Source organism: Pinus tabuliformis, chromosome 1_1, assembly GCF_031772625.1.
Source record: "Pinus tabuliformis cultivar Carrire ecotype Pingquan chromosome 1_1, CPIR1, whole genome shotgun sequence".
Classification (NCBI taxonomy): Eukaryota; Viridiplantae; Streptophyta; class Pinopsida; order Pinales; family Pinaceae; genus Pinus; species Pinus tabuliformis.
In genome coordinates, this window is record NC_142297.1 from 582,100,042 (window position 1) to 582,244,220 (window position 144,179).

A 144,179-nucleotide genomic window follows, 5' to 3' on the forward strand; every position below is an offset into this window, starting at 1 on the left:
GCCTCGGATCAACAAAGGATATGGATCCTTAGCCCTTCTCGAGAGACAATGCTTTTGACATCACTTCTAGGACATCTCGTCCAAGATGAGCCTCCTGGACACCTTGATCCGTCCCACTATTCTATATGGATAAGAGATTTGGGGACCGTCTTTACTTGAGTTAGATTGGGCTTTAGTTGTGAGAGTCCAGATTCTTCTTTTATGTTGCATCATTAGATGCAAACAGACAATACCTAAGCACATCATCCTTGCAGAGTTTGGAGCTCAGCCCTTTCGGCTTGAGACAATCTTCAGTTTGGTCTCATTCTTGCATCGTGTCTGGGGATTTGCAAACTTGATAAAGAGTAGGGACCATTACCCTTACTTGGAATATTGCTCTTTTGAGACTATTTCCCATTCTACTCCCTTAGGCCGGGCTAGATGTTGGTTTACAGGAGTTCCAGATCTCTTAGAGTTAGTGGGCATTCAGTTGGATCGTCTCCCTCCTTTCCGATATTCCTTGGATGCTCCTGATCACCTTCTACCTACTAGACAGGATTTGAAAAAGATCATAAGGAAAGACATCTATAGGCAGTTCATCTAGGTCACCTGGGTCAATCCTCTAGGAGGGTTACGCCTAAAGATGACCTTCTACATTGAGCACTTCTTGGAGTTGAGAGACAGACTCATTATTCGACCCTAATACACGTTTCACCACTGGATGCATGCTCTTCGCATTCCTCTAGGCCAGTTCAGAGCAGGTTCTCATAAACTTTGAGTAGAGATGGACCACCAGATTGATAAACCAGACATAATTTGCCAGGTTTGTCATTTACAGGAAGTAGAGACCAAGGTGCACTTCATTTTTGGATGCCCTATCTACTGCAAGATGAGAGGAAGGTTTCGTTGCTTATTTAGAGACACTCAGACCCTCACAAACTTTTTAAGTATCCCGATCAGAGATGTTTGGCCCTATAAATGAAGGAGGCTTTCAGGTTCTAAGCGCATATTCTTCAACCTCCCATTAGACCAGACCCCACACAAAGGATCATGACATTTTTCAGGACACTACCTTTAGACAATGACACAAAGAGACCGATTGATACTGTTTCATATCCAGACTCTAGATTAGGGAGGATCCATGGGACCTCACCAGGCCACACGAGATCTCAGCAACAAATCTGTCTCAGATCTGTCCTTGCGAGACATACTAGGTTCTCCAGACCTCAACAGTGTGCGAACTCCCCCAGACAACGATTTAGTGGACAATCCACACCTCTCATTGGCCCTTCATCAGGCCAACAAACTTTGTGGAGTTTTTTTTCAGTGTTCTTCAGTCAGCCTCGACTGTTAGGAGATATGGGTTTGATCCTTAGACCCATTAGCCCCTGGATCTTCTTCACCAAGGCATTCCATACATTATATCTTTTATGTTCCTGTATTGTACCTTTTATATTCATGTATTGTATTTTTTATAAGAGACCATTTGTTTCTCCCGCATTGTATAAACATCGTTGTACTCAACAATCCCTTTGACCTACTTCATGGTCATTAATTAGACATAAATATAATTATTTTATTTATAGATAAGAGTTTTTGGTGAAAATCACATCGTAATACATTTGTCAACGCGTTTTGAACCAACAAGTGTAGTTCATCGTCAGGACGAGTTGAAGAACCAGATCATGGTTACAGGTTAAATAGAGAGAGCAGATCATTTAACGACTATATTTGACTAGGAAACGACTATATTGGACCGGGTAACTAGACTGGACCAAGAGAAAGGGACAGGGAGATTTAATTAGTTAATTAATTTATTTTTGTTATATTTATTTCCATTATTTGATTAATGTGACCTATAAATCCATAATTAATTAATAGACCATTTTTTTTCCCATTATTTGATTAAATGTGACCTATAAATCAATAATAATTAATAGACTTTTTATTATGATTTAAAATTATATAGAGTATATAAAAACCTATATCTTTACTATTAAATAAAATAATAAGAAAAAGTTAATAAATGTTTATTAAGTGGATAACCCTAACCCATTTCGCAAATAAATTCAAGTCAATTAGTATGTTAAATCCTTTATTAATCTAATTTATTTAATAAATTCAAGTCAATTAGTATGTTAAATGGTTCATGAGGCACAATACTTGCTAAGGTTTTGCAAATGGGGTAGCAAGCTAAGTGGGCTTGATTGTGGGGAAAACTCCATAGTTAAGCGCGCTTGAGCAAGAGGTGATCTGGGATGGGTGACCTCCCGGGAAGTCCTGGTTACCGGGTGCAAGCTATTCAAAAATCATGAGAAATTAGTCAGTTACGACTACCTCTCATGGAAATGGTCATACATGAATGACTTACTTAACACAATTGAATCGCAAAATGATATCTAATATAATGCACTGCGTAAAACCCCCATAATTAAATTCAAAAAGAGTGAAGGGATCTCTACTTGAATGGTTCATGAGGCACAATACTTGCTAAGGTTTTGCAAATGGGGTAGCAAGCTAAGTGGGCTTGATTGTGGGGAAAACTCCACAGTTAAGCGCGCTTGAGCCAGAGGCGATCTGGGATGGGTGACCTCCCGGGAAGTCCTGGTTATTGGGTGCAAGCCCCGGAAGTGATGATTGACGCTATGTGATTCATTTCACTAGTTTCAATTCCATTTCTTCACCCCTGTGAGCATCACCCGATGCAATGAGTGCTAAGTGAACTATTCAAAAATCATGAGAAATTAGTTAGTTACGACTACCTCTCATGGAAATGGTCATACGTGAATGACTTACTTAACGCAGTTGAATCCCAAAATGATATCTAATATAATGCACTGCGTAAAACCCCCATACTTAAATTAAAAAAGAGTGAAGGGATCTCTACTTGAATGGTTCATGAGGCACAATACTTGCTAAGGTTTTGCAAATGGGGTAGCAAGCTAAGTGGACTTGATTGTGGGGAAAACTCCACAGTTAAGCGCGCTTGAGCCAGAGGCGATCTGGGATGGGTGACCTCCCGGGAAGTCTTGGTTACCGTGTGCAAGCCTCGGAAGTGATGATTGACGCTATGTGATTCATTTCACTAGTTTTAATCCCATTTCTTCACCCCCGATGCAATGAGTGCTAAGTGAACTATTCAAAAATCATGAGAAATTAGTCAGTTACGACTACCTCTCATGAAAATGGTCATACGTGAATAAAAAATCATGAGAAATTAGTCAGTTACGACTACCCAGTTACGACTACCTCTCATGGAAATGGTCATACGTGAATAAAAAATCATGAGAAATTAGTCAGTTACGACTACCTCTCATGGAAATGGTCATACGTGAATGACTTACTTAACGCAGTTGAATCCCAAAATGATATCTAATATAATGCGTAAAAAAATCGTAATATAATGTAGTGATAATTAGTTTTTATTAATTCCATTTAATATGATAGAAACTTATATTATAAGTATTATATGAAGGGATCTGAACTAGTGACCTATAGCAAGAATGTCTTAACAATACACCCATTTACTGTCAATCCAAAGCCCCGTGAGCGAAAATTAAATTCAAGTTATAGAAGAATAAGGAGAAAATATAGTATTACATCTTAGTTTGTTAATTCCATTATTAATTTTACTCATTTATATATAAAAGAGGACAATTAGTTCTTATCTTTCTACTACCTTCATCTTTGCAAGTATAACTTTTTTTATTTATCTATATGGGGTAAAAAAAATCCATTAATTAATTATGAATTTATAAATCACATTTAATCCAATAATGGAAATAAATATAATTATCTTTAAATTTTCTTATTAAATTTATATAATAACCTTGTGGAGAGTTTTTCCCTCCTCCGCTAATTACTCGAGTTCTTAGAAGGTTTCATATTCAATTTCAAATACTCAAATTCACAGAAGGTTTCATATTCAATTTCCTTTGGAATAATATAACTAACCTTGCTGGGAGTTTTCTCCTCTTTAGCAACAAGTGTTAGCTAATAGCAAAACGTTCTCAATTTTTAGGCGAGCGGTTTAGGAGCACCTGTCGTATAACTCCCAGCGGAGGACAACAAATCAAATACAAATACAGATCTAGAGCCAGAAAATGGTGGTGGGGTTTGAACAGAACGTTTAGCAGGATTCTGTTATTCCGATAACAGAATAAGAAAATGACCAGCAGGATAACACCGGGCGTAGGAGCCAATCTTCTGGGGCAGCACACGGCTGAAAGGAATCAGGATGCTACAGCCTACGTTGGAAATTTGGATGCCCAAGTTTCAGAAGAACTACTATGGGAGTTGTTCGTCCAAGCAGGGCCTGTAGGTAAGTACGCACACTCTTCATTGTCTCATTTGCATTAAATAACAAACCGCGGAAATTAATAAAAGTTTAGTTGGTATACTTGCTACCCACCCTTTTTAAATACTGGATTCCTCCCAGTTTGCTATAAACAAAGGGCCTCTCGTTGTATTTAGACACAGCAGATCTAATAGATGCACTGGTTCTAGTATTCTTTCAATTGGCTTTTGGATCTCTGTTAATTTTATGAGTTCTGTTGTGTGTAAGGAGTTTAAGCATGTACTGATACTTTTTTTTGCTGCATGTCTTCACATGATGAAGTATACGCCGATATGTTAGTGGCAGCATTTTGAAAGGTGGCCAATGTCCAACATTTCTTCCTAGGAAGCTTCTGGAGTTTCCTCAAAATAGCTAGTTGTATGACAAACTTCTTAAAATCCGGCAAGATAGTTAAACTTGGCCAGACTATCCAAGCAACTTGCTCAAATTCCATCGAACTCTTCAATTTTGGTCAGATTCCTGGAGTCTTTCTGTGTCTGACTGGGCTTTACCGAGCTTGACCTAAACGAGTAGGCTTGACCCACTTCATAGCCAATCCAACTGTGGAGTACGCAACAGCATCAATGGGTCTTGTTTCAATGCTTCAGTCCTGGCACCTAAGCCAAAGGATGTACATTCTTTGCGGTGCAGCCTCTTTGTCATGGTTTATGAAACACTTCAAAAGAAAATCTGGGAGTGTTATTGACAGAAGTATTGGGGACGTTAGGGGTAGTGGTTGTTAGAATTTGACCAATGTTGTAAACTTCAGAGAATTTAAAACAAGATATCAGAGAACCACTACTTGAAATATTGGGCAAGAATTTAGGTTTCTCCCTACTGTGAGTAAATTGTGAGAGATGTAGTGAAGCGAGCAAAACATTGTTTGAGACCATTGTTAGAACGTTCCATTTTTTGGCTTATACGAGGTAACATGCAGTGCCCATACACCATCTTCTACTGGTATTTATCATAAATCAGACATGACAAAGAGCCACAGATGACGTGCCCTAGAGTGTCTCACGTTTGAATAGGTGGAGTCATATGCAGCAAAAGATTTGCTTGACTAGGACCATTGACAGTATTGAATTTTTAAAATTTACTTTATATTTTATAGAAACTGAGATACTTTGGAAAGCATTTACACTAACCCTATTGAAAAGCTAATCCGACTGCTTAAATGCTATGTCCTGAGTTGGAGCCAGAAACAGTAGTGAATATATATTATTTAGTTCATATTTTATAGAAATCGCGGAATACTGGTGAGCATTCATGGTAACACCCACACCGCCCCCAAAGGTCTTCAATTCCTTAAAGTATGGCCCCGAGAAAAAACGTGTTCAAATGTGTTGTTCTCCCAAATATGCCATTTATTGATGCTATGGTTTTGAGTAGAAGCAACGAAAAAAATTACAATGCAATTATTATATTGGAATTATGGTCCCAGCCAATTGGAAGTTAACATCTGGTAAATATTCTTCGTTGGATGGAATCTTTTACAATACAATAAATTTGGTGATGACACTATCTAATGGTGAAGCATTTTTGGCATACTGATGCTAATGAAATTTTGGCTTTGTGATTGTGATTGCCATCCATGTAATGATAGACATATCACCGGTGAATTTTGTCATTTATAATGTTTGGCAATTTGGGGCTTATTAATATTTGCAAAATCTCTTTAATGGAAGAAAATTGCTTATTGGGTTGTAAGTTGGGTATGAATGCAGCAGTAAGCCTAATAATGGCAAGGCAGTATTGGCATAATGATTGTGCCCTATTTTTTTGGGAGCCAGAGACAATATTGAATATTGAATATTATTATTTAGTTTATATTTTATAGAAATCTAGGTACACTGGCAAGTATTATTCATAATCCCACTGAAAAAGACTTCAATTGCTTGAACTTCAAATGTAATATACTAGGGCAATTTTCCTTTTTTTTTGTGTCCTAGGGTTTCAATTCGATTTAGGGCATCACCAAATATAAATAATGTGCAATGGCAGTGGCATCTTCACAAACATAAGATGGCTAGCTAACAAATTTCAACTCACAATAACATATGCTATTCACGACTGTGATAAGTATAACTAATTCTCCAAAGTCCACTTCAATTCATTCAATAGTATGATGGTCCCATAGATAGCGCGCGATCTAATTTACCTGGAACAATGGCAATCCAAAGTTTGATAATGCAGAAAGCCCTAATTGGTGTTCAACCTGTTTCCAAAATGTAAATCCTACGTGAATTCCGTCGGAACCTTTTGTTAAACTTCACGAAAACTCGACTAATCTTAGCATGCGTTGGGTGTTGAAATTTATGTCCTTTCGTCTTGTCGCGGGAACTAACCCCAGGAGCTTTGGGTCAGTTAGAACTGATTGCGGGTAGTATTTCGTAGCTTGAGTAGGATGATTGCAAAGAAAATTCGTGAGTTTGCTTCGATTTGTCACGATAACGATCTCAGAAGCCTTGCTTAGTAGTAGAAGGTTCCGATCATCATGAAGCCACTTTAAGATTCTTAGCCTGTTACCAAATTGCTTCCAAAATTTTGGAACATCCCAAGATTGCATCAGAACCCTTAGTTTATAATAGAATTAACTGTAATCCTTTATAGAATTCCTCAAACTGGCTAGAGTGATCTTCACTTGGCTTGCATAGGAAGACGTTTGCTTCACAGAATACTATATCTCTACTTTGGGTGGCATTTCCTGGCCTCAAACTTTAGTTTTCTTGTCACTTCTGTCGAGAAATTTTAATAGAATGCTTTAGATCCCTTTCTCGTTGGTCTTCAAAACTTCAGATGCTAATTGACAATCTCAGACATAAGTGATCTTTGCTGTGCCAGAATAGAGACAAATGGAAAGCGAAGATAAAACTTATGTTTATCAACTAGGGTGGAATCTTTTACCACTGAAATTGATTGGAGGGAAAAGGGGTCTTAAAACGCTCAGAGCTAATGGTAAAAAAACAAATGAGTTAATCCACGCTTGATGATCCAAAATGATTTCAATCCTCTTATATTTATAGATTTCCTAGAGGGGTCTCTTTTGCTTAATTGATTGAGTAAATATTATTCCAAACCCCAATTTTGGGTTTCTTTGCCCGGTTACCCCAATTTTGGGTTTCTTTGCCCGGTTACCCCAATTTTGGGTTTCTTTGCCCGGTTACCCCAATTTTGGGTTTCTTTGCCCGGTTACCCCAATTTTGGGTTTCTTTGCCCAGTTTCCCCTTTATTGAGGACTATAGCCTACGGGGATTGTTAGGCTATTACGTCCTTCGTTCATCGTCAATTCAGAGAGGACATTACAGTGCCCGTTCCCTGAAATTGCTTGCCCTCCAGTGGATTCTTCCATTTGATAAGGTATCTCGGAATTACTCTTTCTCTTAACTTCTTTTCTTGCATGGCCATGATTGTCTCCGGAATTGGTTCTAGTTGTCCTTCTTTGTCTAATGGTGGCAATTCAATAGAGGTGGTGACTTGTTGTCCCACAACCTTCTTGAGGCACGACAGGTGGAACCTGTCCCTTGGTAGATCTAACTCATATGTTACTTCGACAATCTTCCGGAGAACTTTGGAAGGCCCATAAAACTTAGGCTTCAACTTTTCTGTGCCACTTTACTTGCGTGTAGACTGTCTATAAGGTTGCAATCTCAAGAAAACGAGGCTCCTACCTCAAAGTTGCATTTTTGGCAATAGGTCCCTTGCTGTCTCTAAAAATCTTGTTGACAAAGGATGGTGCATCATAACCATATAGTGCTTTGAAAGGCATCATCCCAATGGATAAATGGTAGGTGGTATCATAACAATGCTCCACAAGGTACAACCATTTGCTCCATGCTTTTTGTTGACCTGTCACATAATTATACAAGTACCACTGTAATGTACTAGGGCAATTTTCCCTTTTTTTTGTGTCCTAGGGGTTCAATTCGATTTAGGGCATCAACGCATATAAATAGTGTGCAATGGCAGTGGCATCTTCATATGCATAAGATGGCTAGCTAACAAATTTCAACTCACAATAGCATATGCTATGCACAACTTAAAGTCAATAATTCATCACACTAATAAATATAACTAATTCTACTGAAGCTCACTTCAGTTCATTCAATAGTATGATGGTCCCACAAATATATGCATGATCTAATTTACATGCAACAACGACAGTCACAATTTGATAATGCAGAAAGCCCCAACTGGCGTTCGACTTGTTTCCCAAATGTAAATCCTAGGCAAATTCTGCTAGAACCCTTCTCTAAACTTCCATGTAAACATGACTAATCTTAGCTTGTGTCGGCTGTTGAAATTTTTGCCCTTACGTCTTGCCGCAGGAACTAACCCCAAGAGCTTCAGGTCAGTTAGAATTGAATGTGGGTAGTATTTCGCAGCTCGAGTAGGATGATTACAAAGAAAATTCATGAGTTGCCTTCGATCTGTTATGGTCACAATCTTAGAAGCCTTGCTTAGTCGCAGAAGGTTTGGATCACCATAGAGCCACTTTAAGATTCTCGATCTGTTACCAAATTGCTTCCAGAATTCTGGACCATCCCAGGATTGTGCCAAAACCCTTAGTTTATAATAGAATTAACTGTACTTCTTTGTTGGATCCCTCTAATTGGCTAGAGTGGGCTTTGCTTGGCTTGCACAAGAAGACGTCTCTCTACTTCGGGTGGCCTTTCTTGGCCGCATTATTCAATTTCGACTTTAACCGCCCAAGGGGCTTGACTGCCCATAAATTTTAATAGAATGCTTCAGATCTCCTCCATGTTGGTCTTCAAAACTTGAGATGCTAATCGACAATCTCAGACAAAAGTGGTATTTGCTGTGCTAGAATAGAGACAAATGAAAAACCAAGATAAAATTGATGTTTATCAACTAGGGAGGAATCTTTCACCACTGAAATTGATAGGAGATAAATGTTGAAGAATGTAACTTGCTTTGGTCTTCATAATTGTACTTCAAAAGAAAATTTTATTATTAAAGAAAATGACTTATTAAAGCTTGGGTTTCATGCTTGGGCCAATGTTTTCTAGGTCAAATTCCCCATTGAGGACTTCTAGGTTTTGTCTTGAGTCATTAGAGTTTGTCATTATTATTAGAGCCTTCTTGGGTTTTTGTATCATGTAAAACGAACTATTTTTAAGTCAAAAAAGTAATTTGTCACCTGCACACCAAGTCGGTTCTGCCCTCAACAAGTCGACGTGGATTAGGGCAATTCAACCTCACAAGAAGCCTATATATTGAGCATTTTGACTTCATTTGGAGAGCATCAACAACAAGTTCGATCTCTAAGAAGCAATAGCTAGAAAAGAGTGTGCAGTTGCAGGAGAAGGAGAGAAGTTGGGAAGAGGAAAATCGAGTTTTTGGGTTACCTTTCTCTCACACATGCGAAGATATTGAGCTGAAGTTGGGGCTGAAATTCTGTCTCTGTTGCAGGGTCAAAGTTTTGAAGTTGGGGGCTGAAAATATTCTACTGCGGTTGAAATTCTGATATGAAGCTCCACTTTGAAGAGCTGTCACTTGGAAGGCTGAGTAAAGGACATCTACAAGGAGGAATGGCTGACTTGGTGGTTGGAGGTGGTCTTTGTCTAGGTCTAAGAAGTCTGGAAGTGTCTCATCTTGAATTGAATTATTGAAGGAAGAGTTCTTGATTGGGTTTTTCCCCTTATAGGGGTTTTGCCCTGGCTGTGCGCCTACATCTTTTGTCTCTTGTTCTTGTGATCTTCACACATACATAATTTGGTAGTTGCTTGATGAAAGATAATCTAATAAAGAAGTAAAAGAGGCCAACATAATTCACAAGTAATTATTAAGCTAAGTTGCATGAAACACTGAAACGTTTTGGAGTTTCTGAAACGGGTATGTTTAGAAATGTCACCTCCCAAAAATGGAAACGTCGACCGAAACGTCAGCTAAAATGTCATATATATATATGTATGTGTGTGTGTGTGTGAATAACACATTATCTCGCAAGAAAAGAGGGAATAATACCCATAGATGACAATTTAGAAGGAAAAACACGTCTATATTAACTCTAATCAATGATTACATGATGGTCGAGTTTCGGCCAAGTTTCGGGTACGGGTATGGCTTGAAATGTTGGGTTCCTTGAAGTTTCGTGCAACATAGTTATCAAGTAAGAGGAACCAAATCCTAATATCTACTAGCATTGATTTCTCAACATGGTATCGGAGCTAAAGGTCAAAGAAGGTTGGAGATCACTTTGTTGGCTTAAAAGATAAGGTTACTCCCTCTATGGAAAGTTACTTGAAGATGGCATACAATATTATAAGAATTGCAGGAAGTTGGATTGGAAGGATCATCTACAACCTCTCTAAGAAAGTCAAAAGCGAAGGGTTCTTGGCTGCACTTACAGGCACTCTTGATGATGACAATGCATGGATCATTGGTAGTGGAGCATCAAGGCATATGACTGGAGAAAGTGGACAACTTCATACTCTATCAAAGGAACCATCATCTCATGCAGTGGAGCTAGGAGACAACAACAATTATGTAGTCAAGGGCTTGGGATCTACATCTTTAAAGCTTTAAAATGGAGCAAAGCTACATCTCAACAATATACTCTATGTTCCAGGTTTGATTTTTTTTACTTTCAAATTCTTGTTTAGAAGATAAAGGGGATAGGGTTGCCTTTGTAGATGGAAAAGTACTGGTTTGGGGAAAGGATTCAAGCATTGATAAGGCAAAAGTTATTGGAGTACGTGAAGGAAGGTTATATAGAGTCATAACTCCATCTCCTCAAGCCCTAGTTCACATGGAGATCAATCCTATCGAACTATGGCATAGAAGATATGGGCATATTACTACAAGATCATTCTCTCTCTTAATCAAATGGTAAATGGCATCCCCAACATCAAGGAAGATTGTGAAGGAGTATGTAAGGGATGTGCTTTGGGGAAGAATACAAGGAAGCCTTTTACAAGCAGTGATACAAGGTCTAAAGAAATATTAGACCTCATTCATTTCGATGTGTGTGGGCCTATGTCTAACAAATCTCTTGGAGGCCATCTTTATTATGTGACCTTCATTGATGATCACTCTAGAAAGACATGGCTCTACCTTCTCAAGACAAAGGACGAAGTATTTGAAAAGTTCAAGGAGTTTAGATTTGAAGTGGAAACCTTAACTGAAAGAAAGATTAAAACTCTGAGATCTGACAATGGTGGGGAATACACTTCAAAAGAAATAATTGCATATTGTAAAGAAGCAGGTATTAAGAGGGAGCTCATTGTTCCCTACAATCCCGAGCAGAATGGAGTTGCAGAAAGGAAAAATAGAACAATTGAAGAATGTATAAGAACTATGATATTTGATCAAGATCTACCAAAGTTTCTATGGGGTGAAGCAACAATGATAATAATATATATACAAAATAGAAGTCCTCATAGAATCCTAGAGAATATGACACCTAAAGAAGCCTTCACAGGAAAGAAGCCATGTGTGGACCATCTTCGCATCTTTGGGTGTCTCGCATACATCCATGTTCCAAAAGACAAGTGAAAGAAATTAGATTCTACAAGCATTAAAGGAATCTTTGTTGGCTACAGTCTCTCTTCAAAAGCATATAGAATCTACATCAAGGAAGGAAGACAAATTGAAGTAAGCAGGGATGTTATATTCGATGAGAATCATGCCTACAAAAGATCCAAGGATATTCCAATAGATTCTGATGATGAAGATACACCACTATTTGAAGAAGAAGAGCATCATGATAAGACAACTACAAACCAAGAAGAAGTAGAAGGACTAAGTGAGCCGTGATCATACTCGAAACAAGGAGGAGGCCAAATTGGTTAAAAGCTACTCTTGGAGATGCCGCAGGACATGGAGCTAATAAAGGAACTTTTAGCAAAATATCAAAGAGATATTTAGGATATGCAACATATATGAAAAAATCAATAGAAGCTGAACCAACTACATTTGAAGAAGCTACTCATCAAGAATGGAAGAAGGCAATGCAAGAAGAATATCAATACATCATGAAGAATGGGGTTTGGGAAATTGTTCCTAGACCTAGTGACAAATCAGTTGTCACTTCAAAATGGATTTACAAAATCAAACATGCTATTGATGGAAGTATTGACAAATACAAAGCTAGATTCGTTGCAAGGGTTTTTTCTCAAAAGGAAGGTATAGACTATGAAGAAACCTTTGCACCTACTGCAAGATATACTACTATAAGATCTTTGGTTTCGCTGGCTGCTACAATGGGATGGAATATTCATCAAATGGACATAAAAACAACATTTTTGAATGGAACCATTGATGAAGAAGTATACATTGAACAACCAGAAGGCTTTGAGATAAATAGTAAGGACACACATGTTTGCAGACTCAAGAAAGCCCTATATGGCTTGAAGCAAGCTCCTAGGGCATGGTATGCAAGAATGGATGCATATCTCTTAAGAATTGGGTTTGTCAAAAGTTCTGCAGATCCAAACCTCTACATCAAGGTGGTGAACAATGAACTAGTCATTATTCTACTATATGTGGATGATTTGTTTATTACAGGTGTGGAGCACAAAATACAAGAATGCAAGAAGATGCTGGCAGCTGAATTTGAAATGAAAGATCTGGGACTTATGCATTATTACTTGGGTTTGGAAGTCTGGCAGAAACCTGTAGAAATATATCTGGGTCAAGACAAATACATAGTCGAGATATTACAAAGATTCGGTATGATGGATTCCAAACCTATGACTAGTCCCATGATCACTAATCTCAAGAAGTTGAGAAGCTCCAACTCTAGTCTCGTCGATCCTACTAGCTATCATAAGTTGGTGGGTTCTTTGATGTAACTGGTAAATACAAGACCTGATATATGTTTTGTCGTAAATGTTCTTAGTCAGTTTTAGTTGGAGCCTCGTCATGACCATTGGATAGTTGCCAAGCATATTTTGAGATATCTACGCCGCACTATACATCACTGCCTAAAATACAATGGAAAGGAAGTCAAGTTAACATGTTTTACCGATTCCAGTTGGGGTGGTAGTGAGGCTGATGTAAGAAGCACTATAGGTGGATGTTTTAGATTGGGATCTGCTATGATTTCGTGAAGGGTGGCGTTGGTCTTGGGGCTTTGACCTTGGAGACGCACCTAGATCCCTGGGTTGATGGTTATCTAGTAACTCTGATGGTACCTAGACTGGCGGAAAGCTTTAGTCCATCTTAGTCCCACTCACATAGATTACCTTAGTTAGGAATCTAGTTTGTAGCACTGAGTGTGCTAGAACTCTTCATAGTTCATGTCATTTTGAAACCTTCCATGTACTTGTATCTATGTGTAAAATGTAATTATGAATACCTCCCTAGTTAAGAGGGAGTGTTGAAGAATGTAACTAGCTTCGGTCTTCATAATTGTACTTGTCAAAAGAAAATTTTATTATTAAAGAAAATGACTTATTAAATCATGGGTTTCATGCTTGGGTCAATGTTTTTTAGGTCAAAGTCCCCATTCAGGACTTTTAGGTTTTGTCTTGAGTCATTAGAGTCTTTGTCATTATTGTTAGATCCTTCTTGGGCTTTTGTATCATGTAAAAAGAATTATTTTTAAGTCAAAAAGGTAATTTGTCACCTCCACACAAAGTTGGCCTTGCTTTCAACAAGTCAGCCTGGATTAGGGCAATTCGACCTCACAAGAAGCTTATATATTGAGCAGTTCGACTTCATTTGGAGAGCATCATCAACAAGTTCGATCTCTAAGAAGCAGTAGCTGGAAAAGAGTGCGAAGTTGCAGGAGAAGGGGGAGAGAGGGGAGAGAAGCTGGGAAGAGGAAAACTGAGTTTTTGGTTACCTTTCTCTCACACGTGCGAAGATTTTCTCTCGCATGTGTGAAGATATTGAGCTGAAGCTGGGGCCAAAATTCTGCCTCTGTTGCAAGGTTGAAGTTCTGAAGTTGGTGGCCAAAAATTTGCTGCTGGGGCCGAAATTCTGATCTGAAGTTGCACTTTGAAGAGCTGTCTCTTGGTGGTTGGAGGAGGTCTTTGTCGGTCTAAGAAGTCTGGAAGTGTTTCATCTTGAATTGAATTACTGAAGGAAGAGTTCTTGATTGGGTTTTCCCCTTAATAGGGGTTTTGCCATGGCTGTGCGTTTACATCTTATGTCTCTTGTTCTTGTGATCTTCACACATACATAATTTGGTAATTGCTTGATGAAAGATAATCTAATAAATAAGTAAAGGAGGCCAACATAGTTCACAAGTAATTATCAAGTAAGAGGAATCAAATCTTAATATCTACTAGCATTGAATTCTCAACAAGAAAGAGGTCTAAAAGCATCAGAGTTAATGCTCAAAAAACAAATGAGTTAATCCATGCTTGATGATCCAAAATGAATTCAATCCTATTATATTTATAGATTTCCAAGAGGGGTCTCTTTTTCTTAATTGATTGAGGAAATTTTACTCCAAACCCCAATTTTGGGTTTCTTTGCCCAACTGCCGCAAAACTCACCCATAATTGGATATCTTGGGGTTTTCCCCTTTATTGAGGACTGTAGCCTATGGGGATCAATAGGCTATTACGTCCTTCATTCATCCTCAATTTGTAGAGGACTGTTCTGGGCAAAACCTAGGATTGAATCACAATGGCTACCACTATTCACCTCACCATTCACCTCAATATCGAGATATGCAAATTTTCCTGCCCCTTCGAGCTTGTAGGAATTACTCCAATTGAAATTTGACACTTTGAAAATATTCTTCATGGGACAGAATTTTTTGACATAATGATGCTAAAGCAATTTTGTCTTTTGTGATTGTGGTTGCATTCCATGTAATGGCAGAGAGCACAGTTTAGGTGAATTTTGTTTTCGTTGATGCTCTAGCAATTTGGGCTACTTAATAGTTGTAAATCCTCTTTTATGGTTAAAAAATTGCTTATTGTGTAGTAAATTAGGTATGAATGTAGCACCTACCCTATTAATGGCAAGGCATTGTTGGCATGATGACCGTATGCTGATTTTTTTGGTAGCCAGAGACAGTATTGAATATTTATTATTTAGTTTATATTTTATAAAAATGGAGGTATACTGGCAAGCATTCATGATAACCTAAGTCGTTGGACTCAGCGAATTTTGAAGGAAAAATTTGAACTCCGCTGAATTTGAAAGCAAATTGAACAAATTCATTCAAGTTCGGGGGACTTGAAGATGATTTTCAAGGCAAATATGAACCTGAATAAATTTGGGATTGACTTTGTTTAAGTTTGATGTAGACCGACTAAATCTGTTTTTGTTTGACTTTGAAATTCACATTGTAGTTCATTTCTCTGGCTCTGCTGTCATGAAAATGTGTAGAGTGCTCGCTATTTTGCTATGAGGTGTCATATATGACATGCACATCATCGGGAGAGAACAACTCTAAGCCTACTGCAATTGCTGTACTCTCAAAAGAGTGATGCCAAATGCAGGCAACTGCATTTTTCTCTCAGTGATGGCACTGGATTCTGCTGTACTTGGCTGAAATATAAAATATGAATTCCTCCAAGACTTCAATTGGATTCAAAATAATCAAGGATGATAATAGAAATGGAATCTGGCCCTGCCACGTGGAAATACAAGGGAAGGGTTTGCTGTAAAGTGTGGACAAGCTGTGCAACATGGTGTTGGGTTCCGACTGTTAATTGTCGAAATGGAAAGTGAAGATGGGCTCTGCGATATGATAGATTCCAGGTTTGCATTTTCCAAAGAGCTGTAACATAATAAATTATAAACACATCCAATTGTTACCTATAGTGATAACCTTATAAATTAATTTCATATTATTAAAATTTATTAATGTATTTGTAGGTAATAGTTAAGTATTAATGTATAGATATAATTATTTATTATGTAAATTTTCCAAACCCTAGGTGGCTGCTGTTGTATGATTTTTTTATTAAAGAAATCAGATCTTGAATTTACTGAGTAACAGAAATGAAAAATCTAAGCATGCATCAATCACACAGATGGCTGGAAAATACAGTGGAAGCATAAAAAAATACTTTTTCACAGACAGGTAATTAGTCCAAATCAACTTTTCATTCGATTGAAAAAACTAACAAGGAAACCTCCACATGCTGTCCAAAAGACAGCATGCATGGATACCAAAAAATGCTCAACTGAGCTTTTATAGCCTGCTGAAAACCCAGAAATAGCAGAAAACTGCTGTACAACATGCAGGAGTCAGGACAGGCTGTATGGTCTATAAGGGCCTATACAGACGACTGTACAACTGTACGGACCACTGTTTTGTGCTGCATGCTGCCTGAGAATATTTTTTGCATGACTTCCTGCTCTCTCTGTCTCTCACTCTTGCTCAACTTCTCAGGTGTGTGTAATAACCTCTATCGTGCCCTGTCTTATAGGTTTAGCAGAGAATTTATTTTTAAGATTACTCCTTGTCTAAGTACAATTTAGTCTTAACTGCTAAAATTAAGATTTTCACTTTTTTATTAAAGTGAATTACAAAGTAGAATTACTTTTCAACAATAATTTAAAAAAAAAAAACCTTGAATTACTTCTAGCATGTTCACACTGAACATATGCAGAAATATCTATCTGAGCTATAATTCTCAACACTCCCCCCTTAGTGAGGAAGGAATTTTACACCAATCCAAGTTTTGTCTCTGAATGCCTCAAACTTCCCCTTTTGCAGGGGCTGGTCAGAATATCAGCAGCCTGTTGATTTGTGAGTACGTATTGGAGCTTCACTGCTCGCTGCCGAATCTTGTTTGGAATGAGGTGATACCTAATCACTATGTGCTTGGACTTGTTATGGAACAGTGGATTCTCAGAGAGTTTGATACAATTTTGATTATCACAATAGATTACTGTGAGATCCAACTCTTGATCAAATAAACTTGCAAGTGACTTCCGAAGCCAAATGGCCTCACAACTCACTGTACTAGTTGCCACATACTCTGCCTTTGTTGAGCTTAAGTGCCATGGAGTTTGCTTCGCACTGAAAACTAAAAACATCTTGAGGTGCTCTTCTTGTTTGTTGCATTGCCTGCCCAATCTTAGTAGTATATTCTTGCAATTTCACCTCACTGTCTCCAAAATATCTCTGACCATACTTCATTGTGCCCCTCAAATACTTCAGCACATATTTTGTTGCTACCTAATGCTTCTACCTTGACTCCACCATGAATTGACTCAAGGTATTCATAGCAAAACATGTATTTGGTTGTTGACCAAATACACTGGACCAAATACATCAAAGAACTTATCAACTGCTTGTACAACGTGGGATCTGTAGAAAAATTATGATCTGCACCCTTAACCCAGTTAACAAGTTTGCATGTGTTTATTTAGACCCAACCCACATGTTTTGTCATGCTGATATAAATTTCAGAATGCATTAATTGTAAACATTAAAAGAGTACTTCTATTTTTTTTCACTTTTCCTATCAGCTGAAATTAATACAAAATTTAGGCAAGCATTCAAGCATGTGAGCCACTAGTTTTTGGTCAAGGTGACCTTGGAAAAACCCCACAGCCTCTTGGGGAAAACTGGTCTTCAAAGGAGGCTTTTATTGCTTGAGAAAATTAGTCAAAAGTACATAAATAAATCACAGTACTTATCTCCCTTAACAGCTGAAGCATTAAATGCAAATCTGGAAATTTGTGCCCATTGATATTTTCAAATTTTCACAAAATACACGCCTAGAAATTTTCTACACTTTCCCATAGCTCAGCTCCTCGATTTTTGTGCCAGAATTCTGCCTTGATTTCTATGCCAAATATGTATCAAATTCTGTGCTGGTAGGTGACTGCAGTGCCTCAAAATTTGTGCCAGGTGACACCTAGAACCCTCCTCGAAAATCATGTTGCCTGTTGCAGTAGTCCCAAAAAATTCTGCCCCAATTTTCGGGCCAGGACAGTGCAGCAACCTCCCTCAAATTTCGTGCCCAGGTGCCCCAAAATTTGTGCTGCAAATGGCTGCCGTGTTCCTCGATTTTCATGCCTCTCTTCTCCTTGAAATTTGAGCTGCTCTTCCTTGATTTCCATGCTGCCTCCTTTCCCTTGAAATTTGTGCCATAGCTCCTCTCTCTTCTTTGTAATTCGAGTCTCCTATCTCTGCTGCAAATTCTCCTTGAAGTTTTCCTCTCCTTTTCTCCTCATGCTCTTTCAAGTGTGAAGTGAAGAACGAGCCTCCCTTTTCTCCTTTTGTCTCTTAGAAAAGATTGAATCCCTAAACCTAGGGTCCAATGGATGAGATTTATTCTCCAAATCTCAAGATGTGTTGTTGAGATTAACTCTCCAATTGACCCCCTTCACACATTGGCCCCATTACTTAAAAGTCTCCTACTACCTTTTTCAAGTTATGTACTTTTTTTTTTTTTTTTTTTTTTTCTCATAAAGTGATTTTTCAACTCACTTTAATATTAGAAAAGTACACTTAGTACTTTACACATAAAGTCACTTTATAAAATACAAGTCACTTTAATATAAGTACATGGTACAACACTTTTAAGTATCTTTTCCACACATGGCATTAATATAACTCATAAATGTTGCCAAAACAAAAGTAATTAATGTGTCTACTAGGCTAAAAGGAATAAATGCCTAGTAACACTTCTTCTTGATACTATTTCCAACACTCCCTCTTACCGAGGAAGGTGTTGTTCACCACTTCCATCCTGTCTCCGAAGAAAACATGCTCGACTCTTGGAAAGGATTTGGTGAGAATCTCTGCTACCTGTTCATCAGTGGATATATACTCAAACTTCACTGACCCTCGCTGAACCCAGTGCCTGATGAAGTGGCATCTGATCTCTATATGATTTGACTGATCGTGAAATAATGGATTCTCAGAGAGTTTAATGCAACTTTTACTGTCATAGTAAATCGTAGTTGGTCTCAGCATCTGACCAAATAATCCATGAAGCATCTTGCGAAGCCATAATGCCTCGCACCTTGCTTGACTAACTGCCATATACACTGCCTCTGCGCTGCTCAATGCCACTGACTTCTGTTTCCTGCTGAACCATGACACAACTACGGAGCCCAATGAGAAACAACATCCGAAAGTGCTCTTCCGGTCACTAACACTGCCAACCCAATCTGAGTTTGTGCAACCAATCAATCTGACTCCATCACATCTGACATAGTCCAAACCATAATCCACTGTGCTATACTAGTACCTTAACACATCTTTTGCAGCCACCCAATGTATTCTCCTGGGTTCCATCATAAACTGACTCAATGAGTTGACTGCAAGACAAATATCCGGTCTAGTGTTGACCAGATACATCAATGACCCAATTAGCTGTCGATACAAAGCAGGGTTCACCAACTCGGAATCAACATTATGCAACTTCTTCCAGTTGGTTATCATAGGAGTAGCCATAGGTCTGCAATCATCCATCCAGAATCTGTTCAAGATATCTCCTGCATACCTACCCTAGCCCACAAAGACATGCCCATCATCTTGCCAAAACTCCAACCCCAGAAAGTAATGCATCAACCCCATATCAGTCATGTCAAACTCTGAAGCAAGATCTCCCTTGATCAGTGTTGGATGAGACTGTCCTCCCCTATAACAAACAAGTCATCCACATACAGTACTAGAATGAGTGGATCGTCACTTACCAATAAAGTATAGGTCCAGATCTATGTCACTCTTCTGGAAACCCATCTGCTGCAAGTAGGCATCTATGCTCTCGTACCATGCCCTTGGTGCTTGCTTCAATCCATACAAGGCTTTCTTCAGCCGACAAACATGAGACTCCCTCCCATGCACCTCAAATCCCTCAGGTTGCTCAATGAACACCTCCTCCTGTATAACACCATTGAGAAAGGCAGTCTTCACATCCATTTGGTGAATCCTCCATCCCATCTCGGTTGCTATAGATATCATTGTATGACAAGCAACCGGTGCGAAGGTCTCATCATAGTCAACTCCCTCTATTTGTGAGAACCCCCGTGCCACAAACGGAGCTTTGAACTTCTCAACGCTCCCATCTACAACATGTTTGACCTTGTAGAGCCACTAGGAAGTCACAACGGACTTCTCGTCAGGATGTGGCACTACCTCTGAGACATCATTCTTCATGATAGAGGCATACTCCTTGACAAAGCCACCCAACCTCTCTAGCGGTCTACTCTCCTGCATTGACCACTTGGGTCTCCCCACTACCTCCTGAGCCTCCTTCAAGGTCTCCCAAAATCATCTTGGCTTCCTATTCCCTACAGTGGTCTCTTGTGGTTGTATGGGAAAATCCTCAACTAGTGCCTTTCCTCCAGGTGAGGAAGACTTTGAAATAACCAAAGGAGATTCTGAGCTCTGAGATACTGTGCCTGATGAACCTGCACCAGGTGAGACTGTGCTCTGTGAACCTGTCACCCCTGAAGAAGGTGAACCTCCTGATCCTAATGTACCATCCGATGCTCTTGAAATCTGTATTGTGGCCCCCTGCTGAGGAGGTTGCTACTCTACCTGATCAACCTCTAGAGACCTCCTCAAAGCCCTCTCCTCCTCAAATGTCACATCCCTCCTCAGGACTGTCTTCCTATGAGCAGGAAGATATATGCGGTGGGCTCTATTGGTCTCCCTGTAACCCACTAGGATACCCCTCTCCGCAATGGGTTCCAACTTCGTATTCTTCTCCTCAGTGGTGTGTGAATATGTAAGACACCCAAATATCCTGATGTGCCCAACTTCCGGCTTCTTGCCAGTGTACTCTTCCTCAAGAGTCTTGCTCCCCAAGACTCTGTGTGGGCTGCTGTTCTGCAAATAAACAACAATGTTACATGCCTCGACCCACAAGAAGAAAGGTAAACTCTGGTCATGCAACATCGCTCTAGTTGCACCTACAATGGTCTTGTTCTTCCTCTCTTCCACCCCATTCTGCTGAGGGTTATAAGGCTATCTCTGCAGAATTGTACTCCCCCCCATTGGCTGATCTCAACACCTTGATTTGCCTTCCTGTTTGGTTCTCCACAAGAGCGTTAAACTCTTGGAATCGCTGGAAGACCTCATCCTTGGTCTTCAGGAAGTAAATCCAGGTCCTCCTAGTGTGGTCATCAATGAATGTCACATAGTACTCATATCCACTCAATGAAACATGGGACATAGGATCACATACATCAGAATGAATCAAGTTAAAGATACCTGCAACTCTGCTTTCACTGCTCTGGAAATGTGACTTGGTGTACTTTCCTAAAGTACACCCCCTGCACACATCATGATGCTCTGTGCTGAAGTCAGGGAACCCTGTAACCATCTCCCTCAATATCTTGAAAGTTCCATGGTGCAACCGTGCAAGTGAGCCATCCTCTTGTGCCACAACTCACATAAATCACTGCTACTGGTCTGTGCTACCATAGCTTGAAGAGGTTGAAACATGAGTCTATATAGTCTCCCTCTACGAGCTCCAATCACATGAGCAGACTTGATACTGGATCCCCTGTGATATATCAACACTTGTCCCTTTCAAAACAGTACCTCATACCCCTGTTCTCCAAGCTAGAGATTGATATCAAACTCTTCTTCATCCTTGGAACATAAAGAACATCTGTCACCTTTAGAGGAGGTGATGACTCACTCTGAAATGACGCTGTCCCCATACTTTCCGCCTTGATTTTGGAGTTGTTGCAAGCACAACCTCCAAGTCAATGTCATCTTTTGAAAGGCTCGTGAAGTGCTCTCTAACTCGGGTCATATGGCAAGATGCTCCATTGTCTATGAACCATGCACGGGAAGATGTGACATGAGTGGCTAAACTCACCACCAAAGTACACTCTGAATCAAGCATAGTCGCAAAATCATCCACATTTGCTGAAGCTGCAACTCCTTGTTTCTTCTTACCCTTCTTATTGGGACACTGAACAACATAGTGGCCCATCTTCCCACAAGCAAAGCATTTTACTTTGCTTATGTCCTTTTCCTTATCCTTCTGCTTCCCCTTATCTTGCTTTGCTTTACTAGAAGACCCCTTCTTGATCTTCTTTCCCTTCCTGCCCTTTGTCGCAAGCGCAACATTCTCCTCTTCACCTCTCCCACCACTCTTGCTGCCTCCGCTCACACTCCTCCTGATCTTCTCCTCTTTAGCTCCCCCACCACTCTTGTGGCTTCCGCTTACACCTCCTCATCTCTTCTTGGATGAAATCATCCCATATCCTTATCCAACTAGGGAAGTACTCCCTGGGCACCAAGCCATGGATAAATTCATCCCACTTCTCAGTGAACCCATTTAAGGCAATCCTAACCAACTACTCCTCTGGAACAACTTCTCCAATGACAACTAACTCATCATTCACCTGTGAGACTCTGGTGAGGAAAGAAGTGGCACTGTTGATCTTGGTCATCTTGGTGTTGCGTAGCTTTTGTCTCAACACCATCTTCTTGTTCTCATTAGAACTCTGGTGCAAAGAGACCAAGGATTCCCGCATCTGATAAGCATATATCTTCCTTGAAACATGAGGGAATAAATGGTCTTTGATGGTATTTAGAAGGATCCTCTTTGCCTTCACATTTTTCTTGTTGAACTCCACCAACTGAGTTGGATCAGTGGGTGCTTGCACAACTGCTTCAACAACATCCCACACTTCCACCTCCTCCAGTAAAAGCATAATCCTCTCCTTCCATGGGCCAAAGTTTTCAGCCCCCATCAATCTGTCCTCTACTCTCAACCCAGTAGCCATGACCCCACAACCAACAAAATGAAGCAAATCTGGAAGCTAGAACCTTCCTCCCTCTGAACTGCTAAAGTCTTTGGGTTTTTGGCAAAGTTTCAAAGGTATGGTTCACTGTTTGAAGACTTTAGTAGCTTGCTGCCCTCTTTATCAGCTGACTGAAATTGAAGATTTAAGCCTCAACTTGGCTCAACTTAGCTTTGATACCATGTAGAAAAATTATGATCTGCACCCTTAACCCAGTTTACAAGTTTGCATGTGTTTATTTAGCCCAACCCACATGTTTTGTCATGCTGATATAAATTTCAGAATGCATTAATTGTAAACATTCAAAGAATACTATTATTTTTCACTTTTCCTATCAGTTGAAATTAATACAAAATTTAGGCAAGCATTCAAGCATGTGAGACAGTGGTTTTTGGTCAAGGTGACCCCAAAAAGACCCCACAGCCTCTTGGGGAAAACAGGTCTTCAAAGGAGGATTTTATTGTTTGAGAAAATTAGTAAGTACATAAATAAGTCACAATACTTATCTCCCTTAGCAGCTGAAGCATTAAATGCAAATCTTGAAATTTGTGTCTTGATATTTTCAGATTTTCACAAAATACATGCCCAGAAATTTTATGCACTTTCCCATAGCTCAACTCCTCAATTTTTGTGCTAGAATCCTGCCTCGATTTTTGTGCTGGTAGGTGACTGCAGTGCCTCAAAATTCGTGCCATGTGACAGTTAGAACTGTCCTTGAAAATCAATGCTGCTTGTAGCAGTAGTACCGAAAATTTTGCCTCGATTTTCGGGCCAAGACAGTGTGGCAACCTCCCTTGAATTTTGTGCTCAGGTGCCTTGAAATTTGTGCTGCAAATGGTTTTTGTGTTCCTCGATTTTTGTGCCTCTCTTCTCCTTGAAATTCGAGTTGCTCTTACTCGATTTTTGTGCTACCGCCTTCCTCTCGAAATTCGTGCCTAGCTCCTCTCTACTCCTTGGAAATCGAGCCTCCTATATCTGCTGCAAATTCTCCTTTATGTTTTCCTCTTCTCTTCTCCTCATGCTCTCTCAAGTGTGAAGTGAAGAATGAGCCTCCCTTTTCTCGTTTTGTCTCTTAGAAAAGATTGAATCCCTAAACCTAAGATCCAATGGATGAGATTTAATCTCCAAATCTCAAGATGTGTGGTTGAGATTAACTCTCTCAATTGACCCCCTTCACACATTGGCTCTATTACTTAAAGCTTCCTATTTCTTTTTTCAAGTTTATTTTTTTTTTAATTTTTCTCATAAAGTAATTTTTCAACTCACTTTAATATTAGAAAAGTACACTTAGTACTTTACACATAAAGATACTTTATAAAGTATAAGTGACTTTAATATAAGAAAAAGTACATGGTGTAACACTTTTAAGTATCTTTTCCACCCATGATATTAATATAACTCATAAATGTTACAAAGACAAAAATAATTAATGTGTATACTATGCTAAAATGGATAAATGCCTAGTAACACATCTCCTTGGTACTATTTCCAACAGGATCCACCAACTCTGAATATGAAACTATCACCTTCTTCATTGAGCCGAGAGTCTCATTCTATAGCACAATGTGAAGGCAATGTGTAAGTAAGTCCTTCCATATTAAAATAAAAATAAAATTATTCTCAAAATAGAAAAGCAATGTGAGCTATGCTATGTATATTTATTTAGTTGTCCATATGACTTTATATAATTTCATGTAAAGTAATTAGAAGTTAAAAAAAATATATGAGATGTTTAAACCTTATACATTTCAAAAATATTTTAACACGTGATATCAACTTCATATATATCTTATATAGAAAAAAAGTTAAAAGAAAATATTTTAATGGTGTATAGAATAAAATATCCAATGTGCGTTATGAATAAAATATTTTAATATGAATTAATATTGACATATACCTAAAAATATATTAATAAGAAAAAAACCAGTTTAATGTGCACTAATAAAATGACTCAATGCACATGTTATGTAATCTCTATAACATTCAAAAATACAATTTAAACAATACAAAATTACACATTGTTTTGTGCACTCTAAAATAAGTTTTCACGTGAATAAATTTGATCCCTCTCGGCTCATGTTAGATCCATGGTTAAGATGGATCTATGCTAGTATTGTTGATCGTGGGTCTGGCCATAGGTTTGCAATCCTACATCCGAAATCTCTTCAGGTTCTAAGCTGCATACTTACCCTACCCAAGAAATATCTCCCTTGGTTTCAACTTTCCAACTTTCTGACAAGTCTCCAAACCCAAGAAGTAATACATAATGCCAATGCCCCTTATCTTGAACTTAGCTGCCATATCTGTTTTGCGCCCTGTGATGAGCTTCTATGTACCTATGAGAAACAAGTCATCTACATACAACACCAAAATAAGTAGATCGATATGGCCAAGGATCAAGTTTCCCTCACCCTTGAGAAGCTCGTGGTTCCCATGCAATTCTTTAGTTCCTTTCTGTAATCTCTCTTTCTAGTAGTATCAAGAATTTAGTTCTTTGCAATGAGGACAATGTCTGGGGTAGCTATAGGGAAAATATACACTTCATGCCCTGGGATTTTGGCAAGGTGGTATTTTAAACGGGTGATTCCGCCAAACATTTCCATTCTACATAGCTCGCAACTCAACTTTGTTCTATTATCATCCTCACATGGTTCACGATACTTCCACATTTGGTTCAATGGATTTGCCATTTTAAATTTTTAAATTTTGGTCCTACGACATAGAACAAATGTAGAAATTTAAAAAAGGGTAAGAAGAGGCAGACTCTAAATCTGTACTAATATTGGAAACAAGGAAAAGGAAGACAATTTCTTTTACATACATGGAAATATGGATATGGTATATTAGAGTAAGTCTCCAATCGAAAGTGCTCAGTTGATGGCAAATAAAACTATGAATTTTTCCTTGTTTGTTTGATGAAAAATGGTCACAAGACTCACACAACCCTCAGAGCTCAATCTCAGCAAAAGAAAAACAACCTTAAAAAACCCAAACTAGAGCTTTATATCGCCTTTTCCAATAGCAGGGTGATCATTTTCGTTTGGCTCAGGATAATTTTGAAATTGTCGCTATAATTTTGATTGGGAAAATTATTGCGATAATTTGAGACGATACTATCAGCAAGTCTGATTTTGGTGATAATACCACGATAATTTCAATATTATTGCGATATGCGCAACTGTGCTTTTGGTAAAGCCCATACTAAGCAAGTATCCATTGATCTTGACTATGTGCCCGATGCTTGCTTAAGTCTGTGTAATGCCTTCTTAAACTTGCAAACATGGGACTCCTTCCCATGTACCTCAAAGCCTTGAGGTTGTTGAGTTGCTCTATGTACACTTATTCCTTAATGATCCCATTAAGTTATGTTGTCTTCACATCCATTTGATGTATCCTCAATTCCATAACCAGGACAATAGACATAACAACTCTAATAGAAGTGTACTTGACGGTTGGAGCAAAAGTCCCATCATAGTCCACTCCCTCTTTCTGGGAGAGCCCTTTTGTGACAAACCTTGCCTTGAATTTCTCAATGCTGCCATTTGCAACATGCCTACATGGAACTCACAATTGATTTCCCTTTTGGCTTTGGTACTATGTTTGAAACACCATTTTTTATGATGGAGGTGTACTCTTCCAATATGGCTTCTCACCAAACTTGCTTGTCTGCTGCATCCTAAAAACTAGAGGGCTCTGAATCAATGATGGTGCGCATCAATGCCATATAGTTGGGAAACTTCTTCGGAGGACTGCTCTCCTTGAATGTGCCCTTAGGAGCCTCAACATACTCCTCAACGTCCCTTAATGTCTATGTGAACCATTGAGGTCTCCTGACAGAATCAGAAGGGGCTAATGTCTCCTCCTCCTCACTTGAAGATGGACTTACTAAATTGGAAACTGTGTGTTGGATGACCTATGGCTTTATACTAGTGAATGCCTCCTTTGGTGTCTTGACCTCTAAGATTCTGTGCAGACACTTGTTTAGGATGTAGATTGCTGTGTTGCATGCCTTGTGGGTTTTACGATATTGCTAGCTCCCTCTTGATTCCTGCTTGCTTGTACAAGTTCTTGAAATCGTTGGAGGTATACTCATCCTCATTATCTGATCTCAAAACCTTGATCTTCTTTCCTATCTGGTTCTCAGCAAGAGCTTTGAACTCTTGAAATCTGCTGAACACCTCATCCGTGTGATTTTCATTAGGTAACTGGTAATGGTGTCAGATCTGGTTGTCTCTATGGATCAGAAGTTTGTTTTGCAAACTCATCTTCCTGTTAATATTCTCTCTGGTAGAGGCTTACTAGTGCTTCGAAGATCTCCTTAGTAGTGTTCTTCTCAGATATGTGAGAAATCAATTGATCTTTAATGGCATCCATGATTATCCCCTTGAGTTTTACCTTGTCTTTGCTGTGTGCTTCCCAATGGTACGGATCTGTTGGTGTTGTCGCTGCATCTTTCACGATGCCCCACAGATCATTCTCTTCCAACAAGAGAGTAAACCTGGAAAGTACCTGACTTTCCAAGATAGAAAATTAGAGGCACCATCCAATATGTCCTGGAAGCTGAGGCTAGCTGATGCTATCTTTGATCTGCACACAAATTGTTAATTTTCAATCTTTTAACCAAAGTAGCTATGTCACCATGTAATTTTCCAAACCCAATTTTCCAAACCCTAGGTGATTGCTGTCGTATGCTTCTTAATTAAATAAATCAGATCTTGAATTTATTCAATAGCAAATGAAAATCTGAGCATGTATCAATGACACAGATGGCTGGAAAATACAGTGGAAGCATAACAAAATTTATTTCTCACACACAGGTAGTAATTACTCCAAGTTAGCTTTTCATTCCATTGGAAAAACTAACAAGGAAACCTTTATATGCTGCTCCAAAAAGCACCATACACGGATGCCAAAAAACACTTTAACTGAGCTTGTACAGCTTGCTGAAAACCTAGATATAGCAGAAAACCGCGGTATGATTTGTTCGTACAACTGTATGGACCTGTATGAATGACTGTATGGAACTGTACGGACCACTGTCTCATACTGCATGCTGCCCGCTAACATCTTTTCCTTGACTGCCTGCTCTCTCTCTCTCTCTTGCTCAACTGCTCAAGCGTGTGTGCTTCGACTCTCTACCATGCCTGATTTTTGTAGTTTTAGTGGAGAATCTACTTCTAAGATTACTCTTAGTCTATGTACAATTTTTGACTCAACTACTAAAAGTAAGACTTTCACTTTTTTACCAAGTGAATTAAAATATAGAATTACTTTTTGAAAATGACTTTTTCAAAAATATCTTGACTTACTTGTTGCATGGTCACACTGAACATATGTTGAAGTTCCTATCTGAGCTATAATTCATAGCATATTCTTACAGCTATAACTTTATATATTAGTTTAAATCACCAAAATTATATATATATATATATATATATATACACACACACAAAATTAGGGTTGCGGGGAGCGCCCCCCCCGATCCTGCTCCTAATCCGCGGTGCTCCCGACCAAAAAAAATTGCTCCTTGGTTTTTTCGGGATTGAGGTCAGGAGCGTCGCTCCCGCCGCTCTGGGAGCGACTTTTTTGCGGGGGAGTGCCCCCTCCCCCCAATCCCGCTCCTAATCTGCCGTGCTCCCGACCAAAAAAAACTACTCCCTGGTTTTTTTGAGATCGAGGTCGCTCCCGTCGCTCTGGGAGTGACTTTTCCAACTGGGGAGCAGTCGGGGAGCGATCCGACCGCTCCCGCCGCTCTGCGAGTGACTTTTCCAACTGGGGAGCAGTGGGGGAGCGATCCGACCGCTCCCGCCACTCTGGGAGCGGCTTTTCCAACTGGGGAGCGGTCGAGGAGTGATCGCTTCCGACCGCTCCTCGGTTGGAAAAGTTGCTCCCGACTGACGGAAAGCGACGCTTGCGTGGCCGTGAGAGAGGCGATGACGGCTTAGGAGAGAGGGAAAGGGAGGGAAAAGAGGAGAGAGGGAAGGGGGGGGAATAAATAGACCCTCTTCCCTCCCATTATTCACTTCATCCTATTGAGAGAGCAAGAAAATTTGGAGAGAGAGCAAGAGAGTTTGGAGAGAGTTTGAAGCAAGGAGAGGACTTGGGTGAGAGAGGAGCTTGGAGGAGTTTGAAGACCTTGCAAGGGGAGATTGGAGCTTGGGATTGGAGGCCAAAGAGGTATGATCTACATTTTTTTTTGTTCATTGCTAAATAAATAAATAAAAAAAATTCTCTATTTCCCATTCCCATTCCCATTCCATTTTTTTACAGATTCAAAACATCAAATTTCAAACATCATGGTTATATTGCTAGGCATTTTTTTCTTCTTGGTTCCTTTTTTGGTTATTATGGTGTTGGAGAGTAGAAAAAGGAGGGTTGAACATGAAGAAGGGGATGAAGAAGTGGATGAAGAAGGGGATGATGAAACCTCAGAGAGGAGGACCTTGGTGAGGAGGAGATGGAGGAGAGTGAACATGATTCAGTTCAAAAAACTAAACAAGACCAAACCCCATTGTGGAAATATGTTACTAGGCCTGAAGCAGGGAAAGGGGGTGGAACCGCTAAATTTCACTGCCCCCATTGCAACAATAATTACACAGGTTCATACACCCGTGCCAGAAAGCACCTCTGTGGGAAAAGGCCATGGGATGGAGATAAACAAATAGGAATCAAAACTTGTGCAGGTGTGTCAGCAGCAGGGAGAGCCAAGTACATAAGGGAAGAGGACGAAGCCCTATACAAATCTAAAAAGCAAACAGTTTCTTTGAACCAAGCTCACAATCACATGCACAAAGAACTCCAACATTCTACCATGGCAGTGGATATGGAGGCACAGGGTCACCAAACATCTCTTTAAGGCATAGAACCATATCAAATTTCCTTTATGAAGGGTGTAGGAATGATGTGGATTCAAAAGTTTACCGGTTTCTCTATGCATGTGGGATACTATTCAATGTTCTTCGCTCACCTTATTGGCATGAAATGGTTTTTGCCATAAATGATGCCCCTAAAGGATACAAGAGCCCTGAGTATGACAAGGCTAGAACCGTTGGACTTGATCATGAAAAAGCAAAAATATCACATTCTTTGAGTAGAATGACAAATTCTTGGATTGAGCATGGGGTGTCCATTGTATCTGATGGATGGACAAATGTAAAGGCAAGCCATTGATAAGTGTTCTTGCTGTGTCTGTTAATGGTGCCATCTTTCTTTCAACATATGATTACTCAGACAAGTTCAAGACCGACATCAACATTGTAGAATCATTACTTGAAACAATTGAACATATTGGGCCATATAATGTCATCCAAGTCATCACTGATAATGCTGCTAATTGTAAGGCAGCGGGAGCAATTATTGAGGATAAATACCCCAACATATTTTGGTTTGGGTGTTTGGTTCACATAATGAACCTTTTGATGCATGATATTATTAAGAACAAAAACCAACAATACAATGGATTGGTGATTTGTACAAGAGAGGTAAACAAATGATAAAATTTATTACAAATCATAGCAATACCCATGGGCTTTTCCGCAGTCACTCAAGATTGGAACTGTTGAAGATTGTGAAGACTAGATTTTCTAGCTATTACCTCATCTTCAAGCACCTTTTGAAGGTAAGAGAGTCATTGGCTAGCATGGTATCAAGTCCACACTGGCATGTATTAAAGGAAAGGGCTACAAATGCAGTTGGCGAGCAAGGTTTTGAACAGGCGGAGGAGACCGCTCTTGATGGTCAGTTTTGGGCACGTGTGAGGCAAGTATTGGAATTCACCAAGCCCATTTATCACATGATTCATTTTGTAGATATAGACAAACCAGTGATTGGGGAGGTGTACGAGCAGATGGTTACCATGTTGGGGCACATAAAAGATATTGTTTAGAAAGATGATCCCAACTTGTATACACTGATTCACAATTTTGTGTGTACACGGTGGAATAAACTTAATGTTCCACTACATGCCTTGGCATATATCCTTACGCCAAAATACTACTCTCCATATTGGTTGGGCCAATGTGCACCTAGGGGTGGGGTTAGGGTCAAACCCCATATAGATCCAGAGGTATCGACAGGATATATGGAAGCATTAGACAAGTTGGTACTTGACAGGGAGGAATGTGCTAATCTACGTCTTGAATTAGGCAGATACTTAAGTTGCATTGGTTTGTTTGGTTCTTTGCATGCAATGGAAGATAGAGATAGATTTGATGCTCTCACATGGTGGGAAGCATATGGCGGCATGGGACTTTTGCCAAAATTGGCAAAAAAAGTTCTCTCACAAGTTGTAAATATTTCTTCTGCAGAGAAGAAACAAACTCAATGGAAATCGGGCATAAAGCTTGGTTTATGTGCACTACAACTTGAGGTGGTTGAGTCATTACTGTGATCGGGCTTATGAGGATCTAACATATAAAATTTAGGACAACAACCCAGAGGACGATAATCTGGAGGATGGCACTATACATCCTGAAGAACTGGAAACATAACTTATGAGTGAGGAAGATGAAGCAACAACCATGCCACCCCCACCATCTAGTAACAATGCTCGAGTTCCAAGTCTTATTCCTTTGCTGTCATTGCTTCCATGTACATCCACAAATGGAGGGCATTTGCCTTTTGGTTCTGGTCGTGGGATTGTGTGGGAAGAGACTGCTAGAAGACCACCACGACCTGCTTAGAAGTTAGACATTATTCGTGGTTGCAAGAGGAAGATGTAGATGATAGATTTACTTGTCTTTTCTAGTTTCTAGTAGTTTTTATAACTATTGACTCTTTCATATTTATTATGATATTTTTTGTAAACAATATATGACAATTTAAGTTTGAAGTTGGCAATTTTAGCTCATTGGTAATGAATTATATATATGATGCTTCGTGAAAGTTGAAAGTTGTTTCATTTCATTTCATGTTAGATATTATTTGTTGTAATGGTTACACTTAGCTTACAAGTACAACTTTGGTGATCAATGATGATAAATGTTATATATTGAATTTTGAAAGCTTGAAACTTTAAGATTGATGAATTATGATTCATGAGACTCAATATGTTGTATGTTACTAACTTGTGGACGTGGTTGAACCGTTGATGAAGATTATAACTTCTAGATGATTGTTGTTATATGGTTCAATGATCAATCTATGTTTTTGTTTTTTTTGTTTTTTGTTTTTTTATATCTAATTCATCATTCTACATGTTTTTGTTGACATATATGCATCACAATAATATATATATATATATATATATATATATATATATATATATATTATTATATAAAAAACGCTCCGGGATTCGCTCCCAAACCGGGAGCTTCTGAAAATGTCGCTCCTGCTCCCGCTTCCGTTCCCACTCCCCGTTTTCGCTTCTGCTCCCGCTTCTGCTCCCACTCCCCATTTTCGCTCCCACTCCCCATTTTCGCTCCCACTCCCAAGTAACCTTGTATACAAGTAATAGTTAAGTATTAATGTGTATGTGTGTGTATAATAAGTAACTTTATTAATAATTAATGTATTAGATTAATTTTCACTTATATAAATAAACATATATTTTAACTATCAAATTTTATACCTTGTTGAATTTAATGCTGAATTTTATTATAAAATTTTTAATGTTGATTTTTTGTTGAACTTCAAGGTTGTTGAATTTGAATTCGAACTTGAACCACCTGACTTAGATGATAACCCCATTGGAAAAGGACTTCAATTGCTTAAATTATTGCCTGAGAAAAAACATGTTTAAATGTTTTGTTTTCATGAATGTCCCATTTATTGCTGCTATGGTTTTGAGTAGAAGCAAGTACAAAATTACTATGTGATTATTATATTGGAAATATGGCCCCAGCAAATTGGAATTTGAATTTTGTTAAATATTCTTCATGGGACATGATTTTTTAGCATGCAATAAATTGTGCATTGACATAGGCTAATGTTGAAGCATTTTTGGCATGGTGATGTTAAAGCAATTTCAGCTTTGTGATTGTGGTTGCAATCCATGTAATGGCAGAAAACAGCATAGTTGAATTTTTTTTGTTTAAGATGTTTGAGGATTTGGGACTTCTTAGTAGTTTCTAAATCACTTTTATGGGAAGAGAGCTGCATATTGGGTAGTAAGTTGAGCATGAATGTAGTGGCTAGCCTATTAATGGCAAGACAATTTTGGCATAATGACAGTATGCTGATTTTTAACGTGTGTCTGTGGGGTTAGTTGTAAGTTTGGAAGGGCATTGCACTCTTGAGGGTTTCACATCTGTAAACTAATATAAATCTTAGTAAGTAAAATTGTGACGGCTGTATTTAAACAAACATTTTTATTTGAGTAGATAGCTCTGATCCTGTCTTAAATCTTGATTATGGTGTTTTTTCTGCAGTTAACGTATATGTGCCAAAAGATAGAGTCACTGGTCTTCATCAGGGCTATGGCTTTGTGGAGTTCCGCAGTGAAGAAGATGCAGATTATGTGAGTATGGTCCTAGTGTCTTTTTCCCAATGCTAAATATGTTTGAAATAAGCTCTTATTCTTTGAGAGTTAGCTTTCTACAAGGTTTGAAAGGGAAGCAATTCTCATTAAATTTGGTCCCTCATCGTTTTAATATTGCAGGCCATCAAGATTCTAAACATGATCAAACTATATGGGAAGCCAATACGAGTTAATAAGGTGCATTTTTATGACTGCAACTGCTTAGACTCGCTCTTTTTTCCTCTTGTCATACTTTCTTGAAAGAGTATTCATATGTTATATCTGTTTTAGTTTAATCCTTTCTTGAAAGAGTATTCATATGTTGTCTCTTCCAATGTTTAATAACTGAGAACCAGCCTTCGTTTGGAATCAGCCAATGACTTAGTTTATGAACCAGTTTACTAAAAAATACAAAAAATATAAAATAATTAATTCAAAAATGTACTCATTAATATCAATATAAATCAATATCATTAGAGGCCAAATATGCAAAATCTGCTCATGTATAATGTGAATATAGGAAAATGGCATCAAGTGAAATATGTTTCTGAAACAAAATATATAAAGAACGAGGTTCTAAATGGAATTTAGTCTGAAAGTCAGCTTGGTACAAGCTACTAGCTTACTACATGTGAATGATCAATTGACCAATGATGAAACTCACCAGCACTATTGGAAATGGAATCATTAGCATGAAATACAAAATTATCCGGTATCTTGGGCTTGTTGGATACCTTAGGACCCGGACATGTGCAGTAGTATTGGTAGCAACCTAAGTCACAGGACACGTCCTCCAAGGTCCCGTGTCCCGTATTTTACATGCCGGACACGAAAACGGCCCTAAAACGCGTCGAAAACGTTTTTCATCATGTCCTGTAAAATGTAAAACGTATTCGTTGTGTCTTGCATCTGGAAAACGCGTATTTCGTTGATAGAAAACGTTGGTTGCATAAGCTGCATTTTTTTTGAAAGAAACAAATAATTTTTGAGCGAGGCAGCTTAATGATCAAGTCTAGGCCCTAGTATTGATATGATATTCATGGTAATGTTAAATTCTTAAAGTAAAAGTGACATTCTCCTTAATCTTCATTTTCATCCTTTTACTTAAATTTTTAACATTACCATGAAATGACTCAGGGTGTTTGAGAGTGGTTCCGGCCTCATTGGATTTCATATGGAGAAAGTAGAATTTTAGATTTCATTCAAAATGCAGCAGACTTATCAGTTTTTCAGGATTTCAGGATTGGGAGATTGTAATGTTTCCAGGTGACACCACCTGCCTGGGCTACCCCTGCCACCAATAGAGGATGTGGTCTACCTCCTATAGCTCCTTCTAGTTCTTCAGCTTCTAGCAGTGTTTTACAACTCGGACTCGGATTCGGACTCGGCCGAGGATCGACTCGGACTCGGACTCGGACTCGGTAATGACTCGGCCGGCTCGATTTCAATGACTCGGTCGTTGTAAAAAATACATTAAATATTTATTTTTTTTATAAAAAAACATAATTTTAAATATTTTAAACATAATTTTAAAGATTTTCATTCAAGTTTCCAAACACACAACATTATAATATACATGGAAGACAACATATGATCAAAGTAGGCTCATGAACCAATCCATTATATCAAAATGGTACGGTGTACCCAATGGCAATAGTAAATACATAGTCAACTGTAGTCTGTGACTCTGTCATACATGATCAAAGACTCATCTTTATGTTCCGCTTCATTATTGCTTGACCATCTTTATTGGATTCTCCTCGTCATTACGATTCTAAGGATATATAGCACGCTGCGAGACTCCTTACTGTTTGAAAGATATGTCCAACTTAAGTTGGTGCACCCACTATGTGGTCACAAGCCCCAAATAAGTTGATAATATGGAAGCATATTAAAAGGCTAAATAATTGTTGAAAATGCCAAATTGAACCTTCTAATATCTTGCTGGACCAAAAGGTTGTCAAAAGATTAAGGTTAACATTTGAAAATGTATTAAATATACGAGGAAATTTAATCATACTATGGTCCAAAATAGAGGACAAAATGGCCTCATTTAAGCGTGGGATTCTTGGCTCCAAAACTTGTTTTAATTAAAAAATTAAATTTTTGGGCTTCCCTCCCAAATACTCAAGTAGACTGCCTGTCATGAAAGCCTATCCAAATCTATTTAAACGCACCCATCCTCTCTCCAAAAGAGATAAGATAATTCGGACATCCTTTGATCTGTAACAGCATTGAACTTGTATAAGGGTTTGTGGTTTATAGTTCTGGGATTCCCTGGGTTCGTTCAACATATATTTTGCAGGTTTTAGTCATTTTGTTCTGAGGGCATAATCGTTGGTTTTCTGAAATTGTTTTGACAGTGGTTCACAACTCTATGATTATGACACGGTTCTGATCCTTTACTATTCGCCTCTAGAACAGAGGTATACATTAAAGAATATTCTGTTTAGTGCAAAAGCATTGCGTGGCAGCTAAATGTGATGTATGATATACCCCAATGTCCCTGTGTGTAGTCTACAATAGCTGTTGAATTTTACCAGACCTTTGACACTTAGAAACAAAGCTAGATCTTACATCTTAAAATTACCTCTTTCATTTGAAAATGGGAGGATCCTTATCTGATGGACATACATCATCAAAACATTACATCTCCCTCTGAATCCTTGCTTTAGGAGATCGTCAAGCCCTTGTCAATCTGCACTTCATCATTAAGATGAGACTTTATCATTCTTTGATGTCATTCCATACAACAACAACTGCAGTCTTCTTCCTTACAGAAAGGAGTGCCACTATACTTTTGATTTGAAGGCAATGATGCTAAAGCAGGTGATGATACACATTCAATTATGCAAGGTGAACATTCTTGCTGCCATGAAAACTTTGATGTAACTATTGTTGTTACAGACATTACTAATAGAGCCTCCTATTGCAAATCTGAATATTGAAATCCTTGCTTTAGATGACATCTCGATTTGTCTACAGGAGTTGAACACTTCACAACAAGCCATAAATTCTAGCTAACTGATTAATTGTTTCTTGCATACCTCATGTATCCGACCCTGTGAGGCACATTTCAAGCCTAAATACAACTCATTTTTGTGAGGTCGATACCTGGAAGTGTTTGAATATCTGCATATAATCTGAAGTAGATTGCCCTAAGAAGAATGCATCTGTAATTGAAACGGCCGAGTCATTACAGGACCCGGCCGGGTTGACCGGGTCAGCTATGACTCGGCCGAGTCATTGGCTGACTCGGCCGAGTCATAGCTGACTCGGCCAGCCGAACCGGGTCATGGGCCGGGTCATAAAAATTGGCATTGAAACGGTTAGAAACGGCCGTTTCCGTTTCGGTACGGCCGTTTCGTAAAACACTGGCTTCTAGAGCATAGCAAACTCCATTGCCAACTCCATGAGCACCAGCATCTACATCTAGAGGGAAAGGGAAAGTTGTGGCATTTTCTCGCAAGAGGGGCAGAGGAAATCAATAGGATTAGACTTTAGTCATTTTCTTATGTGCTTGTAAGTTGTACATGAACAATGAACATTGAATATTCAAGAATCAAGACCAAGCATATCACATTCTAATTTCTACATAGTAAATTTGATTCTATTTTTTTTTAAAGTGAACTATGAACTTTGAGAAGTAATTATATTTTAATTTGATTAGATAAGCTGCAACCTGCAATTTAATATGGATAAAAAACTATATTTTGGTATATATATATATATATATTTTTATTAAATATATATATATATATATATATATATATATTTTTATTAAATATATATAAAACGTGTCCCCCGTGTCCTGTTTCCAGGTCGCTGCATTTCGTATTGAATACTCGTATTTACGTGTCCTCCGTGTCTCGTGTCCTCGTGTCATGTGACTTAGGTAGCAACACAATTAGTGCCTACCATGATTGGTGCTACTAGTGGATCATCATTTGAACCCATCCACACCTATTTGTAATCATCAAACTTTGTCAAGTGAGTCTCCTCTCCCTATCTCGAGGATGGATCAATATCCATCCCAAACAATGGGATTTGTATCAATGTTGATTTTCCACGATACTGGAGTCTAGGTTAGAACTTTACAATCAATGACGCTACCAATCCAAGTATCACAACAAACTACTTTGCACAGCGGAACAAAACATAGCAGTGAATCAACACCGTACACAAATATGGACAACTTTTTACAAATTTTAACTGCCCAACTTTGTTATATTTGTTGGAAACACTGAGAGGGCGCGGGGGGCGGGGGGGGGGGGGGGGTGAATCAGTTTTTCTTAGCAGCTAGCACTTTTAATATTTTTCAGAGCGTTAGTTAATGTTCAGTTATTAATATTATTGTTCTCTTTAGATAATCATAAACATATAACAACAGTAGACAACACCATACAACCAAGCAAAAGATAAAACAATAGACGGACAAATTTTTAGGTGGGAAACCCCCTCCAAGTCAAAAACCACCAAACTCTTCTTAGCAATTGTCTTCTTCTCCTTTCAAAAGAAAAATTAATTACATCATGATTTCAGCTACAATTGAAGGAGGTGTCAACTCTCTAATTCATAGGCTACAACCTGTAGGATGCTACTACAACCTAATACTTGCTGCAACCAAAAGGACAACCCAACGCCTTGTGAGTTAGGCCACAACCTGATGAGTGGCCCAACACTCTGTTTACCAGCTGTTTTTGGATGGATGCTTCGTCGCCCTGTAATTTATGAGCCCCAACTGAAAGGACGCCACAACGCCCTGTGCAGGCCACCACGTTTCACAATTTTCAGATTGGATCCCCATGTGCTCTGAATTAATAGAATACTATAAAGAAGATACTGCTATAACCCGTCAAATTTTGGTAGCCACTGACCACACTGCACAACACTGTCCAAACTGATCACTACACAAAGTTGCTCATTAAAGCCTTATTGCTAACGCTGCCAAGTCAACTAACCACTGCACAAGCTGACCACTGTACAACCTGTTATCAACTGCACATCACTGCCACTGCTCAATTGCACATCATTTCCACTGAACCAATGCCTGTACAGGGCATAGAAGAATAATAATAGCTCAAACTTAGATGCCTCAGGTCATCCATATGCCCTGCTAGTAAAGCTCTCAAACTTGGCCCAAAGAGGGCTACCGACATGTCTTATCACTTCTAATTACTGTTCATACACTGTTATCCATCTTCACGTCAATAAGCTGTACAACAAAATGAGATTTCCATTAAAGACCTGCTACCATGTAAAGTCATGCCATTATGATGGTACACTCTCTAGGTCATCACTATAAGATACATAATCCAAACCTATATTAAGTAGGTCAAGGTTGTATGTCAATATGTCAAATTGCATTCATCATAGTTCTATTGATATCAAGTCAAAGTCAAAGGTCAACTTCATTAAGCCAAGTGTCTATACATATCATATCTATGAGTCAAATTAATGTATCAATGTGTCAATTTGTGTCAAGTCAATCAGTTCAGATGATGTCATTTTCATTTCACTATTTAATGTATCAAGTCACTAAATGTGCATGAATTCACCAAAGATTTGCTATCACTGTTATATTATATATTATACAGTCTCATGTCATAGATCATCAAGTCAAGGTTCAGACTTAAGTCTTTCGTTTTCATTTCACTATTTAATGTATCAAGTCACTAAATGTGCATGAGTTCACCAAAGATTTGCTATCACTGTTATATTATATATTATACAGTCTCATGTCATAGACCATCAAGTCAAGGTTCAGACTTAAGTCTGTCATATTACTTCAGTTCTAGGTCATTGTATAATTCATTAGATATATATAATGATTGTCATAGGCATAGTTCTATTGCTTAAATGTTCAACAACTGTTTACATCAATGATCCAAGTGTTGTAGCTAACATGAGGTCACAGGTTACGTGCACATCTATAATTAAGGAACTACTTTGCTTTGTCTTAGAAGATCACTATGTCAAGTCAACTCTCAATATGTCAAGCTGTCATACACACAGTTAATGTATATGTTACTGCCCTTGTCACTGATTTTCCTAGGTCAGTCAACAGAAGTTTAGTCACATAAGGTAAGTATCTGTCACTGTACTAGAATTTCAATGAGAGGTTATCAACAAGATGCACATCACTAGTTACTTCAACAAAATTCGAAGTTAATGATTGGCTTAGTGCAAGATACTGGTACTCAAACAATGAACCCCTTACAACCACTGCCTTATGGTGATAAACAATGTCATATAGTGACAACTGTAGGAGAACAAACTTCCTTTCACTATACTTAAAACAAACCTAGACAAACCCAACAATTCTCATTAACACAGTCAACTTAATGTGTCAAATAAGGTAATTGTATTAGTGTTAATGTCATATTACAAACTGTTGTAGGTGGCTGAGGTTCTGACCTCTTCTTTAAGATGCATATTTTAGAAATCAAGTGAACTTGCAAGGGCATTCATGCATGTATGAGTCCTAGAGTTTCAATTTTTCTAGATGTGACACTTAAAGGAGACCCAGGTCTTTTAATTTCATTCTGCTGACAAAGGAAAAGGTATTGTATTTAAGCCCTAACAGACTTAGATTAGTCCCAAAACCAGACCTAAGACTGAGACCTAAATTCTAAACAGCCCTAAGACACTGCACAACTCTTAAACCAAACCCCTAAAGGGATTTTAAGACCTCCACTGCCCTTGTATAGTCCTGCTAGCATTTCGCTCCACCTTAACTTTAAGCCCAGGTCATAGAATAGGTTTCACTGTCATAGGATTAAGCCAAGGTTGACACTTGAAGGAGACCCAGGTCTTTTAATTTCATTATGCTGACAAGGAAAAAGGTATTGTATTTAAGTCCTAACAGACTTTAGATTAGTCCCAAAACCAGACCTAAGACTGAGACCTAAATTCTAAAGAGCCCTAAGACACTGCACAACTGTTAAACCAAACCCTTAAAGGGATTTTAAGACCTCCACTGCCCTTGTATAGTCCTGTTAGCTCTTCGCTCCACCTTAACTTTAAGCCCAGGTCATAGAATAGGTTTCGCTGTCGTAGGATTAAGCCAAGATTTGAGCCCTTAAAGCCATTGCACAACCACAAATCCAAATATATTTCATAGGTCATTTAAGCCCAAAAGTGGAGACCGCATCCTACAGGATTCCTGCAACAGTTATGTAAACAAATTGCCAAAACAAATAGACAAAAACTTACCCTAGAGAGATAACTAGATTCGTTGTCCTGGAGCAGAATTAATCTCACAAATTACCATGCCTTCTTGGAGTAGATTTCATCACTAGACCTAAAGCCGCACTCTTGACATCTTGATCCTCCATTAAAACCTCCAAAACCATAAGCAAACCTAACCCTAACCTCTGCCTGAAGTTAGTTAGCTGCCTCAAAGATCCGAACTTTTTCTGCCTTAGAGATCACATCTAGGCCGAATATTTCAGAGCATATGTCGTGAAGATTTGATGTGATTTGGAATAAGGTAACGTGTCTCTTTTTATATTTTTTTTGGTTAGGCTAATTAGGGGCTTTCAAAGTTAGACGTTAGAATAAGTTAGAGAGTCAAACACCTTTTTATCTTTAATAATTATTATTATCTTATCACTTAGATTACAAATTTCCAAAACAAATAGACAAAAACTTACCCTAGAGAGATAACTAGATTTGTTGTCCTGGAGCGGAATTAATCTCACAAATTACCATGCCTTCTTGGAGTAGATTTCATCACTAGACCTAAAGCCACACTCTTGACATCTGGATCCTCCATTAAAACCTCCAAAACCATAAGCAAACCTAACCCTAACCTCTGCCTGAAGTTAGTTAGCTGCCTCAGAGATCTGAACTTTTTCTGCCTTAGAGATCACATCTAGTCCGAATATTTCAGAGCATATGTCGTGAAGATTTGATGTGATTTGGAATAAGGTAATGTGTCTCCTTTTATATTTTTTTGGTTAGGCTAATTAGGGGCTTTCAAAGTTAGACGTTAGAATAAGTTAGAGAGTCAAACAACTTTTTATCTTTAATAATTATTATTATCTTATCACTTAGATAATTGCCTTTATTCCTAAGCAAACCATTTAGATGTTAAGTATGTTTTTGAAGGCATTAGGTCTATTTTAATAGTGTTTTAGAGAAGGCTTTATTAAGTGAATGTTGGAGGAGAATAGGGGCTTAAAACACTCTTCTTTTGTTTTATTAATGTTCTCTAACTTAATAAAATACTTTGATTAATTACCTTTATTTCTAAGGAAAGCCCTCTTACCCTTTGTAGTGAAGCAATAGTTCATATATATGTCCTATGGTTGTGTGATCACTTCTCTTAAGGTAAGTCTTCCACAAAAGATGACAAGGAGCCCTCATGCCTAATTCGGATGCCCACAACCAATGAAAATAGGCCAAGTCACCATCTCTTGGGGTTTTAGCCTAGAGACCTAGGGTCACAAACTTCAAATATGAATATCTCTAAAACGAAGAGTCCACTCGAGGCATACACATATCACCGAAGACATCTTCCCGATGAGAATCCAATGATGTGGATCTCATGCCCAAACTCGTTGATTTGCCACTTCAAAAACCCTTGAAAAAGTCGGGGTATGTCCTCAGTCCAGGGAACCCAAACCCTAGGACTTGGGGGTTTTTAGCCATCCAACAATGGAGTTGTCAACTTGATGTAATCCAACAAGTATTAAGAAGTGTTCATGAACAATTTGACATAAATGATTGGTGTTTTAGTCAAAGTCAAACCCAGTCAGACTCTAGGGTTGGCATCAATGACAACACCATCCAACAATATTAACAAACTAATAATACAACTGTCGAGGGCTCCTGTACCAGGGATAATGGCCCTCATACATCCACTGATACAAGACTACAACTGGGACTTGGTGTCAACAACTATGACAACCAAACTGCCTGAACAAGATACACTGACCATTTGGTTGACGTAGTGCGTTCTCTCAGCTCCCCTCCGTCGTACCCTGGACACACCCTCCCAGTCCTTTGGCTCTCTATTTGCAGCAATACAACTCTGCGTCTATCAATGAACCAACTCCATTAGGTCACTGAACACGACTCCAATTGCTCTCTAGCTGATTGTTAGTCCTTCAATGTATCAACACATCGAGAATCCTGTCGAGCTTCACAACTCCTAGGGTATTTCTTTCCACTAGTGTCTTCTTGTGCTTCCTGATGAAGACACATTTAGGGCACAGAGGACTGTCAACTATCACTACAAGATGTCCTTCTCCAACAATGAAGTTGGGCTAGTGTGATGTGCACCCTTGACCTCCTTTCTTCATCCTTCAAGAATCAATTTTGAGCTCACCCACTTTTGCCTCTATTAACAATCCTCTTAGTCCTTCAAGAGGATGTACTTAGTGGCTTGGAGCAAGCCACTTCAACCCACCTAACTCCTACTCTTTTGGTCGCTCCAACAACTTTCTTGCACTCCATCAACTCAAGAAGATGACATACCATCAACTCACATCAACTCAAGAAGATGACATACCATGTCTTGCAACCTTCTGCTACTCCTCTTGACCTTGGCATATGTGCAACTACTGATGATGAATTTTCTCTTAGGGTGTTTTGACCACTGTCCAAACTAGGATTGCCCAACCACCTAGAAAATCATCAATTAAAAGAGCACTTACCTCAGATTTGAAGACCCCTTCTGTTGTCTCCAAGCTCGGCTCCTGTGCTACAACAGTCCTGAAGTCTTTGGTCTGGTTAGGGCACCAAACCAACCCACACACAACCCCAAACACTTCATTGTCCCTTGCTAATACTCCTGTAATCCTTCGCTGCTACACAAGCCACTCTAGGACGCTGTTACAGTGCTCTTTTGAATAGACCAACCCTTTCTAGGGCTCGGTCCTGATCGTAGTTGCTCTGAAGATTTCAGGTCTGTTCAAAGGAGAGAAAACTCTCAATGCATGCACAAAACTCTTAGAGAAGCCCTAGACTATCATGACCAACCTCCTCATGCAATTCAGACCAGTCCAAAACACAAGAATATACCAAAAACTCACTCGACCCTAAGTTGTTAGAAATGGTTACCCTAAACCCCAAAACAACCTTTTCTCGTTTCAGATCCGGATCTGCGAACGAAATGCCAGAAAAACGTTTTTTTTTTTGTTTGCTTTTTTAATTATCTCTGGAAACGAGAAGCTTTTTTTCACACCTGTTTTTAAGGCGTTTTTGTAGAAAAAACTTATCGTTGTAAAAAAAAGGAAACGTTTTAGGCCATTTTGAAACGTATTTAAAAAAATATAAAACAAATTTATAAAATCGTGAAACGTTTTGTCTGAAAAAAAATGTTTTCGAGGAATGGCCGCATCTGCTCGCCGAGAACAGCGAACCGGTTTTTGTTTTAACTTAAAACTACGCAACCTAAAATTTAATAGCATTACTAAACCTAAAACTTAACAACATATCATTTCATTTGCAAATTGGAAGTCACCGAGAGTTGCCATTTGCTGCCGAGAGCAAGAGTTAATACCATTGCATTTGCCACCGAGTGGACAGTTGCATTTGCCAATTGAGAGCCAAGTGGACCTGTTGTTGCCATTACGTGAAGAAATATCGTGGAAGCCGCCGAGAGTCGAGACAAAATTGTTCTTCATCGCTGCCGAGAGTTGAGACAAAATTGTTCTTCATCGCTGTCGAGAGTCGAGATAGAACTGTTCTTCTACGCCCGACGCCGCGAGGTCAGTCACTTTTCTGCACTAAGTGTTGTCAAAATTTGTGCAATGAAAACTACAATATCCCTTAAACAATCACGAAAATAGAAAATCCCACACGCAATTTGTGACAATACTCTTTTCTCCACGAAATTTCAAATACATCAATCTAAATTATGAAAAAATCCTCTTTTGTTTAAAAAAGATCCACTGATTGATGATGAAACACCAGCTGTGCTGATTTAAGCATCACAAAGAGTTCCAAGCACTAATATAACAAACCACTGCCTTTTACTTAGCTAACTTGTAGGTGCATATTACAAGGCTCAGATTGAACAATGCAGTCAGTCCAATTGCTGTTGTTCTCATTAGAACTGTTATCTACAAGCAATTCTTCCTCTTGAAGGTCCTCATTCCCTTTACTCTTGATAAGGTTCATCCCTAACTCTGGACTTTGTTTAGGTCAACATCATCAGGTGGCAGGGGTAGAGGTACTACTGGAGCTTCTCAACAATGATCCATTTTGTCATTCTAAAATTTGAGTAGTTACTGAGATAAAGTGAAAAAATCTTTTTTTCCCATGGTGACCAAAACTGAAAGACAGATCGGCATGTGAAGCATGGTCAACCTACCGAAGGGGTTCTTGATGTATCTTCTGAGAGAAATATCTTCAAGTATAATGATAAAGCAATAAAAACAGAGAAAAAGTCGGAAGAGATCAGATAGTAGATTCTTTCATGACCTGAAATCTGTGATTCTTGATCTGAGGCACATATACCCTGGCATTGACTTGTTAGGGGTTAGGGGTCTTCATTTTGGCAAATGCATTTTCCATAGAATCATTTCATTTTGTGAACTGTTTAGGCAATTATTTGTTTTCAGGCTCTAGGTAGCTTTTTTCACCAATGACCATGAACTCATTGTTGATTGGTACTAGAACCTATGTGGGATTTGTTGTCTTTCATTAACTAGACCATCTTCTGCAGATTGCTTGAGATTGACCTAGATATCTGGATGGTTTCCTGAATTGCCACATAAAAAAACTAGTAGTCCCTGAATTCCAATTAGATGGAAATCTTGTATGGAAACTTGAGATTTTTGAGGAAAAAGGAGTTGGCTCTAGCACTCTATACAGGTACCTAAGCAGGCATGTGTTGATACTAGATCGGGGTTGATAAGTTTTCTGTAGGTAGTTGATTCCTTGTTCAAAATGTGTTTTTAACTTTTTTATTGTCATTATCGTGCTTAACTTTACTAAAATGGAAAGAGAAGCAATAAATATGGCCTACCTGAATATCTCAACGGTCAGGTTATATATGCTATGAATGTTGTTACATTTTTGATTAGCTGTGACTGGAATTTTTGTTATTTTTCTTTTCTCTTGTGGGGCTCCTGAGTTCTGCTCACTTCTTCTTGTTCCAAGTCTGACAGATCACAGTCTATTCGCCAATGAATGAGTTACTCACGTTGATATATTTCCTGAAAATGTGTTAAAAATTAATACTAAATAGCTTCTACCTGTTTGCTTTTCCATCACTAGTCATAATGCCACCTCATCATATGGACAGTACCCATAAGAACAGTTGTAAATTACTAAATTGTAACTTGTTTTAAGTTTTAACTTTTGAACTTTTGAAATACATATATGATATAATGATATTTGTCAATTTTCTTTTTCAGTTTCATTTACATCATCATCATCATCATTCATGGCAACTTCAAGTTCAACCATTCATGAGGCAGAGGAAGTGGCACAGGAAATTGAATCAACCCCTAAAGTTGATCCAAAGTCACCACTTTGGAAATATGTATCTACTGTTGGGAAGATCCAAGGAGGTGGATCATTGGCATGGGTTTGCAGTGAGTGTAAAAAGGAGTATAAGGGATCATACACATGGGTTAAAACACATTTGCTTGGGTTAAAAGGCAATGGGGTTCGAATATGCAGTGGCCCACCTAAAGAGAATGGGATAGATGGAAATGGTTTAAGCAAGGTAAAAATTGCAAAATATCAGAGAGAACAAGACAAGGCAGATGCTAAAGAAAATGAGGCAAATCTGCCCATGTAAAACACCCAACAAGGTTGGGAGCATCTCTTCATCAAAGCCTCCACTTCATTCTCATGGAATTGTTGGTTCAAAGCGGTCAAACTTGGGACTGCTTGAAAAGAGTTTTAATAATGATGCTCGAGAGATAGCAGATGCAACTGTAGCCCAATGCATTTATGCAAATGGTCCTCCCTTTAACCTTGTGCGATCTCCTTACTGGGCAAAGATGGTAAAAACAGTGAATGAAGCCCCAAGAGGATACAAGAGCCCTAGATATGAGAAGGTACACACCACATTGTTGAGTGCTCAAAAGTTAGATTTGGAGGCTAAATTAGGCCCCATTCGTGATTCATGGCTCATTTCAGGGGTGTCCATCATTTCTGATGGTTGAAAAGATCAAAGAAATAGGCCTTTGATCAATGCGATTGCTCAGAGCCCACACGGGGCAATGTTTTTGAGGGGCAGATGAAAGATTCTCAATTCATTGCTAACATCTTGATTGAAGCAATTGAATTGGTGGGGCCTGAAAATGTTATCCAGGTAATAACTGACAATGCAACGGTGTGTAGAGCAACATGCCTAATTATTGAAGGCAAATATCAACACATCTTTTGGACCCCTTGTGCAGTACATTCATTGAACCTCATGTTGAGCAAGATGGGGAAGCAAATTGAGTGGATTCGAGTTATTTTTGAAAAGGCAAAATAAATTCAACCCTTTGTCAAAAACCACCACATGTCCCAAGGCATCTACAGGGAATTTGCTAAGTTGGAGCTCCTTAAGGTACATATACTTTAAAGTTTATTAAATATTTCATAAATTCTAATTTCTGACTCTAAATTCAAATATCTAAATTGGATTCTCAAATGTCATGATTCGTAAATCATAATAGTTATTCAATCAAATTATGATTTTTAATTTGTTGAAATTTGAAACATTGGCAATTTGACACGTGCAGGTTGTCGAGACTCGATTTGCTTTTCACATAATAGTCTTATCAAGGCTTATGCAGGTGAAAGATGCATTACAATCAATGGTATGCAGTTCTCTTTGGAATCAATGGAGGCAATCCCAATCTGATAGAGCACAAGCATTGAAACGGTTGGTTGTTGCTGATGAATGGTGGGATAGGGTGTAATACCTCTTGGCATTTACTAAGCCAATTGTGTATTTGCTCCGTATGTTGGACACAGATATGCCTAATTTGGGAGAGGTGTATGAGGGCATTGATTCCATGATAAAGAAGATAAGGTTGGTTATAAATGCCAAGGAGAATGACCTTGATGAATTCTTTTACAGAGAAGTAAAAGATATATTGACCAAAAGGTGGAACAAGATGACCACCCCATTGCACCTTTTAGCTTATGCAGTGAATCCAAACTATTATGCTGCGGAGTTGCTACGTGATCCAGAATGAAGTGCACCAAACAAATACCCATAAGTCGCAGAAGGATTTAAAAATGCTTTTAGAAAGCTTTTTGTAGATCCCGAAATTGGGCTTCGGATTCGTGCACAATTTTCTCATTTTGTGGGATTAGAGGGTTGGGGTTGTGATATTGAGTGTATGCGGGAGAAGACCAGATTAAGTCCAATTGAGTGGTGGAACTTCTATGGTGGAGCACTTCCACATATCCAAAAATTGGCCATCAAGATCTTGTCACAGGTTGGTAGTTCCTCTTCAATAGAAAGGAACTAGAGTACATACGGCTTCATCCATTCAATGAGGCGAAACAGATTGGGCTCTAAGAAGGCTAAGGAACTAGTGTATGTTCATTCAAACCTTCGCCTTTTGTCACACAAGAGAGATGAATACAAATTTGGGCCCACCAAATTATGGGATGTGGAACCAGAGTTGCCCGACTTGGATATGACATTGAATGCCATGTCTCATATGAATTCGTTTGATGCGGAGTCACCAATAGGTGGATCTTCAAGTGGACATGGCAACAATGTTCCTAGTCCCACTCCTAGAGAGGATGTGGAACCTTATAGTGGCATGAATGAAGACATATTTGATGATATGTAAATGTAATTTATGATGGTGTTTTAACGTTAAACTTTTGAACAACCATATGAATTATGAATAATGATAGTAGACTACCAGTCATAGTTCATTTTGTACTTTGTACTATGTAGTAATTAGTATGCATTATCAATTTTGGTAATGATGGTGTCTGTGTAACTTGTCATGTTTATAACTTGATGATATGTTGAAACTTGAAACTTGAATCACGAGTGTTATAATAATCGTTAATGATGATGACAATGTTTATGGCATATGATGAATTGATGATGATGAATCATGATAGGTCATAGATGATAATTGATTATGTATTTACTATTTTTAATCTTTATATCTAATCTAGATTCTGAAATATGAATGATAATATGAAATTTTTATTTTTAATATATATATATATATATATTTATTTATTTATTATGTCCGTTTCCTGCCGTATCGTATCCAGATTTTTTGAAAATTTGTCGTATCTGTTTCAAACCTCGTATCGTATCCATTCTCGTGCAACTTAGACTCGACCATGTCCTTTCCTTGTTGCGGTTATCTTAGCTGCTCTTTACTTATGATGATTGCACTTGGTTGATGAGAAATGAGGCTCCTCCTCACTTCTATTTATACAAATCATTAGGGTGTGCAACAACTAGCCCTAGGGCATTACTAAGTCAAAGCTAACTTGAACTTTGTTGCACAAGCCCACACAAAACTTCAAAAAATTATTTCCTCTATTTTTACAAGGGATCTCATGGTGCTTGAAATGGCTCCTTCCTCCTTTAAGGATGCCCAACGTCTTCCATGAGCCAAATCATCACATCTCATCATGGTTTTGGTCCCACACCTTTGGGTACAAAATCCCAACCTTGGGTTCTAAGCCCACAGACCATATTTGTGTGCCCATTCCTCCAAAACCCACTAGTCTAGGATTTGGAGTACCTACCAAGCTATCTCAACATTCCCTCTTAGCGAGGGAGGTGCTTCCAACACTAGGAAGTCTCCACCATCATAACCGACGACACTAGCCCATCTCGCATCCATCACTACAACATACTCTATAGAATGAACCACACTATCTCAGTAGTGCCTTTGCCTCGTCTCATTTGAATCTAAAGACCTCAACACTTCCGTAGGGATGCTCCCTCTGAAGCTAGACTCCCTCCGAGTCTACATGATCTCCATTGGCTCAACTTGCTACTGAACTCGTGTCCTACAAGGCCACTCTGAGTTGTGGTCAAACAAGGGCCATCTTCATAGCACTCATCCTCACGGGTCAAACACAACTTGTGCACATCCATTCAATCTTGGATATGCAACATCACGATCCAATGAAGAAACTAGCCTACCAACATCGTATCCATCACGTGAAGCAATCTTGATCATAGTTTTAAAAACAGGAACCGAGGATGGGAACGGTCCACCTAATAAACCGGGTTTCAAATCGGAATTGGTTACCGGACTAGTCCACCTAATAAACCAGGTTTCAAACCGAAACCGGTCAAATTGGGACTAGTTAGATCTCAATGAACTGGTTTTGAAAAAACACATGAAATAAATATTTTTTAATGAAAAAAACTATTTTTAAGATCTAAAACCATGATTCCAAACCAATAGACACAAAATATTCAAAGTTTGCTCATATATATACCATGTAAAGGTGAATAAATCAAAATGTCACCAAGTGCAATATATATCAACAACAAAATATATAATCATTGAGGCTCTAAATGGCATCTAGAGTCCAAAAACAAAGCCTACAAGCTATGGGGCCACTGGCCTACTACAAGTCTACATATATGATATTAGTGATGAACATTATCACTTGAAACTTCTCTTCGTGATCAAACTCAGATGGTTGAGTCTCGACTCCCAAACTTTGCAATTACTTGAGTCACAAACTTCTCTGTTGGTTCAGTGACTTGAGTCTCAAACTTCTGAAGGTATTCTACCCTAACATGCCCTATTACTTCATTTGGTGCTCCACATTGCTTTGCGTGGCCTCCTATCCCAACCAAGTGTTGCTTGAACTTGTTAATACCCCCTCCTTCAATAGATTGTTGACAATATTTGCAGATCATTTTGCCCTCAATCATATCACAATGAGTCCATGCAGTGTCCTTGGCTTTTGGAGGCATGGTGGCTACTACTTAGCTCAAACTCTCTGTTGTTCCACTACTCCAACAAAAACTCAACACAGTCCAAGCTCACAATGAAGCTCACAAAAACTCCAAATGATATGTGTGAGGCAAATGAGAGGGGAGACCTCCTTTTATTGGCTTGGAGTTGTTGTTTTTGGAGGGAAACAACCCTTATTTTCCCTCCAAACCACCTCACAAGCCTCCAAGAATGCTTCTGGTGGGTCCGCGACCAGTCTTCCTATAAACTGACGAGTTTATGACGGAACTGGCCGGCTTATGGGAAAACGGCTGGTTCCATCATAAACCAACTAGTTCCGTCATAAACCAGTTGGTTTATGTCCGATTTGTCTAAAAAAAGGGCGAATGACGCACCAAACTAGGTTTTTTGACCGGTTCGGTTGGTTTAGCCAATGAACCGCCCGGTTTGACCTGTTTTTGGTTCATACCGATTAGTTTTTAAAACCATGATCTTGATCATACCAATCTCGTCCATGCCAAAGCAATCCTCGAGTTGTCCCAGTGATCCATGGCAAGTCATAGGAAGTCCATGGTCAACAACCTGCGCTACAACAAACTGTTGTTCACCAGGTTCACCACCTATCTACCAAAACTCCCAACCAACCTCACTGCCAAGCCAGTCAAGACCACATCTCCATGTCTTTAGTTGAACCCTTTGATCCATGATCTAGACAAACTCAACTCCCTCTGAGCCACTTCCTTGTGCACAATCTGATTCACTAACCCTTCAAAGTAGCTCTGATACCATGTTGATTTTCCACGATATTGGAGTCTAGGTTAGAATCTTACAATAACTGACGCTACCAATCCAAGTATCACAACAAACTACTTTGCATAGTGGAACAAAATATAGCAATAAATCAACACATGCACAAATATAGACAACTTTTTACAAATTTTAACTACCCAACTTTGTTATATTAACAAACTGATAATACAATTGTCTAGGGCTCCCATACCAGGGATAATGGCCCACATACATTCACTGATACAAGGCTACAACTGGGACTTGGTGTCAACAACTATGAAAACCAAAACTACCCGAACAAGATATATTGACCATCTGTTTGATGTAGCATGCTCTCTCAACTCCCCTTGGTCGTACCCTGAACACACTTGCCTGGTCCTTTGGCTCCCGATTTGGAACAACACAACTCTGCCTCTATCAATGAACCTGCTCCATTAGGTCACTGAACATAGCTCCACCTGCTCTCTAGTTGATCGTTAGTCCTTCAATGCATTAGCACATTGAGACCCCTGTCGAGTTGTTCACAACTCCTAAGGACTATCTTCCCACTAGTGTCTTCCTGTGCTCCTTGATGAAGACACACTTCGGGCATGAAGGGTTGCCACATATCACTACAAAATGTCCTTCTCCAACAATTAACTTGGGCCAATGTGATCTGCTCCCTTGACCTCCTTTCTTCAACCTTCAAGAATTAATCTTGAGCTCACCCACTTCTACCTCTTCTAATAGTCCTCTTAGTCCTTCAAGCGAATGTACTTAGGGCTTGGAGTAATCCACTACAACCCACCTAACTCCTGCTCTTTTGGCTGCTCCAACAAATGTCGTGCACTAGGACAACATCCACTAGCAAATCACATCAATTCAAGAAGATGACATACCTTGTCCTACAACCTTCTATTGCTCCTCTTGACCTTGGCATATGTGCAATTGTTGATGATGAATTTGCCCTTAGTATGTTCCAACCACCTAGAAAATCATTAACTAAAAGAGCACTTACCTCATATTTGAAGACCCCTTTCGCTGCCTCCAAGCTCGACTCTTGTGCTATGGCAGTCTTGAAGTATTTGGTCTAGTTAGGGCACCAAACCAGCCCTCAACCAACCCACAAACAACCACAAACACTTCGTTGCCCCTTGCCCATACCCTTGCCCTCCTTCCATGCTACACAAGCCACTCTAGGACGTTGTTACAATCGTCTCTTGACCGCAGGCCAACCATTCTAGGTCTCGGTCCTGCCTGCAGTTGCTTTGGAGATTTCGGGCCTGTTCAAAGGAGAGACAACCCTCAACGCATGCACAAAACTCTTAGAGAGGCCCTCCACTATCACGACCAACCTCCTCCTGCAATTCAGACCTTATCCAAAACACCAAAATATACCGAAAACTCACTTGGCCCTGTCCTTTCCTTGTTGTGACTGCCTCAAATGCTCTTTACTTATGACGATTGCTGTTGGGTTGACGAAAAATGAGGCTCCTCACTTCTAGTTATATAATCATTAGCGTGTGCAACAACTAGCCCTTTGGGCATTACTAAGTCAAAGCCGACTTGAACTTTGGTTCACAAGGCCCCACCAAACTTCAAAAAATTATTCTCTCCATTTTTACAAGGCATTTCATGGTGCTTGAAATGGATTCTTCCTCCTTTAAGGATGCCCTATGTCCTGCATGAGCTAAGTCAAACCATATTTGTGTGCCCATTCCTCCAAAACCCACTAGCCTAGGGTTTGAAGTACCTCCCAAGCTAGAAATCTTAACAATCAGGTCTTTTATTTTGCAATTGGTTTTGCCTTAGTTGGAGGTTGTACTACATGAAGATGAGATCATTTAGTTGTTGTTTGAAATGGTTTCTCATCATCATGAGAATGCGCATAAAGATATTCTAGTTGTGCTCATACTTAGAAGCATTGGAAGTTTGATTCTGGATTCAAATTGCAGACTTTTGTAGCTGAGGAAAATGGCTACCAAATGAATCCCTCCAATGTGTTGCGATAAATGATTAAATCATGATAGCCAAATACAAAGTTAGTTAATTCAACAAATTAGTTTGTGATTCCGGCTAGAAATTCAAGTATTTAAATAATTGAACTTAAAAAACTTTGTAATTGCTTGCTTGTTTCACATCTCTTGCAATCTTTGCTAGGTTTTTGACAAAAGTACTAGTGTCTTTGTTGAAAATAGTGATCTATTGAAGTATTTTTCCTAGCCACTAGTTGTCATCGAACGACGAGGACCTTGTGTGCTAGCCACTGATACAATCCATCTTTGATCTTCCCGGTTTCATATTCTCCAAAGTCATCTTTCTAATGACACCTTGATTTCAGGAAATATACAGTTGCATATTTTGGGTGATGGAGTTGATTATACCATGTGTTATCAATGGTAGCCCAGATAGACCCATACATTGTTGAAAATGTAGGTCTTTTGGCTTGTGTCTTAGCCAGTGAAGACCTCGATTTGTCTTTCTCTAGCATGAGTGCAAGCTGATGAGATAGACTTTAGTTACAATGAGTTTATTTCTAGTTTACTGGAATGATCATCTAGATAGCATGCGTAGAGTTGGAGTTTTAGTTACGTGGAGTCTTCTTCAGTTTGAATATAGAATGAGGTGGTAGTTACAAGTTCAGTTAAAATGAGGAAGTCTTCAGTCTTGAGTAAAGAGAGAACAAGTTATGACTCCAGTGTTGATTGGAGAGAGAATAAGTTGAACTCTAGTCTCTCAGTTAACTCGCAATCACAACCCGAGCTTGAAATTGAGTTAGGCCTAATTGCATGCTTGAATTGGGCCTATAAAGAGGAGGACAAAGGCACAAGATTATTACAAGTTTGCGAGATCATCTTTGATTGTAGAGTGTGTATTCTTGACGAGCAAGTGCACACAAATTTAGGAGGCTTGTGTGCTAAAGAATAGGAGAATATTGTGCTAGGAAATGAGCTCCCTTGTACGCTAGGAAATAGGAGACGTGCACAAGGAAATAAGTGGTCCAGTGTGCAAGGAAATAGGAGCAGTGATCGAGGGATTTGTAGGGAAATTCAAGGATAGTTCAACAGATTGTGTTCTTAGAGACAAATTGCTTTGTAATAGATCCAATTGTTGAAGAATAATCAATAAAATACCACAACAAAGAAAGTAGGTTTTCTCTTTCGTGTTTCTTGGGTAAACAAGTGTTTCAATTTGTGTGAATGTGATTTTTATCTCTCAATTATTTTCCGTTGCTTATAGTTTGTTAAGAAACTTTGTATCTTGGTGAAAGTAAATTTGGTTTCAGTTTTCAGTTGCCTAGTTTTTAGTGATTCATCTAAGTAGTTGCAAAGTTTCAAGAAATTTAACATGGTATTAGAGTAGAGTTCAACATAAAGACAAACACCAAATTGTTCAGCGAGTGAAGGGTGCAGTTCAAGTAGGAGGGTCGCGCTAGAGTTTTGATTTGGATGGCAAGATGTCGTTCCAAGGACTGAGGGCATTTCACTATTTAGAGGGAGCCTCTAACTTCCGCTCATGGAGCGAGCAGATCTCAGTGGTGTTGGAAGATAATGGGGTGCTAGAATTTGCAAAGAATCAAATAGTCCCACCTCAAGATGCCCAATAGTTGATCTAGCATAACAAGAATGACACCAAGGCCAAGAAGATCATTCTTGAGGGGGTTAGAGACTATATTATCCATCATCTCCATGGGAAGAAGACAATATATGAGACGTGGAAAGGCATCTTGGATCTGTACCATAGTTCCAGTGATGCCAAGAAGCATGCCTTGAAGGAGAAGCTAAGAAGTATTCAGATGAGTAAAGGAGAGCCCATCATTACATATCTTTCCATGTTCACCTAGGTTTGGGATGAGCTAGCTAGAGTGGGCGAAACTGTAGTAGATAGTGACCTTGTGCATCCGGGACTTCATAAGTCTTGGGAGAATTTCAGTGGCAGAGACAATCTTCCCAGTTGGGAAAGGTTGTGGTCAAACTGCTTTCAAGAAGAAATCTACAGAGGGACAAGTTGGAAGACCAACAAAGACGGAGGACGAGGAGAAGTTTGCCTTGATAGGCAAAGGCAACAAGGCCAAGGGAAAGAAAGGCCAAGGTAAGGCCGAGTCCAGTCAAAAGGGCGAGAAGAAGAAAGATCTGGGCAAGATCAAGTGCTTCCTTTGCCATGAGTTCGGGCATTATGCCACTAAGTGTATGGTATATTGATTTTGAAGCATCCTTCCACATGATTGTGAATAAGGAGTATTTCAACCAGTTGGAGGAAAAGGACATGCAATTTCACATTGAGCTAGGAGATGATGGCAAGTACTTCACTAGGGGAGTTGGAATTGTTAGCTTTGAGAGGGAGTATGGGAGCTCTCTGCATGTCATGGATGTCCTCTATCTTCCAAGCTTGAAGAAGAACCTTGTTTCAGTGGCTACCTTAGAGGTCAAGGGTTATGCTGTTATCTTCATTAGAGGTAAGGCTTACCTCAAGCACTTAACTTCTGGATCAGTGAAGTAGATTGGTGTGAGGGTGAAGAATCTCTACAGGTTGCAGGGCGAGACATGTACAACCTTGAGTAGCGAGGCATGAAGTGCACATAGTAGAGATGTGGGGGAGCTTTGGCACGGATGCATGGGGCACTTGCATCATTTGGCGCTGAAGATCCTTCAATAGATAGCCACATGGCCTATTTGACTAGATGATGTGTGCAAGGGTTGCACAATTGGCAAGTATGTGAAGTCATCTTTTTAGGGCCGAGACATCAGAGCCAAAGGGATTTTGGAGCTGGTACATTCAAACGTATGTGGGCCCTTCTCTTCTCAATCTCTCATGAGACACAGGAACAATCTCATTTTCATAGATGATTATTCTTGTAAAAACATGGATCTTCTTTATGAAGAGGTCTTCTCCAAGTTCATGGATTGTAAGGCCTTGGTAGAAAACTAGATCGGGAAGAAGATTAAGGCATTGATAAGTGACAGTTGTAGAGAATATGTCTCCAATGCTTTCAGGGACATGTGCGCCAAGGAGGGCAATAGGAGAGGGCTGGCAACACGCCATAACCTTCAACATAATGGGTTGGTTGAGAGGAAGAATCACAGCATAGTTGGAGCGGCGAAGGCCATGTTGCATGTCCAAGGATTGCTTATGTTCTTATGGGTAGAGGCTTGCAACATTGCAGTGTTTCTGCAAAACAAGAGTCCACACAGGGTGCTTGGACGAGTTACACTAGAGGAGGCTTTCACAGGCAAGAAGCCTGATGTTTCTCACTTTTGCATCTTTGGCACAAAAGTTTATTGCCATGTGTCCAAAGAGAGCAAGAAGAAGCTGGAGCCCACAATTGAAAAGGGAATTTTCGTGGGTTACAGTGAGACATCTTAGGCATACAGGGTGTATATACCATCACTCAAGAAGACAATTATTAGGCGAGACGTGAGGTTTGAGGAGGACAGAGCTCTGAGGGAGTCCTTAGAGTGAGAGCAGGTTGGAGTACCTGAGGAGGAGCTACTCGCTCCCAAGCAGGAGCCTCAACTAGGATCATAGATTGAGTCTCAGCTAGGTGGCAAGAGGGCCGCACAACAAGATGACCACGAGTTAGCACAAGATGAGGAGGAGAGACCAGGACGAGTGGAGGCAACCACTCAGTCAGTGACTCCCAACACAGGGAGGAAGAGAGCCAAGTGGGCCAAGAGGTTGATTCAGGAGGCCCAAGAGCGAGTTGAGACTCCTAGCTCTATGTTTAGGTAGAGCAAGCAGCCACAAAGGTACACCGAATATATGGCATTGATGACCGAGTTATTGGACACAAAGCCTTATTGTTGTGAGGAGCTAGCCTTTCAGCAGGTTTAGCGGGATGCCATGGTGGAGGAATATTACTCCATCATGAAGAATGATGTTTGGGAGATTGTGCCATGACCAGAGGGAAAATTCGTAGAGGGGAAATTAGCAGTAGGGTCGTGTTTGGTGTACAAGGTGAAGCATGGAGAAGACGAAAGTGTGGAGAAGCACAAGGCCAGGTTTGTGGCCAAGGGCTTCTCATAGGTGGAGGGCATCAACTATGATGAGACACTCGCTCCAGTGGCACATTATTCATCTAAAAGGGTGATTCTGGAGAATGCGGTGGAGGATCCACCAGATGAACATGAGGACAACATTCCTCAACGAGGTGGTTGAGGAGGAGATTTATATGGAGCAGCCAGAGGGGTTTGAGACTTTCAGTAGTGACACTCATGTCTGTTTGCTGAAGAGAGCTCTGTATGGGCTCAAGCAGACATCGAGAGCATGGCACACTCACATTGACAACTACCTTCGAGGATTGGGCTTCAATGAGGCAAATGCTAACTTGTACTATGTGACGATTGGAGGACGTCTGCTCATTTTAGTATTCTATGTTGACAATCTAATATTGACTAGAGTTGACAACTTGATCCAGGATTGCGAGGCAGATCATGCAAGGGAATTTGAGATTAAGGATATAGGGCTTATACACTATTTCCTTGGGTTGGAGGTATGGTAGGGTGTTGGGGATATCTTCTTGGGACAGGGGAAGTACACTACAGGGATTCTCAGGAGGCTTTATATGCAGTATTGCAGGCCCATGATCACCCCTTTAGTCACAAACTGGAGGAAGATGGAGGCTAGCAGAGCAAAGCGAGTAGACGCTACATTGTCGCTGTGAAGCATATACTGAGGTATCTCAGAGGTACGACATATTATGGATTATTGGTAGGTTGATGGAGTGAGGCTTTAGGGCTTCTCAGGTGCAAATTGGGCAAGGAGTTCCACAGGTTAGAAGAACACTTTAGGTTGCGTCTTCAACATTGGGTCAACGAATGTTTCTTGGTTCAACAAGAAGCAAAGATCAGTTGCACTCAATTTAGCAGGGGCCGAGTTCAAGGCTGCCAGTTTGGCAGTGTGTGAAGCTATCTTGGATGAGGAAGTTGCTTGTAGAACTTTTCATGCAGAGGATGGAGACCACTCTGATACACTGTGACAATCAGAGTTGCATGAAGCTCTCTAAGAATCTAGTGTTTCATGATCACTCCTAGCATATTGAGATCAAGTATCACCATCTCAGGGATTGTGTGTAGAAAGGGATAGTGAAGCTACCATACATTCCAAAAGAGGAGCATACAACAAATATCTTGACCAAGGCATTGGCAAGAGGCAGTTTCATCTATTTTAGAGATAAGTTGGTAGTTGTACAGAATCCCTTCCTCGCTAAGAGGGAGTGTTGAAAATGTAGCGAATGAAGGTTTTCTGGCTTGTGCCTTAGCCAGTGAAGACCATCGTTTGTCTCTCTGGCATGAGTGCAAGCTCATGAGATAGACTTCAGTTATGATGAGTTTATTTCCAGTTTACTGGAATGATCATCTAGATAGCATGTGTAGAGTTGGAGCTTTAGTTACATGGAGTCTTCTTCAGTTTGATTATAGAACGAGGTGGCAATTACAAGTTCAACTAGAACGAGTTAGTCTTTAGTCTTGATTGAAGAGAGAACACGTTAAGACTCCAAGTTTTGATTAGAGAGAGAATCAATTGAACTTTCAGTTAACTCGCAATCACAACTCGAGCTTCTAAATTGAGCTAGGCCTACTTGCATGCTCGAATTGGGTCTATAAAGAGGAGGATGAAGGCACATGATTATCACAAGTTTGTGAGATCATCTTTGATTGTGGAGTGCGTAGTCTTGAGGAGCAAGTGTGCACAGATTTAGGAGGCTTGTGCGCTAAAGAATAGGAGCAGATTTGCACTAGGAAATAGGAACTCCCTTGCGCGCTAGGAAATAGGAGAAGTGCGCAAGGAAATAGAGGATCTAGTGCACAACTAAATAGGAACAGGGATCAGGGGATTTGCAGGGCAAGTCAAGGCTAGTTCAGCTGGAGAACAATTGTGTTCTCAGAGACAGATTGCCATGTAATAGATCCAATTGATCAAAAGCAATCAATAAAATATCACAACAAGGGAAGCAGGTTTTCCCTTTTGGGTTTCTTGGGTAAACAAGTGTGTCAGTTTGTGTGAATGTTTTTCTATCTCTCGATTATTTTCTGCTGCTTATAGTTTGTTAAGAAATTCTGTATCTTGGTGAAAGAAAATTTGGTTTCAGTTTTCAGTTTCCTAGTTTTCGGTAATTCATCTAGGTAGTTGCAGAGTTTCAAGAAAATTAATATACATTCCCACTCTATCTTGCCTGCTAACTTATTTGCTTGTTTGCTTGATCCAAAGCCTGATAAATGTAACCTATGGCCAATTTCCCCCGGCAATTAAAGCACCTTAACAAGATGCTTAACAAATTTCACAACCTCTCGCGCTTTTTTGTAAAATAAATTCTCAAAACTTTCTATTTGGTGTCTTTCCCATCTTGTTTGTGGCTCCACTTAGATTTGTTCCATTCATTGCTTGCAAACATATGGAAGAGAGACTGCAATGTCAGGAAGTTCATTACAAATTTGCTGATGACAAGTAGGCCTAACAAGCTCCCTGCCCCCTGTGTTTTCATTGTTGGGCTACATTCCTACAAGTGGTTGTAGATGTATTTTGTAATGCTCTTGGCACGATCTATATTGTTTCTGAGCCAATTCTCTTTGCTTATGTTTTCAAGCATGAAGTGTATGCATTGTGTGGCACATGGGTTCTAAAATATGATTTCGTGTTTACTGTCTAACATCTTACCAGCGAAAACATAGTTAGAGGCATTATCTGTGATGACATGCAAATGCAGAAATAAAAAATGTGCATCTTTCACCCTATCAGATGCATCGACTAATTTGAAAAACCTGGTTCCTTGTGGGCAAGAGATTAAGGAAATTTATTATGGTATGGTTCTTTCCATCACTCCATCCATTTGACATGATGATATATCCCATTTTGGTCCATGACTTGTTGAAACTTTTCAAGTAGTCATTTATGGACCCAACTTCTTTTTGCAAAAGAGATCCCCTTAGGTCATGAATACTAGGGCCTTTGAAGCCCTTACCAATAGCAACATTGGAATTCAACATAGGTTGGTAATAAGGTGAGTGGGAAACATTGAAGGGGATATCTGCATCATATCAGCATTTAGACATTTATCCAAAAAGTGATTCCTGGCATCACTTCTTCAAATTGTCATGGGCTGAGAGGCACTAGGGCGGGTGGAGGAGGGTAAAAGAAAACTCTATGTGTTCTTCCTCTTTTTAAGGCACTGGGCTTTTAGCACTAGGCTGGTTTCGCAATGAATGGGAGAAACATATGAAAAGGGGTTCTTAACAATGACACAAGGGTTAGATCAAGAGCCTGTAATACTAGGGTCAATTTGGGATCCAATTTGTCTTCTCCCTATTTCATCATCTATCTCTTTCTACCTAGCGTTGTCTTTTTGAAATTTATCAAGCAGGTTTTGCATTCCCAATCTAACGGCCCTGACGTTATTGGCTTCACATGGGAGAACTTGGCCTCTTTGACCACCCAAGTTTTCTTTCAGCCTATGAATGTTCTCCCTTTTTATGTGTTTCTTGCAATGTTTGCGATATATCTCTTTATCAACAATATTAGCATGGACTTATGAAGGGTCTTCAATATTGGGGGCCATGAGAAATGCAAACATATTTGCAAATGCAAAGATGTAAATGCTATTTTATTTTTTTGCAGCCAAACAACGATATTTCAGATCTGCAATTTTATGAGAAAAAAGAGGGCCAGATTTAACATACCTTTGAATGGGCACTATATTCAAGAGCTGCAATTTGATGAGAAAAAAAAGAGGGGCAGATTTAACATACCTTTGAATGGGCACAAGGATCTCGTCAAGAACTCCTCCACGCTTATAGATGGGATGTAATCTCCAGATTTGGATGTCAAATACACTGCAAACAACCCATAAGAAATGCCAAACAAGTTCCACGCTCACTCTGAATCACAACAATGAGAGAGGTGTGAGGCAATTAGAGGGGGAGGCCTAATATAATTGTGTTTTAGGCTTTAAGGGGGGCGAGAGAGGGTATTTTTAGGGTTTTAAATTTTCTTTCTGTTCTTTTTCTGGTCAGAACCCTTTTGTGGCTGCACCTATACTGGTTCAGTATATAACTGGTCTCCAAGCCGGTTCAGTGGCCAGTTAAGGGCAATTCAAGGTTCGACTTGACCTGTTCAAACCCTCAATTTTAATTAAATATATTTTAAAATTTTTGAGTTTTTATGTATTTTTAAGTGAGCTGGTTCGTAAATTGATTTCTCATCCAATTCTGGTCTGACTCTGGTTTGATCCTTGCCTGATTGAGTCCAATATTGACTTTTAAGACATTGGAAGTTGTGACTCTGTTCTAGTTTATCATGTTTGATACGTATTCAGTTGCACAATGTGGAAAAAGTCAACGTTGGGAATAAATTGGCAAGGGTCTGGAAATTGAAAAAGTTTTAAGTTGGGAGGTTTTTGAAAAAATCAGCAAAAACTCGCAAACTTTAAAAATGAAAAAAATATTATTTTTTAGCATCTAAAGTATCCATATCATCAGATAAATGCATTGCCACATAAATATGAAAAGAAAGCTAATATATAAGATGTATAAGAAGTGCTGCATCACATATCAAAAGTGATTCAACTCCTGAATCTTAAGTCCTCACTCAGTCTCAAAGAGTCAATATCAACAAAAAATATAATAAATGTATATCATGATTCATCTACATGTCATAAACTAATCAGTCAATGAGTTCCTCTGCCCCTTTTATGGGAACAGGGAATGGCTTTGCCTTTTGCTCTAAAGGAAGAAGGACCTACCCTTGGCTACAAATGGACTCTGTTGTCCTCTAGAAGCAAAAATAGGAGGTTGCCTTTGTCCCCTGCAGCTGCTACCTCCTCTGGTTCCAGTGCCTCCGGATCCACCTCACAAATTTGGCAAATCTCCTCCTCTTGGGCAGTGACAAACATCTCCTCTCTCCAAGGCACGAATTGCAAAGGTTAGAGTGTAAAATGAGTGAAAAAATCGACCTTTTCTTAACTTATACGCGGATCGATTCCCGATTTTATCTCAACTTTTACTATTGAATTCCGAGTTTTTCATTTTTGAAAAAAATTGTGAAAAACTCTGCCAATAGCATCGGTGAGTTGAAAAAATCGTGAGTTCCCGATGTTATGGTGATTTTATCGGGACTTTTTCCACTATGGCTTGCATTAGAGATCTGTATTACTTTGTGCTTAATTTTTTTCAATTGATAATGACTTTTTTCTATTTGATTTTTCAGTTTGACTTAATCTTTCCACATTGTTGTTTTGGGTTCTATTTATGCATAAGCAGTTCAAGTCATTGTGTTATTGTGATTGAGGAAATGCATTTGTACTCGAATGGCTTAAATACACATATTTTTTTCATTAATTTTCTCAGTGCACTGAATACACTTGTGCTTCATATGTGAGTGACCCTTGTTTATCATGCTCTGTAGCATCATATCCACATTTGAGCAACTGACAAGTTTTCCTTGGTCTTTTTTAGTTTTTGTTAAGATACATAATCCCTTTCAATCTAAGTCACAGGGTTTGTTGAACTTCTAGGATGAAGTTCGAAATTCGACGAACCCCAAAGAAAAATTAAAGTTTGTTGAAGTATGATGAAGGGTTCCACTAGGTTTCCCCTCGCCAGCCACTTCCGTGTGTTGTTGTGGTTTTCAACTAGAGTTTTTCATGTGCCTTGCTATGGGTTGTAACTGGAGTCTTCTAGTGCCTTTGCTTGTTTCGTGTGTCTTATTTAGATTGCCGACCAAACCAATTTTAACCATGGGGCCTCATCTCTATATTGTGGCACTGTCTTTTCATTGCATTGGGTGACTGCTACTTCATACTAGTGGGCTTGTTGGGAGGTTGTAATTCGCTGTTGGAAATGGTCAGACCGTCACAACAGGCCACTAATGAGTGCCCCCTCACAGGGTACTGTCCATTACATGTGGTTATTTATAATTTTTATATTGTAAATTATTTATTATTATATATATTTATTTTATATTACTCTCTCTTTCTCCATCTCTCTATATATATACTTTAGATTTATTCTCAAAATATCATTTAATAATAATAAGTTAACAATAGAGATTACTAAATTATATATATATATATATATATATATATATATCTATTTTTTATTTTTTATTTCTTTATTAAATTGGAATAAAACATTTGTCTATTAATTTAGGAAAATGATACATCTTGAGGAGTTCACCAAACAGAAAGACAGGGCCTCCCTCCGACTAGATTTGTTTGCCATTAGATATATACAAAACAGAACTGAAAGAAGCTGGTCAAAACTATTTCGCTTCATGTTCGAAGCCCACCAAGCACAAAAGTGGTCAAAAATCAAAAGATAAACAACTTGTCTCGTTACATATTTCCTTCATTTGGATCATTGATACCATTACCTTGATCAACTGGGCGATGAAATGTGTTATGGATATGAGATTCCATTTGTGCCATCCAGCCTTTGAAATCGTCCATATGCTCCTGCAACCTTTTTTGGTTCTGTTTGAGAGAAGCTTGACGGTCCAGAATACGTCCCTAGTTGTGCAATATGTCTGCAAAAAAACTAACCAATTCTTCCTGTTCTGTCCGATGAGCTTGAGCAGTCCACAGAGTGTTGGAGAAGATGAATTTGTGCTTTAATGGAGTTGAAGGGGGCTGGCAAGTCCACTTACCCTGGAGAGCTTCAACAAGGGACTTCGAGCTCACCCTCATCCTCCTGAGTGCCTGCTCGTCTGTCACCTCGCCCCTGATGGCCACCCCCTCGACGAGGCCTGCCACATTGTCTAAGCATCCTTCGAATACCAAGGGACCTCCTAATGGTATGTCTTGAAGACTTTATTCGCAACCCACACCTAGTAAGTCTCCACTGACCCCACCTGAGATGACGTCGGGGGTGAAACTCGTCGGCTCCAAACTGAGAGAGGATTACAGAGTGCACCCAACCCTAGTCACCTTTCCTAGACACCACCAAAGGCATAAATAAGAAGATACACATTGCAAGAGCAAAGCCAAAACACCTCGCACTATGCCCTACTTCTTAGGCGTCATCCAAATTAATACACAAGAGAACTACCAAACCAACCTCAACCCCTCTCTAACAAAGATAGAGAACTATATCGAGGATGCTCACGTGGCATAGGGGGGTTGGCTCTCTGAATTTTATATACAAGTCGATTAAACCACTAATACAAAGAAGAAGAAAGTTTATTACTTGCGGTTTAGCCAAAAGGATCTCGACAGCCTCCCAGAATGACAACCCAACTAAATTCTACCACAGCCCAAACCGAGGCAGGAGATTGATATAACTTGGAGCCTTCATCGTTTCAAGTTGCTTGCTACAGACCACGCTAGGATCCCATACCATAGGCCCTGTTGTGACCAATTGCAAACCAGGACTCTTGGCTACCCTTCGACTAGAAGAAAGAGCCTCCTCCCTGCCAACGAGTTAGCTTATAGCATTGCGGTGACCCTCAACGTCTAGACCAATTTTCTCTGCAACACCTATTTTCATTTCCCTACAAACCTCAACTACCATCCAGAGCACCATTTGTACAAATATAACTATTGTCACCTCGTGAATGTTCCTTGGGCATCTTTCTAATGCCCACCTTCTACCATGTTGTAATCGCCACGTGTGGGAGTAACTTCCCTCTACTCTCTCGTACCATCCTCGGATCTCACCTCAGCGGGGAATTATATATATATATATATATATATATATATAGATATATATATATATTATAGAGTTTTTTCTTGCGGAAGAAAGTTGGCCTCCCCTTTAGCTTGAAGGCGAGAGAGAGGTTGCTGGTGCTAGGCCAACCCTCAGCATAGAGTCACTTAAGAGCACAACAAAGTTACTCTATTCCAGAGCATCAACATGTCCATGTTGAAAAGACCCACTGGTGTAAAGCATCAAATCTAGGCTAGAAACCATTGAACCTATAGATCACAGCCTTGGATTGGAGAGTAGAAAAAGGTAGTTTACCTTTGATATATCGATCTCCATGGCAGGCACTTGTTTCATTTGTTCTACAATGTAGGGCCTGGGTTGTATTGAAGCAGATCTGTTGGTTTGGAGCCCTTTCCTTGTAGGAGACAAATCCACTAGGGTTATTAGGTCTTGGGGCACCTCCTCGCAGCGTCAGGTTCAAGATTATGGTAGAGTTTCTTCAGATGCCGTAGTCCTTCATTTGGGAAAAATTCTAAAGCATCTTCCATTCAAAAAGCAGAAACTGAGTATTTATAGGGATGCCCAACCTATTCTCTATGTGTTGCTTCAAAATTTTCACTGAGTACAAATTCCCGATCTAGAAAAGGGAAGACATACGATTTAGATTTTTGATGAAGATCTAGAAGTCCTCTTGTTCTAGCTCTTTCTATCTTTTGTGGTGGACATCTCCTTGTGGAAATGAATCATACATGAGAGTAGGTGACAACCCCTCCACAACCTCGACAAAATCGAAGACCTGAACTGACATCCCTGCCAAAAACCCTAACTTCGACTGAAATTCCTTGCAGATTCTTTTCGCAAAATCCTTGGCACTTTTAACAAGCTGCTTCTGTTTTGGATCCTTTAATTGGGTTAGGGTTTGCTCTTGTTTTCTTTGGCTACTAGCATGTTGCCATTTGAAATTTTGACCTGGCTTAGAAGCTAATCGACTGACACCTGTAAACGTTGATCAATGGTAAAACATCGTTGTTTGGTCAGGGAGGTGTAGAATTGCTAGCATTTCTAAACTCAGTGGCACCTTGGCAGAGATCGATCCGTTGATGGCCATGATTGGACGACATTCGCTCCATACCTTTTCGGCGGGCCAAGCTTCGCACGAGGTCCTCGTCACACCCATCACCATTCCAACGATATTGGGAGGAAACCCTCGAGCATAGTATTCAAAACCGGTTGGTTCGAACCATAAATTGGTCAAACCGACCAATTCATTACCTGGAGGGACCTAATTTGTAAGAAAATTGGTTTTTTATGCACGTGGGTTAGGGTTTTGCATCAACCATCCATAAACCAACTAGTTGATTGCCAGGTTGGCTGCAAACCCCACACAACTGTTTTTGTGGTGTTTTGGAGTGGTTTTGAGGGAAACTAGGGGCCATTTCCCTCCAAAAACAACCTCTCCAAGCCTTTAAAAGGATGACTCCCCTCTCGTTTGCCACACATCTCATTTAGAGTTTTTGTGAGCTTTGAGAGCGCTGGGTTTTTTTTTGGAGTAGTGGAACAAAAAGAGTTTGGGCTGAGTAGTAGCCACCATGCCTCCAAAAGCCAAGGATATTGCATGGACTCATTGTGCTACTATTGATGGCAAAAATGATCTACAAATATTGCGAAAAATCTATTGAAGGAGGGGGTGTTTATAGGTCGAAAAAACACTTCGCTGGGATAAGAGGCCAATTAAATCCTTGTAGAGGACCAAATGAAGTAAAAGGGCATATTAGGGTAGAATACCTTCAGAAGTTTGTGACTCAACCAACTGAGAAGTTTGTGACTCAACCAACTGAGAAATTTGAGATTCAACCAGTTGAGTTTCATCATGATGAGAAGTGATCATGTTGATCACTGATTTGTAGACTTGTAGGCTAGTGGCTCCACAACTTGTAGCATTGCTTTTGGACTCTAGAGGCCATTTAGAGCCTCATTAATTATGCATTTTGTTGCTGATATGTATTGTACTCGTTGCCATTTTGATATATTCACCTTTACATAGTATATAGATGAACCAAACCTTGCATATTTCACTTCTATTAGTTTGGAATCATGGTTTCAAATCTTAAAAACAATTTTTTTCATTAAAAAATAATTATTTCATGTATTTTTTTAAAGACTGGTTCATTGAGATCGTAAGTCATAGAACATAGAGGACACATAAATAACAATTATTTGACACGAGATACGACGACCCCAGAAACAAGACACGAGAGACATTATACACACACACACACATACATCTCTTAAAAAATTCCGAAATATAGTGCATGATCCATATTTTTTAGAAATTAGAACATCTACAAATATGAATCATGATGATATCTATTTAGTCATTTACTAATTTAGTATTTAGTATTTACAATTTTCAATTTTAGAACTAGTTAAGCTATTAATTTACTACATTAATGATGTTCAAAATTCAATGTTCATTTTTCATGTTATAAACAATTGTTCAAGCACATAAGAAACTATAATTTAAGAAATATCATGATTGATAAAATAAAACTAGAAATTTAGAAGTAGAACTTAGATATTAAAATTTAAAACCATAAATTGTAGAATTTTCATTAAATCATCAAAATCAAAATGTGTTACATAGATATCCAGGGAATGCCACTATAAAATACAAAATAGAACATATACAAAATAGGTAGGAATATCATAGCTCGTCAATCGTACTGGTCATGACTCACTAGTTAGGACTCTATCAATAGTCCAAGTCCTCATCCGTGTCATAATCATCATCATTGCCATTGCCGTTTGACTCTTCTCCATCCTCCTCCTCTATGCCTAATCCAAGATTTGTTGCTGCATTTGTGGGTGTGGAGAATGACCCCTCAAGAGACTCATCATCAAAAGTCATTGTTTCTAACATTTGGTCATTAAGATCCATGTTGGCTAACGCCAACTCATTACTGTCATCTAAATCCATATCATCAAAAAACACATCCCACATTTTTGTCTTTCCCTTCAACCACTCCTATCTCTGTGTCTAAATAAGACGAAGGTTGGTGTGCACATACACCCTTGTCTCTGCCTTGGATTGCACAACCCTGCTCTTTTTCAAACTATACAGATTCCCATATGTGCACCAATTCCTCTCACAACAAGAGGATGAAGTAACTTGAGAGAGGATCCTCAAGGCTAACTGCTGTAGAATAGGGCATGTTGCCCCATGAGTTGCCCACCAAGCATAGGCATCTTTGATACCCCTATCTTCAAGTACATCATACCCCCAAATCTCCTAGTGCCAGTCGATAACTCTACAAAGCCGTTCTCAACCTTAAGAAAATATGCTCTATCTTGAAATATCCTTCTGAATGCTGCCTCCCTTGTGAAATCTTGCCATCCATGTGAGGATGGTATCTGTGTGAGGTCCCTGTTACCCACCACCTGTGGGTGACCCCATAGGAGAAATTTTCTCCTAGATTTGTCTTCAGCTGACAACCAACAACCCCTTGCTACCATTCTTTGATGTGCTACCATTCTCTGACACGTGAGCTAGCCATTGTGTACCCTTGCTCATTTGTCATGATCGTATGTTTGAAGGTGGGCCATCCAATCCCAAAGGTATGATTTTTCATTATGTAATTGGGTGTTTATGCTTGTTTTTCTTGGGCACACTTGGGAATGGATTATTGGGTGACTTGGAAGAAGGAAGGGCTTTGACTGTACTCTTGCTCCCTTACCTCAACTAGGGGGGTTAATCCTGAATCCTAGTCATGTGGGATCTCTTTTATTGGCTATTAGCTTTAGGGGTAGCACTACATGGGAAACCTTGATGTTGATTGCGTGGTCCCACTTCTCGATACCATATGTCTCGCTCCTCTTCGCTCATTACAAGCCCTTTTCACATTTTCCCTATCTGGGTCGACATTTGTCCATCGGGTTCACAAGGTGTTAGCCTCCCCTTCCCCTTCTCCACACCTTGGGTTGGGCCTAGAATGATGCCCCACAGGTTGATGTAGCTAAAAAGAAAGTTAAAAACATAATATGGCCATATATAAAAGGAAATGTACCACAAAATGCAAAAGTTGGGTAGGACAATAAAATTTAGCACGTGGGCAAGACCCAAGCATGAGCTCTACCCCCTATCATTATGGCCATCACCTTGGTTCTTAGGGCCCCTATGAGTGCCCCTTGCACCATTAAGGAACCCATGAATGTCCCAACCCCTGTGGGTGATGAACTGCCCCACCTTAAGGGGGTGATCACTGCTATATCTTACACATCATGCTCTCATCCCCTTGAGCCCCGAGCAATAAATGGAGAAAAATTAATGAAAGGCAAAAAGACAAATGAAGAAGGGTGGAAAAACAAATGCTAGGGTAACTCATGTGCCACAATTACTCACTCCTACATTCATATACCCAAGGTGTGGGCCCTCCTTATCATAGCTTCCTTTGTACCATGGCATGTGGCTTGGAGCCTTTCCTTTGTCCCCACTTTGTTCCACCAATGTTTCACATGGCACTTGCCATTTGAAGGGTGTACCTTGGACCTGCCATTCCCTTAGAGGTTGAAACCACCTAATAGGGTCCTTCATTAGCCTCTCCTTCCCAATTTAGAAGGGAAACCCATTATGATGTGTCCACTTCTTCCTTTGATTAACAAGATTATTTACTCAATTGCACTAATGAATCATTGTATTGGAAGGTAGGGAGACACATTGGATCTTATACAGGATTGTAGGGGGGTTTTCATCTTGGACTTGGTCTCCTTATATGGGATCCAAGCCCTCCAAAGGATCACAATAGCATTTGTAGGGTGAGCGTTGAGAGCCATGGGCCTCCATTCATGCAAAGCATTGATTGCCACACCATGGCCTTCTTCAGCACTACCACTTGCCTGTTTGTGCCCTAGTTATTTAGAGATGATGATGCACTTGGACCACGTTGCCTCAAGCGGCTACACATTACTCTTGGCACTAGGCAACTGTTCTAGGGCCCATAAGAGGTTGTCTTTCCTAGGGAGACATGGGAGGGCATGCGTCATCTTCTAGCCCTCATGGATGGAGCATCGACTTTATCTTGAGCCCCTTGGAGACCCATGATGCCCATTTGGAGCCCACAAAGCCCAATTAGGGGTTTGGAGATGTTTTTTAGCATAAGGAGGGCATGACCCTCTTCATCATGATTTTTGAGCTCCCCACACACATTTTTAGCACATGAGGCCTCAATGCTACCCCTCTAGGCCTTCACGCATGCATGAAGTCATCCTTGCATGGGCTTGGAAGGAGAATTCAATTTATTTTTGAAGCTATCATGGTTGGCTTGTAACCATGAGTGGGTTACTTAGCATATTAGGCACATGGAGGGGCTTTGTCTTTAATATTTTGAACTCTTATGACTCGTGTAAATAGGTGAGACCTATTCTCACCTAAATCATCATTACTTGGATTTTCGGCCTAGAAGAATTCACACTTGTAATTTGTGGAGTGTTTTGGAGATTTTTGGATGAATTTTGATGTTTGGATAATTTCACTATCTTTCTTGGAGCTTCTATTTGGCATTGTTATGGATGGATATATTCTTCACTATCTTGTAAGTGCTCTTTATTTATTGATGTCTAATACATGGAATATTTTCTCATGGTTATTAATGTGCCCTAATTGATGAAATATTGTCTAAAAATGGAACTCTTCAATAAGGAGAACAGATAGCGAGCAACTCATCCAAATATTGTGCATCCTTGTATTTTCCAATTTTCAAGAAGACTGATATCACCTTTCCATTTTGGGAATATACCATGAAATAGATGAGAGGACGACGTGTTGCATTTGTTCATCCATCAGAAACAATATTGACACCACACGAGATCCATGATGATTTAATAGGTTGTAGAATTTTATCCACCTCCTTCCTTGCCTTAAACAACAATGTGGTTCTAAGGTTCTCTGAATTTGGAGGCACATGCCCTGTTGGAGCCATATCAACTAGAGCTTGATACATCTCAATAAATAAAGGTGATCGTGCAACATTAAATGAAATGAAGTTGAGATAGAAAAATAATGCAACTATATGATCAACCTCATCTCGCTTCTCACGCTAATAAATCTTGCCTATTGGACCATAAGTTTGGGTAAACCGTTAGCCCTGATTATGGGGTCTTGCCCGAAGGGAATCAAAGAGAGTCGAACATGTGATCAACAACAACAACAATATCAAAGAACTTCACGTCTGACTCTAGACCACTTGAGCTAACCCTTGGGGCTATATATATATATGTTTGAAAAAGCGTATATAACTGAACCTAAATCGAAACCTCAGTGAAAAATTTGAACCTGAATTGAATTTAATCCTTGTCGAACCCGAACTCGAACTAGAATTGACTTTAATCGTTGTTGAACCCGAACTTGAACCCGATCCATGTGGCTTAAATTAAAATATTATTTTGGTATTGTTTGTTAGAATAAGTAACACCCAAAATTCCTATATTATGATGTAATGATGACTTTATAATGACATTAAGTCATTAGTTTGTAGGGTAGTGTTGTAGTCGCTACAACACCTTGTTGAAGAATCTAGGGCAATTCGATGTAATGTGATTCTTGTAAAATTTTCTGTTTCCCACCCCGGTTTTCAGTTTCACCTTATTTCTCCCATGTGGTTAAATGCCCATTCCCATAGCCATACATTTAACAGACTGAAAAAAATAAATATCGCTGAAAACACAAATTCTGGAAATTTTTCAGAGTGCTGGAAATTGCAGAAATAAAAAATCAGCAATTAAAACAGCCATTAAAACACATTTAAACTCAGTGATTTTTGGTCAACTTGACCCTGGAAAAACCCCCTACAACTCTTGGGGAAAACCAGTTTGAGAGCTATTCTTTATTTCTGGAAAATGCCTTTTACAGAGAAAATTTTCAGCAAATAAATTTCAGCAAAAACAGAAATTTCCAGCAAGCAAAACTTATCTGTTTTCAGCCCAAACGACAATCTGAAAAATGCTGTAAGAGTTGTACGGACCGTACGGATGTACGGACTGTACGGACGTACGGATGTACGGACCGTACGGACTGTACGGACTGTACGGACGGCTGTACGGACTTGTACGGACAGCCCTCGAAAAAAGTGCAGAAAATTGCCTCCTCGATATTCGTGCTGAAAAATAATTTTTCCACTATTTTGCTCACAAAAACTGCCTTTTTCTGCTTGTTCTTTATGCTGTTCGGATTTGCTGAAGTGCTGCCTTGGTGTGTGTGCCAAACTGCTGCCTCTTTCTCCTCCTTGTCCAGAAATCTCCCTTGCTCTCTTGCTCTCCTTCTCCCAATCTGCTCATGAAAGAATGAATGATCTTTTTCTTCCTTTTCCTCCCTTAACCCAACCCTAAATGACTTTTGGGTGATCCCTAAATCCAATGGCTGAAATAGATTTAGATCAATGGCTGAGATTAAATGCTCATTTAAATCTCACTTTCTATTTTTTAATTCACCCCACTTTAATAAAGACCCACTTAGTCATTTATTTCCAAAGTCACTTTTCCTTTCTAATTTTTCATTGACTTTATAAAGTCACTTTAAAATTAGACTTAGTAACTTTATCACTTAAAGTCACTTTCAAATTAGATTTAACTTTATAAAAATTATAAAGTTACTTTAGGAGAAAAATTAAATTCTTTTGGACACTTTTCCCTAGGCCAAAGATCAAAGCCTTAGGGAACCACCTGTCCTCTGGTACCAAATTTCAACACTCCCTCTTACCGAGGAAGGTGTTCCTCACCACACCCATCTTGTCTCTGAAGTAGACATGCTTGCCCCGTGGTAAGGCTTTGGTAAGAATATCTGCAACCTGCTCATCAGTGGAAATATATTCAAGCTTCACAGCTCCCTTCTGAACATAGTCTCTGATGAAATGATATCTGATCCCGATATGCTTTGACCTGTCATGAAATACTGGATTCTCCGTGAGTTTAATGCAACTCTGATTATCACAGTAAATCACTGAAGGTCTCAACGGCTGACCAAATAAGCCAAACAACATCTTGCGAAGCCAGATGGCCTCACAACTAGCTAGACTGGCTGCCATATACTCTGCTTCCGCTGAACTCAGTGCTACTGACTGCTGCTTCCGGCTGAACCATGACACTACTGCTGAACCCAACCCAAAACAACACCCTGAAGTGCTCTTCCTATCAGAAGCACAACCTGCCCAATCAGAATCAGTGTATCCTGCCAATCTCACTCCATCTCCCTGCCTGTAGTCCAGACCATAATCCACTGTCCCCTGCAAGTACCGCAAAATGTGTTTTGCAGCCACCCAGTGAACCTTCCTAGGCTCACACATAAACTGACTCATCGTGTTGACTGCAAAACAGATATCTGGTCTGGTGTTGAGCAAATACATCAAGGAACCAATCAGCTGCCTGTACAATGTGGGATCCACCAACTCGGAATCCGAAGCATGAAGCTTCTTCCAGTTGGTGATCATCGGTGTCGACATGGGTCTACAATCCTCCATGTGGAATCTGCTAAGGATGTCCACAATATACTTCCCCTGCCCCAGGAAGAAATGCCCCTCCTCCTGCCACACCTCCAAACCCAAAAAGTAATGCATCAAGCCGATGTCCTTCATCTCAAACTCCGCCGCAAGATCTCTCTTGCAGTGCTCTATGAGTCTCTCTGCACCTGTAATGATCAAGTCATCCACATACAGCACCAGAATGAGAGGCTCCTCACCAATCACAATAAAGTAAAGGTTCGGATCTGCCTCACTCTTTGTGAAACCCATCCCCTGCAAGTATGCATCTATCCTGGAGTACCAAGCTCTGGGAGCTTGCTTCAGGCCATAAAGGGCCTTCTTCAATCTGCACACATGGGACTCCTTCCCATGCACCTCAAAGCCCTGTGGCTGCTCAATGTACACCTCCTCCTGTATGAAGCCATTGAGAAATGCGGTCTTCACATCCATCTGGTGGATCTTCCAACCCATCTCTGCTGCTATCGATATAATGGAGCGGATCGAAGTATATCGAGCCACGGGAGCGAAGGTCTCCTCATAATCAACTCCCTCTACCTGTGAGAACCCTCTAGCCACAAACCTTGCTTTGAATTTCTCAATGCTGCCATCTGCAGCATGCTTTACCTTGTAAAGCCATTTGGAAGTAACCACGGATTTGCCCTCAGGCCTCGGCACCACCTCCCAAACATCATTCTTCATGATAGAAGAATACTCCTCCTGCATGGCCTCTCTCCAGACCTGCTGGCTAGCTGCCTCCTCATAGCTAGAAGGCTCAGAGTCAAGGATGCTGGTCACCATCGCCATATAGCTACAAAATCTCTCAGGTGGTCTACTCTCTCTGACCGGCCTCTTCGGCTCAGCAACAGATGTGGCATCTCTCAAGGTGTCCTGAAGCCACTTGGGCTTCCTCTTCCCTGAGCATGCTTCTCCCATAGGAGAATGAAACTCCTCCTCCTCATCCCCATCAGTAGCCTGAACTCCTGACTGTCTGTCTGCTGTCCTCCTGCCTGCACCTGAACCTGTAGAAGCTGAGGTACCGTGTGAACTGTCCATCAGTGGACTCCCTAGTGAACTGCTCTGCATGCTGCCCGGAGCACCACCCCTCTGGCTTGGCGAGCCACTGCTCACTGATGGACCTGACATCCTCATAGATGTACCTCCGGATCCTCCTGATCCCTGCCCACTGGATCCCTGCGACTGACTCAACTGCTGCTGAGGGTCTGGCTGATCCAGATACTCTAACTCCCGTGACCTCCTAAAGGCCCTGTCCTCCTCGAACTTCACATCCCGTCTGACAACAACTTTCCTCTGTGCAGGAATGTAAATCCGAAATGCCTTTGAGGTCTCACTGTAGCCCACAAAGATACCCTTCTCTGCGGTGGGCTCTAGTTTGGTCCTCTCCTCCTTGGGTATATAGGAGTATGTAATGCATCCAAGGATATGAAGATGACCAAGATCAGGCTTCTTCCCAGAGAAAGCCTCCCCGGAGTCATGTGCCCCAAGGCACGATGCGGACTCCTGTTCTGCAAGTAAACAGCTGTGTTGCAGGCCTCTGCCCACAAGAACAATGGCAACCCCTGATCATATAACATGGCTTTGGCAGCCCCTATGATGGATCTGTTCTTCCTCTCCGCAACCCCGTTCTGCTGGGGGTTGTAAGGAACAGTGAACTCCCTCCTAATGCCTGCCTCCGCACAATAGTCAACAAACTCTCCAAGGGTGTACTCTCCTCCATTGTCCGACCTCAGGGACTTGATCTTTTGACCTGTCTGAGTCTCCACAAGAGCTCTGAACTCCTGAAACCGCTTGAAGACCTCACTCTTGGTCTTCAAGAAATAAATCCAGGTCCTCCTGGAGTGATCATCAATGAATAAGACATAGTACTCATATCCACTCAAGGAAACATGAGACATCCGACCGCTCACATCGGAATGAATCAAATCAAGTATCCCCGTCGCTCTGCTGTCACTGCTGGGAAAAGGGGATTTGGCAAACTTGCCCATCGCACAACCTCTGCAAGTATCGAAGTGATCAGTACTGAAATCTGGCACACCTGTGGGGATCTCCCGCAATGTCCTCAAGGCTCCATGATACATGTGTCCCATCCTGCGGTGCCAAATCTCACACAGCTCAGAATTGCTAGCTCTGCTGTCGGTACTACAGCTTAATGCCAAAGGGGGCTGGAATGCAAACTTGTACACCTTTGCATGGCGTACACCTATCACTCTAGCTGAATCAGCTGGAGAGCCCCTGGGATACATCAACACCTGTCCTTCCCTGAACAGTACCTCATATCCTCTGTCCTCCAAAGCTGAGACAGATATGAGGTTCTTTCTCATCCCTGGCACATAAAGAACCTCTGACACCTTCAAGGGAGGTTTGGACTCCCTCTGAAATGTCACTGCCCCCACCCCGACTGCTCTAACAACTCTGTCATCACCGAGTACTACCTCAATATCAGTGCCACTCTCTGAAAGCTCTGAGAAGTACTCCCGGACTCCTGTCATGTGACGTGAAGCCCCACTGTCCACATACCAGATACCTGTAGATGCTCCGCTAATCGAGGGAAAAGCATGCTCCCTCTGAACCTGTGTGGCAGGTGATCCTGCACTAGAGGACTCACATGTAGTGAACGCAAACTCCCGGTCAAAACGACCTGCAAAGTCCTCAATCTCAGCTGAAGCTGCCACATCCTGGTTCTTCCCCTTCTTCTTCTTCTTCTCCGGACACACAACTGCATAGTGTCCCATCTTCTGACAATTCCAACACTTCACTTTGGAACAGTCCTTTTGTGAGTTACCCTGTTTACCTTTACCTTTGCCTTTGCCTCCACCACCGCTTGTGGAAGCCTGCTTCTTCCCTTTGCCTTTCTTGCCTCCTGCCATCAGTGCTACGTCCTCATCCTGCTCAACTGGCTTGGCTGCCCCAAGCTGTCCTTTCCTGATCTCTGTCTGAATACAATCATCCCAAAACCTCTCCCATGTGGGAAGGGTCTCACGTGCACAAACCCCATCAGCAAAGTTCAACCATGAACGGGGGAGGCCATTCACTGCAATACGCACCAACTCAGTGGATGGAATGGCCTCTCCAATCGCTGCCAACTCATCTCTCACATTGGTAATCTTTATGAGATATCCAGCTGCACTATCATTCCCCATCTTAATGTTCTTCAGCTTCTCCTTCAGGACCATCTTCCAGTTCTCATTGGTACTCTGGTAGAGATTGGACAATGCTGTCCACATCTCATGGGCATTGCTCTTTCCTCTCACATGAGGAATGCAATGGTCTTTGATTCCGTCTAGAATCAGCCTCTTACCCTTGTTGTTCTTTTTATTATAAGCTGCCAACTGAGTAGCATCAGTAGGCACAACAACAGGGTGCTGTGCTGTATGCACCATGATATCCCAGACTTCTGCCTCCTCAAAGATACTCTGCATTCTCTCCTTCCAAACGCTGTAATTTGTATGCCCATCCAACCTATCCTCCACCCTCAATCCCAATGACATCTTGCTGTCCTAAAACTGAAAAAATAGCACTGCTGTGGTAAAGATAAACCTGCTGTTTATGAAAAATCAGCTTGCTGGAATTTTCTGAGTGAAAAAAAATCAGAAGCTGTATTTTTTCTCTTTTGCTGTCCCAAACTGCCCTTCAGCACTCAAGCTCTGATACCATGTAAAATTTTCTGTTTCCCACCTCGGTTTTCAGTTTCACCTTATTTCTCCCATGTGGTTAAATGCCCATTCCCATAGCCATACATTTAACAGACTGAAAAAAATAAATATTGCTGAAAACACAAATTCTGGAAATTTTTCAGAGTGCTGGAAATTGCAGAAATAAAAAATCAGCAATTAAAACAGCCATTAAAACACATTTAAACTCATTGATTTTTGGTCAACTTGACCCTGGAAAAACCCCCTACAACTCTTGGGGAAAACCAGTTTGAGAGCTATTCTTTATTTCTGGAAAATGCCTTTTACAAAGAAAATTTTCAGCAAATAAATTTCAGCAAAAACAGAAATTTCCAGCAAGCAAAACTTATCTGTTTTCAGCCCAAACGACAATCTGAAAAATGCTGTAAGAGTTGTACGGACCGTACGGATGTACGGACTGTACGGACGTACGGACTGTACGGACTGTACGGACGGCCGTACGGACTTGTACGGACAACCCTCGAAAAAAGTGCAGAAAATCGCCTCCTCGATATTCGTGCTGAAAAATAATTTTTCCACTATTTTGCTCACAAAAACTGCCTTTTTCTGCTTGTTCTTTATGCTGTTCGGATTTGCTGAAGTGCTGCCTTGGTGTGTGTGCCAAACTGCTGCCTCTTTCTCCTCCTTGTCCAGAAATCTCCCTTGCTCTCTTGCTCTCCTTCTCCCAATCTGCTCATGAAAGAATGAATGATCTTTTTCTTCCTTTTCCTCCCTTAACCCAACCCTAAATGACTTTTGGGTGATCCCTAAATCCAATGGCTGAAATAGATTTAGATCAATGGCTGAGATTAAACGCTCATTTAAATCTCACTTTCTATTTTTTAATTCACCCCACTTTAATAAAGACCCACTTAGTCATTTATTTCCAAAGTCACTTTTCCTTTCTAATTTTTCATTGACTTTATAAAGTCACTTTAAAATTAGACTTAGTAACTTTATCACTTAAAGTCACTTTCAAATTAGATTTAACTTTATAAAAATTATAAAGTTACTTTAGGAGAAAAATTAAATTCTTTTGGACACTTTTCCCTAGGCCAAAGATCAAAGCCTTAGGGAACCACCTGTCCTCCGGTACCAAATTTCAACAATTCTTCTTTGACTTGATAACAATTTGTGGAGTCTTTTTACTTTTTCTTGTTAGCTTAATCTTCTTCTTCTTATTATTAATGCATGTGTGTGTACTTCATCAAACTGCTACCAAAAACATAAGAACAAGGACACAAGATGTTGGCTCTCTTGAGAGGAAAACCCTTTATTACGTTTCTCTTATTGAAGCTTCTTATTGATTAATGCCAAATCCTAGACCCCTGACAAAAATATCCTCCAAGCACAAGTCAAATCCTTTCTTCTTCTTGCACTTTGTTTCCTGGCACTTTGTCCTCCTACTTCTTTCGACAACTTGTGATAGATCTTCTTATGCTTAGTTCTAAAAGAGATATTTCTCCGTGATCCTTAGTGAACTCTTTCACATAAGATGATGCCTTCCTTCTCTTAACCAATTGAGCTCCTTCTTGATGTGACAACACTGCAACCCTAGTTTTTCGCATGTGTAGAAGGTTTCCCTTAGGTTTTGACCCTTTTCTTCGCTTGAGAGTCTCTTCTTCGCTATAGTGGGAGGCCTTTTAGGCCTTAGTTTCTAGCCCAAACAATGATAGATATGGGAGGCCTCTTTTCTTCGCACATGTGACTGTGTTTGACCCTTAGAACAACCCCTTAACCTTCGGTCTTGTATTCTCCTTCTTCGCTGCACTAGTGGCTCCTTATACTCTGCTTCTTTCACTCTTTTCTGGACTGCTCTTGCTCGCTGATTTCAGAGGTGAGTTCATTATCTTTGGAGGAGAGGACAACCTTTATATATAGAGGACTGCCCTCCTTTAGGCCGACTTGTCTATTTCTTCATCATTTTGCTGCTTGAAGGATGTCGTTGCAAGGAGGAGACTTTGACTTTGCTTGGAGGTATTCCTTTTGACTCTAATACAATTATATACACGGTGTAACATGCTCTTAAGTTCTTCAATATTTTCTTTTGACTCCTTGACTCACTTATGGCACTTAACATGTGCTAGACCTATTTCAATGAGCAAGAAACTCATTGACATATATTATAAAAATAATATTTCTTTTCTTGAATAAGTACAAATATCAAAAGTACATTTATGAAGACTGAACCTAGTTACATTTCCTTCCACACACACCCAAAATTTTGGGCATGTCCAAAATTTCGGGCCCCCCTCCGTCCTGACAAAGATCTTAATAATAATGCTTATGTTTTAAACGAGATAGATTTCCGATGACTAGTGTTATTAAACCCTAATGATACATACACTAACATGATGCATATTACTCCTATGCACTCCATCTTGATTATCATTCTATTTGATGTATTAGGGTTTGATAATTGTCCTCCTTAACCAAGATCATCTCATGCACTTGCAAGCGTTATGTTTCCATGAGATGTGTGTCAAATGATTAACACGTTTTCCACCTTGGTCCTCATTTGCTCCAGTGTATTAGAGTTTCGGTAATTGTAGTTACACCTAGACACTGTTAAAGTCCTGTACTATCATGTTGGCATTCTATATCATAGTTATTTGCTTGGATGCTAATTTGAAGAAATACTTTCACTTACACATGTGAGACTGGTTACTATAAGTTTGTGATTTATGTTGCATATCTGCCTTTAAAAACGAATATTTGAGACATCTTAAATGTTTGCACTAACACGGTAATGTGGAAGTCCCCTGAAGGCTTTATAAAACCCATTTAGACCATGTTCCAATTGCCCTATCTATTTAAAGCTTCTTTATTCAAGAAGATAAGAGTTCATTTTATGCTCCAAGAACGTACTAACTTGTGTTCCTTTTGGCCACGCCAACACATGCAAGGAACACTTCGCCATGCGTTACAATTTTTCGAGGAATGCTCATGATGCCGACAAGTTACCTCTACAATCAATAGGTACATTAAGGTGATTCTACGGGTGATAAATTTATGATCTAGAAGATTTTGAAAGACTTTCTTCAATCAAACCCAAGACCTCAATGAAGTTTCGCTATGCAAGATTTAGATGATCCAAATGCAAGAAAAGCAAGGTTATTTTCGGAGCTTGACTTAGAAAAGTAGAGGCAACACCTCGCAAACTTGCAGATAAAACTTTGGTCGCAGGGCATGATTGCTAATGACCCGAGGTCTCTAGATCGCATCCAAAAGCTTCAACATATAACTAGAAAATGCAATTGGCCAAATTGTGACAATACGACCTCTCTTTAGGTCGCAAGATCGCAATGATGTGCCTAGTCATGAATCCAAGAAAATGCGACCCAACTTGCATTGTTATCTTGTGACCCCTCCACAAGTCTCAAAATCACACTTGAAAGCTCCTCATCTACAGTTTGAAATGTGATCTCCTCTATAATGCGACTGTGCGACCTTTGCCAAGGTCGGTAAGTCGGAAATTTGCACTTTTGAAGAGTCTGTGCCCAGTGCGACTTGTCCTCTTTGGCGACTTACATGAATAGGTTACATGAAGTCGATATAAAAGGAGACTTGTTTCACAACTGCTCGAGAAAACAAGTTTATACATGAATACACTTCAATGTCATATAGAGTTGGCCTATATCAAACACAATACTATCAACATTCATGCTGTAAATGTAACACCCTCCTCCCACATCCACCCAAGTAACCTTGTCAACCGGGGTAAACATGAGACGAGAGGCTACTATGATCAGATTCGACCTCCTATGTGACCTTAAGGAAGTGGAATCGACAGAACATCACACACAGTCATCCAACATCATCAACAAAACCCTCAGGAGACAAGTCAACCACTCAAACAACTTGTCCCTGGGTCCCACTGCTGTTCTGGATCTCTTAGGCCATAATTGCTCTCATGCTATGGGCAAGGGAGTGACTAGCAACCTAAAGTTGCTCTCACAGGCTTTCCTGCCAGCGACCAGGGACCAAAATTGCCAGTTCTGTGCCAACGACCCCGGGATTTAAGCCACTTTTTCAGGCCCAGAGCCCAAGCCACTGCCCATAATGGAGTGATAGCTTGAAATCATTAAAAATATAGGGAAACAATGACACAAAAGCAATAAGCTGAACAAGACCATAACCAGACCCCTACTAGCCATGCCAAGCATTTCGTTAAACATATCATCAACATGTAACCTACAGGTGTAAACAACATAATTAAGTGTAGGGATCTCATACTTATTTGAGAATCACTATATACCATTGTTCCCTTATGTCATTTGCTGCGTTATCATCTATTAGGCCATAGATACACTATCCATTCATTTACAAGTAAAAGCATGCTGAGAGCCATACATCGCTGCTGTCATAAAATATACATATAACCAACATAATAGGAACAAAATTACCATAAACATATCAGCCATCAAAATCCACATATACATCAATACATTTGCACATGGAAATCAAGGGAATGAATTTCTCATTAATGAATACAATAAACCAACCGGAGATGGGACTACCATGTTCCACCCGACCATAGAATGACTGAGCCAAATCTCTCTTTAGCCATTCACTCTCGTGCCATATTCCAAGCATGAATGTGGGATTCAAACCAAAGGAACCAACCAGGGCATACCGAGGCTAAACCACCCCACTCTCATCAATAGAAACCAAGCTTTACCGTAATCTATCCCGGATCACTAGGCCAACACAATGAATACATCATAACAGGCTTTACTATGATCTCCACCCGATCACTAGGCCAAACAAGCATGGATACCATCGATTTTCTCCACCTACACCGTGAGGAATTTTCCTGTCTCCTAGCCTCTCAGGCTTTACAACAATCCAAACTTGGATCACTAGGCACTAAACTGAGACTCTAGTCTCTTAGGTTTTACCGCAATCCAACACCGAATCACTAGGCCCTAAACCGAGACCCACTCTCTAGGCTTTACCGCATATCCCAACCAGGGATTGCTAGGCCCAACGGAGAGCAAACCACCTCTAGGCTTTATCGTATATCCCGCCATTCACCGACAAGGATTCCTAGGCCATCTGAGGCAATAGAAAATCTGGCTTTACCGCAACCCATAATCCGGCTCAGGGGTTACTAGGCCATGTGTTCTATCATTTCGGAGATCCACCTCACTCAACTTCAAATCCATTCGACAATCCAGCTCAACCAAAACAAAACATGAGAACACCATCACACCATGGCTATCTGGAAATGGCAAGTCTAGGCTAAAAGCACTGTTACACCTGGCAAAACCCATGCCATGATAGAAAAGAATCACATGCAATACCATGCATGCCATATCTAGCAAGGAAAATACACTTGCAAGTTGGTAATTGCAATGAAACTTGCTGTAGCTGCCTGATCCCACCTTTCCTTGCTTGATCTTTGCTTCCTCTTGCCTTCTTTGTCTTTCTTGCTCCAATGCCAAAATTGATCCAAGAAACTCAAGTGTCCAAGAGTGAGAGAGAGAGAATAATGAGAGAGCTCCAAAACTCAACTGACAAAAGGTTACAAACTGATCTTTAGAAGCCTTTTTATGAATGAGTCCTCTATTTTCTTCATTTTCCATTATTTTCCTTCATTTTCCTCCTCACATGCAACCTGTGACCTTTCACCTTCCTTTTCTCCTAATTTCCATTATTTTCATAAATACTTGTGCCAAAAATGCCATTTTGCCTTTCCAAAGCCTTAGCCATTGCCTTTGCCATTTTCCTTAGCCATAAACAACCAAATGAACACCCCCTAGGATGTCCTGCCAAACATTCATCTTGGAATAAGTGTCCCACCAACCGTGGTATTTATATATTTTACATGAGTTTTTAACCAGGTCTGTTACAGTAAAGCTATAGGCATTGTGTAAGTTTTGGTACTCTCTCAAGAGAATGGGCGTTAGAACACATGAAAGATTTGCTTTGTACAAGATGAGCAATGGTGAATACTTCACACCATGTCAGGAAAGGGCTCATGAGGTTATGTACGAAGGAACCTGTTGAATGGTGTAAACACATCACAATGGTGCCAGAGCGAACTTCAAGTGCCCACACGTAGCGCATGGTGATAGTGCTCATGGGCTATTGTAAGTATCAATCGTATTGGCAAAATCTCGCCCCTCATCTTACCATTCTCATTCAACGCCAGTCATACTAAGCATAAAAAACGTGTGAGTTAGATTACGCTCCATGGGTGTGATGGGGCTGCAATAATGTGAATATACAATGAATTTAACAACGCACTGTGGAAATACAATGCGATGAGAAATGGTGCCTTGACTTTGTCTTTGATAATTGTGCCATCGCCGACATGGACTTCATAATGCCAAACTTAACATTGTAGAAAAATTAAGTATTCAAAAAAACGTATGATGTGGTAGAATGAATGCAAGTCAATAAAGCTCATTTTTTACGTGTAGCCATGAATCACGCCATTAATTAGTATCGGCCCTTGCCACAATATTAAAGTCACATTGGAAAAGGAGAATGACTTTGGTGCATAAACACCATGACAAAATGGTGTTGAAAGGTAGTGATGGGAGAAAGGGGGCGCAAGCCTTATTGACACATTTATGAAGCAACTGCATTGGATCACACATCACCATATGTGCAACATTGAGGGCACAAAATGCCAGACTCCCTTTGAGTCTCAAACTCTCACTGATTTACTGAGTCACTGCATCTGTCTCTTGAGTGTCTGATTACTCCTTGCTGCTCCTTCCTCGTTCCTCGCCCAATTTGGCATACTAGAGTGTCATACTCCTCCTCCTCTTGAGGATAATGTTGCGAACATAGCGAATTCATCCTCCAATTTGGTGGACAAATCCTCGAACTTTGCCAAAGCTGCTGTTTGCTTCCCCTTCTTGTCCTTCCTCTTCGGACACTGGTTGACATAGTGACCAAGCTCACCACATTCGAAGCACTTGACCTTCGACAAATATTTCTTCTTCTTCTCTCCTTTAGAGTCTTGTCCCTAGCTGCGACCCTTTTTCGCTTTTCCCTTCATTGCGAGAGTGACGTTCTCTACTTCCTTCTCGACCGTCTGTCCCTTACTACTGTTACTGGTAGTACCATTGACGAGTTTGAGCCTTAGCTCCTCTTGAGTGATCTTTCTTCTTCTCTCCTTTAGAGTCTTGTCCCTGGCTGGGACCTTTCTTCGGTTTTCCCTTCCTTGCAAGAGCAACGTTCTCTTCGTCCTTCTCTGCCTTTGGTCCCTTGCTCGTACCATTGACGAGACGAAGCCTTAGCTCCTCCTAAGTGAAGTCACTCCACAAGTGTTCCCAATTTGGTAGCTTATCCTATCCAATAATCACTTGAACGAAGGTTTTCCATTCCTTGGTAAACTGGCTCATCCTCTACTGACTTCTCTCCAACTACTGCAAATTCATCTCTGACACCCTAAATCTTGGTGAGCTAGGCTGTTACATTCTCGCCCTTCTGCATCTTGACCGTTCTCAACTTCTCCTTGAGAATCATCTTCCGACTCTTAGAAGGATCCTAGTACAACTTGCTGATGGCATCCCACATCTCCTTTGCAGTTCCCTTCTTTGCAATATGCGGGACAATGTGATCTCGTACTCCGTCTAGGACCATCCTCTTGGCCTTGGTCATATCCCTCATGTAATCATGTAACAAGATAGGATTGTTACAACATAGGACATCAGAATTTATGTCCATTGACCAGGGGAAAACCCAACCAGATTTTTCTTCTGTTAGAAATCAATTGTTCAACAAAGATACAAAGTACAATGAGAGATCAAGAGAATCAGTAAGTTTACCCAAATCTGAACAAGCTATAGCATGAAGATCACTTGTAGCAACAACAGATGCACACACTGAATCAACATTCCCTTCAACTGAATCAACACAAAAAGACTGAATCAACATTGACTCACCAAGTTTTGCTTTTACTCTTCAAGTTTCTCTCTCACAATCTTCTTCAACTCTCTCCATCTCTCTCTCAAGTTCTAATTCTTCTTTCCTAATGCACAAGTAATGAGGGGAGAAATAATGAGGCACATATACATAGGAGGAGCAACGAATCCATGCCATAAAGGAGTAACTCACATGACAAGAGGGAGAGTAACATATGCCCATTTAGGACATGTAACTCATGCCATTAAGAAGGTATGCATGCCTTTGTAAGTTATGCCATTAAGAAGGAGAGTGTAACATACTAATTAAAGAGTGTGTAAGAGGAACCTTTAATGATATGCTTTAATGAGAGCGTAAGAAAGTGTAAGAGCATTAATGAGAGTGTAAGAGGAATATGCCATGCCAATAATGAGTGTAGGAGAACATTATTGAGAGTCATGATTGAGTAACTTGAATTTCTTTTTAATAATAATATAATAGTATCATAGAAATAATATTATAATATTAATGATTAAGTCAAAATTGAATTATTAGGATTGATTGATGATCAGAAGGGATTTTCCATCAACAATACTTGATTACCAATTCATTCAAGGTGATTTAATATTTTTGGAAAGTCAAACTTGAAACTTTCTATTTTTCAAAATTCATCCCTGAGCTGCCAAATTTTCAACATAGACTTGGTTAAGGTTGGCTGAAATGTTGGAAAGACCCGGGGGAGGGGGTGGGTGAATCAGTATTTATTTCAATTGTTATATTGTGCTAGTTAAAAATCTTTTTACAAGATAAGCCAAAACACAAGTAGAACAAAAATAACTTTGTTATTAAAAATAGTGAGGACTCCAATCCTCGTTTACAAACATAGGTTCCAACCTTTAGAAATAAAATCTTCAACTTTTTTAAGGCTCCAACCTTGAATGAGGACTCCAGTCCTCAAATATAAATCCAGGGTCCAACCTGGTCTCTCACAAGGCTCCAACCTTGTATGAGGACTCCAATCCTCAATATAAATCCCCAACCTGGTTGCTCACAAGGCTCCAACCTTGTATGAGGACTCCAATCCTCAATATAAATCCAGTCTCCAACCTGGTCGCTCACAAGGCTCCAGCCTTGTACAAACACTTCCAATATGTTCCAAAACTTTATCAAGATATCTCCAAGATAGCTTCCAGATCTGATCCAAAAACTCAAAGATTGCTCTAAGAATTCTTAAACAATCACTTCAAATGATACTTCAAAGAATGCTCCAAAATCTCTGCAGGGTCTGCTCTAATTATGTCTTTAAGACTGCTTCAAGTCTGTTCCAAAAGACCTGATTCAAGTCTGCTGCAAGAGGCACTCATTCAGACTTCAAAGTCTGGTTCAAATTTGCTCCAAAAGTCTACTCTTTCAGGGCTTCAAAATGCCACAAAAGGGTCTCCACAATCTGCTCTATGGTCGCTTTAAAGTCTGCTCCAAAAATCCTTAATACTACTCCAAAGGACTTCAAGGATGCCCACAAGGAGTTGTTATGCAGTTCCCAAAAACTTTGCTTCAGAAAGGGCTTCCAAAAAAAACTTCTCCAGTGTCTCCAAGATTGCTTGTCTACAAGACTGTTTCACAATTGTCTTTAAGTCTGGTCCATGAGTGTCTTCAAAATATCTGCTCTTATAGCCACTTCAAGGTTTGGTCTAGAGCTGTTTCAGAAAGTTTAAAGATTGCTCCAAAGATCCGCTACAAATGTTCGAAGTACACAGTCCGAGATCCTAGTCTTGCCTTAGTCTGAAATGTTACAGATGAGATGCTACAGTCTGAGATACAGTCTGAATACAAGCTACTACACTCCAGGATACAATCTGAAATTCCCTTTTCACAGGACCAAAGTTCCACAGAAGGGAGGTTGAAATCATAGGTCCAAAATTGCTCAGATCACCATAGTCCGAATTAGTTACAGGTCACTGCAGGCCGAGTCTTGTTGTAGTCTAAGTCAGCTCCAAAACTTAACAGTCTGAGGTCTGTTGTTCTAAGTCTCCACAGGCTGAGTTTAAGTCTGAGATTAGGCCGATGTCAGAAACCAAATCAAATGTTTTCTTCTTTACTTTCCCACCAGGTTCATGGGATATGAAACCTATAAACTCCTTTTGCAGACCCGAGCTTCACTTTTCTTCTCCCTTCGACGAGTTGAAGGCCAAAGGGAGGAGACGTCTTGTTTATTTATACTATTCAAGCCCACATTGAACCATTATTTCTATAGGAGGGGGGCCCAACATGTTTTAAAGAGGAGCTGACTTGAGTATCAATTATAATACTTATTTAAATTTGTTTTAGGGGCGGACCTTAGTAATACTACTTTTGGCAGAATTATTCATCATTATGTGTCATTGTACTTCATTTCTGCATCCACACGTTTCTTCCATGTATCAATTAAGATCCTAGCTTTCTGAATCTCCTTGTTCTTGTGATTTTTCAAGTGGTTTACAGATTTCCCAACATTACATATCTTTGGAGCATCCAGATCTACAGGTAACCTATCAAGTGTATGTAGCAATATTAACAGGAGTTCTTGAATCTTTGACAACTTTGTCACCCTCCTTTGGGCTGCCTGCATCTCCAGTCTTTCCTTTACGTGCTTCTTGAGGCCAATCATCCAAAGTAGGCAAGCACTGGAGCTGCACAAATTGGCTGAGAGAGTCATCTCCTACAAGGGATGTACGACACAAAGCCAAATCAATTCCTTTCTTACCATCATTACTTCTATCCAGCTGCATTAGATGCACAAGCTGCCCAATAGCTTCTGAGTTGATGAGGCTTCCATCTTTGTTAGTGATTCTGGCAATTTCTTCGGGCCTCATAATGCATTCTTGTTTGGAATGCCCTGTATCACTGCCATGAAAAACGCTCTGATCAGTACGCTCCCTTTTCTTCCCCTTAACTTGAATGAAGCATTCTGTGTGCTACTGAACAATCTCTCAGTGCTAGCAATCTATTTCATTTGACCTCTCAACAATCTCTTATTGTTTTGACATCAATGACAATATCTCAACATGAAACACAACCCACATAGCCTAAAATCTTATTATTTGCAGAGCAGAGATGACAAATCCAAGCCAATTATTAGACTTGCTGTATCATATTGTAAGTTGCATCATGTTGACCTGGAAAAACCTTGCAAAGAATATTGGAAGAGTTAAACAAGCTGTTTGGGTCAAAACCACACCAAGTTTCTTCAGCTATTTTGGTTCAAAACAAAAAATATGTTGTCGCATAAATCAGTTAAAGGGTGCTGATAAAGCAGTTAGTGCAAGCAGGTGTGAAGTTTGGAGAAGAAGATGCAAATGCTGCTTTGTTGAGCAGCTCGCTATGTAACAGGAAACTGCACCCCGAGTTGTTGGAAATGCATTTTGTAAACATTGCCTTGTACGAAGGTCCTCTAAAATGTTCTAGTGGCACTTCAGATTTTTGAAATGCCACATCAGTCATTTCAGCTGGCATATTGACCTTCTCAGCAAACTTTTTGGTCGTGTCTGCTGGTGTGCTGGTTTTCAATTGACATCTTGGTCACTAAAATGAAAAATTATATTAAAAAAAGAACGCTAACACTAATTTTATACAATTCAAGTTGAAATAGAATGTTCGGTTCCCTTTAAATGATAACTCTTTTTTCTGGCTTTATGTCCAAATTTAAATTCATGAATGGTATTCTGAAATCTTATGTCTACTGGTTTCTGGTTTTTTTCACACGCGTGCACATTTTTTTCCAAGCAAAACAGATCGCGAAAATCCCCCACGCTTTCTTTTCCGTGATCCATGGATAGTAAATGGGGTGAACTGTCAACCCTTATCATGGAATTTGAATTTTGGCTAGAAAGCCTAGAAAATTCTTTTATGGAATAATGCTTTGGAACTATTGGAGGTAATCCTGATGAAGGTCAGGCAAGTATGGCTGTAGCCTCTATTTTATTCTCATGCCCATGATTTCAATTCTTTGCAGCTTTCTGACCCTTGATCTGGAAATATTGTTTAGATTTGGCAGTGCAGTTTAAGATTTTTTTTCATGGGTTGTGTACATGTTAGTTGTATCACTGTATCGTGTTCTTAAGACAACCAAAGAAATTTTGTTCCCTACTACATGGCTTACTGCATATGATTCCTTCTGCTCAATTCATGTTGATATATGAGCTTTAATATAAAAACAGCTCAACTGTTGTATTTTATATTTTTTCTGACTTTGCCACAATCTGCGAATCTAGTGAATATCCATTTCTTTCTTTATTTCCATGCTTTGTATTTATCTGTGATACAGCATATACTTTCTTGTAATGTGCTCTTTGAGGTGAAACATGGAAAGTTCTTGCCTGTTATTTGTAGATGGTAGATTCTTTTAGATTCATTTGAAGAAGACAAACATTTTTGTACAAAAAAAATCTGATTGTAATAATATTTGCTTTGTGGTTCATCAATTTTCGTCCAGGCTTCCCAAGATAAGAAGAGCTTGGATGTCGGAGCAAACTTATTTGTTGGCAATCTTGATCCTGTAAGCTTACTTGCTGATTAAATGGATCTCAAAAATAGTTTTAATGAATTTCTAAGTTCAAGCAGGAGAATTTCAATTTTTGGCAACGCTTATGTTGGTTCTCTTGTAGTGTAAATAGGCACCTAATGGATGTTGTCCAATCTGATCTTTTGCAGGATGTAGATGAAAAGCTGCTCTATGATACTTTTAGTGCATTTGGAGTTATTGTTACAAATCCCAAGGTCAGGATATCCAATTCTTCGACTTGATTGCTTTTTGGTTTTGGTCATGAATGTCAGGATTGTAGAATTGGTGTATATTGCACTCTTAATTAAATTTACAAGAAAATGGAATCGTTCGCAAAGATTGCAGGACTGTTATATTTGAGGCAGGCATTGTATGTTAGGATTTCTAAGAGCACTTACATATGCATCTCTACAGATCTTTGGAATTTTTACCTTTTGTATGTGGCCTGTCTATAAGTGAGTGCAGCAATGTTTGCTAAGCATTAGAAATTATGTAGCTTATATTTTAGGTCATCATCTTCATCCACGTTACAGTATTTGGAGTAAATAGCAGCACTTTAACTATTGTGTTATTATTATGTTTGGTAGTTATGTCAGAACAGTATCTGGACATTTTGACAAATATTTGTACAGGCCGTTTGTCAGTAGTGGGTTTAAAATTCAGTGTGAGTGGCCTAGAGTTGCAAATTTTAGCTAAATGGTAAAGGGAATGGGAATTTTTATCATATATTTTATAAACTTAATGATATCCATTTATCTAAACTATAATATAAAGAAAAATTCAAAAAGGCATCTTTATGTAGGTATGTGTTAACCCTTCTAGCAGTGGGTAGGCCATATGAAATATTGCATTTTCACGTGCATTTGGATGAGCAGATCTGAAAATGTCTGAAGTCCCTTGTTTGAATTGTCTGGAACTTGAGAAGTTTTCGTCATATATTTGGGTAAAAATTGCATTTATATATATACACTTAAATGTATGAAAGTTGACCTCAATTTCTAAAGAAATACAAAATACCTCAAGTTGGCTTGTAACTATTAATTTTTGGTCAGCTTATCCTCAATTTTGGATTTGTGTGCAAGAAATCCCCTCTGTTTGTCTCTAATTAATGCAGCCCCTAGGCCTTCACTCGCTCATTGTGGCGCTTATACGATATGAAATTTATACAACATAGACAAAGGTACGCAGAAAATAAGAGAGAATATTGAGTAATGCAATCTCTCAATACATAAGCTAAGTAAGTACAAAAAAAATCAAGCTTCTTAATGTAAGTACAACTTGTTCTATTGTTCTTTTAGTGTGTTTCCATATTGTCCCTTTTACTTTAATAATCCAGTGGTCATGATAATTTTATACATGAGTGATACAATGGTTCAACATCTCCTTTATATTAATAGCACTTGATCTATGGCTTCAACACTATATTGCCCCATGGTGTCTATTTAGATAGCATGGAGGATCATTTGATGAAAGATTGATTGGGCTTGGTGGTTGTCTTGCATGCACAAAGAGTAGTTTTCTTTCTGCAGTTTTTGAGCATTTAAGGGTTAAATGGACCATTCCATTCCTTTCGGAACATTGTTTCTAACTAGAAATGTCTTTTGTTTCATTTGAAAAGTCACATGTTTGTTCAAGATATGCTCTTTTTTCTTCAGTGATGGACAAATGAGTGAAATACTTTGTTTATAAAGTTTTTTCCCTCTTTGTTCTGATTTATTTGTAATTTCATCCAGCTTTGTGGCACTCACTGATTTGCATATTCTTTTCTCTTTGTGCTTTGAGTGTTCTTAGCAAATAAAGAACAATTGGAAAGAAGGCTAAGTCTGTTTCATTTTTTTGAGTTTTTTCCTTCCTTTTTCTTTTTTGGCATTGTTTTGGCTTGGAACAATATTTTGTGTGGCATATTGTGCTTGCAGGTTGAAATTTAAAGGGAGGCTAAGCTCCATGCCTTTCATTGGCCCTAAGCCCTTGGTTTGGTTCTTTGCTAATTTTTGCAAGCTCTTCTTGCTATGAGCCCCTTTTCAGTGGCCCCTTTTTTCGTCAAAGGACCCATGTGGGCCTTCTTAGGGAGCTCAACTCTTTTGAAATGGGAATTCCCTTTGGCCCTTGCCAAAAACATGGAGTGCTCATGCTATGTAGACCCAACCATAGAGCATCACCTTAGCTACCACGTGGTCAGAAGTTCACACCTTGTTGCATAGTTAGGGTCATTGACACTTATTACTACATACAATGTTAGCTAGAGTGCCTACCACATATTTGCGAGTCATAGTGCCATGCTATCACTTTTGCCACATCATTGCCATGTGTCAATACCATGTCATCCCTACCACTTTAGCAATCGAATAAACATTCACATGGCACATTCTTAGCTTGCCACAAACCTTTGGGGTTGCTTTGAAAGTGACAACAATGAACACCATGCCTAGAGATGCTTCATGCAATGCGAGGTGCACAATGTGCATGGATGGCCCTTGGTTGTTTTGTGATTGATAAACATTGTGGAGTTGAATTGATTATTGATTGCTAGACCTTGTGTGGATGTTCATGTGGCATTCTTCCTTGGTGTTTTGGAGACCTATGGAGCTTGATGACTTCTTCATGTAGCTGACATATGGAGTTTGGTTGCTTGCTTGGATGATGCCTTACTTTGGAGGAGTGCTGGGCATCTTGGAGGGGGAGTGTTGAGTGCTAGATGGCATGCACACACTTGTTTACTAGCATGGAGGCTTGTCTTCACTTAAGGATGCTTGGGTTGAGGGGGTAGTCATGTAGGTTTGGTGGTCTTGGGTATATCTTGTGTTCTATGGTTGATGTGTTTGTCTTCTGATTTATTTTTTGCTGTGTATTCTAAGTTTGAAAACTCAGTGTATTTGCAGTTTAAGTTTCCAATGCAACAATTGCTTGTATTTATGGTTTTTACACTAAGAAAATTGTAAATTAGTAACTGGGTTTTAAGGAAATCTAACATGGTATTAGAGCTCAGTTTTTGATTGAAGACCAAGCACAAATTTTATCTTTAACAACAAATTTTGTGATTCAGAGGGAGCATGTTTATCAGATCGATTTCGCTCTCAGGGTTTCTGGGCAGTGCACATTGGTTCCGATAGTGCAATGTGCTTTCAATAGTTCGATTTGTCAGTATGTCATATGAGGGTCTGAGATTTGAAGACAGATTGGACAATGCGTCCAACTTTTGTTCGTGGCTTGAATAGATAACAGTGGTGTTGGAGAAACAAGGGTTTTGGGATTTTGTTGATAATGTCCTATTTCCACCCACTGATCCTCAGCAGTTGGCTCAACATAATAAGATGGATGCCAAGGCAAGAAGGATCATCCTAGAAGGAGTCAAGAAGCACATTATCCCTCGTCTAATTGGGAAGAAGAAGGCCAAAGACACGTGGACATCCATCATTGATCTCTACTAGGGTTGGAGCGAGGCCAGAAAGTTGTGCTGAAGGACAAACTTAGGAGTATTAAAATGTCAAAGTCAAATTCAGTAGTGTCTTATCTCACCAAGTTTTCCAAAGTAAAGGAAGAATTGGTTGGTGTGGGTGAGATAGTTCTAGATAGGGATCTGGTAAATTTTTCCCTATTAGGTTTCACCAAATTGTGGTAAGCCGTCACAGATGGGATATGTGGTCAAGCAAATTTTCTAGATTGGGAGTGTTTATGGGGTGATTACATCCAAGAGTAGGTTTGCAGACAAGGTCAGGATGGTCTTGTGTTAAAAACAAGGAAGATGAGGAAAATTTTGTTGTAGCCCGCAAAGGGACCAAGTCTAGTGGTGAGCCGAATTCTAAGAGTGAGAAGAAGAAAAAGGATCTTAGCAAGATCAAGTGCTTTTCATTCCACTAGTTTGAGCATTATGCCACTAAATGCCATAACAGGAAGAAAGGGTCCAAGAAGGACCAAGTAGTAGCCTCTGTAGAGATAAATGAGTTCTTTTCTCATTTTGAGGAGTTTTCACTCATTGCTTGTATGGCAAGTTTAGTGGCTACTGGTTTATTGCGCCGAGAGGCGCTCTCCAACCCAGTATGGAAGAGAGAATAGATGTTGTAATGCCCCATCCTGTCCTTTAAACATTTTGACTCGATCAAATTACATAAAAATTAAAATTAGAATAAAATAAAAAATAAAATTTATAACGTGAAAAGATTTTTACTCTGTTAAAATAAAATTAAAAAAACATTAAAATAAAAATAACTCGATGGTATTGACCCATGGTATTCATGTGGAGTATAGCCTATTTAAAGGGGCAAATTAAACAAGTCTAGATCCATCTTAACTCCGAATCGACCAAGTGCCGAGAGGAGTCAAATCCCCTGAGATGCAAACCTCTTTTAAAGTGAAAAGAGATTTGATCCCTCTTGTGCTTGGTAGATCTAGAGGTAAGATGGATCTAGGCTGGTGGCTGGTGGTATGTGGATAGCAGTGCGTCTCGTCATAGATGGAAAACAAGAAGTATTTCAACCATCTGTCAGAAAAGTACATGCAGTTCAACATCGATATGGGAGGACGTGCTGGGGCTTAAGAAGAACCTTGTTTTAGTTTCAACTTTGGAGGATAAGGGGTACGAGGTGACCTTAAGACGGGGTAGGGTTTTTTATAAAACCCTCAGTGCCCAAGGTGCTAAAGCAAATTGGGGTTAGGCACAAGAACCTGTACAAACACAGTTTGAGATGGACACACCATTGACTAGCAAAGGAGGTTGTGACTCAAGCAATGAGCTTGGAGAGTTATGGCATAGGCACATGGGGCTTCTACACCATGGAGCGTTGAATATTCTCAAGGAGATAGTGACAGGGCTGCCACAATGCAGCATGGATCAACGTGAGGTATGCAAGTGTTGTACACTTGGCAAGTATGCCAAGTCATCTTTTCCTGGCAGAGATGTTAATTTTAGGTATGTTCTATGCTTAGAGCAATTTATTTCAATTTTCACAGTTAGCTCAATATCTTTCCAGATTAGCAATCACATCAACATTAAAGTAAACCGTAGATAGAACATAAACATAAATTGCAGAAGACAAGCCAAGACAAGAGGACATAAGATGTGGCACTAGCTAGGGACAAACCCCAATGTAGGGAAACCCTTGATCAATTCTTCTTATATGTTCTTATGCAGCAGAGAGAGAGATAGTACGTTTACAACAGAATTTAACACTTTGACTTATCCAGATAAGAGCATAGATCATCTCTAAGAAGATGATACATGAGATCAATTGAAGACGTGATGCTTCAACTGATTCTCCAAGATGACTCCTTCACCTATCGTTGTGCTGCATTTCGTCATCATGCTGCACCTCACCACGCTGCACCATGCTGCACCCATCATCACTATGCTGCATCTCATCACGCTTCATTAATCATGACTATACCCATCACTGTACTGCATTATGTGCCATTGCTGCACCATGTTGCCATGCTGACCTATGTGTACGCTGCATCTTGCTTGCTTGTTGTCCCTAGCATGCTTGTCGTCCTTAGCATGCTTGCTGTTGCATGCTAGCTGTCCCTTGCATGCTAGGTGTAACATTGCATGCTTGGTGTATTTGCTGCTAAGTACCATACAACTGTCCCAATGTTAGTTAGCTGTCCCTTGCATGCTGCTCTCCTTCGGAGATATATGCTCCGATAGTTCCCGACAGTTCCGGCTGTTCCCAACAATTCTGACAGTTCTCGGCAGTTTCGACAGTTCTGGTTGTTCCTGTTGTTCTTGACAGTTCCCAACAGTTCCCGGCTGTTCCCGGCAGTTCCAGCAATTCCGGCGATTCTCGATAGTTCCGGCAGTTCCGGCAGTTCCCGATAGTTCGGGCAGTTCCGACAGTTCCTACACCTCTCGATGAGAGGGATCCAAGAAAAATATCAGCTTCCATTAATAAGATGACCCACATGGATTTTGGCCCTAGTTGCGAATTTTAACACTCCCTCTCAACTAGGGAGAACTCCATCCGCTGATCCATATCGACTGTACTATCTCTGCCATCAGTGCCCTGCACTGCTCTGCTCTGCTGAACCATGAAGAAGAAGAATTGATCGAGAATGTCTCATACCATTCTCTACTGACCCAAAGTCAGTTTCATCTGAAGAGAGTGTGTCACATCACTCTTATTGGCTCGAAGTCAGATTTATTGATCCCAGATCAATATCACAAGAGAGTGTCTCAAACCAGTCATACTGATCCCAGATTAGTTTCATTGATCCCAGATCAATGGAGGTCATCCTAGCATAGGGAGTACGGTAGATACATCGATGCGTCCATCGATAGTACTGCTATGGTCCCTAATCGCATTTCCTTGCTCATTGATTAGATGAGAGGTACTTCCCATGAGTCCCAGACTGCATGGGTAGGATGCCTAGACAGGAGAACTAATCATCCTGTCCACAAGAGAACAAATCATCCTACCCCACAGTTGCCACAGGAGAACAAATCATCCCGGCCCACAGGAGAACTAATCATCCTGTTTTATAGTTGCCACAGGAGAACTAAATATCCTGGCGCACAGGAGAACTAATCATCCTCTTCCATAGTTGCCATGGGAGAACTAATCATCTCGACCCACTGAAGAACTAATCATCTTGTTCCACAGTCGCCGTGGGGTATCACAGGGGAAGGTTGAACCTGTCATCCTGTACATAACTATTAGCGCACCTCCAGGGGAGGGTGAGTCGCCCTGTGGTCCTATGTTGCCCAGTAAGTACCCCAAGCCCCCCAGAGCTCCTAGAGCTCAATTCATGCAACATGTAGGACCCTTATAAGAAGGTCTCTCAACGAATCCAAGTCGTTCGGGAAAGTCACAGATTTGACCTTTTCCCGGGGCTTTGACAAAATGTCTACGACTTGTACACCAGTGTCAATGCGATGGAGCCTCCTCGCTCTTCGACTTACCATATCCCAGATAAGGCAGTATCTAATGGAGCAATCATCGAATACTGGATTCCTCAATAATTGAATCCCCCCTCTGGTTGTCACAGAGAATCATAGTGGTATTCATCATGTGTACAAACAACTCACTTGAGAGCTTCTGCAACCATGCATTTTCACACGAGATCATACTCGTAGCTATGTATTTGGTCTTGGCGGTGCTTATAGCAATCGACTTCTGCTTCCTGCTCTTTCATGATATCGAAGCAGAATCCAAAGAGAACCAACACTGAGAAGTGCTCTAATGATCCTCCGCATTTCCTGCCCAGTCAGCATTTGAATAATCATGCAGTTTAATATTTTCGGCAGTGTATCTCAATCAATGAGAGATTTTGCCCCGAAGATATCTCAGAAGATTCTTGGCACCGATCCAGTGAGGCTCAAGCAAATATGAGCTCACCATGCTCCGGACTGAAGTTCACCAAGAACATCAACGTGAATGAGTTTATGAAACTCAGAGGCATTTCCCAAATCTGGTCCGACATCACTACCATATAACTCTTGAAAGTTAAGATCCTCGAGGTAGTCACAGGCTTGTAGTTTATCATTCCACATCCAGAATCCAACTCCTTCTTACTTCTGCAAATGAGAGGGTCTGCACCTGTTAGAAATAGGTCGTCCTCATAAGGTGCCGGTATGAGAGGTCTATCATCCACAACCTTCGGGTAATGGTTTGGATCGGTTTCACTCCTAGTGAATCTCAGCTTCATCAGACAGCTATCAATCCTCTCATACTACACCCGGGGTGTTTTACTTCAAGCCATAGAGGGCTTTCTTCCACATGTATACATGAGATTCCCGATCATGAATCTCAAACTCCTCGGGTTGTTCCAAACCTGTGGACCTGCTGCATGAGGGGAATGGTCCCCTTATAAGATTTTCCTTCGGTACATCTCAGACATGTACCTTCATGTTCTTCTTGAATTCAGGCATCCCTATCACCATCTGACTCACATCGGGTAGGGCCCCAAAGGTAGACCTCCTGTTTTATAGATGCGATATGTCAATTGACATGATCCCCCATGGACCATCTTGCAACTTGATACAAATTGCCAACCTTGAACCCGTGAGAAAAAGCATCTTCGAAAATTCTATTTTTTAACACGTACCTTTCCATCGATGAATGCCACCTTGAAACCTTTGACTTCCATTTCTGAGATGGACACCAGGTTCTTCTTGCAATTAGGTACATAAAAGAGATTCTTGTAAATGAATAGAGTTACCCTCATTCAATTGAGGGGTAACATTCCCTACACCCTTTCCGGGATAGGTGGCATCGACTCCAAGTATAATCCCACGGTTGTTTCTGTTTCTACCAAATTCGAGAGAGCACCCTTCTATCCGAGGAGGTGCCTTGAAGCACTACGATCAATAAGCCAGATTCCTATAGAATCTGAAGGAGAGGGCCAATACAAGATAACGCTTCTTTATCTTATGAAAAACAACATTTGATTCTTCATACCTGGGGTTCCTTGCTTTCTTTGAAGAGTCGGCCGTTTCCTTGATGACCTACATTACCTGTCATTCCTTTGATCATTGAAGATGTCCCTAGAATGATTGTTATCTTCATCAAGAGATGTGTCTCTACCATTCGGAAGCTCCTTCGCATAATGGCCGTACTTATTGCAACCAAGGCATCTGTCTTTCCTTCCACCCTTAGATCCAGACTTCCCAATGAAGTGATCTTTAGGTAGGCCATTAGAAACTTCCGTTGTGCCATTCTGATAATATTCTCTACTTTGACTTCACCCTTGGTGAATTTGAGGGATGAGGAATCCACTGATCCTTTTGTCCTTTCCCAACTGTCTTTGGTGATTGCTCTTTCACTCTTGTTTGGGCATTGCCTTCACCTTAGCTCTGATACCATGTTAATTTTAGGTATGTTCTATGCTTAGAGCAATTTATTTCAATTTTCACAGTTAGCTCAATATATTTTCGAGATTAGCAATCACGTCAACATTAAAGTAAACTGCAGATAGAACATAAACATAAATCGCTGAAGACAAGCCAAGACAAGAGGGCACAAGATGTGGCGCTAGCCAGGGACAAACCCCAATGTGGGGAAACCCTTGATCAATTCTTCTTATATGTTCTTCAATAGTTCAACAGAGAGAGAGAGAGAGATAGTACATTTACAACAGAAGTCAACACTTTGACTTATCTAGATAAGAGCATAGATCATCTCTAAGAAGATGATACATGAGATCAGTGGAAGACATGATGCTTCAACTAATTCTCCAAGATGACTCCTTCACCTATCGTTGTGCTGCATTTTGTCATCATGTTGCACCTCACCGCGCTGCACCATGCTGCGCCCATCATCACTACATTGCATCTCATCACGCTTCATTAATCATGACTGTACCCATCACTGTACTGCATTATGTGCCATTGCTGCACCATGTTGCCATACTGACCTATGTGTAGGCTGTCCCTTGCTTGCTTGGTGTCCCTAGCATGCTTGTTGTCCCTAGCATGCTTGTTGTCCTTAGCATGCTTGCTGTTGCATGCTAGCGGTCCCTTGCATGCTAGCAGTAACATTGCATGCTTGGTGTATTTGCTGCTAAGTACCATACAACTGTCCCAATGTTAGTTAGCTGTCCCTTGCATGCTGCTCTCCTTCGGAGATAGATGCTCCGACAGTTCTCGACAGTTCAGGTAGTTCCCAACAATTTCGGCAGTCCCGACTGTTCCCGCTGTTCTCTGCTGTTCCCTGCAGTTCTGGCTATTCTCGACAGTTTCGGCAATTCCGGCTTTTCCCGACAGTTCCCGACAGTTCCAGATTCTGCCCTCTAGATTAAGGCATCGTTATCCCTTAGGATCTCTCCTCCTACTAAAACCCAAAGACAAGTAGAGAGGAAGAGATCCCAAGTGTGTTGAAATGACTTGAAGGCCACCTCTATTTATACTAAAACGTTGAGCACAAGTGGGGTTTATTTGGTTGCTGGCCGACCTTGACGAATTGTCCTAGAACACAAATAAATTCATATCTCCGTGAATACTTATCGGAATCTGATGATCTTTAGATCAATTCGACACCTCTCGATGAGAGGGATCCAAGAAAAATATCAACTTCCATTAATAAGATGACCCACATGGAGTTTGGCCCTAGTTGCCAAGTTTAACAAGAGGCAACAAGGCCAAGGGTATCTTGGACCTTGTTCATTCAGATCTATGTGGACCTTTCTCTATAATATCCCGTAATGGGTATAAGTATTATGGCACCTTTATAGATGATCACTATAGGAAGACTTGTATATTTTTCATGACGAAGGATGAAGTCTTCTTGAAATTTTTGGAGTTTAAGGCCTTGGTTGAGAATCAGATTGGTAGAAAAATCAAGGTGCCGAGGTCTGATAATGGTGAGGAGTACACCTCGAATGCATTTAAGGAGTTGCGTGCCATAGTAGAATGGGGTGGCATAATGCAAGGATAGTGCCATAGTTGGAGCGACCAAAGCCATGTTGCATGACTAGGCGCTGCCCAAGTTTCATTGGGCTAAGGCATGCAATACAACAATTCTCTTACAGAACTGGAGCTCACACAGAGTGTTGGGCCGAGTTACACTAGAGGAGATGTTTACAGGGAAGAAACTGGATGTGTCTCATTTCTGCATATTCTAGCCTTGTATATTATCATGTACTAGAGGAGAAAAGGAAGAAGCTAGTATCCACAACAGAGAAGGGCGTCTTCATAGGTTACAATGAGACATCGAAGACATAGTGTGTACGTTCCAACACATAGAAAAATAGACAACGAGAGATGTGAAGTTTGAGGAGGATGAGCCTTGAAAAAGTCCCTAAAGCGTCAACAGGTCACTGTATAGGAGGAGCAACAAGCTCAGTCAACACCTCAAACTACAACTGTGCATGGGTAGGATGAGGGCGAGAGGGGCATGTGGATGTAGGAGTGAGTGGAGCCCACTCAGGCAATGACTCCCACCATCGAGAGAAGGAGAGCGAGATGAGTAGATCAGTTGATCAAGGAGGTGTAGGATCAAGTTGGTTATCCTAGCACATCAGTTTGACAGAGCAGATAACCATATAGGTATATAGGATATATGGCACTTATGGCGCAATTGTTGGATGTTGAGCCTTCTAGCTATCAGGAGGCAACCACTCAATTGGTGTGGACAGATGCTAGGGAAGTGGTGCCGAGGCTAGAGGGCAAGTTTGTGGTATGCTCTCATTGGTTCTACAAGATCAAGCATGTGGTTGATTGGAGCATTGAGAAGTACATGGAAAGACTCATGGCTAAGGGATTCTCGTAGGTAGAGGGAATTGACTATGATGAGACCTTTGTCGCAGTTGCCAGATATTCGTCTGTCAAAGTGATTGTAGCTATAGCAGCATAGATGGGGTGGAAGATCCACTAGATGCATGTGAAGACAACCTTTGTCAATGGGGTTGTTGAGGAGGAGATTTATATTGAGCAACCATAGGGATTTAAGACATATAGCAAAGAGATGCACATATGCAAACTTAAGAGAGCCTTGTATGTGCTCAAGCAAGCTCCCCGAGCATGGTATGCTCGGATAGATAGTTTTACCTTCAGGGATTGGGGTTGAGTCGTTTATTTCTGGTGTAAGAGAGATCTTGTAGGCGCATTTGAGATGAAGGATATAGGGCTGATGCACTATTTCCTTGGGTTGGAGGTATGGCAGGGTGATGGTAAGATCTTCTTAGAGCAAGGCAAGTATGCTCTGAAGATTCTGAGGAGGTTTCACATGCAAGATTGTAAGCCCATGACCATGCCTCTAGTCACAAACTGGAAGAAGGTAGATACATCTAGATTGGAGTGAGTAGGTGCTTCACTTTACCAACAATTGATTGGGTCGCTTATGCATTTGGTGAACACATGGCCAAACATGTTTTGCAGTTAACTCATTGAGCCAGTTTATGGTTGAGCCTACTAGAGCATATTGGGTTGTTGCTAAGCACATGTTGAGATATCTCAGGGGGATAGTAGAGTACAGATTGTGGTATAAATAGGTTGATGAGTTGAGGCTTGAGGGTTTTGGAGATGCAGATTGGGCAGGGAGCTCCATAGATAGGAAGAGCACAGTGGCATGTGTATTAAGTGTTGATCAACAACTATTTCTTGGTTCAACAGGAAGCAAAAATCAATTGCATTGAGCTCAGTCGAGGGCGAGTACATGGCTGCTAGTTTGGCATGGTGCGAAATTATTTGGTTGACTATGCTGATCATGGGTTTATTCAGGACAAAGATGGAACCTACTGTGATACACTGTGACAAACAAAGCTGCATCAAGCTCTCTAAAAATCTAGTGTTTCATGATCGCTCTAAGCATATCGACATACATTATCACCACGTCAAGGACATTGTTCAGAGAGATATAGAGGAGCAAACAACAAACACTTTGATCAAGGTTTTGCTAGGGACCAAATTGCCTTAGAGAGAAGTTGGGTGTGGTGTAGATTACCTTTCTCTCTAAGAGGGGGTGTTGATTGGATTAGAGAAGAAGGGTTTTGCTTGCCTCAACGCTAAGGCTTGCAGAAGAACCCATGAGACAAGCACTTAAGTAGATTATTAATTAACTATTTCCTACAATTAAACTTGGGGAAATTTAAAAATTCCTAAGTTAACTTATGATTTAATCTCAACTGTTGAGAGGATTATTAGGGTTAATATTGATATTATAAGAGGAGATAGAGCATGAGTGGCAAGTCAGTTGAGCATAAGTAGGCGTGAGAGATCAACAAAGGAATAACTTGGGGTTTCAGCAGATCCCAGGACTTAGCATCAGAGTAGAAGAAATTAATGAGGGTCGAGGTCTTATGCCCAATGTACTATTCCATTTGCACATGCGCGCAAGAGAGCACGAGTGAACTTGCACGTGTGGGCCGAATTGCTAATCTGCGCATGTGTTTCATAGATCTAGTGCGCAGAAAGTTGAATTGGTTTAGTTGGAGGGTGATCGAGTATTTTCTTGTGATAGAAAAGGAAGTTTTTCCCTTGTTATAATTTTCAAAAGAAAATTCTTTGCTGAAGAAAATAATAAAACACACAACATTGCAGGTTTTCCTCAGAGTTGGGGTTTCCTACGTATATCTTGTGTTCTGTGGTTGATGTGTTTGTCTTCTCATTGATTTTCTGCTACGCCCGCTAAGTTAGAAAAGTCAAATGTATTTGCAGTTTAAGTTTCCAGTGCAACAATTGCTTGTATTTTTGGTTTTTACACTCAGAAAATTGTAAATCAGTTACTAGGTTCTAAGGAAATCTAACACTATTGAAGTCCATTAGATCAACTTTTATCCAATGTGTCTTTTATTAGGACTAGACGTCCTCTTGACAAGCACCCATAAGGAAATCCTAGTTTCCACTTTTTTAGATAAGAAAAGCCAATCATCAAATGAATATGCATCTGGTTTTAGTGTGAATCCTAGGTACTTCACACCTACCTCAATATTTTTCTGGGGAAGTAGAATTGAGGAATCCAATTGATGTTGTAAATGCTCACCTAGGAAATTATAAAAGAAGCAAGATTTGACCATATTTATCTCCATTCATACATATCCATAATTCTCTTTAAGACAATAAATCACTGAGGCTCGCTTGCACCAAACAAGGGAACATTGTCAATGAACAAAAGTTGAGAAATAACTTTAGAAGAGGGTAGGGTGCATTTCATCCTCCGAAGCCTATTTTGACTCTAGGAAAGAGCTTTAAAATATTCAAGATATCTTCAATGTGACAATCAACAAGTCCTTTGAATAAATTGTTGAAGAAATCCCTGCATATTTTGCCTTTTATTTGAAAGACAGGTCAAGACACCATCGCTGGACTTAATTTCCCAGATTGTATGCAAGGGTTTTCTAAAACTTTGTATTGTTGTCTCCTTCAAGAATCCATATAGCTTTTCTCTTTAAACACCTAGAAGCTTCTTCCTTGGCTCGTAAGTCGCTCCTTTGGGCCAAGAGGGGATTCAGAGAAAGATTCATCGCCTTCCGACATCGAAACTAAGCAATTTTCCACTAACAAGACATTGATCTTTTATTCTTTGTACAATAGGAGAGCCTCATATTTGTAATTATATACCTTAGCCAAAGGGATAGATACCTCCTTTACTCTTTTTAAATTATCAACATATTGTTTCATAGTAGTCTTTTGAGGAATCCTTGATGAATCCAAGAGGAGGAGACCATGCTTTGATATTCCTTTTCCAACAACTAGATAGCGTTGAATTTCAGGGGAGAAGGGGGTTTCTAGTCCTTTTTAACTTTGAAGAGAATTGGAAGATGATCCCAGATACCTCCCACTTCCACCCATGACTTAGACTGAGGACCATTGAATAGATCTTGGGAGAGAAGGAAGCGATCAAGCCTTTTCGCTATATTTTTATTGCCATGACGACCATTTATCCAGGTGGAAGCCAACCTATGGGGAGCTAAATCTACCAAATGGAGATCTTTTATTGAATGGTTGAAAAATCCCTCAAGCGGATCCCTTTGGGGATGAACCCCCACACTTCTCTGAGGGATAGGGTAAAGTGTGTATCTCCTCCCACCATGACATTGGGAATAATAAAGAGAATTCCTGACAATAAATTATTCTCCCAATATGATTTTGTTTCATTGTACGATGCATAAATGTTGATTAAACGAATGAAGAGTTGATACTTAAATCTTCCAATTCCACTAATCTTCTAGATGTAAGGAAAGTAACAAAACTTTGAATTAAAGATGGACTCTAGGTTGATAGTAACCACTAGATAAGCCATCCGAATCCACTGAGGTGAAAGACTAGTTCTTTAACCAAGGAGAAAGATAATTCTTGGATTTTGAGCTAGAACACAGTCTCCTGAATGAAAAATACATTTGGCGAGCAAGATCTCATTAGATGTTTGAGGGACAAGATCTTTCTGGAGCTCCCAAGCCCTCTCACATTGACAGAGAGACATGTCATTGATGACCCTATTCATGATCTTTCCCTAATCTAAGGGCTTGGGTGATTGTAGACTGCTTTCCACTCCTAATATCTTTTTATACTTGAATTTTAGCTAAGGACAAGTGAGATTTATCTAGGATAATCTTCCTTCTATAATTTTGTCATAAAAAACCTTGTCTAGAACAAAGGAGATGCAACAACTTTGGGGGAGAAATATAGTAGCTTCTATCTACCAAGGAAATTGAAGGAAATTGAGAGGGAGAAGGAGATTTTACTTAGGAAGGAGGCTTAAGGGATGCTAGGGAAGCAACCAACTTTGGTGCCAAAGGGGTAAGCAAGGTAGAATCTGATTGATGTTCAGAAGAGTGGGGAGGTGAGATTGGGAGGAAAACCCAAACTAGAACCTGAGGGGGAGGGCTATGAAGCATTAGGCAAAGCGGGAAATGAATCCAGAGGAGGATAAGAGCTGCCAAAATTTGAAAATGGATTTACTGAAATAGAGGGAAAAGGACACTTACCCACAGAATCTTCTGATGAACCTTTTGCAGTATCTGTGTGTCTCCCTGCTTCCGCCTTTGTTGGAGACAACTTGTTTACTAGGGACCCCAAATTCCTAGTAGAAGAATCCCCAACATTCTTGGTGAGGAACCCCTTTGAATTAATTGATTTAGATTTCCATATTATTTTGAAGGGAGCATAATGGGTTTGAAACACGTTGCATGGAGCTTGAGTGATCAACTACATGAAAATCAAAACCCTTGAAAGCTATGTTGCACAAAATTTCTAGGAACCCAGTGTTTCGGGCCGTACCCGTACTCGAAACTCCAAAACTCGGTTGAAACTTGATCGAAACTCGACCATCATGTAATCATCTATGAGAGTTAATATAGACTTGGTTTTCCTTCTAAATTGCCATCTATGCATCTTATTCCCCTTTTTCTTGGAAGATAATGTGTTACTCGCTTACATTTTATTTTTTATATATCTATACATATATGATGTTCCGGTTTCTGTTGAAAAGTGTAACTAGGTTCGGTCTTCATAATGACATGTAATTGTGATTTTTGTAAATGATGAAAAGAAGAAAAATAAAATTATTATTGTAATGCTTACTTCATGGGTTTCATGAACAAGAGATTTTATGTTTTAGATGGCTCCCATTGAGAGCTTTTAGGATTTGTCATTGAAGTCAAAAGGAGTCAATGTCATGTATGAACCCTTCTTGGGCGTATTACGAATGTATATGAGTCTATAGAATTGTCATGAAGCCCTCCAAAGACTTGAGCACAAATTCTCCTCTTCAAGTCGGCCTCAAGATGAAGTAGAAGACACATCCCTTCATAATGTCAGACACATCCCTTCATAAGGTCATGTCGACTTATATTCATGGGCAGACCACTATATATATGTGTGATGGGTCTTCCCATAAATACAATCAAGAAGTTGGGATCTCTTTGAATTCGAGTGAGAGAGGCAAGTTCGTTGAAGGAGCTCAGATAAGGATACATGATTGCAAAGGTAAGTTCGGTGCTATCTCAGAGTCAAAGAGTTCAGGCTTACCTCTGAGATTTAGATAACAATTACAGTGACAAATTTGGTGTTACCACAGTTTGAAGCTACCACAACAAGAAGAGTTTGAAGGTCTCACAATTCCGTATCATTAGAGTTTGATGCTACCACAGTGAGAAGCATTTGGTGCCTCATAGCTTAGGTGCCATTATAGTTCAGTGTTACACAGTGAGAAAGTCTCTATACTACCTAGAGAAAGGGTCACAACTATTATGAGGTCTCGGTGTTCCTATAGTGATAAGGTCTAGGTAGTATTATAGTAATAAAGATCTCAATGCAGTGATGAGGTTTTCGATGATATTACAGAGATGTAGTCTTAATGTTAAGAAGGTCGAAGTGGAAGAGGAATCGAGAAGAGGAAAAGAGAAGAAGACAATCAAGAGAACTTGTGTCTTGGTTTTGGAGTGGCAACTAGGTCAAGGGTCTTGGTCTTGGTATTCGTCATTGGAATCTCTATAAGAAGAATTTGTGCGGGTTTGTGCGGGTTTTTCTCTCAAAGAGTGAGAGGTTTTGGCATAGCCTACATTCTATGTCTCTTGTCTATTTATGTTCATGCATTGGTAGCTGTTTGATGAAGAAGAACACTAATAATCTAAGTAGAAGAAGATCCTAATCTAAAGAAGTAAAAACCACTCACAAGTAGTTACTAATCGAAGAAAAATCACCCAACAATTGATGCCATAAATTTTTCAACATGGTATCGGAGCTAAGGTGACTAAGTCAGGGACGGTCATCTTATCAAGGGACACTCAAGGATCGAGTTTCAAGAAAGGCATCAAAGCAAGTCGAAGGATATCAAAGCGAAAGTTCAAGATCTACATTGAAGAATCAAACCCTAGATCAAAGAAGAAAGTCTACACCAGCAAAAGTTTTGGGATCCTCTAGTCATCATCAAAAGACCACAAAGACCCTCATCAAGTTGAAGAGATCTACAAAGCAAGGTAGCCCAAAGTATAGGCATACAAGAGAAGCACTCTAAGGACAAAGATCACATCATCTTAGAGAAAGTCAAAACCCTAGAAGCATTTCTGGATTTGCATCATTCACCACTGAAGAAGGCAAAGTATCTTAAAGGCTAGTTATCCAAATAAGGCTAAAGGCATTGTCATCATCTTCAAAAGGCTATAAGGCAAGTTCCCTCTCATTGAAGCAAGAGCCCCTCCCTTATCCTTAAAGAAGATCATCCGAGGACGCATCAAGACATCCTCATCAATCACCATCAAGAAAGGGAGCTAGATCAAAAGGCGTTGTCATCATAAAAGGGGCAATCTCCTTTATTGAAGAAGTGGTTTCATTTGGAAGAAGATCATCCAAAAGGGCACTAATACATCTTTGTCAACCACCATCAAAGGGATCAAGTTGAAGATTTCATATTCACTTGTCAAGTAAGTATATTTATTCTATAATCTAATCTAGTAAAACGACTTCATTTTGCAAGGAGATCTATAAGTTGGTTGGGTCATCGAACCTCCTTCCATTGAAAAGGAGGATAGACATAGTCCTCAAAGAAAGTGAAGTCATTGATCATATCAATGGAAAAGTCTCCAAACCATTCGAAGGTCAAGCATTATCTGAATACATGGAAAAGGATCAAAGGGCTCAAGGGATTCTTATGAAATAAGTCAAACATCGCCTCATTCCCTATATAACAGGATTGGAGACATCAAAAGAGATATATGATAAGCTAGTAGAACTATTATCTGAAAATGCGATAAGAAAGGTCATATCACTTAGATATGATCTACACAAATTGAAGGTATCTCTTGAGAAGATCTCAATTGTAAGATCCGGGAGAGATGATTTCAGATAAGGAAATGATCTCCTTTGTTCTAAATGCACTAAATGATGAACAAGGTAACAAATGCTTGTGAGGATAAGAACTCTATTCCATTCAACAACTTGTGAATTCTATGCAAGGTAGAAGAAGATAGGTTGAGGGCAAAAGGTGTTCAAACATTTGCCAAAAGGAAGGGGAAGTTTGGAATATTTAGTCCTCAGAAAAGAAAGAAGAACATAGCTAAGATTCAATGCGATAAGCATTACAAGAAAGATTGTCCTAAGCTCAAGAAGGGCAATAACAAGAAAGATAGAGAAGAAGTCCATTTCACCGAAGAAGTGGAGGAAGCTGAAAGAAGGAAGTCCAAGGAAGAGGAAAAAGCATTAGAAGTAAGATCTCGTGACAACACCATAGGAAACATGAAGGATGTATGATAGTCAACTATGAAGGATGTAACTCTTGGTGACCTCATTAAAAGCTCAATCGACACTTACGGAAAAAGGAAGAAGTCATCTAGGACAAGTCTCATCATACATCAGTCAAAAGGAAACATCGGATAGGGATATGCAAAATCCTCAAGATTCTTTGATGGAATCCTCATTGGAAGGTTCATTGATCTAGAGAGGAAGCAAGTGTTTCATTAGGAACTCCATCTTGTGGAATTCATGAGATGATGTTATGATGACATAAGAGATGAAGCAGATCAAGGGGTTGAATCTCTTTTCAATCAGGGAAGGTGCTGAAAGAAGCCTAGATGACCTAAAGGTAAATGAGGTATGTATGCTTGTATTCAATACTATAAAGTAATGTCATATGGTTGCTCTATCTTGAAAAGTATGATTAAGGAAAGAAAGGAAGAGATTGTAGACTATGCAACCATGGAAGAAGGCATTCAACATCCGAGAACTGAAGGATTTGACTATGATATCTCCCAGAAAGATATGAAGACTCCGATGGAAGTCTGGAAAAGATAGAGACCCTTGACAATATATATATCTTTAGGAGATGTGTCAAATTTTAGTTTTTGGTAGCATCTGAAGTGCTCTAGCTTTGAAAATTGGTGGAGAGGTTAAGGCACATGAGTTCTAAAGAATGTAGAAACCGTTTGGTGAAATTCCACCAAGATTGTATTTTATTAAAATAATTAATATTTTTAATGGGGCCCCTAAGTATAAACTTAGGAAAATTAAAATATTAATGGGTATTAATCAAAACATGAGTGCGAATGATCTAGAAGGTGGATCAAGTCATGTTTTAATCTTAGCCGTTGATTAGAGACTTAATCTCGGCCGTTGAAGACTCAACGGGAAAAGTATAAAATGGAGGCTTGGGGTTCATTTGGAAACACACATGGAGAGAACGAATTGATCAAGAATTCGATTCTATGGGGCAGGGTTTGCTAAGGATTTCGAATTAAGTGATCATTCTGCAACAGAGGGGCAGTGAGAATATGGGAGGACTTTCCAGAGAATACAAACAGAGAGGCAGAGAGAGCCAATAGAGCATAAAATTTACCTGTCACGCAGAAGCCAGAACTGCAAGGAACAACCAGAACTGCCAAAACAGCTAGGAAAGCTAACGCAGAGGGCAGGAGCTGGAATTGCCGAGAACAACTGGAAGTGCTGGGAAAGCTGATGCAGAGGGCAGAAGCCGGAATTGCCGGGAACAATCAGAATTGCTGAAACAACCAGGAAAGCTGACGCAGAGGGCAGAAGCCGGAATTGTTGGGAACAATTGGAATTGTCGGGAATTGTTGGGACAACCGAGAAAGCTGACGCAGAGGGCAGAAGAGGTGACGCAAAAATAACCGGGGTTAGCCAGTCTTGTGTCGGATTAGCCGGGATTCTGCCAGGTGAAGTGAGGTAAAACTCACTTAGATTTTCTGCCAATATTTTCTATGTAAATGATTGCTAGATGAGCATCCTAGATTTGTATTCAGATATTTCTCCTGCATAATAATAAAATCCTCAGCTGCACTAATTTTCTCGCATTGGGTTTTTCCGAGGACTAATGTATCCAAAAATAAGTGTGTCCTATGTATCTTGTTCTTTTCTTTGTTTTTTGTTTCATGAGATCAAATTTAATTAGTGTAGGTTGCAGAAGAAGAATAACTTGACGAATGTAATTTAAAATCAAATAGGTGAAGTAGATTTAGATTTGCTGCAGTAGGGGTTCCTTGAACTAGGGGAGATGTCATGATGAAAGACCATCACAACTGTAATTTTGATTTAAGTGTTCATTTATTATTTTTGAACAAATATCTGGATGGGCTTATGCAGGACTACCAAAGGAAGAACTGTGGGTGTCTTCCAGGAGGACACATGTAGAAGGATGAAGGATCCTTCCGAAGATGATAGTATGAAGAAGGCAACATGACATGAAGCAAGGCCAGATGTAGACTGATGGATAGCTTTCTGATGAAAGGAATGATGACATGACCGACTCATTGATGAAAGTGATGGATGGTCTGTGCCTTATGAAGAAGTTTCGAAAAATGAAGATTCCATAATGAAGAAGAAATTCATGACATCGAAGGAAGGAGCTCTTCAAGCAGCTGGTTGTTTTTTTCATCTCCACCTGAGTTGTTGTAGGTCCCTAATTAAGAGGGAGCCTGGAAACGAGTTTCTTACTTGGAAGAAACTTGGAAATTCCTACGCCAAGAGGGAGCTTAGGTACATTCCTTTTGTAGGAATGAGTACATTCCTTTATTGGAATATATATGTCCTCCCTAATTAAGAGGGAGAGATAGACCATAGTTTTTAAAACCGTTTTGAAAAACCGGTAACCGGTCAAACCGGCCGGTTAGCTAGCTGGCCGGTCCGAACCGGCCAAAAAACCCGGTTGGAAGGCCCCCTTCGCCCAGTTTTTGCCCTAACCGGTGAAAAACCGGCCGGTTTTAGGCATGCTGTTCAAACGAAACAGTTTTAACTTACAATACATCTCTGCTATACAAACCCTAAGCAAAAATCTTCTTTGATCAATAGCACACAATCTAACAAAACATTCTTGGAGCTCTGGGCATCAACAACATATTATCAGCATCCTATTCAACATCATACTCAGCAGATCAACAATTTATGAGTCAACAATAGTATACTGCAGCAATGAACAAATCAACCAGCAAGTACTTTACAGCCTCGGAAATACTTCTCCAAGTTAATCCATATGATGTCTCTGTCAACAGGTAGCAGCAGACTTCAAATTATAATTATTTCCTTAGAGGTTCACCATTCAACACACCAAGCATTATACAATAGCAAGGGCCAAGAAAGACTATAGAAGATCTATAGCAACCTTTGTAACATTGAGAGTCTTTTATAACAGCCCTGATCTCATTCCAAACATCATGCAATAGTAAAAACAAACATAGTGTAGCTTCTAAATATCAATTATGAGCATACAACAGCATAATCAGACAGTATACCTAATGCAAACCTCTGTTTCCGCTTCAGGAACAATGACTTAACTGATCTTAGCTTCAAAATGCAGATATGACATACAAGTTTTGGACCTTAGAGCGATTTCACCTTACCCAGTACCAGATTGCAGACCATTGTATCAGTGTGAATCGACTTCATCAGTCATAAGTTTTAAATCAACAGATCACCTGTGTAACCACACTGCAAAGGAACCTCACCATCACTCAAATCAAGAACTGAGTCAAACTCCCACAACCAAATAAAGATGATGCTACCAAGAAAGCATGCTCAGCAAGAGAAAATCTCATTTACTATGCTTTGAGAACAAAACATTCTTAAGAGGGTGGCAATGTAGTAGGAACAGTACTAATTATGCCAATGAAAGGTCAAAGGCCACACACCTCGTGACCAATCACTGTATATCTATACACAGTCAAGAGGCCCAATGTTGATATCATTCTTAATAAATTCTTATCAATCAATCATTATCCAGTATTTTAATTTACAACTGCAGATATACTCTATCAATCTTAGTAATAAACAAGGACTATTTATTCCAGTCTCCATCCATGAGGTGGTTATGGGACCCCACATCAGTGCTTACAGCAACCTTAGTCACCTAAACTAATTTAAAATAATGGTCAACTCTTAAACCATAGCAATACAAGTAATGACGGTGCAAAAAGGCGGATTTTGACTGTGGTTTAAGGGTTTTGGGGGGGAAGTAAAGGTGTTTTGATATATTCACCTTTACATGGTATATAAATGAGCAAACTTTGCATATTTTGTCTCTATTGGCTTGGAATCATGGTTTTACATCTTAAAAATAGTTTTGTTTCATTAAAAATTAATTATTTAATGTATTTTTTAAAAACCGGTTCGTTTAGACCAAACCAGTCCCGGTTAGACCGGTTCCGGTCGGTAAACCGGTTCATTAGGTGGACCGGTCCGGTCGCCGGTTCCGGTTTTAAAAACACTGAGATAGACACATCATTCTGGTCTTCACTTGGGAAGACAAAATGGAGGATTGGGTAATCATTTGGCATTCGATGCTCTTTGAGGATGAGATAGGGCATCCGAGATAAGAGTAGCCGTAGAGGACCGATATTCTTTGATGACTTGGAATCCAAGATAAGAATAGTCTTGGTGGAACACACCTTGAGAACTCGGGTGGGGTATGTTATAGGAGAGACAATGATAAGGGTGTCTATAAATCATTGGTCTCGCTAGCATTGAGCTCAAATCTTGTGGAAAGATAGAGCTATTAGTCAAGGCCTTGCTATGTGACAATGCTGGTTGATATGATGCTCTATATAGATTGGTTACCAATCTGATTCTTCTTATAAGAAATTCTTCAAATTGAGAATGACCAAGTACCATTATGAATACCTCCCTAGTTAAGAGGGAGTGTTGAAAAGTGTAACTAGGTTCAATCTTCATAATGACATCTAATTATGATTTTTGTAAATGATGAAAAGAAGAAAAATAAAATTATTATTGTAATGCTTGCTTCATGAGTTTTGTGAGCAAGATATTTTATTTTTTAGATGGCTCCCATTGAGAGCCTTTAGGATTTGTCATTAAAGTCAAAAGGAGTCAATGTGATGTATGAACCCTTCTTGGGCGTATTACGAATGGATATGAGTCTATAGAATTGTCACGAAGCCCTCCAAAGACAAGCACAAGTTCTCTTCAAGTCAGCCTCAAGATGAAGTAGAAGACTCATGTCGGCTCACCTAATTAGAGACACATCCCTTCATAAGGTCATGTTGGCTTATATTCATGGGTAGACCACTATATATATGTGTGAAGGGCCTTTGCATAAATACAGTCAAGAGGTTCAGATCTCTTTGAATTCGGGTGACAAAGTGCAGAGACAAGTTTGGGTAGATTGCAAGAGGTAAGTTCGCTGAAGGAGCTCGGATAAGGATACAAGATTGCAGAGATAAGTTCAGTGCTATCTCACAGTCAAAGAGTTCGAGTTTACCTCTGAGATTCGGATAACAATTACAGTGACAAATTCGGTGTTACCACAATTTTGAAGCTACCACAGCAAGAAGAGTTTGAAGGTCTCACAATTCGGTATCATTAGAGTTTGATGCTACCACAGTGAGAAGGGTTTGGTGCCTCACAACTTCGATGCCATTATAGTTCAGTGTTACACAGTGAGAAAGTCTCTATACTACCATAGAGAAAGGGTCACAACTATTATGAGGTCTCGGTCTTCCTACAGTGATAACGTCTAGGCTGTATTACAGTAATAATGATCTCAGTGCAATGATGAGGTTTTCTATGATATTACAGAGATGTAGTCTCAATGTTAAGAGGAAAAGAGCAGAAGACGATCAAGATAACTTGTGTCTTGGTCATGTAGTGGCAACTAGGTCAAGGGTCTTGGTCTTGGTATTCGTCAATTGGAATCTCTATAAGAAGAATTTATGCGGGTTTTCCTTTCAAAGATTTAGAGGTTTTGGCCCTGGCTGATAGCCTACATTCTGTGTTTCTTGTTTAATTATGTTCATGCATTGGTAGTTGTTTGATGAAGAAGAACACTAATAATCTAAGTAGAAGAAGATCCTAATCTAAAGAAGTAAAAACCACTCACAAGCAGACCACTCACAAGCAGTTACTAATCGAAGAGAAATTACCTAACTATTGATGCCCATACCTGTTTCGAAAACTCTGAAATGTTTAGGCGTTTCGTGCAACTTAACTTGAGAGGGATGTTTGGGTAATCTATTTTTTTGGATCTAAGAGCAATCTCCACAGACTTTCAATTTGATCCAATAGGCCCTTCAATATATGAATTTTGACTTGAATCCACAACCATTTGCAGCCTAGCTTGAATTCCCACTCTTTTTCTACTCTTTTGCACCTTCTAGTTTTAGTATCAATACATTAAAAAACACCCTAGGACCAAAATTGAATCAGGAGGCTTGGCAAGATGATCAATACTTGCATGGAGGAGAGGGACTCCTGTGAGGGACAAAATTAATATCCCATCTTTGCAGACAAAGACCTGATGGAATCCAGCTCCAACTTGATTTCAGAATAGTAGCCATATCCTCAGCGGGATCTAAACTTGAAACATATCCAGTCTTGCATGAACAAATAGAAGATAGACTATAACCCACCACGTGAGCCCAATTTAGGGTTAACCAATTTCATAAAGATTTGGGGCATGGAGACTTTCCATTGGAACCTACCAACCGTTGCTTTTTCTCATGCATTGGGGCATGGGACATCCTTGCCCACCACCATCTTTACATTCTCTGATCTTAGCTTGACACCTTTTTTTGAAATACCACCAGAAGGTCCTTTTGCAGGAGTGACAACTACTCCAGGAAGAGGCAGAACTTGAACAGAAACCTGAAACACCGAAGGCTCAAACAAATTTACTGGAGAAGTAGGAGATCAGATGAGGGCGGCAAACATGGAAGAGGCACTGTGCGAGCGAGAGGGCAACAATGAAACCTGCCAGCCTGCATGTGGCTGAGACTCTTCGGATTCTCCAAAACACAAGGAGTCCAGGTGAGCACCATCTGGTGACGCAGAGGGCCCAGGATCTATCATGATGTGCGCTGACAAAATCTTCATCAGTGGGAAAGATTGCCACTGTAGGGTCCAGATCTGCCATCTAATTTACCAGATCTAGTTCCATTAAGACCTGTTCAAGCACCTTAAATAGCCCCCCAAATGACAAGCCTACAGCAGAAAATGGAGTCCATGTGGCAGTTACTTATAACTGCTGACTGCGGAAACCATATATATATATTATATTTGTAGTCTATCAACTTTTCAAACTTAATGTTTGTGCTGATTCCGGTCTGGTTTTGGGCTGAGCCTTTGCTGGTTCTGGTTCTGGATTCGGTCCTGATAACATTGTTGGGTGCTAATTCAAATTTTGCCATCTACACCTCTTACCTGTTGATCCATAAGATCTAGTGTCATACTAATAGGATCCATAAGACTAGTGCTATACAGTATATACTATACTAATAGATGTGGCAATTATCAACACCCATACCTGTACCTTGAGGGAAGCAGAGTTCAATTAACCAGTCCACCCTGTGCTGAGGTTATGTATTCATCAAACTAAGCATAGCACACACATGGAGATGGTTTTGGATTTTTTTCTTCAATCACATGCATGAGTTTACTACTTCAACAAGATACCTGCTGCATAAAAGGTACCAGTCATTTAGTGGGGGACAAGTTAGGTGCATTCATGAATATCTCATCAACAAGTCATTTAGTGGGGGACAAGTTAGGTGCATTCATGAATATCTTATCAACACTTCAAAGCATAGAAAGTTAGCAGATATTTCAGGGTTAGGAACACCCCTTTAAGAAGATCATTAACTCTAAATGTGACCCATCTGCTACCCTATTTAGAAGGTACTTGGTTGGTCAATAAAATTGGAAAAACACTCCAAATTAAGAACTTCATTGTGGAGTAAATCAGGGTTCTAAATCCTTCCAAAAATCAGCCTTTTCTTCGGGGACATTTAACACAGGAAAAACAATATTATCTTGGAGGGGAGAAAGCCATAAAACAAGGTATTTTTTTTTCATAAATGCCGAGAATAAACATGCTAAAACTACTTGTCGCAAGTTTGGTTTTAGCATGTCTTATTTTTAGCGTGAGTGACAAATTTATCTTGTTTTGTGACCTTATTGTCTCTTAAAGATATCCTTGCAGAAATGTTTGTCAATATACATTGACAATTGAATCTACAAATTGCATGCAGATAACATGATGAAGATCCCTCCCAAGGCTAAATCAGAGGTTCTCATCGGGATCAGCATGGCTCTCCTCCAATTAGGCCCAGGAGATGAGCAAATTGCTCCAGAAAGATAATCTCCGAGGTGATGTAACAGCCTCCAATTTCGGCAAGCATATCCTCTAGGTATAGTGTAGACTACAAGCTAATAATAGTCCTCCAAAAAGCACGAATATTCTCAGGGAAAACACCTAGTTTCTCTGTCGTTGACCTTTCAAAACAGTAGTAAGTGTTCTCCTCAAGAACAGTTTTTTTAGATTAGCATCGAGTGTCACAAAGTAAATGTCCTTAAAATAGCGAAGAACCTTCCTCAAGCAAGCACAGGGCATGCCTAATTATCCTAAAAAATTGGACAATATTCCTTACCAAGGTAGCCAGTATTTCTGCACAATAATGTGCCTATGATATGTGCAAAAGCAAGTCTTATTTATAGCTCATGATAGATGGACTCCCTCCAAGAAGAGCCTTTTCTCAACTGAAACCTTTCCTATATATGATGATCTCTTCAAACGAAACAATTTGTAATCAGCAGATCACCTGTGTTCCTTTGTGCAGGATCTAGGCTTAATTCAGGCACAAACTGAGCTATCTAAGAGGCATCACAAAAGGCACAGTTCTTAACATCACCGTAGCACAACACAAATGCATAGGTTTTCCTAGACGTTGTCACACACAGGTTGGTCTAGAAAGAAAATACACAAGTCAGCCCTCCAAATTTCTTAATAATGATGCTCTAATTCAGTGTTCTCCTCATAATGTTTAAATGATTCTGGGTTTTCTTCATTGACTCTGTAAGCAACCTGAAACACATGTCAAAGTATCCCCCCCAAAAAAATCAGTTTCTTTCTTGATGATGCAGCCTCGTGCATGTGAAAAGTACACAAGTTCTTGCCCATCAAACAACATGGGCAAGTTCTCCGTGACGTGTCCCATCATTTTCTGGCACGCATGTCAGATGCCTGCATGGGAACCTGATAATTATCAAAATCTGTCTTCCATCTGACAAAATTTAAACTTGGATGTTGTGTTGTTTCGATATGAATTATGAAGGTCTTTCAGACTGAACTCTGGGTAATCTCGAACCATGGAACCAAAGGGTAATGATTACAATTGTGCATGATCATTAACTCTAAATTTGTGAATTTTGTGTTAACAACTAACAACTCATATGACCACAGTCAACCACTAAGGGTTTACAAACTCTAGGCAAACCTGAAACACATGCGAAAGTACAAAAAAAACAGAATTTGCTTCTTGATGATGCAGCCTCATGCATGTGAAAAGTACAAGTTCTTGCCCATCAAACACGTGGGCAAGCCCTTCATGACGTGTGCCATCATTTTCTAGTTTGCATGTCAGATGTATCCATGGGAACCTGGTAATTATTAAAATCTGTCTTCCTTCTTGCAAAATTGAACTCGGATGTTGTGTTGTCTTGTTATGAATCTCAAAGAACTCTCAAGCAGAACTCTGCATGAACTTGAACCATGGAACCAAAGTGTATGCTCACAAATGTGCATGATCATTTACATTAAATTTGTGAATTTTGTGTTAACAACTAATAACTCACGTGAGCATTAACCGCCATTACACTAACTCTTTTTTCTTTTTCTTCTGGAGCATTGTTAGAGGTTCCTTTATCCTAATTTTTTATTTAACTTCTTTTCTTGTAGAAAGAGTCAAAGTTGACAAACTAAGGCTTAATTAAGATCACAGTTGTCTTCATTATTATGTGCAAACTCCATTGGTTCCTGCACGAAAGTATGTCTTTCTTTTGAACTAATTATTTCTTTCAATCTCGTGTATTTTTTAACATGATACTTTGGATCCCATCTTTTTTCTTTTTGGTAAATTTATGTTGCCTGGCTTAAAAGACATTCCCAGGATGTTGTATGTGATCTTTAAACCCCCTGAACAACAATCAAAATTTCTCTTAAGTTGGTGTTCCCCCAGATCCCAAGTGCCCGCAATTATGCTTGTTTCTGGACAATTTTGAAATAAAACCCCGTGTGACTCCATATTCCTTTGGAATGTCCACCCTCAAGCATTCTTACCTTGTCCCAGTAATTGAAAGCTTAAAATGTCATGTATATCTTCAGAATTACAAGTGACTTTTTTATCTGTAACATTTCTCCCTTTGCACTTAAAATGCCTTAGCATTTTTTATGGTTGCTTTAACATCACATGAACGGACGGTAAACTTCAAATGCTAATTCAAGTCAGTTAAATATTTGATTATTTTTGTTTGTTCGTTCAGTCTTCACTTCTGGGTCCACCAGGTTTCCTGGGTTGGTGTTGCATTTTGTTGTGTAGACAGGCGCCTGTTGTTCATCTTCCTTTTTTGCTGCATCCAGTGTGTCATGACAGTTAGGCCCAGAAAGGGTAAGCCGTTGACAATGAAGCAAAGACCAAAATTTCTATCTCAATGATATCAAGGGGGTTATGGTGGGTAATAGGTAAAATTAGTTGTAATCAGAAGCGTCTTTTTGTATAGCCAGTCATATGGCTATTTGCCCAGCTGTCCTGATTATTTTGGCAGCAGATCTCAAGTGGGCACTCTACTGAAGGAGTACTTCTTGCTCCATTCTGGATTTTCTTCAATTCCTATTTGACTTGTTAATGTTATGATATCTCCTGTTCGTTTGTGCTGTATTTTTCAATTACTCAGCTATAACTGTTTGCACAGAAGGTGAAACAGGATCTTCACCTTGTCAGCAAGTTAGAGAGGATTGTTGGCCCTAACGACCTGTTTTAGACTTTTGCATTCCTAATTTATTCCATGTTTCAGTTATTCCAATGAGATATAATTAGAGGATGCATGGTCCACATCGAATGTTGTATTTTTTTCCCCGATGTATATTTTTCCCTGATGTTTCCACTTTTAATGTCTTCTAACAGGCTGGATTGACGAAAGCTTGATCTACCAAAATTCCATTTTCTTCACCTCTCACCAACCTTTAACTAAATTTTCTAGATTAAAGTGGGGCACTGTGTCCTTGTCTCACAGGGCCTGCACGGCTGATTTCTTATGGCATATCTTTCTCAGAGTCGTTGGCTTATTCTCCCCACAATTGGGCATTAGTAAAATCTATTTATCTAGCTGTCTGTCTGTGAAGAAAGAATTTATGAGGTCTTACTGTTGCATTTTCATAATTCTATCCCTTTTTACTGCAGATCATGAGAGATCCTGATACTGGGAATTCACGAGGTTTTGGCTTTGTCAGTTATGATTCTTTTGAGACATCTGATGCTGCTATTGAGGTATGTTGTTTCATTCCAACCGCATTATTTGAAGCTGCTCTTTGTCAGAGATATAATTCATTGAATTTATGGCAAGATAAATGCACCATAATTTATAGTTATTAAGATTGGGCTACAACTGCCTTTTTGATAAACCACGGTGTGGTTGGGTCTCTTTCTCTCTCTTTATATTTTATTTTATGATGAAAGAAAAGCTCCTGTCAGTTAATTAACCTGAGAATAACCTTCGGATGATCTCTCAAATTTAGATCTAGATAAATGAATATTAGTTACCAGCTTATATCATAGACTCAGGGTAAAGACAACAGAATCCCATCTATTTTTTTTTGAACAGGAACATGACTTATTACTTTTGAAACGTGGATATTTACATGCCTTTGATCTGGTTCAATATCAGCACAAAGTGCTCTTTTTATTCCAGGCCATTGCCCTTCATTACAGATCTTGCCCATCACGCATACAGCTTTTGGGATACGAGTGTCTGTAGGCTTACCACATTGTTGAATTGCTGACGTTTTGCTGACAAAACTCCATCTACTGTACTAGAACTGACTAGTGTTATTTTTAATTGTGATGACTGTAATTTTTGATAACTGACCCTGTAGTATTTTGCAGGCAATGAATGGTCAATATCTTTGCAATCGTCAAATTACGGTATCATATGCATATAAAAAAGATACAAAAGGAGAACGTCATGGAACTCCTGCAGGTGATGACCCCCATCTTTCTGTTTAGTTGTTTCTATTTCCGTTGTTGGGGATTCTTTCCATGTCCATTAGGAGTGACAGAAGCAACTTATTACAAATTGCCATTGCATCGATGGTTGGAATAATTTTATTTTTTTACTACATTGAAATGCCTCTCTGGATGGAGTTTATTCTATTTTAACTGCAGACATTATCTTATTGAAAACATATTTTTATGATGCAGAACGAATGCTTGCTGCAAGCAATCCTGGTACTCAGAAGAACAGACCACATACATTGTTTGCAAGTGGGCCACCAACACTTCCAAGTGGGCCTCAACACGCAAATGGTAATATGCATCCTCCAATGCCACCACCACCTTTCGGAAATGGCCCTCTGCAACATGGACAAATGCCTCCCTCTCAGCCTCCGCAACCGCAGGGTGGCTCATTTCCACCACCAATGCAGGCATCTAGGCCACCTCCACCATGGTCGAATCAACCCCAGCAGCAGGGACAAGGAATGCCTCCACCGGGGGGTATACCTCATCAGCAGCAGTTCAGACCACCACCAAGACCACCTCCACCCAACATGCCACCACCACCACCACAAGGCTTTCCTGGAAGGCCACCTCCTCCTTTGGGTATGGGGCCTCCTCCTGGCTGGGCAAGAGGACCACCACCACCACCCCAAGGAGGTGTAAGGCCACCACCACCACCACAAATGTCAATGCAGCCTCAAGGTATGCCTCCACCACCACCACGTGCAGGGATGCCACCTCCACCACCACGACCACTGCCTAACTCTTCAGGTCCAACTGCAACTCCTGGGCCCCCGCCTAGTGCTCCCCCTCCCCCTCCACCAAATGCTCCAGTGGCACGGCCTCCACCACCACCCAATGCTCCTGGGGCACGGCCTCCCCCACCGAGTGCCCCAGGTGCACCTGCTGCCCCACCTCCTCCATCAGGCGCTCCTCCTGGTGCTTCTGGTTAATATATCTTTTAACTGTCACCCCTAATGGCAAAGGGGGATTACTCCAGTTACAAAATTAGTGGATATCTAGCTGTTCCACACTAAATGTTTCCTCACATGGCTCTTACCGTATCTATGAATTTTAAGCATGTGCAGTTGGGCCATTGTCTGTCCAAGAGACATTTCTTATACTAAAATTCAATTCACTCATGGTCTTTTATTGGGTAGAAAATTTTCTTGTCAGTTCAATGGCTTGGTTAATCTACTGAGTTTCGGAGAAGTGGAGTTACCCTGATTATGTAAGGACCATTGTTTATTTGATCTGTAACAAAAATGTTAATTTTGACGACTAGCATATGCACTGTAAAATCTCATAGATTGGCTTTTAATGAAATGTATATATGGAAGGCGCCATCTATATCAAGTGTTAAACAATGCAAAATATGAGCACACTGATTGCCAAGAATGGCGTATATCCATTAAAATTTAGAAGGGTGTCATACCATATGATCGTGAATTTAAAGGCTTTATTATTGGAAAGTAGGGGTTTACTACATAATCGCTGGCTTCATTCAATCTGATATGCATTGTCTAGCAGCCTTTTATGGCATTGATGTTATTAGGCTCTACTCGATTTTCACTCAGCAAAGCAAAATTTGAGTTGTGTTTGATGTAGGCGGTGGAGGGAATATTTGGACAATATGAGTGGATTGAGGTCGATCGTGTTGTTGTTGAATTTAGGGATGTTTACTATTTATTTCTTCTGTCACATAAAAGCGTTATTTTGGGATGTGCGGAGCAAATGAGTCTTTTTAGATAACGCATATGAGCAGTAAATGTATGATAGTTGAATGTTAAGGAGTTATATTATATTTGTGAAGAGTGCTTCATTTGTGCAAGAAGGAAGTCTGAACTCTGCACTAGGAAGCCTTGAATCAAGTATAATGCAATTCAGTGAACAAACATTTGATGTATTCAAATTCTAAGTTGTTAAGCATTGGGGAACAGCGACACTATAAATGATTTAATGGTTGAAAAAAATATGAGCTTGTCTGGTTCTTCGACATTCCAATTTTCGAAAGTAACCACATGTTACACATTACCGGACTGGTTCTTTAAATTCCACATCACATAAATCTCCAAAATAGTCTTTAAATGAAAATAACCACATGTTACACATTACCGGACTGGTTTTTTAAATTCCACATCACATAAATCTCCAAAATAGTCTTTAAATTAAATGATGTTGGGTTTAATGCCATTCAGAAGGACACTAGAGATTTCCAGGTAGGGACTATTCGAAGCGTATATATGGTCTTTAAATTAAATGATGTTGGGTTTAATGCCATTCAGAAGGACACTAGAGATTTCCAGGTAGGGACTATTCGAAGCGTATATATCTTTTTCTACTTGTAATATAGATCTAAAATTTTAGATTACATCAAAAATAGAGTTCGTATTCATTATGAAATTCTTAATTCTTATTTTTTCTTTATTTATTTTAAATTATTACTTTAGTTTTAATTAATTCTTATTTTTGTTTTCATGTTGAATTAGACTGCTTTAATTCTTATTTTTATTTTTTCTTTCTTTATTTAAAATTATTAATTAAATATTTTTTCTTTCTTTATTTAAAATTATTAATTTGGTTTTAATTAATTTGTATTTTTGTTTTTATTTGGAGTAGATTGCTTTTATCCATTCGTAATTGTAATTGTTCATAATTGTTGGGAATTGTCATATGTATTCTTGAATATTTTTTTGTGACTATTTATATTCTACTATGGTGTCTTAAAATTAATCCATATTTGTTGGGAATTATAATATACATATATTTGTTGGGAACTATAATATACATTTTGACTTTATCTCGTGACCTGATATTTGTAATTCAAAGGACTTATTTGCTGAGCACGGTTTTATATTATTTTTAATTAAATTTGACTTTATCTCGTGACCTGATATTTGTAATTCAAAGAACTTATTTGCTGAGCACGGTTTTATATTATTTTTAATTAAATGCTTGGTTCAATTTATAATTAGTTATAACTACATTCACATGCCAATAAATTGTTTCCTAGTGAAATATAATTTTTAAAATATAAGCATAAGCCATACTATATTGGGAGAGTATAAAAAATAGTAAAATTTTCAAATTTATTGTTAGAACTTGAAGCTCACTTTAATTTAGTAAAATTTTCAAATTTATTGTTAAAACTTGAAGACTCACAAAGTGAGCTTGATTATTGCATTCCCATCACTATTATTTATATACATCCATGAGCTAGAGAATCACTATTATTTATATACATCCATGAGCTAGAGAATCAAGAGGGATCTCCACTATTGATTACCCACCGACTAACACTGAACACCCCGTCATATAAACTATGGACAGGGTTTGCTGTCACATGAACAATCACAGTCACATGTGACAATCACAGTCACAGAAGAGCCGTGATTAACATTTATTTCATTTAACTTGAGCATTTTCACCATGATATTCATATTTTTTTTGATTTAAAATTTAAAATCGCTGTTTTGCTTGTTTTGTAATTGTTAAACTGTTACATAAATTCTTGATCTTTTTAGTGTTTTATTTTCTCCATTTTTTTGAATGCTTGGTAAAGACATACATTGAAAACCAACAAATAGTTTGTCTAGTGAAAGGTTATACAATTCATGTCTTAAACTATCATTATATTTTAAATATTTAGTTCACAGAATTATTGTCAAAACTCCTGATGACAACAAGTGAAGTTGTTATAATATGGAAATTTCCATTTATTGGGATGGAAATGATAATCCTAGAAATATTTGAAATAATTAGAGTTTAATTATTTGTTTACCTCTGTTTTTTTTTTGTGTATAAACACTTTAATTTAATTAAGCCCATTTAATGTTATCAAATGCATTGTAAAGTTTATTGGAATGTACATTATGTTGGTAGGGTTACAACATGTTATGTGGTGTATAAACACTTTCATTTAATTAAGCCTATTTAAAGTTACCAAATGCCTTGTAAAGTTTATTGGAATGTACATTATATAAGTTATCAAATGCCTTGTAAAGTTTATTGGAATGTACATTCTATAAGTTATCAAATGCCATGTAAAGTTTATTAGAATATACATTATATTGGTAGGGTTACAACATGTTATGTGGGGATGGAAATAAATAGAACTTTGAAATTGTTATTATAAATTTCTCTTTTTTTTCTTCCCGTAGCTATAAAAAAGCATGCAAAATATTGTCTATGTGGCTTGCATTTTTTATGCAAATATGACCAATTCATAAATAATATGAAAGGCTAAGATAAGTTAATAAGATGTTTTATTCTTATTGAAACATGTTTTCTTTAAAATATCCCATTGTAATGTATCTCTGCGACCAAAATGGAGACTTTGAACTATGCTACTTGAAAATATGGGGTAGATTGTCTCTACAGATTATGTTGAGGTTTATGGCCTTAGTTGCCGCTATGTGGTACTCCTAAAGTTGAGTTTGAATCAATTTGAGTAGAGGGCAACTTGTCTTTCCTATGGAATGTGAAGGATTTGACTTCTATGGAATTAACGAAGATCCCATTCAAGAGGCATGTGAATTGAGAAGCTATTCGTATAGGTCTTTGTGGCTTACTAAATTTACATCAATGATCATGGAGGCTACCCAAAGCTCAAATCCATTGATAGAGTTCACCTTACAAAACTAGCTTTAACGACAAGTGTAAACTTGTCAAACTAATGGAGAATATCTACCAAGTGAAATACTTAGCCTGCAAGACCTAAGAAAGAGGCCTTTTGTATTCTATTAATTGTGAATTTTATGTGAGCTTGGCTATATATTAAAACATTGGAAACTTGAATTCAAAGATAATGAGTCTGTTGCATGTATGTAATATCTAGGTTTATTTAAGTGATAAAGTTTCCTTTAGATTTCATTTTTAGTTCAATGCTAGTGGCACTAAAACCTTCCATAGTGGCCCATGGCTAATGGGCTTTGACAAGTTACACCTCAATAGATGATCCTTGGACTTTTATATGGATGAAGAGACATCGTTTGTCATCTTGGTTTGGGTGAGATTAGGAGATGTGTAGGCAAATCAAAGACAAAGTCATGATTGTTTTTGTGTGCTCACATTTATGTTGAAGTTCATGATTTCACAAATCCACTACATTATGACTAACTCCCATTTAAATGCAATGGTTGCCACAAATATGGCCATTTGAACATATGAATTCTTTGATTGCACCCAACTCCCACAACCCGTGAAGGCGAGGAAGTGTTTCAAAGAGTATCAAGGTCCTCAAGACGAAAAATACAAACCACCCCCTAATGCAAATCATATACAAAAGTAATACTTGATTGTAATGGATTGACAACCCTTGAGAATCTGACAAAGGAGAATGCCTCCCTTCATGAGAAGCAATGTCATTACCTCTTGGTATCCAAGGTTGAAAGTCAAGAAAAATGTTGAAGTTCCCTAGGAATTGTATTCTATAGGAAAAAATTTCAAATCACTCAAGAGGCATCCAATGAGGAACTCATATTCAAAGCTGACAAAAATTGAGAAATTCGGTGATACCACAGTTCTAGTGGAAACTTAAAGGGTAGGAAAACATTGCCTTTGGAAACCTCCAAGGAGAAGCATCATGCATTGTTGGGAGAAGCTTCAAAATTTGGTAGCTCATGGAATATGGTTCAAACAAATGTAAATCTAAGCATTGAAAAGGAGAAGCCAAGCATAGAAGAAGCAGAGGTGAGGATTGGGAGAATGCTAATTGTGTCAAAATTCACTTGATACACTGTTGGAGTTTATCATAATTTTAAAGACAATAGGTCAAAAATCCACCATTGATATAGCATGGCAAAAACATATAAAGAATATTATAGAAGCGAAAGCTAAATTTATCTTTATATGATTGTTAGAAGTAATTTTTTTTTGAAAGTTTTGTCAAATTTTGTTTTGTTTCCTATTATGTAACCAATTTGTTACAATATGTTCCTGCCATTCTAGAACTTAAATACATATAGTGAGAAATAGGAAATGCAATAGATAGAAACTACCTCACCCTTTTCCAAAACAAGAATACAAAATATGGATAAATCCCCTCAATTGGTCTTAAACTTTTCATGCCAACATTACTTTATTGTCTCCATAAAAAAACATAGTTCTTAATGATTTCCAAAAACACTGATTTTTCCACTTGTTAGGAACAAAAACTATATTAAAATTTAGAAATGGAAATTCATTGTTTCTTGTTCCACTCCATCAACCATTTATGTGATTCCAAAGGTGCTTTATTTGAAGTGTCATGGCTTCGTTGGAGAGTTTGTTGACCTAGGCATTCAATTCCCTGAGCACGTGAGTAAAAGATAACCAATGAAAGGATTGCAAAGCCTTTTTAATATCTAGAAGAAAAGTTTGGAGATATATGTTTTCAATTGGTATCTTATTCAAATCCCAATTGATAACCAAATTAGAAACCCCAAAAGCCTTCCTTCAACTCTGTGATTGAGAGGATAGTTCTTAGTGCTATGAATTCATCTCTGTTGTTGGAGACATAACCAAGAACATATTGGACTTGAAAGAACAAGTGTGTGATAAGTACAAAACTACGCCTACACCATGGTAATGGGGGACATGTTTTGACTTTATTCAATGCTTGTAGTGTTTAAAAAAAATCTCCATTATAATTATAGAGACTTGGGTTTGCTCTAAATATTTGCAATCCTCTAATTCACAACAAGGTTACATGTTATTCTTTGAGTAAAAGATAACCAATGAAAGGATTGCAAATCCTTTTTAATATCTAGAAGAAAAGTTTGGAGATATATGTTTTCAATTGGTATCTTATTCAAATCCCAATTGATAACCAAATTAGAAACCCCAAAAGCCTTCCTTCAACTCTGTGATTGAGAGGATAGTTCTTAGTGCTATGAATTCATCTCTGTTGTTGGAGACATAACCAAGAACATATTGGACTTGAAAGAACAAGTGTGTGATAAGTACAAAACTACGCCTACACCATGGTAATGGGGGACATGTTTTGACTTTATTCAATGCTTGTAATGTTTAAAAAAAATCTCCATTATAATTATAGAGACTTGGGTTTGCTCTAAATATTTGCAATCCTCTAATTCACAACAAGGTTACATGTTATTCTTGATAATTATCTTACTGCATATATTATAACATACATGAAACAATAAATATATAAAAAAAATTCAAATAAAAATTGTAGTTCACAATAAGGTCACACGCTGTTACATTTTGCTTCAAATTTTAACCAACCTTCACTCTTATTAATTCCACCTTAATAATTTACATTCTTTAAAGAAAGATTCTATCATTGTTATTTATTATCTCAGTTGAGCTTGTCCTTTTAGATATATGTTTTGTTGGTTTCAATAGTGGTATAATCTTTGGGAAAATTTTAAGTTATCGACTTTACACATGTTTTTAGCTTATCTAGCTTTACAATAAAGCTTGTAAAAGTTTCATTTGTTTTTAAAAGTTGGTAAAAATAGAAAGATTTTTCCATTTTCTTGATCATTTGGTATCTTTTTTTGGTTTCACCTAATTTTTTTAGACATCAATTTTTTAAATTAATATCTTACAAAGAATAGAAAGTTCTACCTCAATTACACCTCAATTTTGTCGTGGGCTTATTTTATACATGGTTCTATAAACTTGTATACAATGCTATAAATAAAAGCTTAATGTCCCTGAAGATGGGTGAAGTGTTCATCTGAAACGTCCGCATATCAATGAACACAACACAATTTACCAGAAGTTTTCATGTATGTCGTTATTGACTGTGAAAATATTGGTACTAACACTGACTTCATATCATAACTTATAAAGTTGTACATACAGATTCTGTTTTACTCTAAAATGTTGGTGTTATCAAAAGAGATGGTTTTAGTATAAAATGTAGGTTTTAGCCAAAGAGGATTATATATATATATATATATATATATATATATATATATATATATATATATATATATATATATATATGGGGATGGTTTTACTATAAAATGTAGATGTTAGCTAAAGAGGATTATTTCACTAGTGAGATTTAATTATACTATCCACCTATCAACTTTTGGTAGGGAATGCATCCATTTTCTTAAGTTGAGTTAAATATATATATATATATATATATATATATATATATATATATATATATATATATATATATATTATATGAATACATTTTTAATAAAACAAACAAATTTAATTTACTATTTTAATTAATAATAATAATGCTTTGTAATAAGCATGAGATTTACCTACCCTAAGAGAAGTCAAAGAGGTTCATTCTATGCTATCCACTTTTATGGAAACCTTAGACACCCTCATTAACGATGAGAAGCCTAGTATTTTCTTTTTCAGTTGTAAAGAGTTGACTCAATAACATTTTTCCCGATATTGGGATTTTGAAGGGCCTCTCTTCCCTCTATGTACCTAGGGGTACCTTTAGTTTTCCATCCAAAAAGAGTCTTTGGCTGGAAGGATCTTTTTTTGAAACTCACGAACCAGATAAACAACTGAGAATTTAGTGCATTGAGTTTTGCAGGGAGATTAATTCTAACCAAGACATTGTTGCAAGCTATTCTGATTTATCAGATGTAAACTATATTAATTCCAAAAGAAATCCACATTAAGTTGAGGACAATATGGTGAGAATTTCTTTGATGAGGCTCCAACAAGGCAAAACAATGGTCTTCACACTTGTTTCGCCTAAATTGGCTGGGGGGCTAGGTTTGTGAGACCCTAAAACATTGGGTGCTACCTTAGGGGCAAAATTGTGGTGGCGGTGGGTGTTAGGTGGTAATGAATTATGGAAGCAAATTTGGTTGAGGAAGTATGTGTCTCTCATGCCTCAGGAGGAGAGATTGAGATTTGACTCAACCATTGGAGAGATTAAGATTTGACTCAACCATTGCAGGTTCAAGCTTTTTTAGGAGGTAAAAAATGGAGAATCAACTTTTTTTTGGGAGGAAGCATGGCAGAAACTACCATGCTTAAATGAGAGTGAAAATCAATGCATTTTGTAAACATTTTCCACTAATTTGGGAGCGGTTCTAGTCAGTGACTATTATCAGTTAGAGAGGGAATCTCCCCTCGAGAGGAAGTGGAAGTTTTAAGAGAATTGGCCCTTCTCATCCTAGGTATTGCCTCAGGAAAGTCTTCAATAGGAATTACTGGAAAGGAAAATTCATTTCTCATAGGACAAAGATATTATGCTCTAGGGTGTGTGACCAATTGGGATGTTTACTTTGAAGGAAGACTACTCTGTTCTTGTAGGCCATTGTTTTCTAGAGAAAGACATAATTTGGAATAAAATTTGGTGTGGGCATCACTGGCCAAAATATTTGCTTCTCCTTTGGTTGGTCGGTATAAACTTTGAAACGAGAACTATAAACTCAAAACGAGAACTCTAGCAAAAAACCCCAAAGAAACATGAAAAACTGTCCAAAAAATGAAAAGTGTGTATTCTCGAACGATGTTTTATTTTTTTTAGGGTTAACTTTCAACATATTTAAAAAATGGCAGTAAAACTATTTTTTTGTGCAAAATAAATGAAAAAAGCACACTAATGTTTTTGGTAGAATAACAATTTTCTTTCCCAGTGATAATTTCAACATTTTTTAATAATGACGATAAAGATAAAATAATGGGATCCGAAACACATTAAAATTCCATCAATTTTCATCATTGTCGTTAAACAAATAATAACATGACACTAAAGATCGCTAATTTTTTTTTTCAACCACAGAATTAAAAAACTCTAAATTTTCAACACATTTAAACCATGACATTATGAAGAAATTACATGACTAGATAATTCAAAATATCAATACTTGTAGATTGAATGAAACATAAATTATATCTCTAAGTTATTGTTGCATTGTAGATATTCTAATCAATAAAATTCATCATAATTAAAACATATAATCCAACAAGCATAAAAATGACTCCTAACTTCATTTAACATCATATGGAAATCAAAATTTTTATTTCAAGATATGATGCAAACATTTGTTATATAAACTGTCTTAGACAATTATTCAAAATCACTCATATCTTCTTGCACACCATCAAGATTCACATCTTTAGATGAATGACTGGATCCAGGTTAAGATGTTCCATATTCTTCTCTTTCATCAACTAGTTCCCCATCTGAGTCCACATGCATGCCCGCCATTTCAGGTTTCAAAATTCTTCTAGATCTATGACTGGGTTCGACAAACTCCCATCTCAACACTGTTTCTTTTGGTAACAACCTCTTCAGAATCTCTATCGTCCTGAAGCGAAGGGTTCCTCTCTTTGTTAAATTGAAGTCATAAACAAGTTTGTCAACATCCTTAAATTTTAAGAGGTTTATGCGGTAATGATTTATATTTGTACCCTTTCTTTTTCTCCTTCAACCAATTTTTTTATCAACTACCATCTCTGGCTTGTACACACCATTGAATGGGTGTGTATTTGTGGCATACCAATGTACTTCAACACCTGCAACATCTTCATTTTCTGTAATGACCTTTCTAACCTTAGCAACCCAGAATGGATAGTCATTGGCATCTCCATCTTCTAGCATTGAGATCATGCAACACTTGTTAATATCTTGTACTGAACCCTTGTAAAGGTCTTCCATGGCTTCACGTTATGTACGAGATCTTCTGGAACCAATATAGGTTTCTCTTTCCTCTACCTGTGAAGAATTAATAATACCTTGAGATTTTTGTTGTTCAACAGTGTTTCTTTTCTCATGTTCATTTGACACATTCGTGGCCAAATAAATGGAGTTTTCAAAGGTATATCTTCATTTGTTTTTCTTGAAATGATATCACTTTGATTATTGAAAAAAGACTCCCACCAAACTGAATCAACAATATCAAAGTACTCATATGTATATCTAATACATTTTTTAATTTTTTTCCAGGCAATCAGAATAATTTATATCTCTTATGCTTTCGTGCATTATGAACTTTAGCAACTGATTGTAATAACAATATATTTGACGCAAATATTGGATGATCTGGAATGAACATAAAAAATTCCAAACCTAATGACGACTCCATTCTGTAGTAGTTGAATACTTCTTGCCCCATATTAGTGTTTTCCCATCAGTTTTTTTGATACAAAATTGATGTTGGAAGCTAATGTCATTAAGTTGTTCAATGCATTTCTCCTCACCATGGGATCCCAAAATAAACCTTAGCATGTCAACAGTTTCTTCCAACACATCAAAAATAGGCTCTGACATGTATGATTTCTTAATACATTCAATCAATGATGGAAAACTCCCAACATCCTTCCTCCTCAATGTGACTGAAAAAAGACTGAACATCTGATCAATATGGTCATGAATGTGCTCAATAAGAAGGAAACCAACTGTTACCTTCTGAAAAATTCTCAATTCAACAAGCATGCTTAGATATCCAAAAACAATGATTTTTGTTTTCACAATAAGTGTTGTCCAATTGTAGATACAAAACTTCAGGAAGATTACCAAACCAATGAGAAAGCACATCATGAATTATGGTTATTGTTAGATTTGCATCATTATGAATATTTGGAACTGTGAAGTATACCCTTGGCAACATTTTCCCATTGAAGACCATACAACTGACCAAGTGATACTGAATAAATTTTTCCTCCTGTAAATATTTGGGTGTGCAAACAAAATGTGGTAGAAGTGTTTTCTTTTGGTCCATACCATCATTTATCAAACCCAAATATTTATTTGGATTATCATAACACTTCTTTTGACGCTTGTACAACTTTTTTTATTTCACTTGTTTTTTGTTCGCGATGCTCTCGAAGCGCTTTGACAATGGAATTTACACAACATAAATGAAATTCATTAATAAATACGTTTTCATAGTTGATGACTATACACTTTTAAGAATTTTTGTTATGAATGCTTACCTCTTTCTGCCCCTTCACATTTATCCCTTTTTGATTTAAGAGAAGCACATGTACTGTAAACCCCCATCATTGTCTTCTTAGGAATACATACATTGTTGAATCCTTTCTTCCCTATCTTCACAAAATATTGATATGTAATAAATCGACCTTTTGCTTGAACACCTTTTGCATATTTATTGTATAAGTTAAGATTTTTCGTCTTGGAAATTATCTGGAAAATTTATTTTCTTTCTATTTGGCATACACTCTCCATGCTTTGAAAACAAGTATTTCATCCATGATATTTCAGTATTTGATGATGGCCAAAATTGTCGTTTATGACGTACTTCTAAATAAAATGTGGGATCCTTTTCCAAATTTTCTTAGATTCTTGACATACGAAAATTACCCATTGAATGAAACATTTTGAAAGCCTTTTTACATACAAATAAAGACCCAATATGATAATCATAACCTGGCAATGTAGATTGCATGCACCCCACTAAATATGAATTTTGCATGATTTTATTCATTGACAAATATCTCTTCCTTTTCTCCAATGCAAACTTGAAATCCATATGTTTCAAGCAATCCTTTTGACAACATTCACTTGAAATAAGAGCACTGATAGAACTTCTTCTCGTGAGATATTCTTCTCTACCCCTTGTATAACTAGAACATCTTGGATTGATATGAAAAGGTCTGCTCCTACTCCTCGATACAATATTTTCTAGCAACGTCTCCATCATTGAATCATCATCTATATAAGCATTTTCATCATCATTAGGAAGAATATTATCCTCACTATGATCATCTGTGCTTTTGAAATACTGACTTGGAGGATAATCTTCATCTTGCCCTTCGTTAGTGCTACCCTCATAGTCCGTAGAATTAAGACTAAATGGAAAATTTGACTCTCTGTTTATTGGATATTCTTCATCATGTGCATTGTCATTGCTACTCTCATAGTCCATAGGATTAGGACTACGCGGAAAATGTGACTCTTTACTTACTGGAAATTCTTCATCTTGCCATTCGTTACTGCTGCTCTCATAGTCCTTAGGATTATGATTAATTGGAAAATGTGACTCTCTATTTACTGGAAATTCTCCATTCTGCCCTTCATCACCACTGCTCTCATAGTCATTAGGATTAGGACTAAGTGGAAAATGTGACTCTATATACTGGAAATTCATCATCCTGCCCTTCGTCACTACCGCTCTCATAGTCCTTAGGATTAGGCCTAAGTGGAAAATGTGACTCTCAATTTATTGGAAATTCTTCATCCCAACCTTCATCATTGTTGCTCTGATAGAACTTAGGATTAGGACTAAATGGAAAATGTGACTCTCGATTTGTTGGAAATTTTTCATCCTGGCTTTCATCATTGTTGCTCTCATAGTCCATAGAATTAGGACTAAGTGGAAACCGTGACTCTCGATTTGTTGGAAATTCTTCATCCTGGCCTTCATCACTGTTGCTCTCATAGTCCATAGGATTAGGACTAAGTGGAAACTGTGACTCTATTTATTTGTAATTATTCATCATGCTCTTCATCACTGCCGCTCTCATAGTCCATAGGATTAGGACTAAGTGGAAACCGTGCCTCTTTATTTATTTGAAACTTTTCATCCCGCCCTTCATTAGTGATGATCTCATAGTCCTTAGGATTAGGGCTAAGTGGAAGATTTGACTCTCTATTCATAGTGAAAGAATTTTTGTTATATTCATCAATATGAATAGAGTTGTTACGCAACGAAGATGTTGATGCTTCACAAAGAGAAACTTCACTATCAGAAGAATCCATGGCTTTCAAATAGAAGAGGTTGAATGATACAAATGCACTCTCTCCTAATGATAATATATAGCTTAAAGAATGAAAATTTCCCTCCAAATATTTTCGCTGAAAATTTTTCCTTCAAAAATTTTGTTTCATGTATTTCCCTCCAAAATTTTCTTTTACAATTTATTGAAAATTTGTAACTAAAGTTTTCTCATGAAATTAATCTTTTAAACTAAATCTTTAAACTAATTTTTTTACCTAAATTAATCTTTTACTTAAACTATATAGCATTTACTATACAATTGAATATATTTTTTTAATTTTTATTATATCTTCTATCCCACATTTAAAATAAATTACTATATCAACATAACACGATTTATATATTAAGTTTTTATAAAAAAAATTAATACCACATTCCCCATGCGGTAAAACAATTCCGTAATTTCCGCTATATCATAAATTTCATTATCATTATTCCTCACATTACATCAAAACTTTTCGAGGTTCCGTTAAAAGAATTGGAGTGATTTTATCGCATTTGAAAGGTTAGTTTCCATTTTGCTCAGTGCGGGTCTTAAACTCCCATACACTTATTAGTAGTTATGTGTCAATTGGATTGTTATATTCGCGCAGAATACCATACAAAAAACACATTCCAGTAAAAAAAAATCGACTTTTTATTAACAAAATTTAGATTCCTTTTACAAATTAAAAATTGACATGAGCCAGACTTACCTGACAGCCCCCTGGCAGGCAGAGGGCCCCCTGGCAAGCAGAGGGCCACTATGTCAGTAGTGGGCGCAGTGGGCCTGGTCATGGGCTTCCAGCCGTGGGCGTGCCTGCCTGGGGCAGAGCAGCCCCTTGGTAGGCTAGGGGGATAATTCTCGGAATCGGGCCCCTTGCCAACAAGGGGGCTGCTCTGCCCTGGGCGGGCATGCCCATGGCCAGGCGCGCCCGCCCATAGGCCAGTGCTTATGGGCAGGCGCGCCCAGCCGTGGGCGTGCCCACCCACGACACCCACCCTCGTGGCCTAGACTGCACAGGGGGTGAGGGCTGAATATTTAATCCCCTCCGCCCCCAGCTCCACGACCTAGATCGCCCAAGGGGTGAGGACGAATTCCCAGAATCGATCCTCACTCCCTGGGCGGGCTAGGCCACGGGGGTGGCACAGGCCTGTGGGCGTGCTTGCCCTTGGAAAAAAAAAAACGGACCCCTGGATTTCCAGGGGGACGATTCCAAAAATCCGCCCCTGACAAGGCAAGGGGTTTCCCAGAATCGGTTCCTGATCTGCTAGGGGCTACTCTAGGAATCGGCCCCCGATAGGCCAGGGGGCGATTCCCAGAATCGGTTCCCGATCTGTCGGGGGCTACTCTCTAAGAGGGCGATTCTCAGAATCGAGCTTGTCGGGGGTCGATTCCTTGAATTTCCCCCAACACTCCAGGGGGCCGATTCCCAAAATTAGTGCCCGACAGGCCAGGGGGATGATTCCCAGAATCGGCCCCCGATAGGCTAGGGGGGAAAATCTGGGAATCGGTCCCCCTAGCAGGCCAGGGGAACTTTTTTCCTTGGGCGGGCACACCCGACCATCCACAGGCACATGCACGACATGACACTAAGGCACAACGACCCCCTAGCAGGTAGGGGGCCGATTCTAAGAATTGGCCCTTTGGCTTGCTAAGGGACCAGGGACAAGTGAAAAAATAATTATTTTTTTCTAAGAAATGGATTTTATTTTTGTTCCTTGTATGAACCTAACATCCAACTTGTCATGGGTGTCGATGTGCATGTTTCTGGTCCTTTTTTTGTTTTTAGATTTTGTTTTGTTTTGTTTGTTTACTTAAGGTTTTTTTGTAATTTACCGATTTATATATATGTTTATATTTTTTGCAGGAAAATGGTATTAAGGAATATTTATGTGAACCTTTTTGGACCAAACACTGCTAAAACTAGAGGTGGATCCTAAAAAGTTACTGCTGAACGAACCTGACCTGAGCTAATAACTACAAATCTAGTAAGTGCCTTAAAGGATAAGAAGCTGATTTCTTATTAGAAGAAATCACAAGAAGTGAAGCATACAAAACTTATACGGTTTGTGAAAGATAGAGAAGCCGAACAATATCTGCAGATATATCTATATGTTAATATCCCTAATGATAGTGGAAGTTATGAAGTGCTAGGAAAAGTACTAGACGTGTTTGATACTGGATACCAAAGTTGTTTATGTACTTACAAAACCGCCTAAGTCACATGACAAGATTAGATATCAGTTTGCATTGTCAATGTATGACACGACATATGATTCTACAAAGATGTGTAAACAAATCATAAATGAGATTGCACAAGATATCGTAAGTATTTATATTTATATTTATGTGTTTTGCGTTATTGTAACTGTATCATTATATCTTTTATAACTTAGTTTTTATTGACATATGATATTTTGTTTGACATAATTTTATTGAAAATATTTCAATTATGTTGGGAGGAATTTATTTTATAGAGAAAGATATTATGAATGTTGTCAACAGTTTCTACTCAGGGTTAGAAGAAGATATGACAACAAAAAAAATAATACATGATGCTATAAAACTACATCCAAGGGATCAACAAGGAATGCCTATAGCGGATAAATCTAGCAAATCTAGACATGTTACTTTTGAAGAGGAGGAATTTGAAAATGAAGTTGAAGAATATGTTTCCATTACTGAGGATGAGATTAGAATTGATGTTATAAAGGAGAAGAGCCATAAAATACCAAAAGCAAAAATGCCCAAGAATGTGTTTGTTCTAGTTGATGATGAGGATCTTACTTATCTAAAAGAAAAGAGGAGGAAGAAAATAAAAGTTGATCATTCTCAAAAAGTCATGGCCAACAGTGAAGATCCTAGTGAAAATTCAAAAGGAAGCAGGGAAATCATTACACTAGGAGATGATTTAGAGGATGACATTATTAAAACAAAACAAAATTCCATTCGACATCACTTGACAAAGACAAACTTAATTGAGGGTGGTTGTATATTTCTGCTTAATATTAGCAAAATTTATAAGCTAAGTGAAGGACAATTTAAATATCAAATTAGAAAGCCACACCACATGCATGTTCACAACTTGAAGACATTGATGAGGTACAATCCATATGCTCATGTGGTTGATTATGTGCTTCTTGTTGATCCAGTTCAAGTTCCCAACAAAGAAGCATTTGATAAGTCAAAATGTTTTGAATACAATTATTATGTGCTTGGGGGGAACCATTATGTAGAAGCTCAAAGGAAATTGATGGAGGAATATCCAAATAACCCACGTTTTGAAACAATGAAATGTATCATTTATGTTGGTTTATTAGATACAAAAGCAAAGTTATTGACATGGGATCATAATACAGATAATGAGTATATGATGTCTATGAATTTCATCCAAAGGGTTATATTTATTCATAATGAATTTGAAGAAAAATATGGTGGGGATAAGACAAAGGTTAGTCTAGCATTTCAGAAGGAATGTTGTATGGAAATATGCTATCAAATTGAGGAAAAAATCAATTCAAAATGCGACAAAGTAAATTTTGATATATTTAGAGGTATGGACAACTTTTTCTAATTGACATTTATAACTGTAGAGAAGTGAGAATTGATTGATGAGATTTTTAGCATGTGGGAGAGCATTGGCATGAAAAACCAGAACGCCAAAAAGTATAAACCATTGATATGTAGCTGTAGTGCATCAGGTCCTGAAATGAAGCTGCTTTCAAATATATGACTATCACACCTTGGAGAGCATTGCAAGGAGTGAAGGATGAAAAACTTGTCAGAACAATGTTATCTCTTGGAATTCAAGGGAATTATCATTGGACAAAATGTGTGAGGAATTTCAAAAGTAAGTTTGTTGAATTATTTTTACTTATTTCTAGATTATAATTTTATTTTAAATACAATATATTCTTATTGGTAGTATTTATTATACATATCATTATATTAACTTTTTTTACTTTATTTATTTAGTCACAAAGTTTGCATGAAAATACAAGAACAAATGCTTAAATTATTGAATCAAGATAGTTGGGATGATGTTGTACGCAACTACCCAGATTCAAGTTCTACATCAACATTAAAAGATTTGTATCTTGCATTTAAAAAAGTATGTTGATTTATACATTCATTTTTATTCATTTGTATACTATTTTTATTTTATAAACTATACATATATTTGTTTATTTGAATAAAGATGAAGAAGGATGCAAATGGAGCACCAGATAGTTTCAGAAACTTTATTGAAAAACTTAAGATGGAAAGACTGAGAAAGAAACGTCTTAGTAACGTTGAACTTGATCCAAGTCTTACTCATTTAGTTTGGAATGGGATTGAGACTATTCAATATCAAATAATACAAGGTGATTGTGAAGACCTAAACTCATATCTAAAAGGGATTATTCCCTAGCTATTGAAGTTATTCCATATGGTTTCAATATCACAAACATTGACTATAATAGTGACCCTTATACTTATCAATCCCTTAATAAAGTGTTTGCGGAATTTGTAGATGTCACAACATCACCATTATGGAGATTTGTGGCATTTCATTCAGACACACAATTGACAATGTTATTGACATGCTTCAAGGGGAAAACCCAAGGATGCAACTTACATGGTAAGACGTTGAAATTGTATGTTTGATTAATGTTAAAAAATTCATTTATGTACAAGTTAACTGAAATTTTACTATTTAATGTTATTGGCAAAAGTCAAATCTTATTAACCATGGACATCAACTAATTATAAGTGATTGTGAGTTCATCCATGTTGAAAGTTGGACAAAAGATGATAGCTATAAGCCTATGCTTCTTAATCGGGTAGCCAAGTATTGGTTTATGATGTTGTTGTAAAAAAAAATAGCATATGAAAATAAAGAAGCAAAAGAAGAGATAGTTAACATTTATAAAAAACCACAATCATTGATTAACTATCTTATAGACTTATGTTCAAATGAAGGAGATTGGGCTCTGGATTTATTCTTAGGCTCAGGTAAGTTTTATTATATAAAATTAAATTTCAATGTCTTCTTTCTTAATTTATATGTGATTATACTAATTTACTTAATTATTTCTTTTGTGCTTGATAATTAGGTACAACGCTAGCATTTTGCTTACAAAAATGAAGAAATTGCATTGCCATTGAAAAATACCTAGTACAATGCAAATGTATTCAACAAAGAATTAATGCTCTTCAATTTCTTCCAGATGCAATGCAAGAAATTGGGTTGAGGAAAGGAGAATTTAATAAATCACGTGTGACAAAAAAGGCAAAGGAACCTCAACCACCATTAGATGGAATGATTGAAAATGCATACATTGGGAGATTCACAAACATCAAAGATCCGTCAAAAGAGGAAAATGTGGAAACTGAACTAGAAAATATTGTGGAAGAAGACAATGATGAAACTCTAGAAGATGAAGAGTATGGATTATGCGATATTATTGATTAAATTTAAGTTATGCTTGGAAATCAAGCTCATTTTTTGTAACTATTAATTAGTTATATTTGTAATGTTTTGACTTTGAAATTTTATGAGAGGAATAAGTATTCAGTTAATGTTGTTATATGCTCAATATTTGTATTATGTGATTTTCACTTTAATTTTTATGTGAATAATTATTTTTTGAAAAAAACTATGATTATTATTATTTTTTGACATGAAATTCATAAAAAAACTATTATTTAACCATTTTTTGTTAAAATTTTCCTATAAAAATTGTGATTTTGACATGTCATTTCTAGCAAAAAAATTCTCAAAATGTGTAATTGTTTTGTTATATTTATATTCAAAATGTTTATTTTTATGTCAATTTTTAAAAAAATATTATTTTTTTAGAGATAACTATTTGATGTGCATTGAAAAATTAATTAATGATATATAAATATGTAGAATATCGAAACTTTAAAATATCGAGATTTTTCTTTAACTATGCAAAATAATAAAGATCTCACTACAAAACAAAAAAAATTAAAAGAAAAACAAAAAAATATGAAGAAGAAGACTACAAAATTTGTTAAATTTAGAAAATAATTATTCACATTTAATACATTAGAAAATTTAAAGTCAAAATATAAGTCTTCTAAAAAAAGGGTTTGAGGCCGCATCAACACTTTTTAAATCAACCTACAAATCACTAACATTTTAAAAATAATGTACATAAAAAATTAAAGTGTAAAAAACTATGCTATATATATATATATACTCTGAATCGACACTTTTCAAAATCGGTTGATTTTTTTGCTACCTAAAAAAAATAGGTAATTGTATTAGTTTCCGTTTCAAAGTTTACGTTGTTACTCGGGACTTCATAAGAAGAAAAGGCTTCGAAGGTCCACTTTTTTTTGTTTTTTGTTTTCCCTGTGTTATAGGGTCAAGGAGACTATAGATCATCTCTTTTTTTCTTGTGGTTTTGTAGGGGAGGCATGGTTAATTCTTTTTTTCATGTTTAGCAACACAATCAATAGTCAAGAGAACTTAGTGGCATTAGTCACTCATTGGAATTGTTCTTTGTTCAAGAATCATATAGTTAACAGGGCTTGGATTTTAGTGATGGGCTTTATTCTTTGCAATTTGTGGAAGGAAAGGAATGCAATAATTTTAGAGATAAGCAGAGAACAAAAATAATGATTAAAGAGATGATTATGCAAAATATAAGGAAAACCATCCTTGCTATTTCCTAGTCAAGTGATGATTGGAAGGTTGATGGCACTGAGGCAATGATCATATAGAAATCAAATTGGGATTATCAGATGAGGGCTCTTAAGGAAAAATCGTCTTTAGATCCATATACATCCTCCAATATTTCTTTCTCTCGTCCACCATATGGTTTTATCAAATTGAATATTGATGGGGCATCTAAGGGTGATCTTTGTATTGCTGGTTGTGGAGGTGTTTCTTGAGATTGTAACTCTTCAGCTTTGAGAGTTTTTGCATAGAGTTGTGGGTCAACTAATAACAATTTTTTAGAGTTTTTGGCATTAGATAAAGGTATTTAGATTGGTATTCGTGAAGGATTTCAGTGTTGCAAATTGAGGGTGATTCGAATATTTCTATTTAGTGTGTACAAAATATTTTAAATGGACAACCTCCAAGTAAGATTGTGAATAGATAGTGGCTAGAAAGTATTGTTGCAAACTTAATCCTCCTATTATGAAAATTGGAATATGTTACTGTTGAACATTCCAGGAGGATGGCTAACAAGGTTGCCAATTTTTTGACAAACCTTGGTTGTTGTTTTAGAGATTTTATCTCGATGTAGTTTTTCCTCTCACTAGGTTGGAGGAGGATTTGGATCTTCTCCAAGGTTTATTGGAGGAAAAAATATCATTTGTCAATGTGGGTGATTCTCAGAATGTCACAATTGCTTCATAGTGTGTGCTTTCATCACACCTGTCTTCTCCTTGTCATGGCATGACAATGGGTAGTTAATTCAAGCATGTTAGTTATGCGGTCGGATTGTTGTTTTAAATACTCAGGTATGGAGAGGGTTTGGATGAGGTATGCATCTATGTAGAAGAAGGCAAGGATTTCTTGTTATCCTCCATTACCAATTTCTTCCTGGTGGCATACCATTTCACTCTTCGCTTGCAACGATGTCTTTTACAAATCTTCTCTCATCTGAAAGATGCCTGGTTATTCCTTTGTGTGACGATGAGTTTCATTCTAATTGTCTTGGGCTTATAATTTTATGTATTTGCTTTGGGTTATGAATTTGGCCAGACTACCTCTTTAATTCCTTAGTTTGGGTCTTTGGGGTCAAATTATCAATTCACTAGTTTTCCTGAGTCCTTGAAAATTTTTCTTCAACCTTGGTAGGTATTTGTTGTTAGTGGTATTTTTTTGTATTAGAAGAACTACGTGTCTAAAAATTTGGCCCTTAACATTTTGCGTCCTTTTCAATTGTCCCAAAATGTTCAGTGTCAAGTGTTCGCTGGTGAAATTAGAAGTTCAGGGCTGTGTTCTAGCTTCTTTGTGTTAAATTTAACTTCAAGGAACTCCCACTAGTTATCTCTAGGTCATGTCATGTTATTGCAATGTGATGAGCTCGACAATTTGTTGGCTTTTGGTCCTGCAACATGGTATGTAGGTGATGATCTAGTTGTCTTTATATATGGGTTTCAAGGCCTTGTGTCTCATCCTTTCTATAGTTTCCTTGGCAAAAATTCTTATTGTATTTGTCCCCATTATTCATTGGAAACTTTCCTCATGCATCCTAGGCAGAGAATGTGCTATAGAAGGGGTGGTGGAGATAACATTGGGAACAAAATGGTTTTTCCTATTGCTTATGACTTTGTTGCCACGCTTTTTGATGTTGTACTTGTTGTACCTCTGAGATAGTAGTAGGTCAGCTACCAATGCTAGAGCATCTAAAATAATTGTTTTGGTGTTTTTGGTTTTAGTTTTGTAAGACCAATGAACGAAGACAGATGTAGAATTGAAATACTTAATCCTTTGGGTTATATTAATATCTCAGCAAAGAGCTGCTATAAGACTTTACACAGTGATATAGATCAAAATAGTGGTGAGAAGAAGACATAAAATAATATGATTATCACAGTTTCCAGACTGTAAAACAGAACAATCATAAGTAGGAAAACCTTGTAAACTGTGTTCCAAAGGTTCATGGCAGTATACTTAAGCTTACACAATATGATGATGATTTATTGATTAGAGGGGATTAGCTAAACAAACAGTTCATTAATCCATTCTCTTAAAAGATGATCACTTCAGGAGCTTATAGGAACTAATTGAGACACAATTATTCCTACCTGGATATCTCTATAAGTCATAAGCATATGAAGAAAAACATAATGATTGATAACTGGAAAAACTTACAGGATAACACAAACTGTGTAAAACCAGATTCGGAATCCTCTGCTTAGTATTAAGGTTCCAGAAAGACTGAGTACATCAAGTGTCTAGAAAAGCTTCCTTCAAAGGTGGCTTCTAGGTTCAAAGTAGAATTAACAGTCAAGACTTAACAAGCAATGAACAATGAATCTTGAACTTCGAACCCATAACAACTTGAGAAGAGAGTTATTTATACAATAATGAAACTAAGGAAATATCCTAAAACTGATTAAGATTTATTCTAGGAAAGGAAAGATCTTCATGCAAGAAGATAGGGGCAGCTATTGAACTACTTCTTGTTGTCCCTTTTATTCAGGTTGTGTTGGATTTGTTGTTTGATATTTTGCCCTTTAAGCTGCTAAATTGTTTGAATCCTTTGCACTGGTTGATTCCTTCATTTTGATCTTTCATCTGATACTCTTTAAACTCTGTAAATATCCTTTGACCCTACTGAGTAACCTTTACTGTGCATTTCAGGTTTTTACTGTGTTTTTCAACAGCAAATCACTTTAGATTTTATGTTACAGAGTAAAGTGAATTGATATGATCTTCATATTTGTCTTCTCACTATATACATGTAACATGATTTTTCTTTGTAAGCCTGGAACAAGAGTCTTTACTTGCAAAACACATAAATTGTTAAGAAAAACAAGGTGACAGAGGAGGTGGTGAATGGCTTTATTGAGATTGAAAGGACATTGGAAGGAGTCCAGAGCATTTCGGAAGGTAAAAATGATGGTTTTATTGGTCGCAACGACTTATGGAGGCTTCACTGTGTAAAACAGGCAAAACAAAGCAAAATCGTCATTTTGGTGTTTAAACGGGAAAAACAGTTTATTTTTTGAATTATGGCGCAAAATGAACAGTGACTATTTTGTAGTTATGCGGGAGGCAGTTTTGGCTTTCATCACACCGTTTATAAGGTGTGGGCGGTTTTAGAAAGGGTTCACCCGATATGGTTTAAAGCCTGACACGTAGTAATGGAGGATGGTGGAATATCGCTTTTTGGGTGGGTAATGCTTGTGCAAAGAGCCAACCTGAAATCACTGAGGGCTGTTGGATTTGAATGCCTTAGATCAGACGGTGGTGGAACGAAGGAGCAGTACGGAGGGAACCAACGATCAATTATGGCGGCAATGGCTTTATTATGGGTTAAAACTGAGATTTAGTGGTTAAATGGAGGTTAAGGTTAATTCTTTGTTAAAATCATAAAAACGATTTAACAAAGAAAACCTTCGCAAAACATGGTATGGCGGACTTGAAATAATATGAATGCGGGCAGATAAATGATATCGGGTCCGGGTTCATATTGCATATCGCAATCGCAGTTTAGTGGAGGAAGGCCCATCACAAAGGAATGTGATAGGGGCTGGACATGACGTGGAAATAAAACATGGTTAATACTGTGTCGGGTCTGGGTTCCCATCGCAATCGGAGATCGCAATGGAGGAAGGTTATTGCTTTAGCCAGGACTTGTGATGAAGGTGGATGCGATATGGCAATGAGTTATAATATATATAACGTCGGGTCCGGGCCCATCGCAATCGCATATCGCAATGCGGGAGAGCGCATGCATGTTGAAAGGTTTGCGATCTACCGAAGCGATGTTTGATTAAATATATAGTTTTATAACAAAACTAAAGGTTTCAGGGTATTTTATTAAAGATAATTAATAATATATGGGAAAAGGGACTTTAGGGGTTTAATACTATAGTTAGCGGTAATATGAAAATATGAGCGGAAAAGGGGAAATACACGCGAAAAGGGGAAATATAGGCGGAAAAGGGAATTATAGGCGGAAAAGGGAAATACACTAAGTATTATGCTTGTTCATGGTTTATTTTCTTTTCATATATATATATATATATATATCAATATTTAGGCTAAAACACCTTTTTGTGGGTTTTTCGGGTAAAAGGGGATTTAACATGGGTTTTTCACTTTTCTTAGGAAAAAAGGGTTTTGACCTTAGGAAAAGGGGTTTT

At 38.8% G+C, this 144,179-nt stretch overlaps 1 protein-coding gene across 1 annotated transcript; it reads left to right on the top strand.

The window, feature by feature from the left end:
* Positions 1–3,890: 3,890 nt before the first annotated feature.
* On the top strand, positions 3,891–121,028 carry LOC149214587 (uncharacterized). The gene is made up of 8 exons (XM_089392335.1): positions 3,891–4,300; positions 33,346–33,434; positions 33,576–33,632; positions 89,232–89,294; positions 89,450–89,515; positions 118,860–118,946; positions 119,562–119,655; positions 119,877–121,028. Exons 1-8 carry the CDS (start codon positions 4,147–4,149, stop codon positions 120,623–120,625), a joined length of 1,359 nt encoding a protein of 452 aa, XP_089248461.1. The 5' UTR covers positions 3,891–4,146; the 3' UTR covers positions 120,626–121,028.
* Positions 121,029–144,179: the final 23,151 nt, after the last annotated feature.

What these genes read in the sequence shown, in the direction of transcription:
- LOC149214587 (XM_089392335.1), top strand. Translation starts at nt 4,147, where the DNA reads ATGACCAGCAGGATAACACCGGGCGTAGGAGCCAATCTTCTGGGGCAG. An exon ending in CGTCCAAGCAGGGCCTGTAG is followed by an intron (nt 4,301 to 33,345) that starts GTAAGTACGCAC and finishes TTTTTTCTGCAG; the next exon opens with TTAACGTATATGTGCCAAAA. An exon ending in TTATTGTTACAAATCCCAAG is followed by an intron (nt 89,516 to 118,859) that starts GTCAGGATATCC and finishes TTTTTACTGCAG; the next exon opens with ATCATGAGAGATCCTGATAC.